Raw genomic sequence first — 122,355 nt, 5'->3', positions numbered from 1 at the left:
GTAAAAGTCACCAAAAATGGAAATACTTCAGTAAAGTACTGATACCCGAAAAACTACTTAAATACAGTAACGAATTACTTCATTACTGTCCATCACTGGATAAGGGAGATAAAATTTATTGATGACTTGTAGCTAATATTATCATGCCAAGACTGTTATATTACACTGATGTAATTTATACCAAAAAACATGCTAAAAGAGTATTTTCAACTACTGTTTCCACAGGTTAATCTATTTTATCAGCTCCACTTACTATATAGGAGCACTTTGTAGTTCTACAATTGCAGACTGTAGTCCATCTGTTTCTCTGAATACTTTTTTGCCCCCTTTCACCCTTTTATTCAATAGTCAGGACCCCCACAGGACCACCACAGAGCAGGTACTATTTGGGTGGTGGGTCATTCTCAGCACTGCAGTGACACTGACGTGGTGGTGGTTTTAATGCTATGGCTGATGGGTGTGTATAGGCTGGTAGTGGTGGTCTGCCACTCAAGGTAATGCCCAATTTAGTCACAAGGAGGCATCCAAGGAGCAAAAGATTAGGAGGCAGCATGAGAAGTGCTGTTTACAGTCAACCTGACAGGAATTCCATAGATTTTCTTTTTTAATTTCTGTATACTTGAATGATAGAGATGTACATAAAGTCATTCAGAGTGGTTTGATGTGAAACGCTTTAGAAATTTACCAAATCGGAATTCATGACGGTGGTGGTGGTGATGGGAACCAGGGGTCGTGATGAACACCACAGCCATTTTATGTACTATCCAAAACAACCGGTGAACCTACATGTGTCCTCTGAGTTTATATGGATAATCATGGTAAAATTGTGGTACATCTGAAAAATTGTGTTTTCTTTGGGGACTACGTTGCCTTACAACACTCTGCCTGTGTCCCTCCACTCTGAATACACCGTAAAAAATACATTTTATGCCAAAACCCTCTAAAAACTATGCTAAAACTGTGTCTCAGGAAACAGACATTTAATGTAAAAACTTCCCTTGGCATAGAATTTAGAGGCATTAAACAGTTTGGATGTCACCACCACTGCAAACAATTCTGACCCAGTAAGTTTCTCTAGAACAGAACATTTCACACCAAACCACTCTGAATGACTTTGGTTACGTCTCAACCCTTTAATTATGCATACATTTTGAAGCATTGGTGGAATTCCACTTTAAAAATGATCCCAACACATCTGATCCAACTAATCAGCTCATGAACAGCCCTTATATTGAAGTAAGACACCTGCTATATTGAAGTTTGCCAAAGCAGGTTCAGGACCCAGGTTGGGAAATTCTGATTTAAATTTGTGTTTTCTCATAATCTTCCATCAGAATGGAATTCCCGCCTCTAAATCGTCTTCATTTTGATTAAACTATTGTTCAAAAGTCAAAGATCAGCTTTCATTATTTATTCATTTTTCATTTTTATTATTTTCTTTATGGTTATTTATTTTTCAGCATCAAGAAAAAAAGCATTTTCTGTGAAAATCACACAGAAATCATCTAAATATGTTTTTTTTTTTCAATGTTTATAGTGTCCACTCTTTACGTTTATTACAGCTTCTATTCTTTTCCGGAGACTCACTTTCAGTTCTTCAAAGAAATCTGCAGGGATATTTTTCCACACCTCCAAAGTTCAGTCTTAAGCCCAGTCCCATTTCCTCTTTTTACCCCTAATGCTTGTTTTCGAGTGCCTCCTTGCCCCTTGAAACTAAGTTACAAGGGTTAGTGGTTGAAATCTTCCCCTACCAAGTGGGAAAACCCTCAAATAAAAAGAACATTACTTCATTAACAGGCTACTAGCGCTGGTGGCTGTTAGGAGGCCCATTTTCTCTATATCAGTTTTTGAACTCCAGTTTTGGAAAGTCTTATTTTTTCCATTTGATTTTCTTCTTGATTTCATATGCAGTGAAAAAATATGCAGCCTCCTACATTTTCATTGTTTTATCATTTTTCAAATTTGAAAAAGCCTGATTGATGGATTGCCCCAGTGATTTACATAAGCTTATCACAGCAAAATGAAGCTTCCACCATTACTGCTACATTATTCAGTTCATCCTGCTCAGATTTATCTTGTGTACATTCTCTTACCTCTTGGACTGGAGACAAAAACAGTTGCTTAAGCTTTAGAAAAGGCCAAAAATGCATTTTCTAGATTAATTGAAAAGCTCATCCAAACCAAAAAACTGTTTGCAAGATGCTTAAAATGAGTGAGAGCACAAACAAAAATAGATACAGTGACTGAAGAATTCATCTTGTGCTGTACTTTTCGAAGTAGCCCACATGACAATATTGTCATTACCATATTAGAACAGTATATTATATGATTTCTTGATCTGAAGCCTGTGTGTTCGTAGCCCCCGAGATGCTTGATAAGGCCTCAAAATCACAGAATTCTTTATCTTCTGAAGATAAGCAATGCTCGTATGGAGCGTTCAGACTAAAGATGAGTCATGTCTCATATGCAAAAACCGTAAACACGTGTGAATCCTTTGGAATTTTCTAGTTTTCTGCATTGTTTGGTCATAAAATGTGAACTTTTCTTCATCTAAGTAACACAATATAGACAAACAAAATGTGCTAAAGCCAATAGCAAGCAAACAACTACAATGTCTTTATTATACACAACAGTTAAACATTCACAGCACTGGTGAAAAAATAAGTGAACCCTTGGATTTAATACTTTGTCGAACATCCTTTGGCAGCAATGACTTCAAGCACTTTCGTTAGCTGCGAATCAGACCTGCATAACATTCAAGAGGAATATTGGACCATTCTTCCATACGGAGCTGCTTTAGCTCAGCCATATTCTGTGGATGTCTGGTGTGAATGTCTCTCTTGAGGTCATTCCACAGTATATCTAGTGGGTTAAGGTGTGGGCTCTGACTGGGCCACTCAAAAAGGTAGATTTTATTTTTTTGAAGCAATTCTGTGGTAGATTTATTTCAGTGTTTAGGGTCATTGTCCTGCTGCATCACCCAGCTTCTACTGAGCTTCAGTCAGGGGACAGCCACCCCGACATGATCCTGTACACACTTTAGAAAGATGGTTCTTCATTGGTTCTTTAGTAAAGGCAATGGTTCTGTGTAGAGCCATGTGTTCTGAAAAGAAACCATTTCATGGTTAAATGGTCCTTTGCATGGTGAAATGTTTCATCAGACTGATGGAGAATGTGTTGTTTATGGTTCTATATAGAATTTTTTTGAAAACGGTTCCTCTATTGTGACAAGCTTGACGCTGTAATTATAGGAGAAAACTTTTGGATCATTTGTGAATAATATTTCAGCCCTCGGGTATTTTTGTTTGTTCTTTATTGTTACTAAAATGAAGACCAGTCAGTGTGTCCCAATTCAGGGTCAGGATCCTACGAAGGACGCGGTCTACGAAGGCGTGTCCCAAAGTTTACCTACACACATCTATAACCTAAGAATACACTCTTTAAAAAAGCTGGTTCTTCAAAGCATCTTTAATAATGAAAATGACTCTATATAGAACCTTGAACTCTCAACGAATCCTTTGCATGATTAAAGGGTTGCTTGCAGTGTGAAAGGGTTCTTCAGGTTGATGGAGAATGTGCTGTAGATGATTCCTCATAGAACCTTCTTGAGATGGGCTCTAAGTGGCACCAAAAAGGGTTCTCCTATTGTTACAAGCTTGATATCGTAACAATAGAAGAACCCTTTTTGGTGCTATGTAGAACCATATACAACAGGTTCACCATCAATCTGAAGAACTCCTTTACACTGCAAAGAACCCTTTAATCACGCAAATGGTTTTTAGAGAGTTCATGGTTCTACATAGAACCACTTTCTTTACTAAAGAACCTTTAAACAACCATCTTTTTAAGAGTGTAGCTCTGAATAATAAGCCTTAGAGTCTAATAAGCCTGGGATTTTAAGGGGTTAGGGTGAAACGGGACAATGCAAACAGGAAGCCAACTTCAGTCTCGCAATTTTCGGAGGTCTCTCCATCACTGAAACGCCCTTGCCTGATCTATGAACTTCTTTCTCAATCTTGGTTCTTCAGATCTTCTTCTCTTTGGCTGTTTCTCAGCCATCTCTCCTTCTTAACACTGCTTGGAGTTCAGCACATGGCCTCTTCACTTCCCCCTGTTCTGTGCGCGATCACGAACCGATTGGGTGGACTAGTGCTGTTTGTCTCAGCCTGGTTTGTGTACAAACACTGCATTTTTTTTTCCGGCACACAGAACAGACATCTAGTGCACTGTGAGGAGATATTCACTGAATTTGACAAAAGTGTATTGGATTAAAATTGTATTCTGTGCCTTTCAGAAGCCAAAATGGCTACATGCAAGCTAGCACTGCTGAGCACTGAATTGACATCATAAGACTAATTTCACCAAAATGCCCCACACAAGCTAGCAGGCTTTGTCGAATTAACTGTGGTTAAGTTGCTTTTGCAGTCGTGGGCTACAATTTGAGTCGATCTTGTTGATATAGCAGTGTTGAAATCTAATAGTAGACTTATTTTCAGGCGACACCATTTCAGTGCGCAGGGGTGTTAGCATCCTTGTAGCATGAGTGTACCATTATTCATATTTTGACTGCTAAACAACATTCATTCCAAGTAACAGTGAAAATATCGAGCTTGAATTAGTATCGAGCTTGAATTATTTTTATTTACCACAAGCTGCGACGGAGGTGATTTTTGAAATGGCATGAATTTCTCTCACAGACAAAATTCCTATTCGGAAGGGATTAGTTTTCCATGGGGGGGCGTAAAGTTTGCAGTGCTTTGCATGGGATAAGAAACCTTGTCTAAATGACAGAGTTGGCAGTGGCTACTCAATTTATGGGCCACCTTTAGTCCAGAAAAGAGTAGAAATCATGCTAAAACATTTAATTTAGCCATTATTTTGCTTACCCTACCTTTAGTTCGCTGTCTTAAGTGAATGCAGTGTGTCATTAGCATCACATTAGCTTGGGAATTCAGCGCAATCAACTTCACTGCATAAAAACAAGCTTTTTCGTGTCATTTTTACATGTTCTGAGTTGTACACGTAAGACAGGATAGTAGCGTTACATATCAGCCTGATTTCAGCCACAGAGAACAGCGAGGCTGAAGTTAGCTTCGTGTTCAAGAGCAGCATTTTTTGACAGCATTTTTACTGACTTGTCAATTCAGACAGGATCAGTATGACCTGAGGTTACTTCTGCTGCTTGTTTTACAGAAGGTAACAGGCGCTGGAATCATTACTGACATGCCGCATTTGGATGGGACTAAAATCACTGAGAAACGCCAGTAAAAATCAAATTACCCCACCTCCTCATATAAAACTCATCCTGGCTGAAGAAGGCTGAAGTCTGACGAAGTTCCTAACATCCGTCAGACGCTAACTACAGTACTTCAGAGGTCTATTTCAATTTCACTTCACTCTACACCTACTGGAGGTCCTGGATAGCTTACTGGCTGTGATTAGCAGTAGGCTAGTAGCCTAATCAGTGCTTTTCAGTCAGATGTTAGCATTGGAAAACAGCATTAGCTCTGCGTCAGGGCTCTGTACTGCAGGAGGCACTGTAAAACTGCCTTGAGGTAAAATATATGTTCATATGTGTGTTATAAGCTTCAAATAAAACATGGAATGTGTTGTACATGCTTCAGTTGTCCACGTTTAGTCCAGAACCTCCAAAAACATTCATGTGAATCGTCGTTAGCTTGGTGCTAACATAATACTAGGATCTCATTTTTCCGCTTGTTTTTGACCGAGTTCTGACATTCATGGGTTTGCCACTGTTTTAAAAGAAACAACCACCTTGCATGTTAACTATTTTAAAATGAGCATGCACTCCCAGCAAACATTCAAATGTGCTGTCTATTCAGCCCATTGAAGGGAGATTCCACCAATTTTTCAAAATGGCTGCATTATTCAGTCATTCAGGTAGTCTGATGTGAATTGTTTCATTGTTTATTTTAGAGAAACTTGCCAACTCGGATTTCTTTACAGTGGTGGTGATAGGAACCAGGAGTCTACAATACAAATGCAGTATCACAGTAGCTTCAGAATTTTATATGTAATGTGATGATGTTAAAATAGTGGAAAGTTTTTTTCGTAATAAAACAGCATCTGACTGCAACGATTTTTTGTAATAACTTTCTGTGAGGTAACTTATATAGACATTAAACTCTATATCACCACCACTGTGAACAATTCTGACTCATTACAATTCTCCACAACATAACATTTCACATAAAACCATTTTGAATGACTTTGTTTCCTTCTCAGTGACTGCAGTATGAAGATTTTTGGAAACTGGAATTCCACTTTAAAAACCTGACCTTAAGCTGTTATAAAGTATGTTAAAACCTACCAGGACTGAAAAAACGATTGCCTTGGGGGCCTCAGTGCTACACAGTGTAGTGTTCTCCCTGCTTTGAAACGTTCAGCACATGAGTTTATCAAACCCTTCGTGAACGAATCAAGTGTGCTGGAACATGGACAACAAACTGTGCAGTTCAGGAACCAGGAATGCACACTGTCACTCTTATCTAAGTGAATGATATCTTAAAAATGCTTTATGCTTAAAAACATATGCCACTATCCATACCAACTTACATTAATGTTTTGTATTATTCTGTATTATTATGCCACTTCATCACATCTTATGTATATATATATATATATATATATATATATATATATATATAAATATATATGTGTGTGTGTGTGTGTGTGTTTAGAAGTCAAGTCATGTACAACTTAAATGTACTTTCCCTAACAAAAGAGAAAAATGCAGCTCCCAGTTAATGTTGACGGTGACGTCACACGCCACAGCTTTGTATCCGTTCTAAGAACAGCTCTCCTCACCCAGGTTAGGCTCATCATCCACTGATGGACTCCGCACAGACTCGGCCTCTGATCAGCGCCGCAGACTCGACCTCAGATCAGCGCCGCAGACTCGGTCTCTGATCAGCGCCGCAGACTCGGCCTCAGATCAGCGCCGCAGACTCGGCCTCTGATCAGCGCCGCAGACTCGGCCTCTGATCATCGCCACAGACTCGACCTCAGATCAGCGCCACAGACTCGGCCTCAGATCAGCGCCGCAGACTCGGCCTCTGATCAGCGCCACAGACTCGGCCTCAGATCAGCGCCGCAGACTCGGCCTCTGATCAGCGCCGCAGACTCGGCCTCTGATCATCGCCACAGACTCGACCTCAGATCAGCGCCGCAGACTCGGCCTCTGATCAGCGCCGCAGACTCGGCCTCTGATCATCGCCACAGACTCGACCTCAGATCAGCGCCGCAGACTCGGCCTCAGATCAGCGCCGCAGACTCGGCCTCTGATCAGCGCCACAGACTCGGCCTCAGATCAGCGCCACAGACTCGGCCTCAGATCAGCGCCACAGACTCGACCTCAGCGCAATTGTTATTGTTCCACATGTTCCAAAGTGACATCTAGCTCGTTCCAAGCCCCTCCCACCCCGGCGGCGCCGATTGGCTGAAGGCGCTGCCACTCAAATCGCCCACGTTGTCCCAGTCCGTCCGTCCGTCAGCTACACGGAAATGTGGAGCGGTTGTTGTTGTGAAAAAAACATGGACGCGGCGAGCGCAGCGCCGAGTTTCCTGACAGCGGCTGTGAAGCAGCTCGGCGAGCCTGGCGCTGGGAAATGTCACTGACGGGCCCGCCTGACCGCTGCTCGGTGTCACTTTGAGAGCTCCGCGGACCGGAGAGGATGGAGCGGCGGCGCTTGTGGTGTCTGTTCCTGCTCGTGTGTGTCGCGGCTTCACAGGTAAAAGGAGAAAAATAAGAAATAAACTCTTTATTTTCACTCCAGACGGAGAAGCGTCGGCGGGGGAGCAGCGCCGCGGAGGCGAGGCTTCTCTTTCGCCCGCTTCTTGTTCGAATTTCCCCGTTCCACCTTAAATGGTGGAGCCGTCGCGTTATGACATTTAAGGTGGAACAGGGAAATTCGAACAAGGAGCTGGCGAATAGTCAGCCGACTTCAGCTTGGCGGTGTGGAGGGTCTATTTTTGGTCTTGGGGTTGGGGAGGACAAGCTGGGGGGCGCAGCCATGACCGTGTGACCCCCTGTGTGAAAGTAATGAAACTAAAACCGGAGCGACTTTATGTGGGAAAGCACCTCAGATATCGAGATATATTTAACCGTGGGCTCGTGTTTTTGTTGTGTCAGACACACAGAGCCGCGTGAGGGGAAACTTTCCTCCGCGAGGCGAAGTTAAAGTTACCGTTACCGTTAAAGCCGTTGGAGCGTTGGAGAGCGCGCGCCCCGCTTTGTGCTGACGAGCTCGCGCTGCGCTGTTTTGAATGGGTGTTGTGAATCATTGTGGGACATCATTTTCCATTGTAAGAGCACTATTATCTCATTTTAGCCGGCTGAATTAACAATGAGCAGTGCTCTGTATCAGTAAGCTATGGAAGCCCATTCCCGCCATTTAACATATATATATATATATCATTATTGTTTCATTCTTTAGTGAATTGCAGTGCCATTATTTCAGAATACTAAGAGGCTGAAATACTGTCTCATTATTTTGAGATATTATCTCATTATGTTAAGATGCTAAGTCATTATTCTGAGATAAGTCATTAATTTGTGATACTATCTCATTTCTTTTGGATATTATCTAATTAATTTGAGAAACTATGTCGTTATTTTGAGATACTATCATTAGTTTGAGACACTATCTCATTATTTTGAGGTATTCTTATTAAGATACTAAGTCATTATTCCGAGATATTAAGTCATTGATTTGTGATACTATCTCATTTCTTTCAGATATTATCTAATTAATTTGAGAAACTATGTATTTATTTTGAGATACTATCATTATTTTGAGGCACTATCGCATTATTTTGAGGTATTCTTATTAAGATACTAAGTCATTATTCTGAGATACTAAGTCATTATTTTGAGATGCTGTCATTATTCTGAGATCATTATTTTGAGGAACGTTCTTGTTATTTTGAGAAGACTTTCTTATTGCTTTCTTGTTATTGATATTTAAACATATATATATTTACATTTTAATTTTAAATGCATAAAGCATTTCAAAGTAATGAGAATGTTTCTCAAAATAATCAGATAGTACCTCAAAATAATGACTCAGTAATTGACTTAAAAACGGAAAAATAATAATTAGGTCCTGGAATTTTTGTATTTTAAGTGGCGGGAATGAGCTTCCATAATAATTAGGAGGGAAGGCACAATGCTGTTATTATTGAAACCTTGAATACGTCATTCTGAGTGGTTTGATGTGAAATGCAACATTCAAGAGAAACATAGAGACTCAGATTTCTTTACAGTGGTGCTGATAGGAACCAGGAGTCACAATGTCTACAACACAAATACAGCCACTTTGTTTACTATACACAAGTACTATACACAAGGACTCTTTTGCCTTACAGCACCTTATATTTATTTCTTCGCCCAAAATAAAAGTCCATTTTTTCCAAAAAATATTTTCTGTCATAAAAAAAAACATAAAACAAAGTCTCAGACATCAGACAGCTTATTCATAACCATTTCATGTAATAACTTCATGTAAGGGAGCTTTCGGAGGCATTAAACACTTAAGAGGTCTGGTTCTCATCGCCACCACTGTGAACAATTGTAAGCCTGCAGGTTTCTCAAGAACTCGAGTCAAACCACTTGGAATGACTTTGTTTACATCCTATTAAAGTATGCAGACGTTCTTAGAAATTGGTGGAATTCTCATTTAAGATGAACATCTTAGGCCATCATACCCAAACTACTCAAACACCACTCTACAGGAAGAAATACACAGTTCACATTGCCTCAGTTTGTGCTATTTCAGGACAGATTTGTTACAGTATGGGATTGGATTCATTGTTTTTTTTCATCTGATATACAGTGCAGCATTTATGCCGATATTGACCTGATATCGATACCTGGTATCAGATCAGTACCCTCTCTAACAAGTGGTATTCTTGACTAATAACTAGCAAAATGTATTTTTTTGATTGTTTGTGCCTGATTATTGTGACAGTTTTGAGAAGATTTTGGCTTAAAACCTATTTTAAAATGCATTCATAGCAGAGAGGAACATTCAGGGCCCTGTAAGGCAAAATAGAACCCATGAAAAATTATAATACTTAAAACTTAGACTTTAAAATTGTAGTACAAACTTCAGATTGATCATTACTTTACAATAACAAACATTCCATATGAAAACTCAGAAGACAAGCATAGATTCACTGGTGAATAAAATGGATATGTTTGCATTCCCCTGGTTCGTCTCACCGCTACTGTGAAGAAAACAAAGTGGAAAGTTTCACAATGAACCATTTCACATCCAGCCACTCTGAATGACCTTCTTTCCATCTCAATGACTGAATTATGCCAACATTTTTAAAAATTCCCTTAAATTGCTTTATCTTTTCAAGTCATCCAGTGGTGTGAGTGATTCATGCCATACACCAATACACACTTTAATGTGCGTTTAGTTGGACGGAGGCAGAGAAGGAGAGATATTTAGGTGTTCACTACTTTTAACAAGAATTGAAAAATTGAGTGTTTCATATTACGGAGGAAAAATGAAGTTTTGTGTTTCGTTAATTAGGAGCTTGAAAAGCCATTGTACCACCAGTCTATGCGATGCAAATAAAGGTGTGGCCCGTCCCGCCGACACTGTTTAGTGAATTGTGCTCATGTTCAGTTAAAGTGGATGGCTATATCCTTCACACACACTGTTCTCAGCCTTTCAAGTGTAGTGCATGTGTGCTTTGCTCAACGGCTGTTGAGCAGGATATCCTGGTTAATGCTAGCGTATTGCAGTCTACACACACACACACACCTTGGGAACACAGTGGATGTTTCAGACAGCATATCAGGTGTCAATTATTTTTAAACAGTGTGATCTTTAACAGTGCTACTAGATAATGTTCTCTTTCTGGTGTGTTACTTTATTCATTTTTCTTACAAAATGACTTTTGAATGAACACCACTAAATGGTTTGATTTCCTTTCTTTCCCCATAAGTTCTAAGGATTGTTCTGTGGCTCAAGGCTGAGGGAAGGTGTTGAGTTGGAAGCGCAAACAACTGAAGCATGTGATGCACACTGTGACGTTATACTAAGTTCTATGCCTAATAACACCCTTTTCCAGTTAACCAAATAGTTTGCATTATGTGAATGTGTCTTCAGAAAGTCGTGACTAGTGAACAGATTATATGGGCAGTGCAATGTGGACAAAGAATAATACAGCGACCTCTCAATTAACATTGTTAACTGTTGACTGCGTCAACAACAAATGTGAAATGTGATTTTGAAAACTAAGTATTCCGCAAAAATCAGAGACCAGCCTTTATTGATGTAATTTCCAGTCAAAAAAGCCATTAAATACACATTAACGAAACATTTATTTAATGGAAAATTACACAGAAGCTTCCAACAGTAAGTATAGTATCAAATCTATCAGTATTTAAATCATCCACTGTTTACTTTTAAGCACTGCCATTTCCTAACTCACACCAATGTGTGACTCCAAACGCTTTTGCCAAAAACATCACTGACATTATGTTCCCCTTCAAAGAGACACCAACATTCACACAAGCAGCTATCCAAACTCCCTTTAGCTGACTTGCAGATTTCTTTCTCATGTTAATCTAAAGTGGCTGAAGGAAACATTTATGAGGAGATTAGATGCAAGGTAACCTCCATGTATAAGCATGTGGGATATACATGCTTATGTATACATACACACACATATATGCTTTCAGAACTATATAACGTACATTTTAGTTCCAGAGTAGTTACAAAGGAGAATAAGTGAAAAACAGGAGTTTCCAAAACCAGTTTTCTTAAAATTAAAATTTAAATTATTAAAAGATACAGAAAACGGGACTCCTAACAACCACACAAGACCTGGTAGACACCAAAACTGCCCCCATCAGATAAACAGCACTTAAAGCTTTCATCTTTGAGAGAGAGGAGAAAATCAAGCTGCTTCAGATCTGAAAGCATCCACTGGTGTTTCTGTCCATCCTTCCACTGTGAGAAGACGACTCAGCGCTGTGGGTCTGAAAGGATGTGTAGCTGTCAAGAAGCCTCACTGAGAAAAGGAGACGGACACATCAAACAAAGAAGCTGAACAATGGACTGACCACCCCAGAGTCCAGACCTCAACACCACTGAATGTGTTTATTACTTGGATTGTGTGAAGTAGAAAATGCAACCAACTTCTCAGACTGAACTTTGGAGGTGTAGAAAAATATCCCTCCAGATAAAAAAAGAATATGAGCTGTAATAAAGGTAAACAGCAGATGATCTCAATACTGAAAAAAATGATATTATATTTAGTTGTTGAGGCTTCTGTGTATTTTTCATGTATATTTATATGTCTGATTTTTCCTGATGCAGAAAAAATAAACAAATTGTACTTACTGTCTGCTTTGACTAGAAATTGGGTCTTTCAGTTTTGGACAGCTCGGTACAACTAAACATAAAATAAAAATTTAAATTGCACCCTACTGTAAGCAAACGCTGTATTAGTCTAAACTGTGCACAAAAGACAATATTTTGGATATTAATGTCTTTTATTATGTTTTTTTTTTTCTGTTTCAGGTAAACAGTCTTTAAACTCTAAAAATCACTCTTCTCTCTTCCTTTCAGTGTGCAGGAAGCAGCTCAGTTACTCTCCCTGAATCTCTGCTTTTTGTCTCTACGCTGGATGGTAGTTTACATGCTGTGAGCAAAAAAACAGGGGATATCAAGTGGACACTGAAGGAAGGTACCTGCATACATTTATGCTGCTGCAAATTCTCTTATCTCTCTGTTTCTCCCCCTTTTGAATGTTGTGTAGATTTTTACCTCTTGAAGGCTAACGCTATGGTTGTGGGTCCACACCTCCTTGTCATTTCTCATTCTTACTTACATGTAAGTCCCAGAGTAGTTATAAATATGGCATAGTTACTGAATAACAAGCCTTCAGTTTAATAAATGAAGAATAAGCCTGGGGTTCAAGGAGTTACTAGGGAATGTATAAGTATTCATTCATTCTTTTTCATTAATTTCATTCAGTATGGATTTTAAGTATGTCCAAATAATCTTGTCATTTCACTTCTCTCCCAGATCCCATCATCCAAGTTCCAGTTTATTTGCCAGAGTAAGCATGTGTCGCTGTTTCTTTTAATCTGTTTGTTTTTTGTCTTTGTATGTATGAGTCTGTTTATCTGAATGCCACGACTTTTCTTCTGTAGACCAGGTTTCCTCCCTGACCCTAATGATGGCAGCCTGTATGTGCTTGGAGGCAAAAACAAAGAAGGTCTTATGGTGAGTGTATTGATCCACCTCCGTCGGTTTCTGTGAATTTTAAAGATGTGCTTTTGTAAACAAAGAGATGTTTCTTCTCTGTGCAGAAACTGCCCTTCACTATTCCCGAGCTGGTCCATTCATCTCCATGCAGAAGCTCAGATGGAATCCTTTACACTGGTAAATCATCCTGCTGACTTCTAGTTTTTGCATGATTTTTGTCATTTGCTCTAGACCCCATGTGTCAAACACAAGGTCCGCGGTCTTACACAATCCTATCCGGCCCGCAAAAGTATTTTAATTTTCTATTAATATTAGCTCGTTTCACAGTGAGCTGCACTACAGTCCCCAGCATGCACTGCAACGTAATGTGCTCCGACTCTCCTACCCCAACAATAATCTATGGGACAGCGGTTACACCTCAGTTCTGCACTATTCTACGCAGTTCCACACCAGTCATATCACCAAACACACCAACTGCAGTTCAGCCAATATAAACACCAACGTTAGCTCAGAAATTGAAGCAAAGAAAGGATGCCAGGTATCTAGGTTTAAAAGACTGAGCTCCTGGGGACATTTAGATTTTGAATATTTTAAGTATTAATGTAATATTTCAAGGTCTACTACAAGCACCTATATTTTACTGTTGAAGTGTATTTTGAATAAACAATGGTCAGTTTTTTAGCAAAATGTTAATTAATTTTTTTTTTAATGTGGCCCTTTTAATGGCTGAGTTTGACCAGCAAGTTCTTATCCAAGCATAATTGATAGGCCAGGACAAAGCTCATTAGCATTTACTCATTATTCTGTTACAAAAAACATGAAAGTAGATGGTATGCAGAAAATATTCATGCAGCATCAGGATGGAATAATGTGTAATGGACCATTGTACATTGAGGAAAAAAAACAAGTGATTTTTGTAAAAGAATAACCAGTGACGTCATATAGACTCTTTGGCAACTCATTGTTGACCTATTGCAGTTGTATCAGCTAACTTTGACACAGTGTTGATGTATTCACCAAAATCTTTCAAGTTCAGGAGTTCAAGAGGCTTTATTGTAATTTCAGCTATATACAAGTGCACAGTGAAAGAAAGTGCAAGACAATACAATATACACTGCAGACAATACAGCACAATAAATGCAAAAGACTTACAATAAATACAGGAACACAGTACACAGTACTGAGAGTATGTAGATTGCGCAATGCAGGATGTAACATACTATGACATAGTCTAGCATTTATGAGCATAGCAGTTACTGAGGTAGCAACCAGAACAACAGCAACGGCATACAGTATTTGGATGAGACAGTATTCTAGCAGCCAAATTGTTATAGAAATGTATCATTATCATCAGTATCATTGCTGTGAAGATCATTATGCTGTTCCACCTTTTGTGCAAACTAATATCCTTTTATTAGGGGAGTCAGTGTTTACTTTGAGTTCATGAGTAAGGGCAGTGCCTGTTGGGCATGTTTAACTGAACTGCTCAGAACAAGAGTTCCTGTTTAAACTAGCTTTACAAAGGTCAGAAATGTTTAGGAAGGAATGCTTGAGGCTTGCCAGCTCTTCTTAAACTGAGCCGCTCAAGAAATGAGCTTTAAAAAGACAACCTGGTGACCTTGTAAGCTTTTTTGATAGTCTTGCATAGTCTTGACTCACTGTGTTTGCTTGTTTGACGCAGGTAAAAAACAAGACACATGGTTTGTGGTGGATCCCCAGACAGGTGAAAAACAGACAAGTTTAAGCACTTCTTCCTCCGACTCCATCTGTCCTTCTGCTCCTCTCCTCTACATTGGACGCACAGGTTAGCACACGCACAGCATCCATTTCTGCCCAACAGACCTATTTCTGCATTCGTTTCCATAGTAAACATACAGTAATTTGAAGTAGTATTTAAACTAAATTAGATAAATAAAGGCAAATAATCAGCAGAATGAGTGCACAGGGACTCAGTGCTCAAGGGCCAATTTTCCCAGACCCAGATTAGGCCCAGATCATTCACCACTAGCTGGTAAACTAGCATTAAGAGTTGGCAGTAAGAGTCACCCTGCATTCACACCGGCAGCGATGCGACAAAGTGGCCGGAGGTCATTCATTTTCAATGAGAGCTGGCGATTTCCGGCGACAGGAGGCGGCACGAACGTTAGAGACACAAAGTGGGCGGAGTCGGCAACGCGGCAAAGTTGAGCTGAGTTTAACTTTACACAAATAAGGAGCGAAGTGTTGTGGAGATTACCAATAGGAATTAAGGAATTGAGCCAGAGAACTCTTCAGTGTCTTCTGGGTTTCTCAGACGCTAGAGGGCGCTCCCGAGCAAGTCCGAAATGAATGGGTTGAAATTGAGCATTTGAGCAAATGCAATTATTTCCTGAACAATGAATAGCATTAAACATTTTAACACTGCTTTTACATTTTAAGAGCTTTTAGACTCGAGTTATAGGAGTTTAAAACGGCACCTCATGTACGTCCATGACGTCAGTGAGCGCGAACAGCCAATGAGCTGCTCCGCTCGCCAACCAATCAGCACTCACTGGCAGTAATGCCCGCCTTCTGCTGCACAAAACCCGTTTGCTGTAGAAAAAAGGAAAAACATAGGTAAGTTTTCTTTGCTTTTTTTAGTGAAATACATCCTTCTACCTTCTAAAATTAAAGAAACGTTCTGGGAAAATGATTAGAAACTATTTTAACTTTTCGTTTTTAGCTGTTGAGCCCCATTTACTCCCATTCATTGAGGACTCCCTCGCGGGCGCCCTCTGCTGTTTAGCAGTCGAGTTTTTGTATAATGAGGGGAAAGGGAATATTAACCATACCATGCTAATGAAAAAAAAAGAGCTGTAGAAGAAACATCAAAGTCCATGTTGTGCACATGCACACACAAAAAACACTGGACAGTTACCAAGATATTAAAATTTGTATACATAATGTCTACAGTCCAGCTCTCTCGATAAATACTCATAATGTCCACTGTAACCATTTCCCTTTCCTCTAATGTGCTTGCCTCTAGAGTACATGATCACCATGTATGACACAAAAACACAGGAGCTAAGGTGGAACGCCACCTACAACGACTACTCTGCTCCTCTCTACGATGATCAGAAATACGACTACAGTAAGTTCCACATAGACACACACATTCAGCATATAATAGCTCAGTGTCACAATATGAAAAATTAAACACCAACATGTGAGTTATATCACATGCAAGGCACTAGCTTCTTCATTGTGACCTGTATCATTCACATGCCATGAATAGAATCATTTTATAGTAATTGTTGCTACATTAATGGCATGTCTATGTGGGGAAATTGTTTGATCACTAGAGTTTTTGATTGCTTTCCAACTTCAGACCCAAAGGGAAGTTAAAATAAGCAAAAATTATGAAAGTGTGAAAACTGTGCCCTGCCTTTTTAACATGGTTGACTAAGCACTTGAGAGAAGAACTAGTTTAACATAGATGCATCTTTTTACACTGTTACCTCACTCTAAGCTTGTGGAAAATAATCACCAGTTTTGCACTGTGTTGTAACTTCCTACTACTAGCCTTTCTTACAGAGGGCCTAGACCACTGAAGTGATGTTGTCATTCTATAGTTGGTGTCATTGCCATATTAGAAACTCTGGGTCTAAGCTGTTCTTTTCTATGGCAAAAATGAATGGGATTTTCAAAAACACTGCTGTGTGGTCAAGAAAAAAAAATGTTACAAACTTGATACGAAAAATACCCCAAAACAAATCAGCAAGCTTTGTCAAGTGTGGTAGTCAAGTTGCTTTGGCATTAGTAGAGTACATTAGGAGCAATACAGTCAGAGCAGGTGGTGTTATTATATAATAGTAGTTTAATAGTAGACTTACTGTCATGTGTATGTAGGACATGTCAGGGTGTGATAGTGGTGATTTTCGAAAATCCTATTTTACCCATAGAGAAATCTAGCTTGGACCCAGTTATGGGCATGATGCCAACCTCAGACAACACACAACTCTCAGTACTAAATAAACTGTAGTTCAGAAGTTTGGAATCAGAAAATTGGAATCTCTATTTTCAGTAACATAATACATAATACTATTTTTTGCACGTGTATATATGTATCTGTGTGTATATATATATATATATATATATATATATATATATATATATATATATATATATATATCCTTGTTTCTACGCTCATTTTCCATTTTATCAGCTCCACTTACTATATAGGTGCACTTTGTAGTTCTACAATTACAGACTGAAGTTAGTGTGTCTTGCGCTGGTCTGAGTGGATCAGACACAGCAGTGCTGCTGGAGTTTTTAAACACCTCAGTGTCACTGCTGGACTGAGAATAGTCCACCAACCAAAAATATCCAGCCAACAGTGTCCTGTGGGCAGCGTCCTGTGACCACTGATGAAGGACTAGAGGATGACCAACAGAAACCGTGCAGCAGCAGATGAGCTATCGTCTCTGACTTTACATCTACAAGGTGGACTGACAAGGTAGGAGTGTCTAATAGAGTGGACAGTGAGTGGACACAGTGCCAGCAGCACTGCTGTGTCTGATCCACTTGTACCAGCACAACACACACTAACACACCACCACCACGTCAGTGTTACGACAGTGCTGCTCTGTGAGGGTCCATGGGGGTCCTGACCACTGAAGAACAGGGTAAAGGGGGGCTAACAAAGTATGCAGAGAAACAGATGGACTACAGTCTGTAACTGTAGAACTACAAAGTGCACCTATATAGTAAGTGGAGCTGATAAAATGGACAAAGAGTGTAGAAACAAGGAGGTGGTCATGATGTTATGCCTGATCGGTGCGCATATATATATATATATGTATATATATATATATATATATTTAGGAAGAGAGTGAGTATGTGTCATATTTGAGTCACTTTTTTGTATGTGTTTGTGGTCATACCCCGAATGTTTTTAATTGATATGCGTATGCGTATGTATCAGAGATGTCCCACTTTGCGTCCAGTGGGGATGGCCTGGTGGTGACTGTGGATCGGGACTCTGGTGAGGTTCTGTGGATGCAGAAGTTTGACTCTCCGGTGGCTGGGTTCTACTTATGGACCCAAGACAGCCTGCGCCGAGCACCGCACTTGACTGTAGCCACAGAAACTCTGAGATACCTTACATTCACTGCCCAGAACACTCAGTCTCACACCATGAGATGGGCCTACCAGTTCACCCAGGAGCAGCACAGCACCAAGACACACCTTGTGTAAGACATCCACTGCTGTGCATGTTGATATTAATATTCAAAATATCTCATATTTTAGAAATGGCTGTCAGTTCCCAAGGCAGATAAATAGACAATACATCAGTACAAATAGATAATTACAGTATATTAATTACCACTTACTAACATCTTGTTGTTCTCAGAAAAAGAAAGTTATTTATTAATAAATTAAGAAAATAATCACTAACATGACAAACTCTTGAACAGTAGTGTATATACACATATGGAGATGCAGTGAATGTGGTTTGGTTTTTTTGGTAATATTTATTTATTTATTTATTTATTTTCAGTCCTACACTGTATGTTGGGAAGATGGATTCACATCTTTATGCTTCCACTTCGCTTGTGCATGAAGGAGTTGCTGTAGTGGTAAGTTCCACTCTCAGTCATTCATTACCACTAGTGAACCAAGTTGACCCTTCACTGACCTTTTCCTTTCACCATGGCAGCCTCATGGCCTCACTGTGGCACGGATTGAGGGGCCAATCACGGCTGATGTAACAGTGGGGAATGGGCGGAGCGAGTGTGAAATCACACCAAGCACTGAAGTAAAGTATCCGCCAGGAAGCACCAACCCTCTGCAGAACCAGTGGCTGCTGATAGGTTTGTTCTACACACTAGCCCTCATAACACATACACATGCAATGCATATAAGACGTAAAAGCACGGACACTTAATTGAATTTGCTATGACAAAGTAACACATCCCTTTTTGTATGGAGCCTCAGAACTGAAGCCTTACCATAGATATTTGCAATGGTTATGTTGTGATAGATTTAAACCCACAGCATTAGTTGAGATAGTAATAAGCTAAATGTATACAAAACCATCATTTACAGTGTACTTTGTATCGAGAGATGTCTGTCCCGTACCCTAACCGAGGGGTCGGCAACATGTGGCTCCGGAGCCTCATGCGGCTCTTTTACTGCTCCACAGCAGAATTAGATTTTAGGTAAAAATAAAATAATCCTCCTTTGCAGTAAAATAAAGCTCTGCAGATCGTTCAAACACAGTTTTAACAATAAATGGTCTTAAACGTTGGAGTTATTGTAGCCTATGACTGCTAATTCACCGAAGGTTGGCGCACAGACTGCTGGTCGCCACTGCAACGCAGACAAAAATCTCACCTAGCTATTAGCTGACGAAAAGGCACAGAGAAACAATTAAGATGAACATCGATAATTTGGAGACAAATGAACTCATTTGCGTTTATAATCACTCCAGCTGGTTTCCTGATATGTTTAATCTGCAACAAGAAACTGTCAAACACTAAAAAGTTGTGAAGATGAAGTCAGTTTCTCATTCACCAGGTTCTTATTCAAATTGTCCCGTTCCGTCTTAAATGGTAAAGCAGTTGCATTCTGGTACCTCAGGCAGTTAAGGTGGAATGGGAAAATTAGAACAAAAAGCTGGCGAATGAGAAGCTGAAAAGCCGAACGTTGAGAGACAATTACAAGAAACTATTCTACTTTTGTGGTAAAAGGTTTTCTGGTGGAGATGCGAGAAAAACGGCAACGTTGTAGCAGAGCAAAGTAAGTCTGCGTTATTTTTAGCCTTTATTTAGTCGTTAATTTAATATTTTACATTTACATTTATGGCATTTACAATTTACATTACATTTACGCTCTTATCCAGAGCGACTTATAATTTGACCTTTTACATTTTACACAGGTAGGCGAAGGTAGTGTTAGGAGTCTTGCCCAAGGACTCTTATTGGTATAGTGTAGGGTGCTAACCCAGACAGGGGATTGAACCGTTTTATACTATTATTATTAAACTAGTACATCGGCACATACTGAGACATATTTACAGCCAAGATGGAAAAAAGGACATAAAACATTGTGGCTCCCAAGGTGGTTTGATTTTTGTTGAAAGGACAAAATGTCTCTTCTTAACATTTGGGTTGCGACCTCTGATCTAACTCCTAAGTTTATACTTGTAAAAATAATACTTATATTTTTTGGGGTTTTTTTTCAATATTTTTTTCTTAAAATATCATTTTTGAAGCTGAATAATTTAGATTTATCATGACTTTAGTTGTTAAAAAAAACACATTTTCATGACACTACAGCAACATGAGTTTTAATCCATAGGTGGAGCCTTATTTTAGCCACGCCCCTGCATTTTAGAGCAGTAAATGTGTCCCAGAGTCTGAATATTAATGTGTAACATTAAGAATTGCCACTTTCGTAACACAGAAATGTGTTTTGAACCAGATCAGAAGAATGATCCATATAATGCTCATTAAAACGTTTTAATCAGCAATTATGTATAAAAACAATAGACAAACACTCGTGGGAGACCACTGTAAACATTCAAACTGTGAAGTTAGACTGAAGACTATTGAAGACAATATGAGCTAATAATAAAAAGCCCTTTGCCTGCCAGATGAAGACGAGATCGTGAAAATGGTGTGCAGACCGCTGATCTAGATGCAGTAGCTTTTTCCACATTCACTGATTCACATAAAGACCTAATAGATGTATATTTTTTAAGCCAACATGAAAACTAAAAAAAGACTCAGTGTAACAATTCTACTTAATCATCATTGATTCATGGATTCATGCAGTGTATTTTTATGTCTTTTGTGTATTCAGGCCATCATGAAGTTCCCCCTCTCGCCCACACCACCATGCTGAGAGAATTTCCGGATAATCTACAGCGTTCTGGTGATGTCATCCCTCCTCGTGGTTCTGCTTCCTCATTTCGATCTGGACCTCACCCAGTGAGTCATACACTCGCACAACAGTGGACCAATACCGTGTGTGACTAGCAGAGCCAGTTTAAGAGGAGCCTGGCCACTTCCTATTTCTCCCGTTATGTTAAAAACATGACTGCCAGAGGGCGCCTGCGAGCAAGTTCTAAACGAACAAGGGAAAAGAAGCTAAACAGCTAAAACTAAAAGTTTTACAGCAAACAGGTTTTTGGAAGCAGGACGCTAGCATTACTGCTACTGAGTGCTGATTGGTTAGCATTACTGCTACTGAGTGCTGATGGGTTAGCATTACTGCTACTGAGTGCTGATTGGTTTGCATTACTGCTACTGAGTGCTGATGGGTTTGCATTACTGCTACTGAGTGCCAATTGGTTAGCGTCACTGCTACTGAGTGATGATTGGTTAGCGTTACTGCTACTGAGTGCTGATTAGTTAGGAATACTGTTACAGAGGGCTGATTGGTTTGCATTACTGCTACTGAGTCCTGATTGGTTAGCGTTACTGCTACTGAGTGCCGATTGGTTGGCGTTACTGCTACTGAGTGATGATTGGTTAGCGTTACTGTTACAGAGGGCCCATTGGTTAGCGTTACTGCTACTGAGTGATGATTGGTTAGCGTTACTGCTACTGAGTGATGATTGGTTAGCGTTACTGCTACTGAGTGCTGATTAGTTAGGAATACTGTTACAGAGGGTTGATTGGTTTGCATTACTGCTACTGAGTCCTGATTGGTTAGCATTACTGCTACTGAGTGCCGATTGGTTGGCGTTACTGCTACTGAGTGATGATTGGTTAGCGTTACTGCTACTGAGTGCTGATTAGTTAGGAATATTGTTACTGAGGGCTGATTGGTTGGCATTACTGCTACTGAGTGCTGATTGGTTTGCATTACTGCTACTGAGTGCTGATTGATTGGCATTACTGCTACTGAGTGCAGATTGGTTAGCATTACTGCTACTGAGTGCTGATTGGTTTGCATTACTGCTACTGAGTGCTGATTGATTGGCATTACTGCTACTGAGTGCTGATTGGTTTGCATTACTGCTACTGAGTGCTGATTGATTGGCATTACTGCTACTGAGTGCAGATTGGTTTGCATTACTGCTACTGAGTGCTGATTGGTTAGGAATACTGCTACTGAGTGCTGATTGGTTAGGAATACTGCTACTGAGTGCTGATTGGTTAGGAATACTGCTACTGAGTGCTGATTGGTTGGCATTACTGCTACTGAGTGCTGATTGGTTAGGAATACTGCTACTGAGTGCTGATTGGTTAGGAATACTGCTATTGAGTGCCGATTGGTTAGCTGAGTGAAGCAGTTTGTGCTCACTGACTTCATGAATTTACGAAACACCCTTATAAACTCCTATAACTGGAGTTTAAAAGCTCTCAGAAATGTAACACCTGTGTTAAAATGTATGCTGTTCTGTGTGTTTAAGCACTGACAGTCTATGATTGTATGATCAAATGCTCCATATTAACCCATTCATTTAGAACTGGCTCAGGAGCGCCCTCTAGCATTTGACATACCTGGAAGACATTATTCATTCATGCATTCATCTTCTAATCCCCTTATCTTCCTGGGTTGTGAGGCAGGAGACGTTACTGAGTGACATTTCTCCTCACTACAAATTCTCTGCTATAAGCATTCGGGGCAGTAGAACGCTACAGTCACAGCAGTATTTAGCCAGGCTCAGGTCTGAGGTGTAGCACTGTTCTATCAAGGACAGAAGAAGTAAAGCACAGAGGTGGAAACCTCAAAGTCTGAGAGTGTTTTTTCTTGGAATGGTTTCAGTGAGCTTGAGTTCAGTAGTGAAATCTTCAGCTCAGAAGTATACATGGCAAAGAAACGGCTCAAATGATAATCTGAAACACACCCGCAGTCTTTTGAAAGAATACTTTGCTAAAATGACATTCTAGGAATAGTCTTCTTAAAATTTGATTTGACAAAAAAAACGTAATGCAATGTCCAAATAAATCTTGGGGCCACTGTATGTGCAGCACCCTTGGATGTGTGTTAACTAGAGCCTGATTCATATCACTGTTGTCGGAAGAAAATCTCATATCTCCAAACCGGTAACTTTACAGGACAAGGAAAAAACACTTTACTGTTAATGTAAGTCAATGGAACCCGACTTTTTTCCAAGTCATTTTGGGTCATTTCTTTTGGTCCATTCTTCATGAAATTTACACACAATGTGAAGAGTAACAGGCCTTTGCAAATTATGTCAAAAACTGAAAAATGTCAAAAATGGAGATACGGGGTTTTCTTCCAACAGCAGCGATACATTGATTGGCTGATAATTTTAGCTGATATTGATGATCAGTGGATCTAAGAATGTGCTGAGATTGAGCACTTTTTTCTTGGTGGCATCATCAGTTTTCCTCCTGACAGTGGGGTAAAACCTTTGACAGTTGCACCATTTGGGACACCAATGTGAGTGACTATACACTTGAGTTGGAAATACACTCTGAACTAGTTGAACACAAAACACCATCATGGTTAAAATAACTGCTAATCATATCATATAGTCACTAAAGCACTGTTTAGGTAAACATATACAATCAAATCCTAAAATATAAATATTAAATTATATCAGTCAATATTATTGTTCTAAGAATTTGTACATGCTTAAAATTGATATCGGCTACAAAACTGTCATATTGATCAGGCCCTAATATTGACCATGTATTAAGTAGTAGCATAAAGCAATTTTTGTGGTCTGTTCTTCATAGTTGCCCTCAGTAAACCGTGAGAGCTCCTCCCCAGTGCTGCCTGACTCCCTGACCACCGACCCTGTGACTTTGGTTGTGGTGACGCTGCTGCTGGGGGCATGGCTGGCCTTCTTGCTCACCTTCACACGAGTAAGTGTATTTTTGTCCTGAATGTATTGTTTTTTGTCTGATATCATACTTATATGATAGTTATATGCAGGGCCAGTTCTGGCCTTTTGGGGGCACTAAGCAGGATTTTGCTGCTGTAAAATGAAAGGCTAAGTATTAACAGTGCCTACCACAAATTACATATGTTCATAACCGGCTCATTTTGGATCGCTTTTAATTTGATTTTGTTTCCTGATCTAATAAGTTACAGTGTAAATAAGAGATAATGTCCAGGGGTCTATATCACACCACAGTATGTTATTTTCTTGCAGTTGTAAATGCTTTCTTTTTCTATCTTTGGCAACTCCTACTCATGTTTCACGCGAATGGCTGTTTGTCACAAACATCATGCTTTTCATGTGCCTGCACACAAAGATTAATCACAGCCTGAGTATCTAAACCTGGATTGACAGAGAAAGATATCACCCTCACCTGTTGTAAAATGAGTGAACCTCATGCTTCGTTAGACAAACCTCAAACCCACTACTTCTTGTTGTCCAACTACGAATGGCATAATGTTAACACCACAAAAAAAAAACTTTCATTTTTACCTTTTTTTGGTTCCAGAGGCATGATTAAGCAGATGATTGACACCATAATGGTACAGTAATAACAGAAGTTGTTAGAGGGCCCCCTGGTGGCTGTAGGGCCCTAAGCAACTGATTATGTCACTTAGTAGATAAAGACAGCACTGGTGATATGCCAGTTATGTGCAAAGCTATGGTAGAGCTTTAATTAGGCTTGGAATTTTATACATATTTTATATATCAGAACCCAAATACAGCCTGATAATACAAGACTGACCTACATGGCCAGCACCAAGGTTTGACTCAAACTTGACTGTTGCTTGACAAAATTCTGTCGACTACCTACTGGAAACCAATTAAATTTCTAATGATAGCACTTGTTTCGTTACTTTGTAAGGATAATAACAGGCATCATCAGATCAGTGTTCGAAAAAAAAATCTAAATTAATATTGTGATTATCAGCTCTGCAAATTCCACTTAAACTAAAGCTGGGATACATGCGAGCCAAAATTCTTTAAAGGTGTGAGACAAGCTAAATTTGAACATGAAATTTGAACCCATCGTCAGGCCAACAAATATTTGAGAAATGCTGTGTGAACCTGACCAAATTCAGAATAACGGGGTGAATGGTGAATAGCTGTGTCCTCTCAGGTTCGGACACAAGCTTTAAGCTATGGACGCAGCTTTATTAACCTTTGAGAACCTTGAATACGTTTATGGTTTTATTTCAGTATGAATGTCTAAACCAAGTTTCTGCCTTTTCCATCAGCAGGTCAGAAAGCCCTGGAGATCTGTCCAGCCAGTGGATTCTAGACCAATGACTGATCAGACAAGTCAGACCAGTCAGCTCATTCCCACAGCAACGGACACAGCCCCCTCATCCACTCTCAGCAGCAGCAACCACTCAAGTGGCTCAGTCTCTTCCAATCACAGTCAGCCTCTGTCAAGCAATAAAGACTCCAACCCACCAGGGACACCCAGCCAATCAGAGGGTGAGGAAATTTGACATATCCACAAGCTTAGATAATTTCATGCAGGAAAATACATTGTTCCAAATCAAAACACCTGAGGACAGGAAAGATTGTGTATCAAGAGACGTAAACTTATATCATTCATGCATTTCTGAGCAATTTGGCGTAAAAATATTCATATAGTACAATATTTAATGTATGTTTATAACAGATAAAATCAGACCATTTTGTTTGTTTTTTCTGACTATCAATAGTCAATTAACCTTGATACTTGTGCAGGAAGATCAGAGGATACTATAAAAAATACCAGGGTTCGTACGGTCATGAAAATCTTGGAAAAGTCGTGGAATATAGAAATTTGTTTTTCCAGGCCTGGAGAACTCATGGAAAATAATAAGTGCTGGAAAAATCAAGGAATTTCCTGGACTTTACCATTATGCGGTTCATCATCTCATCACATTTAAAGCACTGAAGAGTCTAGATCGCAAAAAACACCGAGACTAATGTATCTGCATGTGGACCAGCTTTACTGACATGTTAAAATGAATCTCGAATCTAAGGTGTAACATTTAGGACGCGCGTGGTGTGGAAGATGTTTTGACATTCAAACACTGCAGAAGACAAATTAACAAGCCAGATGTAAGAGGAAAAACACACCGCTGCTGCTTCTCACACCAAGACCTGCGTGACTAGCTTCTTCACTGTGAGTCAAACTAGGTTTATGCTGCCGCATTGTAAATGGTGTGAGGGTCTGCCCACCAAGAATGACGCTCTCGCGACGCATGGTCATGCACCCCCAAGTTTTTGTAACATGGCACTCGCTGCACACGGCACTTCATTCAAAATGACTGAATTTGAAAGGAGATTTGCTGAGCAGGTTCACCTCTACAGGCGCGTGTATGAGTGCAGTGAAAGAAACACTACTATAAAGGCTAATGCGTTTAAATGAAGTTCACACCGTTTGCGGAGTCTTGCGCGACACTCTTCTGCAGAACTGCACTCAGCCTTCACTCGGTCTGCCCCGCCGCAGCTAAACAAACATCACGTGCTGCATCTACATTAAGGAATGGCGAGTTAACTGCTGAGGTACACTCAGTGATTTGATGTTATAGTGTTTGTTGTACTCTGAGTACTCAAAGGTATGAACTGAATCTCGTTACATTCCTCTCTTAAATCCCGCATCAACTACGTTGCTAAAATTATCACTTAAACAGTATCACGGTATACCGGTATAGATGATATATCGGCCAGCACTATGCTAAATGTTTGTCATGGAAATTTCACTTAATGTCATGGAAAGTCTTGGACTTCCACTGTTTAAACACTGAAAAACCCTGAAAGAACGTCACATTAAAAGCTCTGAACAGTTTTAACCAAACAGTTTTAACTAAACTGCATATGATACGATTTTCAGTTTATTTTGACATGGAATAACCTGTATCATCAGTTGTTTTCTAGGTTTTGTGAAGATGCAGATGAATTAAACTGATAAAACTGTGCAAATACATATTATTAAGCATGTAATTCTAGAAATGGTAGTGTATTAATGTTGTGATGACATCAGAAATGAATGTAGTAAATGTGTAAATGTAACACTTCCACAAGTTTTAGTAACTCTCCCTCTCTCTTTGTGTTAAATTCAGCTCAGCCTGATGTGGTAGAAGTTGGTAAAATCTCCTTCGGCCCTGCTGAAGTGCTAGGACATGGGACAGCTGGAACGTTTGTGTTTCGGTGAGTGTGTCAGTCGCACATTTCAGAAAATCTAATGAATAATTAATGAATGCCCTTGTGATGTCATTTGTATCCTACAATCCCAGGCTAATGACATCCTAAGACTCAGTAACTGCATGGAGTACAGTGCAAACTGGCTGAGTTATTCTTTAAGTTATAGAAGGGTTAACGGATTTTTAAGGGCCATTTAAGGACTATGTCCATGCTATCACTCACTCCTTGAAACATTTTCAACTACAAACTGATTGGTTGTTTATTATGCTGTTGATTTGTGATTGGCAGGCTTCATCCCATTATACACTACCAATTTACTAACGTTTGGACTCACTTATATTCATTGATTATTTCCAAGATTTTTTTCAGAACAACAATAAGATATTAAATAATGTACTGTATTTGGGTATTTATAGTAATTCATCTGAAGTCATTTCTCTTGAAATTTGCTTTTGCATTTGAATTTTTAAATACAAGGTATTCTGGATATTCATTTGATCACAACTTAATGTCTGATATTATGCAACTCTCTTAATCATTATGGATCAGTTTATACGTGTATCTGCCTAAAATTTTATATTATTTAACTTAATTATTTAGACTTTTGGTCAATAATGTATTGCTGTGTGTGTGTGTGTGTGTGTGTGTGTGTGTGTGTGTGTGTGTGAAGGGGTCACTTTGATGGGCGGCGTGTTGCAGTGAAGCGGATCCTGCCAGAGTGCGTGGAGTTTGCTGAGAGGGAAGTGCAGCTGCTGCGGGAATCCGACGAGCACCCCAACGTCATCCGCTACTTCTGTACTGAACGCGACCGACAGTTCACGTACATTGCCATTGAACTCTGCGCTGCCACTCTCCAACAGGTGTGTGAGTGTGTTTTCTTGTGTAATCAGATTTTTCAGTATGTTATAGTGCATAAGACAGTGTAAGATGGTGTGTGTATATATATATATATATATATATATATATATATATATATATATATATATATATATATATATGTAGTTGCTGTCCAAAGAAAGCCATGTATCTCCATTTTTGTCGATTTTTATTTTTCTACATAATTTCAACACACCAGATGTCCTTTACGTTGTGTGAACACTTCATAATGAATGGCCCAATAGAAATGCTCCAAAATCAATCATAAATAAAATCTCTTTACATTAACTTACATTGAAAGGTAAGAGTGTAAAGTTACTATTTTGAATATACATGTTTTTCTTTGGACAGCAACGATATATATATGTGTGTGTGTGTGTGTGTGTGTGTACTGTATATTGAATTGTATATTTAATTTGAAGTTCAGTTTAATGTACTGTATTATAAGTCACAAAGGCAAAGCCTAAAGCATACAATGAGAGAACTGCTGCCCTTCACTCTTTTGAGAAAAAAACAAAAACAAATGAAATGTTTTCAAAAAATGTCTAATTTTTGTAAAATACTATATGAGCAACAGTTCTCTCATCTGTACTTTTACAGCTTACAGCACCACAGAAAAACGTCTTAGAAAATTTGGTAATGCTTTACTTAAAGTCTGTTACACAACATTTACATAAACGTGCCATTACAATTATATTTTCCTACTAATGTTAGGGACAAAGGCATATTTTATTTGGCTCTGTACTCCACTGTTTTGTACTCAAACAGTTCACATGCGGTTAAACTTTTACCATGTAGAAATACAGCATTTTTTAGATACAGCTGCTGGCTTTTCACTAATGTTTGGGACTTAGGGTTTTTCAGGTGTTTGTGAGTATTTGCTTCATTAGTGCAAGTATCAGAGGTTTCAGCATCTAGTCTTGATTCTAGGCTTTTAGTCACCTTTACAGTCTGTTTTTTGCTGTAAGAGACATTGGCCAAACCTTAGGCTTACCAAAATCAGCTATTTGAAAAACTATTACGAAAAAAGAGAGACCTGGTGAGCTTATTAGCCTCAAAGGGACTGGTAGGCCAAGGAAGAGCTCTACAGCTGAGGACAGAAGAATTCTCACCATAATGAAGAAAATCCCCATACACCTGTCTGACGGATCAGAAACACTCTTTAGGAGGTGGGTGTTGATTTGTTAATAAGGAGGAATACAAAGGCTACACTGCAAGATAATAATTAGGCACAAAAACAGTACGGCCAGGTTAGAGTTTGCCCAATACAAGATTAACTTATCATGAGACCAATACAAGATCAACTTGTCTCAGAGTGACGGCAAGAGCAAAGCGTGGAGGCGAAAAAAGGAACTGCCCAAGATCCAAAGCATACCACTTAGTCTGTAAAACATGGTGAGGCTGTTATGCCCTGGGCCCAAATTGCTGCAGTTCAGGAAGGGGCCTCCAGACTTATTGGACAGCGCTTCATCCTACAGCAAGACAGTGATCCTAAACATACCGCCAAAGCAGCAAAGCTCAAAACTGAAAAATTCTTAACCGGCCAAGTCATTCACTAGATCTGAATCCCATTGAGCATGCCTATCATGCTGAAGAAAAACCTAAGGGCACTAGCCCCCGAAACAAGCAGGAGCTGAAGATGGCTGCAGTACAAGCCTGCCAGAGCATCACCAGAGAAGATACTCAACACCTGGTGATGTCTGAGTTGCAGACTTTGAGCAATCACAACAGATTTACTGTACATTTCACTGCCATGTCTTAAACATTGTGGTGCCTTGAAATGTGCTTCTGTAAGTCATACCCGCATAAGTATGCAAGTACAAGTTTCACAACTGCCACATATGCAAAAATAGTGTATAGGGACTCTATAAAGAAAACTGTTTCACACTGTGGATAAATACTATTTTATGACTATTGAAAATACTCTGCACCAAATGTAGATGTGAATATTATATTAGCGAAATACCAGATTGGATGACAGCAGCAGATTCTCACAATAGATCGCAGTTCTGCAGATCCATGATCATGGGTTTGTATGCTAAGTACAGTTACTGAGGACACAATTCAAAACAAGGCTGTTTGAAAAGACAGCAGAGATCAATTCTCAGTGATGCCCATAGGGGGCATGCATGGTCTGTATTTTGTGCTATAGCAACGCTGGGAGTTGGAAGTCATTTGCTGCAGTAATCAGTGATTTGCTAACAGCTAGCCAATATTTGCTGTGGATAAAATCTAAATAAAAAAAATAATTTATTGCAAATCATCCCATGTGTGTGTATTTGTAGTATGTTGAGGACCCAGCCTGCCCATATACCACCTTGGATCCAGTGACTTTGCTGGAACAGACTATGTGTGGCCTCAATCACCTGCACTCCCTTAATATTGGTGAGTCTCCATCACCATAGTAGGTGTCCATAGCAACAGTGATACAGTAGGGTTAAAGGATTATGTATTCATGATAGCTTTATATAGATTTTGCTGTTCTGTGCTTTGTGTGCATTTATAAGCTTTCACCTCCATAACAGACCGTTTTTATTCAGTTTTCCGTTTCTCATTCCCTACCGTTATCTCTTCTCTCTCTCAGTTCACAGAGATTTAAAGCCACGGAATATTCTTCTCTCACTTCCGGGAGTGCTCGGTCGAGTGCGGGCAGTGATCTCAGATTTCGGCTTGTGCAAAAAGCTACCAGACGGTCGCCATAGTTTCAGCTTGCGTTCGGGGATTCCGGGGACTGAGGGCTGGATTGCTCCTGAGTTGCTTGTCAATGCCCCAAAAGGAAACCCAGTATGTTCCTATCAAAGCACAAACATCTCATCTGTTTTAAAGCCAAATATCCACCCTAAATGTAAATTGTAGAAATGTAGCCAAGGCATCTTTGGCGTCTGACATTTGCTTCACTAGTTTTGCACTGGAGCTACAAAGCTAATGTAACTTCTTTTAGCTTCTATCTTATATCTTTATGCAAACTCTATGCCTAAATCGTCATAGACTTCAAAGCTGAAATAGACTTGTTTTTGGTTTCGGCCGCTGTATGATAAACTGTTATCCATAAAAATAGACAAACACAGGTAAAATTCAGATTTTAAGATGGCTGCTGCTTTTGTTTTTAGTTTTTTTAAATATTTTTTTAAAACAGTGTCATGCAGTATCAGAACCTGTTTGAGATAACTCAACAACTCGATGTAATGTGATAATTTAGGCATGCAATGTAGACAGTGCTAATTGGTAACTATAACATTCATTAGACTTTAGCTCCTGTGCAAAACTTCAGAAGCAAACTTTAGATACCAAACATGTCTTGGCTGATCGACTCGGGCTAGCACAATTTTTTATTTGAATGATTGCTTTAAAGGCATTTGTTATAGTGTTATATTGAGCAGTCTTGCTGAAAAACAGGCTAAAGACCAACATGTTTTTAGATAATCAAATAGCACATTGTTTCCTCCTGTCTTTCTTTCACTGTTCTTCTTTTAGACAAGTGCAGTGGATGTGTTCTCAGCTGGCTGTGTGTTTTATTATGTGGTGTCCAGAGGACAGCACCCCTTTGGGGACACGCTGCGGCGTCAAGCAAACATCCTCTCTGGAGCCTATAGCCTGGAGCACTTTATGGAGGATATACACGGTCTGTTTGTGTGCACGTACATTTAATATTCAGATCTTTTCCAAGAAGAATCTTGGTTGGATTTTTTCCCCCTTTTCTGTTTATCAGCCAGTTTAAAGTACTGGAGAAATGTGAGAAGTGTAAACTTCTATTGAATCCTGTTTGAATTGAGTGCATTTTTGTGTTTCTGTGTTTTTTAGAGGATGTGATTGGGAGAGATTTGATTGAAAAAATGATTAGTGCTGAGCCGGAGTCCCGCCCCTCCACATCCTCTGTTTTAAAACATCCGTTTTTCTGGAGCCCAGAGAAGCAGTTGCAATTCTTTCAGGTTTGTATAAATTGATGCATTGAGCAGAATCTATACCAGTTTGACTAAAACTGAAATACAGTCCCCAATTTATTACAGCATCTGTCAGGAATTCATTTTTCATAATAAAAGCACCACAGTAAATCTGTAGACAAGAGTATTTGTTGACCCGAGCCAGCCTGTTACTGACTAGCCGCTGTCCATCATCGCTGTCCATGACGAATGAACCAACAGAACATGACGTGTTTATATTTGTGTTTACATTTGTTCATATTTTCATGTTACAGGATGTCAGTGATCGTATAGAGAAGGAGCCAGCAGACAGTGCTATTGTAGTGCGCTTAGAGACAGCGGGTAGATCGGTGGTCAGAACCAATTGGAGGATGCACATATCAGCGCCCCTACAGGCCGGTTAGTAGTACTGCAACTATCATGTCCTGTTTTAAAGTGGATTTTCACCAAAAATGCTTTGAAATTCTTATACCTCCTAAAGGTAACATCATGTGTCTACACTGTAGCAAAAAGCCAATTGTAAGTGTTACATTCCCTCCCAAATGCTACATATCTAATATCTAGATGCTAAAAAAGCTCCACTTCAGCTGCTTCTCCACTGCATGGTACTGGCACGACTTGACCCTACTCTAAATCTGTTGCCTGTTACAACATACGTACGCTAACATTAGCTACCAGGTTAGCGTACACTCTTCCGTCCCCATTTTTGGAGCAACCAGAATCGTCTCGTCGTCTGAACTCTGATGTAGTTTTTCCCCGACTCACCTTTTTTTCAGCAGTATTTTGTTTTGCAGCCATCAGCCTCTTCTGAACAAAATTTGCCTCGTTCACATCTCAGCAGTTTCATGAGGCGTCACTATGACGACCAGCTACATTGAGGGGGCGCTGCATCTGCAGTGGAAAACGAAGTAGCTGGTACCAGAAGCGAGCAGAGCCGAGTCGAGCTGCACCATGCAATGGCAAGCGGCTTTACTGGCTGTCAGTAAAGCCAAGACAGTGTATCTTAAAGGGGAATGTTTGACAATTTCTGCATAACTAAATTGTAGAGATGTAAACACAGCCATTCAGTGATTTGATGTGATACGGTTCACTATAGAGAAACTCTATAGAGTGGCTCAGATTTGTGGTGGTGATAGGAAACCAGAGGTCACAATGTTGACAGCACAAAGATTTTTATTTCCTATCTAGGCCAAACTTTAATCCTAAAACTGCCATAAAACGATGTCTCGGACATCAGGCAGCATATTCCTTACCATTTCATGTAATAATGTTATGTAAAGGAGCTTTTAGAGACGCTTTAGACGTCTTTTTCCTGTCACCACCACTGCGAATAATTCTGACTCTTCGGTTTCTCTAGAGTGGCACATTTCACATTAGACCAGTCTAAATAAATTTTATTTACATGTTAGCTATTTAATGATGAAGAAATGTTGGGAAATTGGTGGGATTTCCCTTTAATCTTGCTTTATTCAAATACTTTGAATACAAATACTTGAATTTGGATATGTACCTGAAAGGGGGTAAAAGGAATTACTGCTCTTCATACAATCCTTCAAGTAAAACAGGACCTTTATAATAGCCTTCAAATGAACTGCCACACATAAACTCTTGTTGTGCTTTGCTTGGGAGTGAATGCAATAAAACAAAAGGCTTTTTATGACTGACAAATCTCTAGACCAAAGATAATTTAATGTAATAAACAATGTTCTGTGAACATGTCTACTAACAAACAGAGTAGCTTTAGCGTCATCATTAGAAACTCATTTGAAATGTGTGCTGTATTCCTGACCACTAGATCTGAGGAAATTCCGCACATATAAAGGAAATTCTGTCAGAGACCTGCTCAGAGCTATGAGAAATAAAGTAAGTGCTTATACATGCACTCATTAAATCCCTTGTTTTTATGTAATAAAATGTTTTTTTGCAGTTTAATTGACTCATGTTTGGTTTGACTGTTTGAAGTAGTGACTTGTTCATTTGAGCCAAATTAAAACCCTCTCTTGCTGACGTTTGTATTTCAGAAACATCATTACCATGAGCTCCCACCAGAGGTTCAGACAGCACTTGGTGAAGTCCCAGAAGGCTTCGTGGGGTACTTCACCTCCCGTTTCCCACGGTTACTGCTGCACACACACTCTGCTCTGAGCATCTGTGCCCCAGAGAGACTCTTCCACCCCTACTACCACCATTAAACTAAGCCAAATACGAAAACGCTCTGCACTACCTCCTACGTCCACAGACGTGCATATGATCTTTTACTAAAGAATGAATTTATAGTACACTGATACGAGTGAAGAGGATGGGAAAAGTCTGGACATGCAGGATTTTATAGACACTTTTAAGTGATTCTTCACTTCAAATGATCACGCCACTGGTTCAGATCAAATGAATGTACTGCTGAGCCTCTTCCCTCCTGTGGAACTACTGAGATTTCTTGACGACAGAATGACGGAGGACTTTGGCGGCTACTTTTTCTTCTTCTTCTTTTTTTTTAAATTATAAACTTGCGAAACGGTTTTCAGCTGTGAGGATTATGACCCCACTGTATTTGTGCCTTCCGTTTCGAGTGTTCTGAAGCAGGTCTCGGGTCAGATTAGCTAAACTAAGAGTGCACTGGATGAAGGCCTGGGTCATTTTTATAGGACTTTAAACATGGAATACCAGGATCATTAATGGGCTCTAAAGTGTGCTCAAAGAATTTACAGCTGTTTTTATTGTTCAAATGGAGCATTTGGAGGGCAGTGGGTGCTGTTTTTGCCATGGCAGTGTAAAGTCATCGTGCCTCTGGCCCCTCCCAATGGCAGCTGGTGGTCTCCCTCTTGATATTTAATTAGGTAATAGCCAAAGCTGTGTGCTCTGATTTTAAAAGAGCATAGTCGGCATACCGTTGGTTTTAGCGCATATGATCATTTCATGTTAGCCTCTGAGATGACATCACCAAAAACTTGCCTGTCAGGGGTAGTATTCTTAATATAACCTTATATCTTCATAGGATATTCCAGCATTTTAAACCTAGTCTTTATCTGCTGCATTTGTATCATACTCTCAGTTACTATGGGCAATCAATTGACATTCATAGCCATTGGGTGGATGCTAAATACTAAATAAACATTTGTAATTCAAGCAATAGAACCAGAGGGAATGTATTGACACAGATAACACCACAACTGTGATGTAGTTGCAGATGATTACAGCTGTGATGTTCTTCACACTAACATACAACCTCGAGTGTTCTCTTGCTTTTTTACAGCAAAAAGAAATGTACACAAATAAGCCTCAAACTGCATCAAACATGCTTTAATGTTGGCAAATACACCTAAAATTAGTTCTCTTTTGCAGTAGGGAGCCATAAATTTGTTACAATATCAGGTTCAGCTCAGCTTTTTCAATACAGGGTGATTCAAAATGATTTATTTCACTTGTAACTCATTACAGAACAATGCAGTAAACTGTAAATGGTTTAATTGAGCATAAAGTTTATTATGTCATTTAACAAGAGCTCAGTATGAACCTCCTCCAGCTATACAGACAACATCAACACCATAGTCAAATTCATCCCATACTTGATTGAGCATGTCGGGTGTTGCTGCACTCACAGCCCTTTCACTGCGATTTCGGAGATCATCCAGTTATGTGGAACCAACAGCGAACGCTCTGAGCTGCTGGAGGTTCACTGCCGACGAAAATCACGTTGAACAGTTGTGACGGATTCACTCTGATTGAAGTGGAGAACGCAGAACGCTTCCTGTTCAGGGGTCTCATCTCCTCGCAGACTGAAGGGAGCCATCTTCCGGTGGCGTTAAGAAACGCTATGACCCCCTCTTTCAATTGGTATGTGATTGGTTCCTCGGCGCCTCACGGTTGTAATAATATGGCGCTTTGAAATTGGATGAATCTTTTTGAATCACCCTGTATTTACCGCTTTAACCTGAGTGATGTTTTATTCCAGCCAGTCTGTAAAGCATCTTACAGCTCATAGTGTTTGCCACTTTTTTTCTGGTTAATTCCAGTCTACTTTGGATACAGGTCAGATATTATCTCATAGTCGTTTCTCATATATCCGTTTTCTGTTCAGAAGCCAATAGAAGCCAATCAGATTATGGCTTCTACTATAAGTCAGTGTTTTTTTCTGAAAAGGCAGCGCTAAAATGATGGTCTATGGTAGTTGGCTGTATGGTACAGAATCAGCACATATTAGGTTGATGTAATGCTGTATTCCTTTAAGTGCATTTAATGGGACGACTGTCTGATTTTCAAAATTATTTTTGTCCGAATTATTAAGAGAAAACAAGGCAGAGGCTTTTATCACTTTGGTGGTAATCCTAACTTTTTTATACTACAAATCCAAATGTGTCATTTTATACTAGCGAAAGAAAGATGAAGTCAAACAATGGATAAGCGTTACAGGATGAGTGTCAGGATTTTTCCTGAAGAATCAACGAGAGTCCACTCTACTTTAGCCCAGCTGAAGATTAGGAGGGCCTGACTTATCCACAAAGGTCATTGGAGATTTGAAAGGAAAATCTTAATGTGGGCCATCTGTTCCACTTAAACACCAACAGTAATGCCAGTAATCCCAAGTGGGACTACAATTAACAGCCTGTTCGTTAATAGGCCTAGTTTTGGTTTGGACACTTCACACTGCCTGTGTAATTTAAGCAGACCACAGAATAAAACACCCATTTAGATCAACATAAAACTAAAGATACACAGAAGCAACTCCAGGCAACATATCAAATACACTAATATGGCCTTTGTGTTTGTTCAAATCCAGAAGAAATTTCAGAGTGAACAAAATTTTAATCAGACTTTTAAATTTGTGATTCACTTTAAAGAACAATGGGCCTCATTCACTATCCTAGGGTTTTTCTTAAACGTGTTCTTGTGAAAAGTTTTAGGAGAAAGTCTACATCAGATTCCTGACATGTTCTCAAACCGCAGAACTGTTCACCCCTTATGCTCTCGAGTGTGTGCAGATTCTGTTCTTACCCAAGAACAAATCCCAAAATCACCAATGTCAGAATCTTCATAAAACCTGTAAATGGATTTTAAGAAGAAATTTTTTAAGAATGGTTGGTGAATGAGGCCCATTCTTAGGTATTTTGGAGGGTTGGAGGACATATTGCAAGAAAACGTAGCGTTACACCTGATCATGTATAGAATTGCCAGTGGTCGATGAAGTATAACGCTTTGGTGCTCAGTTCAAGTTACATCCATGGCTTTTGTACACTGTAACAGTACCATTGAGCATTTACAGCTTTGATAAGATAACATGGTGTTAAAACACTTACACAACTTATGGAGCCACCAGTTTTCATCTTTTCAGACTGCTCACAGTTTTGGTAATGCAGATTGAATAGCTGTAGTACAGTTTACACTCTATGAAGGTATATTACATAATCTTACATTGCACTATGGGCCTCAAGACTGCATACAGTCTTCATATTGATCAATTCTATGCAAAACTCAAGGGCCTTATAGAATAGATATTATTCAGAAGCATGTATGTATCAGAGATAAAATATGCTAGTTTGTGATCAGCTCTCAACTGTCCTTGTAAAAGAAAAAGGCAGAAGCCGATCCTAAATCAGCATATGCATCACATTCTGGGTTTTATTATCTCAAATTACATAAGGAATTAAATTATAGATCCACACAGAACGATTGATAAAAGAATCTTCTAGAAGGTACAATTGCCTGAACCACCCAAAATGCTGTGACAAGTACACATTTTGCAGTGCCCTTATGTTTTGAACCCTCGCCCACTAGTGTCATACAGAATATTCAGAAAGAATGTTTCAAGTTATAAATAACCACTTGTTGCACTCATAGGATGTGATCTGGTGAATACCAACCAAAAAGTAACAAATGTGCAAAGAGAACATGTTTTTAAAAAGGCCCCCCCCCCTTCAGTCACTGTATTTTTTTTTTTTAGATAAATATTTTTAAATCTGGTGTGAAAAGAACTGCATTTCAACAAGACCTTTATTAATTTGGATCATCCATCAGTTTAATAAAATCTTATTAACCTGTTATTTCTCTAAAGCTTTTATACAGAGGATAGACAAGGCGACATCTAAAAGACAGTTAAAAAATAAACATAGAAAAAAAAAGCAATATACATGATGCAGCAGACAAGGAGCATGGTCACATTAAGCTTTCCCACCCGTGAGAGAAAGGGAGAACGAGTAGTAAACGAGAGACAGAAGGATGAGAGTGTGCAGACCCCGTGACGCTTACAGGGTTTGGCCACTTGAGCATTAAACAGCCCTCTGACACAAATGAGTCCATGGCCGTGTCTGATTAGCCATCTATCTGCCATCATGCGATCGTGTTGGTTACCCCGAGAGCTCCGGTTGTGACAGCCTAGCGAGCGGAGGTGGCAGCTGTGGTGGGTGCTGGGACTGTGTTTTTGCAAGCCATCAACTTCTCCACCATGCTGCGGGCGTAGCGCAAGCGACTAGCCAACTCCTTGCAGCAGCCGTACTCCTCGATCAGGCTCATTTTGTAGGTGCAGAACTCTCGCCTCTCGTTGATGTACGTCACTGCACCCATCAGGGGACACAGGATCAGCTTCGTGTGGTCCTGGAACACACACAAAATATATTGGTGGATAGGAAAGTGACCAGGGCAGATGGGAAAACAAGCTAAACTTCAGACAAAAGCACTATTCAGACTGGCTTAGTTTTACATGGGGTGGTGGGGTAATGTAGTCAGATTAATGCGGTGCCTTCACTCCAGAAACAAACAGAAAAACGTCCTGTGTGAATTTACAGCCAACAGTCAACATCAGTGCAGAAAAGTAAACTTTTACATGTTTTACTTTTCCACAGAATGTTGCCTGAGATTATTTCTATGGCTCATTTTATAGAAGGTCCTGTGATTTCTTTACATGTGAGTGCACAGATGGTAAAAATGACCCATATGGTGCAGTCAGACAGAAATAAAACTACATTACCCCACCTCCTCATGTAAAACTAATCTGCCCAAAGGCCTTGAGAGAAAGGTTTTGCAGCAATTTAGTGCGGTACATAAACTGGTTGCAATCAGTGAACTTCTACAGAACACTCACATTGAAAAATCAATGGCCAAGCATGTTTACAAGATATAATTGCCAAATAGGGCATTGCTATAGTTATAATGCTATAGATGTTTAGATTTGGCCCATATTTCAAACTGATTTGATTAACTACAGTGTAGTGTCCAGAAGAGCGGAACATTTAGGTGACTTTAGGTTCAAGTATCTGCATTTTATTCATTTTACTGCAGTTGTAACCCCACGTTACATTTATCTAATCCAAGTGAATCTAGGTCTCATTTTCTACAAGTTATAAATGTTTGTAATGGCATCATTAGATGTGTATGTGAAAAAATTGGATATCAGCATCAGCTCTCAATTCCTACACTGGCGCATCCATAATCTCAGCACTATTTTTAGGCAGGAATGTCCATTAGTTACCTTTATTAAAGAGCTTTAAGGCCTAGCCACACTAGCTTCATGACACAAAGGGACATTTTAGTGGAAATTGCCAATGTTTTGTGTCAACATGTGAATTATCACCAACCAACAGCACAACTGCTGCAGCTGCGCTAACCTCTGAAAGGCTGGTCCTTCACATAGCAGTGATGGTCCAAATTTTAGCTGTATTAAGGCATGACAGTCATTTTTCCTGACCTGACCATATGTTACCACTTAGGAGACGCATCATGGTACGCAGCTAGTTTCCCAAGCAGATTCGATTCAACATACTGAAATTGCTTGATAATTAGCTAATGAATTGCACCAGGTCTCTGCAAAACAAATGACAGTGTACTACTGAATTTGACAATATTTATGTTGTTGCAATTTCACATAATGCCTTTCTGAGCATATTGAACTTTAGGGACTGGTTCTCAAACAAGTCCTCAAGGCCCACACTTTCTCCAACTCCAAAGCAATGGGTGGGGAGGTTGAGAATCTGTAGAGACTGGCATGAGGGTACTCTTTGGTAATTAAAATTCAAGGCAGAACTGGTTAGACATGCTAACATCCTTTGGAGTCAATCACACACCATGAACAATTATCAGGACCAAAAGGTGTGGCGAAAACACTAACCTGGAAGAAGTTGATCTGTACAGTGCCATTGCTCAGATGGAGCACGATGGCGCTCTTTGTGCGGAACCAGTGCCTTAGGTAGGGCAGACGGGTCAGCTCGTCACCATCGCGCGGGGTTATGTTTGCTCCCGCCTTCAACAAATGCTCGCTCATGTAGTTTCTGAAATACTTCAGCAGAGTGATCTATGGGATAAGGGCAAAAAGCCATAAACATCAGGACAAGGGAAACATGCCAGTTACTGTCCAATACATTCTTTATTCATACTCTTTATGATTTGTCATTTGGCAAGCACACCTTTTTGGAGAGTGAAGCAGGGTAGGAGCGCACGCTGAGGTAGGATTCTGCCGCATTGCGGTCAATGTACTGCAGGCTGTCTCCGTCTTCATACATGATCAGACGAGTGGAGTCGTTGAACAGAACCCCGACGCTGTTATCGCACAACTGATACCCTAGAGAAGGACAGAGAATGAGCCAGTTAAAATAAAGCAAGTTTAGCTTTGTGACCAATTTCACAAGCAAAAGGACATTCATTTCAGCGGAAGTCAGTTTTGTGCCAACACGTGAATTTGCATCACCAACCAAGGGCACTGCTGTGGCTGCACTGACCTCTGAAGGGTTGGTCCTTCAATAGGTCTAAATTTTAGCAATACTAAGGCATGACCATCATTAATTTTCCTGACTACACATTAACACAGCTGCATCATGGTACGCAGCTAGTCGAAAGCTGGATTGGATAGTTTGTAGTTGGCAGATTAGCTAGAAATCAACTCAAGCAAGCCAGCTAAGTTTGTTCAATGACTTTCAAGCTACTTATTTCACAGAAGGCGAAAAATGGCATATGAGTTCTTACCAAGGCCATATTTGTCAGAGTAGTCGACCCATTTACTGATCCAGAAGATGGGGATACAGGCTGGGTCCTCAGCTTCCTCTGTTAGAAAAGCAAAAGAAATGATGACCAACTCATGCTTCAGTGGATACATACTAACAGACAACTGATTTAGGGATACAAAGCATTGCTGCTTTGTTCATCCCCTCATACCTTGTCTTACGAAATCTCTCTCTGACGGTCTGGCCGCAATAACACTGCTCAGCTGCTGCAACATGTCATTCAAGTGGGAGTCAGACTGTTCAGATCCATCCCTGCATGTAGGAATTCAACATCATTAGCCATAATCTATGACTGGATCATCATACACTGTGACTTATAAAACCACAGGAAAACTAAAGTCATAACACTCATCCTATCATAAAACTGTGTATAGCCTTCAAGCAGCCGGGGTGAAGAGAGACAAAAGGGACTCGGACAGTAAAAACCAGGAGTCTGACCTTTGTTGAAGCTCCTCCTTTTGTTGTGGCTCCACTTTCCCCGTCTTCTCAATCGGACTATCTGTTTTGAGAAAATCAATTTCAATGAGCTAAAACTCAAATTTAAACATACTCCAACTTTAATCAGTGAAGCACAGTTTATCAATCTGATTACTATTCAAATTCTGTCTTATTCAAATATGAAATAAAGGTAAACTCAATGTCGAATACTCAAACAAGAGCAAATGTAAAGCCTGTCTGTTCAACTCAAAAGTAATATCATCTATGGGATTCTTGCCAATGCCTATAAAACCATGAAACCTCTACTAGAGCAGAATGGAGTAATGCACAACATACCTTTATTTAGTGCAGTGAGAGGTCTGCGGTGCAGCCCAGACTCTAGGCTGGAGGGGGCGATGGAGAACCTTGGAGGCACAGTAAGGCAAGAGGTGGGGAGCCTGAGGGGGACATAGCCTGAGGTGAAAAACTCATCCGTAAGCAGGTCAGCCACAGAGGGTCGGAGAGTGGGGTCTGCATGGAGCATGCGGCGAATCAGTGTAGCAGCCACGGGATTAATGTGCTACAGAGAGAAAGAAAAGCAAATGTTAACAGTTGAGAACAAAAAGGACCCAAAAAAAAGCTGTAAATCTAACTTGAGAAGTAATACAATTTTCCTTATGGCCCATCATGTATGAACTATACACCAAGTTGAGTGCTATGCATTAATAATTCATGTAGAAGATCAAACCCAAATATTTTCTGTTGTCAAGTGCTAATTAAAAATTCATTTGTACGATGCAAAAATGTGAGAAGTATGTATAAACTACCTCCGTTACTAATCACTGACTAAACTAGTGTAGAACTGCATTTGTAGCTAAACAAGCCTACTGATGTATAGGCAGAGGCTTTGGCTAAGCATTGTTGTTCTGAATTATTAGAACCGTTACCTACCCTGGGAATCGTGTACTCGTTTTTTTTGATGCGGACGTAGGTCTCCTTAAGGCAAGACGTCTCAAATGGAGGTTTACCAACCAGCAACGTGTACCTAATAGACAAAGACAACTGTGAGCAGCCTTAAAAATGGCACTTTGAGGAAAAAAAAATAAATAAAAATATTACTTAAATATTACTTTTTGGCTTAAACACACTTGTACATTATCCCATAAGTAGTTGATCAGCCAAGATGTGTTTGCTCAAAGACTGCTTACTGGTTTTTCCAGTGGGGCTAAGGGACTGAATTAGTATGTAACGGAAGCTTATAAACCACCATCTAGTACTGAGGTAACCACAGAGTTCTTAAATACCTTCGAATATTTGTGGATTCTGACCCTACATGACATACTGGTAACTAAAAATGGAAGTAAAGTAAATCCAAATCTAAGGAGTTTAACATTCTGCATAATTAAGATGTTAAGATGTAAACAAAGCTATTGAGTGGTTTTATTGTGAAAGGCTTAGTTCCAGAGGACAGAGTTGTGTAGAGTTTCGGTGATGGGAACCATAAATGTGAAGTGTTGAATACTACACAGAAAATTAGGATGTTTTATTCATGAAAATTGAGAAGAATTTGGTCTAAAATGTACATCAGCCATTCATGATGAAGTACATCCAGAGTGCTGTATGACAAATTTCAAAGACGACTTAGGTATGCAACATAGTTTGGTCAAGATATGTTCACAATTTAGGACCACCATTCGCATTATACCAATTGGTGGTGCACACATCTTTGTTACTGATTAGCTGTGTAGCTCCAGGGCAAAACTAAAGAAGCAAACTGACACCAATCATGTCTTGGCTGACTGACTGAATTTGGGAACAAGTAGAAAATGTAGAATTATTTATTTACCAAATTATTGTTTTTAACATCAATAAAGGACAATATGTAAATGGTAGCTGCAGGGCCACACAATGCAGTGACTGAGGGTCATACAGAATCGTATTAGCATCTACTGTTCCAATTACATTTGATATTTAATTTTAAATGGGATACATTTACGTCTAAATGAAAATTCAGGTCGGAAAAAGTAGAAATTCTGAAGTGGACTTACAAAATACAACCCAGTGACCAGACATCCACTTCAAAACTGTGCCCTTTTTTACACAGCACCTCAGGGGCGATGTAGTTTGGCGTTCCACATAGGGTCTTCTTCCTCTCACCATCAAACTCAATCTTAGTAGCCAAGCCAAAGTCACCTGAGGGGTTGCGAGAAACATGGGGGACAAAATGTGGCTTAGAGAGAGCAAAGTGCAGCACATGTACATAGAACTTAATTTTCTGTGTCAAAATCTTGTTAAAAGTCATCTGCTTACCAATCTTCACCTCCATGTCATCATTAAGGAACAGGTTGCCGAGTTTAAGGTCACGGTGAATGACCCTGTTATTGTGCAGGTAGTGGACACCCTGGATGGTCTGGCGCATGAAGTACCTCGCTTCAGGCTCCGTCACGGCCTTTCTGCGCTTGTGCAGCTCTAGAAGAGACTGAAAGAGGACAAAGTGCAGTACATCAGGTTTAGCGACACATACGGACCCCCAACACCTCAGAAAGTCATTCAGGTGTTGATGTGAAATGTGCCATTCTAAAGAAACTTAGAGAACTGTTCACAGTGGTGGTGATGGGAACCAGACGTCTGAAGTGTGTAATACCTCAGACTCCCCTCACTGAAAGTATGGCCACTAACCCTAGACATTGTTCTACAGTAGGTTTTTCTAAAGCACTTCACATCAGACCACTCTGAATGACTTACGTCTTAAAGAATGAACCAAACAGAAATTCTGAAAAGTTGGTGGAACTCTCCTTTAAGCTGAAGCCGAAAAGAAAACGCAGAATAAATTAACCACTGATGTCGACTGAAATAATTCGAAATGGCTTTAAGTTGGAGTTAATTTTACGGAAAGAAAGAAAAAATAAGTTTCCAAAGCAAAAAAATCTTTAAAATTACGTGTGACGTCACGTCCTCACATTTAAAATCCACACCGCTCACAGAAGCGAGAGCGGAGGCGGTCGATGACCAGTTTCTTTAAACTCACCAAAAACTCCTCATTTACCTTCTAACAGTTAACTTACTGAGTAATTTTACAAAAGACCTGCGATATGATTCGACCTACGCGAATAAAACACAACGCCAAACCTTTCAGGAGAAGCCGTTAGCTAAACTGGCTAACGCTGACTGAGGAATTCGACCGTTGGTACGAGGCTTGTTCGAATTTTGCCGTTCCACCTTAAATGGTGCAGCAGCAGCTCCACTCTGGCGACTGAGGCTGAATATAACTGAATAGAACTGCTGCACCATTTAAGGTGGAACGGGAAAATTCGAACAAGAAGCCTCGCACAGTGGCTGAGTTAGCGTTATGAGAGATTACAAAGCTTTAGCCAACTTAAGGCTCAACAGAGCCCTCCTACCCTTCTCCGGCAGATCTCCAGCACCACGAATACGAAGTCGTCGTCCTCGAAGAAGCCGTGAAAGCCCACAACGTGCGGGTTGTCGAGGCTTTTGTGGATGGCGATCTCCGTGCTCATCTTCTCCTTCTGGTGGGGCTTCATCAGCAGCGACTTGGGCACCACTTTGCCGGCGAAAACCTCTTTCGTGTCCATGTCCGTGATCTCGTAGCACTTGGCGAAGCCGCCCTTCCCGAGGAAGCGGCCCCTCATGTAGCGCTTCATGCTCCGCGGATCCACCAGGATGTCGGGGATCTCTTTGAGGGGCGCTGACTTCGGGTCGACCTGAGCCTTCGCCGTTGCAGCGCTCATCTTGACGCAGTTATCGAGTCGGAAATCCGCAAATCTAAGCTATACAAAATGTAAACGCGATAGAATAACGTTACGGTGTTTTCCGCTAGTTAACGCTGGCAGGCAGAGACCAAGACACGGCGGTCAGCTCCGTTTCGACTGAGAACCAACGGGCGATGAATTCGAACAAAAACTCCGCCCGAAAACGCGTCTTCTTAAAACGTTTTAACACAAACCGGTATGGAACATCTTAACCAAGCCGCTTTCCGTCACTTCTACTGGATACACGAAATAATCGAGCTAAAATGCGGCTGAAATTCATCCACAGACCCGCCGCCGCTCCCCGCTGCTGCTCCGCGTCTCACAGCAGCGCTTCAACACAACATTTTTAAATTCTGCCCTTATTCGTTACCGCCGCTTCTGATTGGCTCCTGACGGAGCGCCGCCTCTGATTGGTTCTCGCTGTGCGCCGCCTCTGATTGGCTCTCGCGATTTGAAATCCAGGCGACTGCACCGAAGGATCATGGGAGCTGTGCAGCTTTAAAATGCTTTATAAAAGTCCTTCAAGATAAATGAGTTTATTATTAAAACACTGCTATCCGTCTATGATTTATATACCGGTCAAATGTTTCATTATTCTTATTTATTTCATAAAAATTTTTTTTTCATAAAATTCATTTGAATGTGTTCAATAACATCTCTATGTTTGGAGCTGTACGTTTACCCCTGCACACGATTGTTTAAATAAAATTTAAAATGCAAAAAAAGTCCTTCAAGCTAAAAACCTTCCTGCACTTTAAATAAAAAAGAAAATAAATACAACATTTAAAAAAATGTTCTGACAAAATATATGTATTATCGTTTTACTAATTTTGAAAACATTTATAATGAAATACATTCACAATTTTATTTATTTTTGTTTAATGAGATTAATGAGACAATCAGAAGGAGTCCACACTTGCAGATGGAAACAAGAATAATAGATGTAATGTAAGTAGGTCTGACAACAACGAGAATAGTACTCACTGTCTGAAGAGACTCTTAGCGTTGTCCCTTTTCATTTCACTTTATGCAGTCATATAACTCCAACAACTATATACATTTTGACAGGGGGTAATTAGATAGAAGAGTATACAGCATAAAATACATTCACAATTTTTATGCCTACTTATGTGTTTATAACTGATCAGCTCATGAGACTAATGTAATTTACTTTAGTTGAATTGTTATATTGTGCAGCACTTTGGCTGACACCTGTCTTTTAAATGTGCTGTGTCAATAAATGCGACTTGGCTGTATAGTATAATAATGAAATCTAACAATCCACCATGATAAAAATTAAATAATAATAATGAGACAGTTTTTCTGGCTTTCCTAACTAATAACTGATGACGTGTTCTTCAATTTATCGTCAGCTTAAGTTACATGTGGTGAGAGTCTTCCACCAAAATAGGACTGCACAGTCTCCAAAACCTTTCAGTAGAACATTTAGACAATGTTTGTGTCGCAATATATATTTTTCAAAATGATTTAATTGCATAATTGAATTCAGAGTGGTTTGATGTGAAATGGCTATCAATTATTTCTTTACAGTGGCAGTGATGGGAACCAGGGTAACAATGTCTACATCCCATATATAGCCATTTTATTTACTATCCAAAAGCACCGGTGAACCGTTCAGTTGTCTTCTAAATTTTTGTTGTCCATAGAAATACAAGTATATCCACAACAAAAGCAACAGCAGCCAGTGGCAAAAGCAGTGGACAGCAGCGAGAGGAGCGGCAGAGCAGCAGCGATCAAACAGAGAAAACGATAGAGTGCGAAGCAGAGCCAGCGTGTATTCGACTACCGCTCTACAACGGGGAAGTACCCTGGGAGCTGTACTCCAGTGCAGTTACAGATAGTTACCCAGCTTTGCAGCTGGACAGAGGTGGACACAACAATCCAGCTGTGCTTAGCTTTGGATGGAAAGCACTCCAAGCGCTCATGGGCTTGCTGGCGAGCAGCATGGTGACCTTGCAGCGTTTACTGTGGCTCTCCAGCAGTACTAATGGCGCTATCTGTCAGGAAGCTGCTCCTGGATAGGTGAAGGCAGAAGGGGGAGTGAATAAACGTGCTGGTGGCAGAGTTAAGCCCTATGATCTGGCAGGCCTATCCCACCTCTGACACCAGTGTTGTGTCGCTCAGAAGAGTCAGGTGAGGCCATAATTTAGGCGCGAAAATGATCTTTATTAAATGAACAAGGCAGAAAGGATACTCAAAAAGCGACTGAAAACAAGAGGCAGGTCACTCCTAGCCCACTTTTTCTCTTACAGTTACTAACAGAAACTCACTGTAACTAGCCCCCAAACCTGGCACAGAATAACAAAATAAACACATACTTTTAAACTAACAAACAGCAGCATGAACAACAACAGTAAGTCCCTTTTTTTGGAGGGCCAACCATAAGCCTCCGCACATGTCTACTTGCACTGCCACGCTGAGCTTCTCGGAGCCAGTGCCAGCCAGTAGCGGCTTGCTACACTACTATCATGACATAACGAATGTAATTTCAATAAAACAATGTTTGTTATGCCCTGATGATGACATAAATAGCTCGAGATCTTGAGAAAACAAATGAAAATTACTTGTTATCACCAAAAAAAGAGTACGTGAATCCATGGCCCTTTAGGGTGTCCATACTATGTTGCTGTTGCAGTTGCAATGTACTTTTTTTACTACTACTACTTCAGTCTTTTGCACAACTCATGTTGTTATGTTTTACTTTGTGTCTCATCTTGTCCTCACTTGCATATTTTGCACTATTGTGTGCTCCTGTATGGTGATTTAGAGCACTGTAGTGCACAGCCTTGTTTCATTGCATTACGTAGTCTATGTCTTTGCCACTTGCACTGTGTGGTGCAGTAAACAGTGGTTCTGACTTGCAGGCTATGTTGCACAAGGTCCTGGGGGAGCGTTGTGTCATTTCACTTGTATATCGATGGGATGACAACCAACATTCTTCTCAACGTTCTTCTTAATCTTCTGTACATCATCAGCTCAGATACTGTTTCCAAAGTTGCAGAGATGTTTCTAAACCACTGCATCAAAACATTTCATAACATGCAAGGTCACAGGCCAAAAGTCTTTCAGCAGCCGGCTGTGGGCTATTTTGGGAGCCACTACATCGTTTATCTTCCAGCACGAAAATAACCATTGCAATTCCTCACAAAGTTGTTCTGCACAACTTTTAGGGCAGCTTTGTTTTATTGAATTGTTCCAAAAGAGTCCATAACATTTGATGCAATGTATAAGGGACATAAGTCTGCTAATATAAAAATGACACATAACCGCAAGTGACATGATGAAGAGCGAACTGGTAAAAGTGGCTTAAATTGGATTTACTGCCCAAATTAATTAAATTTTAGTTGTTCACTTTTTAGTGAGGCCTATAACTAACATATTTCTCACAAGTCTGCACAGATCACACTCCTAAACTGACCCGAAGGCAGAAAAGAACAACGCTCCACCTGGCACGCTCAGTCTGCAAACACAGCTGCCCTCTCTCTTTCCTTAGGATTAACAAACTCCTTTGACGTGACGTCAAAAACAGCTGTACAAATTGCTACTTTAAACCTTTGAAACAGCAAACACATTTATTCTAATGATACATGGTATTTTTACATGCACAAACACACTTAGTGCCAAGATAAATGGTTCTAAATAATGTGTTTAGGTGCTAACATAGGACTATATGTATTTAAAAGAAACAGGTTAAGATCCCTGGGGGAAACCAGGGGATCTTGACAGGGGGTACGTTTGCATAAGCGTGTGCGAGTGTGCTGGGCAGCTGAGATAGAAGGAGTGGTGAGTTAAAACAGCCAGATTGCCACTTCTTATGCTTGACCACCACTTATTTAAAAGCCCTATTTTGTCCACTTGACTGTTTGAAGTGTCAGCTGTAGTTTAGTTTGGATAATATCAGCTTTGTTCTGTGTGTTTTTTTGCCAGATTTGCTCCAGGATTTCAGATTAGAATGTTGACATGTATTTATATGGGAAAAGCTCCAAAAAGGCCTATCTAAATCTAAATAAACCTGTTTTTATATGGACTTCTCAGTTTTAGGTGATATATCTGATAATAGAATGAAAGATTATGAAAAGATGAAACGTCTGGACTTGAATGGGTCTCTCGTACCCTTTGAACCCACCTGAGTTCCCATTAAGCCATTGAGTGTGTACATGCACTCGTAATCCGATAATAATCAGATTTCTGCAGTTATCTGATTATTCAAATGGCCATGTAAACAGCACACTCTGATTTCTTACATCAGAATAAGGTCTAGAAATCTGATTAAGGAATACAATAAACAGAGCTGGATCTAGATCAGTAATCAGATTTTAGTGCATGTGAACTCTTACTCTGATTTCTTTCAGATTTCTCAGACTGCGCATGTGCAAAACAGACCGCCATACAGGAAATAAGCAAGCAAGTAATCAATGTGTTTACATGCATTTGAGTTTTATGTTTACGTCTTCTTCTGTGAGTTTTTTTGGCTGGTTGCAAAATGGAAATTTGATTACTGTCTGACTCATGTAGACCCGGAGTTTCCCCATTATCTGATTACTCAAATGCATGTAAACACATTGATTGGATTACTGACAAAATCTGATTTTCTGCAGTTATCAGATTATTAAGTGCATGTAAACGCACTCAGTGTTTTATTTCAGTAAGTTGAGAACGGGGAACTATTATTAATAACATTTTTCAACATTTTATGCATTCAATCATTCATCATTTTCCTCTTCTGAAGAGCTTTCTGCTGGTGATGTGAATACATGCGGTTGAATGTGTCCTTAAATCAGTGCATCAGTATCTACTGCATTGCTGCGTGCACAATCACAGAAACAGAATCAAAAACAGAAACTTTGCATGTTAATTTATTGTGATCTTGGCGATGCCACAGCCATCCGTAAACAGAAGTCCTAGAGAGCATAATTGGCCTCGCTCTCTCCAGGTGAGTAGGAGGGCCCTTCCTCTCCAACCATCACTCAGTGAAACGCTAGCCTATAGACCACTGTAGTCGTGTCATCATTTTGTAGTCGCGCCATGCTCTTATGCCCATAATAGGATCTCCAGATCTAAGCTTAATTTGTCTATGACCAGAATGAAAAGGGTTTCCAAAAAATCGCCTCTATCGCACCCTGTGGTAGATAAAAATGTTTAGAACCTGATATGTTTTGTCCTGTGAACAATCTTGTCTTGAATACCACTGGATCCTCTGAATTTTGTCATTAAAGAGTTGTAATATGAATTTTGCTACACGTAAGCTAATGCTACTGCGCACTGAATTGATGTAGTTACACTGGCAGCCTCCTTCAGCACGCTTTGCCAGTGTGGCAGTGTATTTCCATGTACAGATTGATTGTAGATGAAAAGAAATCAGAACAAAAGAATCAGGTTTCCCTGAAGTTATGGCTTCTTTACTGAAACAAGATAGATCTTTCCCTTCTGTACAGCTTGATTTGAAAAGCTTAAAAAACCTGAAAAACGTACCTGCACTTAGGCTAATTTGGTACAGACTCAGCTTAATATCACTGCTGACCCCCTGATGAACTGATTTAGGCTCTCAGAATATCCTAATTATTGTTTTAATGCTGGTAACATTTTCTGAGGACATTCTCTCAGGACATTCGCCAGCTTCTTGTTCCGACTTTTCCCGTTCCACCTTAAACGGTGCAACAGTTACATTCCGATCTGCTGTGGCATTTAAGGTGGAACGGGAAAATTCGAACAAGCAGCCGGCGAAAAAAGCTGACTTCAGCTCCATGGAGGGTTGAAAGGCCTGATATGAGGAGGTTTCTCTATTTCAGCTGAGTAACATTAACTTATTTTTGATGTTTCACAGAACCAACAGTATAGTTTTGTCCCGTTTGCTAATGTTTGTGATCACAACTGCTGCACCATTTAAGGTGGAACGGGAAAAGTCGGAACAAGAAACTGGCAAAAAAAGAAACTAAATTCAGCCTCGTAGTTTTAACACTAGTAGTATTTTTGATAAGGAGTTGTAGGGTATCGAAATGTCTTACCTACAGGTTTTATTTACGGGTTTACCTGTAATTATGCGCTACGGTAGAACATTTTGAGGTAGCACAACTTGTCAGAGCACCGCCACAGCTCAAAATTGATGCGCAGTAGCTTTAGGTCACATGTAGCAATATTAGCATTAAGGCTCTTTAATGACCTCGTAATTCGGAGGATCCAGTGGTATTCGGGAGAAAAATGTACACAAGACAAAACGTATCGGGTTCTGGACATTTTTATTTAACACAGGGGGCGATAGAGGCGATTTTTCGAAAACCCTATTCAATCTGTCCATAGAGAAATGGAGCTCAGACCCATAGTTCCTAATATGGGCATAACGAGGACCACAGAATGACACACGACTACAGTGGTCTATGCGGGAGTCTATTAGCTCAGACAAAATTGGGTTAGTATTCTAGCAAGCAAGCAAAGTTTATATATATATAGCACTTTTTACAACAGGTGTTGTTACAAAGCAGCTTTACAGAAAAATCAGCATTAAAGAAAGAAAACCGGGTCTGAGCCTCCATGAGCAAGCCAGCGGCGACAGTGGCAAGGAAAAACTCCCTAAGAGCAGGAGGAAGAAACCTTGAGAGGAACCAAGACTCAGAAAGGGAACCCATCCTCCTCTGGTTGACGCCAGATAGCAAAACATTGTTAGTATTAGGGGTGCGGGAAAAACTCGATTCTTAGATGCATCGCGATGCGGACGTGAACGATTCTGAATCGATTCATTCAACGTCAAAAATCGATTTTCTAAATATTTAATTTATACCGTAATGTTGACAGAACGCAGAAGGCTGAACTGGAAGTGGGTAAGTGCAGCGCCCGGACAGTCTGTGGCGGCACATAACAAAAACACTACTGGAGGAGCGAGAAATCCGACCGGCTCCCTCTGCATTAAAGCCGGGTTAGATCAGGAGTCACAACACAAATGTTCAGAAGAGCCATTTTGCCTTTCAACGAAGTCAAACCACCTTGGGAGCCACAACATTTAATGCCCAGTATGTGTCAGTGTGTGCTGATGTCCTAGTATGGGCTAAAACTATAAACGAGAGCGCAGATTTACTTCGCTCTGCTTTAAGCTTTAGCTTTAGGCGCTTTCCTCCCATCTCCGCCAGAAAACTTTTCTTCATAACTAGAAGAGTTTCTTGTAAAATGTCTCTCAGCGTGTTAGAAGGATGAAGTCGCTTCTCATTCGCCAGCTTCTCGTTCTAATTTTCCCGTTCCACCTTAAATTCTGCCTTAGGCGCCGAATGTAACTGCTGCACCATTTAAGGTGGAACGGGAAAATACGAAAGAGAAGCGAGTTCATTTTCGCAACTTCTTAGAGAAAGACAGTCTCTCGGCAGATTTAACCAACCGCGCTGCTTATAAATGCTGTCTGCTGTCTGTCCTCAGTCGTCCAGTCTCGAAAATATCCCCACACACACACACCCACACACCCACACACACTCTCTACAACGAGACCAAAACCGAAGTTATAAGATCACTAAAGAAAACGGGAAGGATGGCTGTAACTACCACTGGATCATATTTCAGGGCAACAGCGCATTTTATCGCAGATGAGTGGCAGCAGCGTCTCTGAATGAGAGCCTTCTAGTTCACTTGCCACATCACTTCATTTTGATTTATTAATAAAAGATATTTTAGATATTTAAAGCAAAGTGTTTGTAATGATCCGTAATGCATTTACATTATGGGTCATTACAAATACTTTGCTTTAAAACTACCAAGTCCTCAGACAGTAGGAAGATAGAAATCATGTATAGAGAAAAAAGATGCATCGAGATGCATCGATAATCGTTTTATAATCGCATCGCAGTCTGAATCGTAATCGAATCGAATCGTGAGGTGCCTAAAGATTCCCACCCCTAGTTAGTATAAGGTATTGTAGTACACAACAGGGAAAACAGGTGGAGCAATGGTTAAATTGATTAGTTCAGTTTAAGCAGCAGCAGCAGCATCATTGGGAGGGTCAGTTCGTAAGGGTGAGGTTTGCACAGCAATGTTCAGCAAGCTCAGTGGTGGTCAAGCTGGTCCAGAGGGCTGGCGAGCAGTGGGCACCCGATCAACGCAGGCGAGGCAGCAGCATCAGAAGCACAGGGTGGGCAGCTGTTCAACTCAGCAAAGAAAGGAAAAAACACACAGAGAGTCAGTTCTGTAATGGGTGACTGATCACAGATTACAGTATTAACAGAGCAGCAGAGACTCTGTCAGGTCTGGATCTGACAGGGAAAACTAATTACTTTTTAGCTTAGACTTAAACACTGAGGCTGTGTCTGAGTCCCGAACATTAACAGGAAGATTAATCTAAAGCTGGGGGGCTTTGTATGAGAAAGCTCTCCCCCCTGATGTAACTTTATTAATTCTAGGTACTAATAGTGAGCAGCACCTTGTGATCTAAGTAGGCGTGATAGTTCATAGTGGGAGAGAAGTTCACTCAGGTACTGAGGGGCGAGTCCGTTTAGTGCTTTATAGGTCAGTAATAGAATTTTATAGTCAATGCGAAATTTAACTGGTAACCAGTGTAAGGTTGATAAAACTGAGCTGATATGGTCAAACTTTCTGGTTCTAGTAAGAACTCTGGCTGCAGCGTTCTGGACTAGCTGAAGCTTGTTAAAGCTTTTGCTGGAACATCCAGCCAGCAGGGCATTACAGTAATCTAGCCTTGAAGTAATAAATGCATGAACTAACTTTTCTGCATCCTGTAGAGATAATGCATTTCTCAGTTTAGCAATATTGCGGAGATGCAGGAAGGCGTTCTAGTAATATTAGTTATATGTGCATCGAAGGACAGATCAGGGTCTATAATGACACCAAGGTTTTTTACAGATGAGCTTGATGCAACTGAGAAATTGTGAAGTTTAAGTGTAAAATTAGACAGTTTGTCCCGCTTTTGGACCAAGAAGCAGAACCTCTGTTTTATCCGTGTTTAGAAGGAGAAAGTTACTCGACATCCATTTTATGTCTTTTATACACTCCTCAAGCTTGCTAAGTTTAATTTTATCCTCCGGTTCGCTTGATATTTATGACTGTGTATAATAAAATTTATGCTGTGTTTACTGATAACGGTGCCCAGTGGTAGCATATATATTGTGAATATAGGTCCTAAAACAGAGCCCTGTGGAACACCATACTTTACTTTTGCGAGGGCAGATGATTCACCGTTTAAATTAACAAACTGATAGCGATCAGTGAGGTAGGACCTGAACCAGGAAAGAGCTATTCCTGTTACCCCTACAAGGTTTTCTAGTCTATCTAGTAGGATAGTGTGGTCTATTGTGTCAAATGTCGCACTAAGATTGCGGAGTACTAGTAAAGAGACACATTTCCTTTGTCCAAGAATAATAAAAGATAATTTACAATTTTTACTAGTGCTGTCTCTGTACTATGATGTGGCCTAAAGCCAGACTGAAATTTTTCATGTATATGATTCCTATACAAATAGGAACTTAATTGTTTTGCTACAACTTTTTCCAAGATCTTTGATATAAGGGGAAGATCTGAGATGGGTCTATAATTTGATAGTTCACAGGGATCGAGGTTCGCTTTCTTAATCAGTGGTCTAATTACTGCTAGTTTAAGAGTTTTCGGGATATAGCCAAGGCTAAGAGAGGAGTTTATTACTGACAGAATAGGCCTGGTTATTTCTGGCAAAATTTCCTTGAGTAAACCTGTAGGAATCGGATCTAACATACAAGTAGATGATTTTGCGGAAGAAACTTTTAACTAGTTCATTTTCTTGAAGTAAGGTAAACGATTCCAGCCTCTCTGCAGTAACTTTAATATTCTCAAGATTTAGACTGATAATATAAGGCAGCAGGTTTGTAGAGTTTAATTGTGTGTTCTGAATTTTCTGTCTAAGTTTTTCAATTTTATCACTAAAAAAGTTCATAAAATCGTTGCTGCTATAGGCTGATGGCATCTGGGGTTCACTAACTGCTTTGTTCTCTGTTAGTTTAGAGATTGTGCTAAATAATAATCTAGGATTATCCTTATAGTTTTCTATAAGAGAGGAGAGATGAGGCTGAGTGTGCTGTAGCAAGTGCTCTTCTGTAGTCTATAAGGCTCTCCCTCCAGGCGGACTGGAACACTTCTAGCTTAGTCAGGCGCCATTTCCGCTCTAGTTGTCTGGCAGTCTGTTTTAAAGCCCAAGTGTGATCATTATACCAAAGGGCGAGTTTTTTCTGCCTTACTATTTTACTTTTTAATAGAGCCACACTATCTAGGGTAGATCGAAAAGTATCCTCTAAGAACTTGGTCATAATATCTAACTCGGTAGGATTAGATGGACAGCTGACAGAAGCTGATAATTAAGGAAGGTTTCTGATAAAGCTACCAGCTGTGGAGGAAGTTATAGTCCACTTAACACGATAACATGGTGTTGAACATACATTACCACTAAAGTGAATTTTGTATTCTGTCCTCTGATGATCCATTATCATCAGTTTGAAAAGACTTCACGTGTCTGGGAGGAAACTTGGTAGTATCAGGTGATGGGGAGACTGTTACGTGTAAGCACGTATTCTGTTTTTTTTTGTGTGTCTCTGTCTCTCTCCCTCTCTCTTGGTCTCTTCCTTCATAGAGGTACCTGCTCTGGAACCAATCAGAGGCCTGGCTGGTGCAGTTAGGGGAGGAGCTTATGTTTTAAAAGAGGCCTTCAAGATGGCCGAAGAGAGAGGACTGATTACGTGTGCTGTTTTAGTGTGTGTTTTAATCTCTTGTGTTGGGGGTGTGCTTTGTTTTAGGTATTTTACCAGTGCTTCTTTTAACTTAGTTTGTAAGACGGTCTTTTATGTTAGAGGAAGTGCTTCAGCTGTGGTATTTTACCTGCACACTTTTAACTTTGTTTTACAAGAGATTGTTTGTACCACCTGGGGTTTCAAACAGGTAAGAGGGGCGCGCCTATACATTTGCACCACGTAGATGTCTACTCTGTCTAGCTCCCTAGGTCAGAGGGTGGGCACCGCCACATGTACTTTTGGTTACTGGCAAGGGAAGTTTAGAGTAGTTAGCTTTGGTTTCCTTTTTTTTTTTTTAGATTAGCTAAATACTTTTGGTTTCAGAGTAGGCAAGCGTGGTTCGGTTTTGATATGTTCTTTTCTTTGGTGCCGTCCAGTTTGATTCTTCCAGTGTGGTACTAGGTATCACAGCACTCTGGTTTTATTGATGTTTGTTTTAATAAAAATGGCTTCAAAAGCTCTATTTTGGTCTGTTCCTCACGCTTCTAATCGATTCTCACCAGTTCAGTATTTTAATGCCACATGTTACCGATCCCACATGCCCTAGACAAAATGTGGGGTCGTAACATTTGGGGGCTCGTCCGGGATGTTTAGTCCCTTATAATTTGGCATTTTAATGAGCTGGTGTAGTTGAGGTGGGGAACTGTGTGTTAGCATGAGCTTGAAGCTAATGCTAACTTGTTGCATTTGATTTTAGAGCTTTTTAGTGTGTGAAGCTGTTAGTTTGTTAGAGGGATGATTTGTTAAAATAGCTGGTCACTCCAGTACTCCCATTTTGTGAGTTTTTAAAAGCATTGTTTTAGATTTGTTGGTTGAGCTTAGCTTTGTTTGTGGGTCCATCTGACTCCATCAGATGAGGTGGAGGATGTACAGACTCCCCCTACTGTTGTGGAGGTGGAAAAGTTGGAGAAGCCTGTGGCAGTGGTGCTTGGCCTGGTGTGTCTTTGCCTTTGTGTGAGCTGGTCTCTTTGGATCCAGATATGTGGCAGGCAAAGTGTGTTTAAAAGCCCTATACAAAGTACTTGGAGACCAAGAAGGGATTCAACTGTGACTTGGAGATAAGGGTGAAGGAGTTTGCCTTCCCTCCAACAAAACAGTTGGCTTCTACTTGGATTTTACCTCCTATGGCTGGTCACTCTGCTTCTCCCTCCATTTCTTTGTTTGACCTCATTTTGATTCTCGCTCAACCACCTTTTGATATTAGTAAACACTTGGTGCTTTAGTCTTGGGCAATTGAAGTGACCATCTATTTTAGTTCTTGGATTCTGAATATGAAACAGGTCTGATTTGGTTTCCTGACATTTGCTTGTAGGGTCCTTCATGTGGAGGACCTGATTCGGTCAGTTAATCTGACATTTGCTTGTAGGGTCCTTCATGTGGGGGACCTGATTCGGTCAGGTGTTGTTTGTTTAGTAGGACCTGATTTCTTGTGAAGGGTCAGATGACATTAATTTTGTAGGATCTTTCATATGAAGATCTGATTTGGTCATTTGACATTTTTGTAGGGTCTTCCATGAAAGACCTAATTAGGGTCATTTTTCATTTGTGTAAACCGTTGTCATAGGGTCAGTCCATTTGTCTATGCATTAGCTTTAATCCCTCTAACATTAGTCCTTCAGTCCTCTCCTGATTAAATTTTGTACCCACTTTCTGTTAACTTTAGAAACGCAACTAGAGTTGCTTTCTTTTGGGTGGGCGTGTTACGTGTAAGCACGTATTCTGTTTTTTTTTGTGTGTCTCTGTCTCTCTCCCTCTCTCTTGGTCTCTTCCTTCATAGAGGTACCTGCTCTGGAACCAATCAGAGGCCTGGCTGGTGCAGTTAGGGGAGGAGCTTATGTTTTAAAAGAGGCCTTCAAGATGGCCGAAGAGAGAGGACTGATTACGTGTGCTGTTTTAGTGTGTGTTTTAATCTCTTGTGTTGGGGGTGTGCTTTGTTTTAGGTATTTTACCAGTGCTTCTTTTAACTTAGTTTGTAAGACGGTCTTTTATGTTAGAGGAAGTGCTTCAGCTGTGGTATTTTACCTGCACACTTTTAACTTTGTTTTACAAGAGATTGTTTGTACCACCTGGGGTTTCAAACAGGTAAGAGGGGCGCGCCTATACATTTGCACCACGTAGATGTCTACTCTGTCTAGCTCCCTAGGTCAGAGGGTGGGCACCGCCACATGTACTTTTGGTTACTGGCAAGGGAAGTTTAGAGTAGTTAGCTTTGGTTTCCTTTTTTTTTTTTTAGATTAGCTAAATACTTTTGGTTTCAGAGTAGGCAAGCGTGGTTCGGTTTTGATATGTTCTTTTCTTTGGTGCCGTCCAGTTTGATTCTTCCAGTGTGGTACTAGGTATCACAGCACTCTGGTTTTATTGATGTTTGTTTTAATAAAAATGGCTTCAAAAGCTCTATTTTGGTCTGTTCCTCACGCTTCTAATCGATTCTCACCAGTTCAGTATTTTAATGCCACATGTTACCGATCCCACATGCCCTAGACAAAATGTGGGGTCGTAACAGAGACCTAGGTAGGTGGAATCAGACATGACTGAAATGGGAGAAAAATATGGGAACAAAAAAGCTATTATGACTGAGCGTCAGTTCTGTGTGAATTCGGCCATTCAGGCTAGCTAGGGTAGCTAGCAGAGTGCCAGTCAGATAAAACTGATGGTAAATTACTTGCTCAGAGTGGTGTGATAGCAAACGAATCTCAGATAATCTGAGTTAATTAGCTGCTAATCTACTTTCACTCTGTACTAGATAGATTGCTAGCCTAAGTGACTGTTGTAAGGGAAAGTAAACCCAGAGCTGGTTTATGAGGAGCCTGGCCACTTCCTATTTCCTCTGTTATATCAAAAACAGGACTGCTAAACAGCAGAGGGCGCCATCGAGGGAGTCCTCAATGAATGGCAGTAAATGGGGCTCAACGGCTGGAGTTAAAATAGTTTCTAATCACTTGACCAGAACGTTTCTTTAATTTTAGAAAGTGAAGGGATGTATTTCACTAAAAAAGCAAAGAAAACTCACCTATATTTGTCCATTTTTCTACCGCAAACAGGTTTTGGGCAGCAGAAGGCGGGCATTATTGCTAGAGAGTGATGATTGATTGGCGAGCGGAGCAGCTCATTGGCTGTTCGCGCTCACTGACGTCATGGACGTACATGAGGCGCCGTTTTAAACTCCTATAACTCGAGTTTAAAAGCTCTTAAAAATATAACAGCACTGTTAAAATGTTTTATGCTGTTCAGTGTTCAGGAAATGATTGTATTCATTTACATTAGAAATGTTATTTATAAACTATGATTTTGCTCAAATGCTCCATATCAACCCATTCATTTTGGACTCACTCGAGAGCGCCCTCTAGTGTTTGAGAAACCCAGAAGACATTGCAGAGTGGTAATTTTCCTCTTTACAACTTCTCTGAGTAAACCTGCTGTATCACCCTGTACCCTGAGTAGGTCTTTCTGGGCGAGTTCTTATTTTGTCTCTTTAAGCACATGAAAGTAATCAGATACATTATGTATACCTATTAAGCGCCTGGACTGGGGCAGATATCTGACTTTAGGCAGCACTCCATCTAGTATATCAATGTCAGTACAGCAATACATTTCAATGGCCCACAATTCCCTGCACGGTGGACCACACAGGGTGTTGAGACATTTAGTTTTACAGGATTTTAAAGTTGTGAAAGTAGTGAATAAATGTACTTTGGAGCTGATAGGAAAGTTTCTCTGATAGAAAAACAGCATATCGCTGTTGTCGGAACAAAACCTCGCATCTCCATTTTTGAGTTTTTGACACTATTTGAAAATGCCTGTTAACCTTTATATTATGTGTTAATTTCATGATGAGTGGACTAAAAGAAAAGGCCTAAAAATGACTTGGAAAAAAGTCTGGTTCCATTGACTTACATTATCAGTAAAGTGGGTTTTTTCCTTCTCCTGTAAAGTCGCCATTTTGGAGATACAGGGTTTTCTTCCGACAGCAGCGATATGTTGTGTTCTGGATGCTGGTGTGCTGTGCTGGTGCAGCTGAACCAGCACCAGACCAGCATAAACCAGCTTAGACCAGCATGGAATGCAGGCTGGTCTAATCAGCTTTTTAGCAGGTTGTCCATCAATCACTGGCAGCAGTTTTACCTCTGCCACCTCTTTTTCTTTATGATAATATTAATATCGGCACTAGCCTTCCATCAAGCAACACAAAACTAATAATCAATATTAGATTAAAGATTAAAGTCGGAATATTTCGAGAAAAAAGTCGTAGAATTACGGCATTAAAGTGGCATTAATACCAGGAAAGGCTGCAGTATTGTGGCCAAAGGCTTTAAAAAGGGAAGGAAGCCCCTCCTCGTGTTAAATGAGGGTCGCTGAGTTGGTGGAGTTCTACTTTCATATCGATTCACCCATAAAGAAACACTTAGTCCCCCTGTCTCTCCTGCACATCAGCACCAGCCTGTTATTAGGATAAGAAACGACTGAAGCGGCTGAGCAGGGAACTGATTATCTAGAATAAAGAGTCAGACGGACTCGGAGGAAACTGTCTGTCTGTGTTGTTGAAGGAGAATCGCAGGCAGGGTCGTCTACACGGCTATGGGGGGCTACATCTCCACACCATTCAAAGAGGGCATGAAGTTTCACAGACAGTGAGAATGATCAAAATGATCGATCCACAGAGAGACAGGAGTGAGTGGAGCTCCGCCGCCAGTGCAGCAACCGAGACCCCAACGCATTATGGCAGACCCCCCACAGTTAGCCCACTTTATCCTCCAAATATTACTTTTTTCTCGAAATATTACGACTTTATTCTCGAAGTCTACTATTTTTATTTTTATCAACCGTGGCCCTAAAACGCCGTCGTAGTGCATCATGGGAGTTGTAGTTTTTGCGGAGCATCCTCCACGCTAACCTGCGTTGAAATGACGCACTTTGGAAACTACAAATGCGATCCGATCTCAAGGCGAGCTTGCATTAGCAGAATGTGTTAACATTCTGTTATTTGAACCAAACACGGTCGGTCTCCCATATAAACGCCAATAAATACGAAATTTAGGTGTTCGTGTCGGTACTAACAGTCCGACCTGCGACTCGGAGAAAACCACAAATCCATATTTCACAATCTGACATCCACTACTTTCCCCTGCCAGTCGGAGTAGCGGGAGATTTGTTATGGCCCCGAGAAGACCGACAACATCAGCTCATCGCAGATTTACAGACGGTTTTGTCATGAACGGTGTTCGGCAGTGTGTTTAACCTTTCTCTCCACTGGACTATGACTCTTCCCAGGTAAAGCGAGTCTTTCTTGTTGTCTTTTTAAAAATGATTCACGCTAAGTTACATATCGAGACCGGACTACGAGTCACTGACGGGGCAGCAGCGCTAGCTAAGTTAGCTTAGCTCGCTAACTTCTCCAACTGCCCTTTATTCGTATTCTGAGAAATTGTGATTTAATATAAGACGCGCATTTAGGTGCCTGCGGTGTAGCAGACATTTAGGGCTTCTCACTGATTCCATGAGCTGGTCATATTGATGTTTCGCTCTGTTTTAGCGTATTGGTCATAAGGCTGAAAGATTAATCGTTTTTGTATCGAAATCGCGGTTTAAGAGCGCGCAATTTTCAAACCGCAAGAGCTGCATTTTTTTAAATTACAGCGTACACTCCTAAAAAAGACAGTTCTTCAAGGTTCTAAAAAAAGGTGATTCTTTAGTAAAGACAGTGGTTCTATATAGAACAATAAACAACCAAAGACCCATTTTCAGGCTTAAAGGGTTCTCTTCATGGTGAAATGGTTCTTCAGACTGATGGAGAATGTGTTCTACATGGAACCTTTTTGAAAGGGGTTCTGTATAGCACCAAAAAGGGTTTTGCTAGTGTTACAATGTCAAGCTTGTAACAATAGATGAACATTTTAGTGCTATATAGAACCCCTTTCAAAAAGGTTCTATATAGAACACATTCTCCATCAATGTGAAGAACCATTTAAGCCTGCAAATGGGTCTTTGTTTGTTCATTCTTCTATATAGAACCACTATCTTTACTAAAGAACTCTTGAAGAACCTTCTTTTTGAAGTGTGAACATTTTCAAAAACACTGTTTTAAGTTTTAAGAGGGAAAACTGAACCTAATAACACAGAGCTTGTTGAAATGCCTGTAGGTGAGTTTGACCAATCAGAGGCTACCAAACCTCCATGTGTTGTGACATCACAACCACAGCTTACCGGCAGTCTGACCGTTCAGGGGTCGAGCCTCAAGCCAGAAAAGGTGGATATTCTGGTCTTCTTGCTCCAAATAAATCAGGCCTGAATCTCAATTTATAAAAAATAATCGCAATTTAAACTGCAGTTGCAATGTTAGTTGGAAAAATTGTGATTAGATATTTTCCTTAAATCGTTCAGCCCTAATTGGTAACGTTAAATATTTCTGAATTCGTGACGAGTTTGGTCAGTCATAGATAGAATGTAGCGTATTCTTATTATTGAAGGGGAACCCCACCAGTTTTTCAAGGTTTCCTGGGTAATTCAGACCTTGACAGTCATTCAGATCGGTCTGATGTGAAATGATTCTTTTGTAGAGAAACTTACAAACTCTTTTTCTTTACAGTGGTGGTGATAGGAACATGTCTACAACACAAATGTAGCCATTTTATTTACTATCCAAAACCACCAGTGAACCTACACGTCTTCTGAGTTTTATGTGGAGTGTTGATGGAAAAATAGTGAAAAATCTGAAAAAATACATTTTCTTTGGGGACTGTTTTGGCTTAGAACACCCTTCATGTATCCCCTCACCGTAATATATTAAATAAAGTCAGCTTAATCCATATTAAGGAAAGAAACTCATTGTCTTCAGCATCACAATGAAAATCTTAATTTTGTGTGCTTCACAGGTGAGCTTGGCAGAATGACTGAGGAGAGTCTGGGGAGTGAAGATAAGGAGATAGTAGGTTTTCATGACACTGTTTCACTTCTTATTAGAGGTTACTTTTTATTTTTTTATTTAAACACTATCCAAGTGCTCTGTCAGGAGAACTCATAGGCTAATTTGTACTTTTAGAACAGTATTTTTCACAAAACCGGTGAGCTGTAGTTGATACATAAAAGACAGTATTGTAGTGTTTTCTTACATGAATGTATTTGCTTAAAGCTGAGGAGGCGACTGGAGCTGCTGCAAAGAGAGTACGAGAGAACAGCAGAGCGGCTACAGGTGAGTGTGTCTGTGGTGGATTCTTCACCTCTGCTGTAGAGCTTGAAATAGTAGAGACTTTCTCTAATAAAAGGGGTTTCTCAGTCTTTACTCACCTAGTGACATGTCTTCAGGAAAATGGGAAAAAAATGACCAAATTATTGGCTTTAATTGAAAGAATAGTGTTTTATTTAGTGTAAATACCAGATAACATGAAACTAACTCAATTAAAACCCACGTTTTAGCAGTTATGGCAAACTGAAGTTTCTGCCATAGCAGAACAGCAGGCTACGACAGCACGATGCAAGTTTTTTTTGTAGCTTACAGTCCTTGTTTGTCTGAATTCAGTGGGACCCGACTGCTCATATTGAGTTTGATCGGGTTCAGACATCATTTCTTTTATTATTTCAAATATGGAAAAAGAAAGGAAGTATACTGTGTATACATTATTCAAGTTTAGGCAAGGCAAGTTTGTTTATATAGCACCTTTCAAACGCTGCTGTCATTCAAAGTGCTTTACAAATGAGAAAGTTCAGAGTTGTTTAACATAATAAAAAACAACATTAAGAACATGATTAAAACAATACATATAAGAGAGAAAATCATTAAATTAAAAATCAAATTAGAAATTTAAATTAGGATAGTTAAATAATCAAATTAAAAACTAAGGGTTAGATTAGGATTATAAAAAAAAACTCTGTTACAAAGGAAAAGGGGCAAGAAACGCTAACAGTGTTTAAACTGAGCTGAAAGCTGCTGAAACAGGTCTGCTTTAGTCAGAGCATCTCTGATCTTGTTGATGTTCTTAAGGTGATAAAAAGCTGGTTTAGTAACTGCTTTGACACAAAACTGAGATCAGAGTCCACGAGCACATCAAGGTTATGTACTAGTTCTTTAGATTTTAGGGCATAATTGGTTTATTAGCATAATTAAATTGTATCAGCATAATCACAATTAGCATAATTGGAAATTAGCATAATTAAAAGTACAAATAATCAGAAGAAAAATAAAAGAGAAAGAAATACAAATACTACGAACAATAGTAATAGAGATAAATACAGCACTTACAGTTATACTGTTATGGATATAGGTACAGATTGCAGCACAGTGGGTGGGCAGACATCATTTTTTTTATTGCCATATCAGGTGGTTGCTAAGATACAGGCCTAGGCAATGTCAGCAGTTGCTGACAGGTAAAATGTAGAGGACCAAATGTGTGCTGGGTTTGGGTTGGGATCGAATTTTACAGTCAGGTTCTCACAGCCCGCCTCACACTTTTAACAGATTTTACTCTGCTTTTCCTCCTTTAATTTTTCCTCATTATTTTTACTACTTTAAATCCTTTTTTTAAATCGGTCGCGCTGGAGTCACCCACGCTGGAGATCCACGAGGCCCATGCTGGACAAAAATAGTGAACTGATTCAGCAAAAACAGTTTAGTGCAGCCAAAAGATTGTTTGATTTGTTTGGGCCAAAAATATTTTTATATGTTTAGTTTGTTCTTTGTGCAGAAATGTAGTTATAGTGTTAAACAGATGAAGGTTAACATTCTGCTGTATCAGCACTGCACAGCAGGGCAGTAGGACAAGTTCCAGACTAAAAGTGTTTGAGATGCTGTTCAAAAGTTATTTGATGAATAATTTACTTATAGCAGAATTTAATTATTTTATATTGTTTTGTATTTAATTATTTTACGCACTAATGTAAGGTTTTATTCTGCATTTTGAGTGATGATGGGCCGGTTTGGGTCAGTTTCAGACAGAATTTTGTTGTACTTCACTTCTTTAAAATAGAGAATATTGCATACTTAAAACATATTTTACTTGCAAAATATTAAGCACTGAGAACACTGACTCTGTCTTGTTTACATGAGTTGCAATTGACCCAAAAGTAACTGAACTTTAGAACTTTTATATATGCACCAGTATGGCCAAATGGCCAAAAGGTTTATGGAACACCTCTCCTAATTATTGAGTTCAGATGTTTCAACCCCACACATTGATAACCGGTGTATAAAATCAGGCACATAGCCGTGCAGTCTCTATAAACAAACGTTGGCCGTAAAATAGGTTGTACAGAAGAGCTCATTGACTGGTGCGGTCATAGGATGCCACCTTTGTCGGTTTGTGTAATTTCTGCCCTGCTTGATCTGCTCCGGTCAACTATAAGTGCTATTATTGTGAAATTGAAGCGTCTAGGAGCAACAACAGCTCAGCCACGAAGCAGTAGACCACACAAACTCACAGAGAGGGGCCGGTGAGTGCTGAAGAGTTCCATGCTACCACTGCAAGCACGAACTGTGCATCTAGAGCTTCATGAAATGGGTTTTCATGGCCAAGCGCCCGCACATAAGCCCTAGATCACTATGTGCTGTGCCAGGCGTCAGCTGGAGTGGTGTAAAGCACGTCACCACTGGACTCTGGAGCAGTGGAAATGTGTTCTCTGGAGTGATGAATCACGCCTCACTATCTGGCAGACTGATGGACAAATCTGGGTTTGGTGAATGCCAGGAGAACGTTACCTGCCGGGATGCACAGTGCCAACAGTAAAGTTTGGTGGAGGAGGGATAATGAGCTAGGGCTGTTTTTCAGGGTTTGGCCCAAATCTGATTTTCTCACCAAATCTAATTTTTTTTTGTTTGGCTGTTCACAATATCTTTTAAATGTGATCTATATGGGACATTAGTCTGAACAGATCAGTTCCCAAACCGAGCCGCATGCGCAGAAGAACAGTGCTTCATGTCGCTTCACATGGCTCATTCAGAGGTAAACAATCATGACTGAACGAATGCCAGTCGCTCCCGGAGCTTTCAGTTTCATCTTCGCCAGCAATACAGGAGCAATCGTTGACTGACAGCTGGGCTCATCACCCAGAATGTGTTCGAGCTCGCTGTAAAAAGGGTATGTTATTTGGCCACGGTCACTTCTTTGGTTCGTGTCCTCCGTTTCTTTGAACTTTACTTTCAGACTTTTAACTGTTCTTTGACGCTGCAGACTCGTTCTCCTACGGCCGCATTCGGCCATTTCATTCGAAATCCCTTCACACGGAGGCTTTCGGATGAGTCTCTTCCAATTTTTGTACGGAAATATCACCCTCAAATGTTTTTGAGTCTCAGCAGCGTGAAATGATGACAAACGTTGAGCTGGATTGATGTAAAAAACGCATAAATTCCAATCTGGCTGTTCAAACTGAGTCGCATTGCTGCAGATCGGATACGGATCGGATTTCAGTACCACATATGAAAGCGTCTCAAATCGGAATTGAAAATGTCAGATTCAATGCATTTTTTTTGCTGACCTCACTGACACACAAAATCAGATTTGGGCCACTTTTACCTGCTGTGTAAACGTAGCCTTAGACATTTATATACTTCCAACGTCATGGCAGCAGTTCGGAGAAGACCCTTTCCTGTTCTGACCTGCCCCCTGTGCACAAAGCGAGCTCCTGGTGTGACGAGTTTGGTGTGGAGGAACTCCAGTGGCCTGTGAAGAGCCCTGACCTCAACACGACTGAACACCTTTGGGAATTGGAACGTCAGTTGCGAAGCAGGCCCTCTTGTGCAACAGCAGTGTCTGACCTCACAAATGGTGTTTTGACTGTGGAAAGCCTTCTCAGAAGTGTGGAAGCTGTTATAGCCACAAAGGTGGGCCAACTCCATATTAATGCCCATGGTTTTGAAATTGATTGTCAGTCAAGCTCCTGTAGGTGTGATCATCAGGTTTCCACATACTTTTGGCCATTTTTGTATAAGTCTACTTATTTATTGTACATATGTTTATACAGTTTGTCTGTATGTTGTAATGTACATATTGCTCCTCTGGAGAGAGAATATCCTGTCATATTTCTTTGTTATTAAAAAAGGCAGTCGAACTGCACAGCCACTGCCACTGTATGAGGTTAAGTACCATGCTAAATGATTAAAGCCTCTCAGTCTTTAAGGTGTTAGTATGGACCAGCTGTTGCATTATTACTTACTAGTTTCCCTTTATCAGCTGAGTCGGAACATTAAATCAAAGGAACGTTTATGCTTGATCTGTCTAAACAGTGTATGTTTGTGTGTAGAGAGCAGAGCGGAGGGAGGTGGTCCGCAAGCATGTGCAGAACAGAATCCTTGACCAGAACCGTCTGCTGCAGATCGACACGTCAGGTTCTTCTTCTGTGTTAAACTCGGACCTGCCATCTAACCAGACCCTGCCACTGGAAACTGGTACGTATCCAGCTCAACTTTAAGGTGACAGTTTGATGACAAATCAAGTTTACCTCGTTTTCCTCTTGTATAGCAAAGACATGTTTGATGTCCAAAGTCTTCAAAATTGTAGTTTCTGACATACTGTTATCTGTAATAATGGGCAAAAAATCATTATTCAGTATGGTTGATGCTACTGTTTTTATCAGGCATAACATTATGACCACCTCCTTGTTTCTACGCTCATTGTCCATTTTATCAGCTCCACTTACTATATAGGTGCACTTTGTAGTTCTACAGTTACAGACTGTAGTCCATCTGTTTCTCTGATACTTTGTTAGCCCCCTTTTACCCTGTTCTTCAGTGGTCAGGACCCCCATAGACCCTACAGAGCAGGTACTATTTGGGTGGTGGATCATTCTCAGCACTGCAGTAACACTGACGTGGTGGTGGTGTGTTAGTGTGTGTTGCGCTGGTCTGAGTGGATCAGACACAGCAGTGCTGCTGGAGTGTCAGATACCACACAAGCAAGTCTGTTTGAGATTATATTGGGACAGCATGATGCAGTTTTGGGGCAATTCTTTTAGATGATTTAGATATGCAGCATGCTGAATTTCCTTTTAGGGACTGAAGGGTGAAAATATTTTGTGGCCAGTTCTGAAACATATTTGTAAAGAACAATCCCTGATACTATTGGCAAGCATAATTTTGTATTTGTACTTTATATTTTCATTTTATACATTTATATTACAGAAGCTTTATTAACGGATAGGATTTTAGAAAATAATCACACTTACACAATCACAGCATTTTACCTTCTTAAAATTAAGAAGTTTTGGTAATTTCACTTTTTATTCTTTCCAGTTGTTGTAATTTTAACATTATAAAATTTGGTCAGTAGGCCTCAAACTCTGCTTATGGGCACAGCCATTGAGTGCTGTTGTTTTATTGGTTCCCTACTGAAACGTCTGCATGAATTAGTGCATGCTTCATGTAACTGATATGCAAATTAGGTACTAGTGGGCAGGGCTTCATTTCAGACAGTGAAGCTGATTCATCATTTGTGTAGTTCGTACATTGTCGTACATTGTTAAAGGCAGTGCGCCTTTTCTACACAATGTATTCCCCATATTTTAGGTCAGCAAATAGCTGGGAATCACAATGAAATAACACGTTTTATAAGAAATATTATAGTAGAATTGCTACACTGACAATTTCGTGTATAGTTGTATTCAGAACAGTTCACAAACTGCTCCTCCCATGCCCTCCCTCCTGGGAACTGTAAACATTTACAGCTCCAAAGCTCAGCCAAGGACGGTCCAATCCACTTCAAACTTTAGGGCTAAGTAGTGCTTTCCAGCAACACCAACCAGCCTATTAATTTCTCAGGAATCCATAGTTTTGGTCCCTCAAACTCTGTGTAAGCATGAATGTAGTTTTGCTTACATTGGGAGAACTGAATACCAACGTTTCTGAAAAATAAAGCACATCTGGCCTAAAATTGAGAATGTCTGTCTATATGAACCCAATATGTTCTTCAGTAACGAGTCAAATTCTATTTCCATGTCTTTTATCCTTCTTTTCATCTTTTTTTTCCAGTGTTAAAGTGTTTGTTTTAAAAAATGTGAGTATTAAGATCAGACAATGAGTGTGTTTACATGCACTCAATAATCCGATCATAAACACCATACTCCGATCTAGAAATCCGATTAAGAAATCTGATAAAGAAAGCTGGATTTTAGCTCGGTAATCAGATTTCTCAGTACATGTAAACTCGTACTCCGATTTCTATCGGATTTCTCAGTCTGCGCACGCGGGAAATCAGTCGCGAGATGGCAGCAAAACACTTTTGGAGCAGCGCAGAAACCAAACATGAAATAAAGGATTTAAATATTCTTCATCTTCTGGATGATGTATGTTCATATTTTCAGGTAAAGTGGTGTGATGTTCAAAAATAAAGCTGCTCATGAAGTTTGAGTTTTACGTTATGTTTACGTCACGTCTTCTTCTGTGAGTTTATTGGCTGGTTGCAGAGCAGAAATCTGATTACTGTCTGACTCATGTAGACATGGAGTTTCCCTATTATCTGATTACTCAAGTGCATGTAAATGTGTTAATTGGATTACTGACAAAATCAGATTTTCTGCAGTTATTGGATGATTTCACTCAATTATTTATCATATTCTTAATAAGATTTTGCTGTTTGTATTCAGAGCCTGATGGTTTCCTCTCAGGGAAGAAACCCCTCCTCGTCCGTTTCCGTCTTCCCGATGGGTCGGACACGTCTCCTTGTTCCACGCAAACATGTAGGCGAAGCCCCACTCAGCGCCTGCGTTCCAAGCGCAGTCGTCTGCGCCTGCAAAGCAGAGAGAGGGAGTCTGACACTGACAGCCAGGAGAAAGTGAGAGGTGCAGTGGAGGAGAGACGGAGAGTAGAGAATGACCGGAAAACAGAACTGGAAAATGAACCTGAGACGACTAATCAGGAGAACGGCCTGGGTGTGGTGAGAGATGGTGAGAAAGAAAGGAGTGAAACTACCAGAGGGCAGACTGAAGAAGAAGAGAACCCGAATGGATGGAAAGAGAAAGAGGGTGGTGAAGAAAGGCAGAGAAAGGAGTTGATAGATGGGTTGAGGGAAAGTGAAGCTAATTCTGATTTGGCGTTACGGATGATTGTAACTCCCCATTCAGCAGCAGATAATTCTTCAATAGACCACCTTCAATCACCTGGGGGAATCTTTCCCACAAGCCAGGTGGAAGTTAAGATCTCTCCTGTTGGCCAATCAGCAGATGAAGGTTCTCAAACAAGCTCTGCTACCTCTGACCAGTTACTTATGCAGGTACAGTCTTCCCAGTCAGCTGGCCTTTCCGACCAGTCAAAAGATGAGAACGAAGGAGTTGTTAGTGGTGCAGAGAAGGGCTGTGAAGACATGGTGACTGTTCCATTCTCATCGGAAAAGGCTGGTTTTCTCGATTCCTGTACACTGATAGAGGGTTTGCCTTTTCCGGTGGAGTATTACGTCCGTACAACCAGGCGAATGGCCGCAGCCCACAGCCCCGTAGACCTGGACGCTGTCATTCACAGCCAGCTCTCCAGGGGGAGGGGCAGACGACGGTCCAGCCTATCACAGAGACAAACTGGAGGTCATGTGACCTCTGAGGCTTCACAACCAGATGGCAGGGTAGTTTACCAGCCCAGACAGAGAGGGCGTGGTCGAAGGGGGCATAGAGGGCGCAGGGGAATGCGACCGGCAGGCATGACATCAGGTTCCCCAGCAGTGTCATGTACAGAACAGCATGAATCAGAATCAGCCACTCAATCTCCATCCCTCCTCCAATCACAGCCTCCCCTCCCAGCAGAGCCCATCCCACAGGCAGAGGTAGAGTCTCAGGCTGAGGCAATCCCAGCACCAGAGCCTGCCTCGAGTACCCAGCCAAAGGGGACCGTTTTTAAGCACCTTTCAGATTCTCAGCTCTACCTGGACTGTAAACTCCTACCAGATTCTGAGGTGTACCCAGTCTTCAGGAGGAGGCGTGGCCAAGCGGAAAGAGTTGGGTCGTGTTCCCAAGCCAATGCAAGCAGGAGTGGTGAGATCTTGGGTTTTAATCTCAACATATACATTAAAAGGCTTTAAGATTTTGAGCAGTTGATAATGTGAAATAGGCTTTTATGAAAAATAAATAGTTGGTTTTGTATTGGACTCCAGTGTTCCCTCCATATTGAACTAAACATTTTACAACAGGGTGTAAAAATGCATTATTCTGAAGGTGACGATTCAACCGCATCAATTTTCAAATGTTAGAATCAGTTTTATACAGCAGTTATTTCCAGCCACGCAGGCTGATTGGTTGAGCAGCATTCTAGCGCCGATTTGGTCAGACTCTGAAGATGAGACAACACTGAATTCCCAAACTGTCATCACCACTGAGCAGCTTTTCAGTCGGCAGCTGTGACAGAAGAACAGCTAAACAACCTGTAATCAGCCAGAAATGAACCCAATACCAATAATTCGCCAAACAAAATGGGCTGTAAGATGCTTTACAGACTGGCTGGAACAAAACAACATTAATACTGATCTGGCTAAAACTGAGAAAACTGAGCTAAACCTGATATTGCAGCAGTTTTATGACTCAGTCCGTACTTGAAAAGGCGAGGCTTACAGCAGACTGAGCAGCGAGTGAGTGGAGTCTGTTACTCTGATGTAGCAACAAGCTGCTTGTTAAGGAACTATAATTTTGTGGAAGGAACTGCGAACGTTAAAACATATTAAATGCCGCGTTCACAGCCCAATTTATTTATTACTTTATTTGTTTAACTAAAAGCAATAGAACACTCGAGGTCGTGTGTTATCACCAGTAACATCATGGCTGTTTTTGGCCAGTCGCAGTTCCACCAGTCACATTTGAGTATAATTAAATCAAATGGTGAAATTTGCAGTTTTGTGCTGCATCAAATCGTTTCCTAAAATTTACCTTTTACACTTAAATCTACTGTTTCTTTGAGTCCTTGTGATTTAACTGTACCATAGAAGTACTTAACAGGTTTTTCTTTTATTTATGCATTTATATGCGGTAACATGAACATCCAGGCAATAGCATGATACACAAATATGGATAAATAAATTATAAATAACACAAAAAAGTAAATTCTCGCCATTGTTTGTAATCTGTAAAATGCTTTAAGTAGTAATCCTCTGTGACGGTTATGGTTAATGTACATGTGAATGTATGTTTGTTCCTTTTTCAGACTGCACACCTCTTCTGCCTTCTTTAGTTTCCCTCGCTGAAGCTTTGAGGAAGAAGAATTCGAGGCACCTTGGCCAGCTGCTGTCGATGTTTGACGTCCAGGATTTTCACCTGCCTGACGATGAGTTTGGCCAACTGAAACTACAGCGGCTCCGCACGTCCTGCTTGAACCTGGAGCCCTTGACTCCACATTATTCACCTTACAACACGCGTCACAGCAGCAGATGCTTTAGGGCACATGGGGATAAGGACCGTTCTAAAGCAGATGAACAGTTCATTTCAGAGCTCCTACCACCCAGCTGCTCCCTGGAAGGTAGCTTTCCTCTGAGCCAGGTGAGCTCTGCTGAGGGTTCAGTGGTGAAAGGGAATCCAGATGAATCACAAAAGCTCACAGAGACTGCAAACCAGTTACAGTCTGATACTGGCAGCCAGGAATCCTGCGTCACCAGTTCTGAACAAGGAATGAATCAAGGAACTGAGGATCTTACACAGTTGAGCATCAACCACCAATTAAATGAGTCTACCACATGCAAAGGTCGCTCTATAGCAGTCTCAGCCACTGAAGACAAGGAAAAACCCATGATCTGTAACAGAGAACTAAGTGGGGAACTTGCGGTGAATGCTGATGAACCACACACATTTCCACAGACTGATCAAAACAAATGCGGCCATAATGAAGCTCATGAACCATCGGATGATGGGTCCCAGTGCCCGGTGGTCACAAACCTTAGCATGTCCTTTAAATCACATACACAGCATGGTCCTGACCCTTCCCTTCCCTCTCTGGGCATCACCCCTGATCTTTTGACCCCCAACTCACCCTCAGTCTTAACTTCTATTCTCTCTTCTCCTCCTGACCAGAGTATTGCTCTGTGTTCTTCGCAACCTGTGGCTCCAGCTGTGGTGACCATCTGCCAGGCTATGGCACAAAACGAGAGCCAGACTCACGCTAAAAGAGAAATCCAAGCACCATCAGGGCCTGAACCAGGAGAAACCACTGAATCAGCCAGTGAGGTCTGGCTAAGCCCTACAACGAAGAGTCCACTCCAGACCATTTCTGAGCGTGTTCAAGCAATGCATAAGCCTGTTTCTGAGAATGGTCATGAAACCAAGGAGTTGGAGACCCAACACCAAGACATCAAGCAGTCTGAGAATGAGCTTCACACTATTACCGAAAATGTGATTCACCCTCAAACAGAGAATCCGCCGCCTTCTCAGCGTGTGGACGTTGGTGGTGGCAACGAGGCCAAGCCCTGCACCACCAACGAGACATCAGTCCTGTCAGCAATCCAGAGAGCAGCTGGTATGAATATTTTCGCTTCTAATGTGGCTGACCAAACCAATACACCCTCAGAAGACACCGCCCAGGCAGCTGACGCTGAGACCCTTCACCGGAGTCAGCCTACAGGAGCCTCACATCACTCTGACCAGGTCATTTCCTGTAGCACTCTTCAGAAGACTCATACTCTAAAGGTAATAACTCTCCTTCTTTAGTGGCAGTAGCCAGGTCTCACATATTTTGGCTACGTTCACATTACCAGGTTGAAGTGGCACAAATCTGATTTTTTGCCCTAATGTGACTCAGATCTGATGTTTTCAGGGCTGTGTGGACATGCAAATCTGATCTTTTCAAATCCGACCTGGGCCACTTTCATATGTGGTCCTAGATCGGATACGTATCCGATTCGTGGCCATGCGACCTTAATGTGACGCTCAGATCAGAATTCATGTGCTTTTTTTCCACTGCGCCATCACTCAGCGTTACCATGGCAGCAGCGCCGAACAGAAGATAAAGCCTGTGAACGGTGGAAAAGCAGCTCATCTCACCTTTTTCTCCTTTGTCTCGCTCTAATAATGAAGCTGAGAGCTGATCAGAGTTAATTATCTTCAGCGAAGCTCGTTCTGCTCGTTAGTTTGTTTGCTGATGATGAACATGATTCATTTACGTGACGTTACTGAGTAGGATGAGCTCATGAGGGTCATTTCAGGACGCCGGTTCATCACATTAATGACAGATTTGAGTCACTTACCTAAACCAGTGTGAACCATCCTGTCAGAGAGAACGGATTTGAGCAAAAAATCGAATTTGAGCGATGAGGCTTGTAATGTGAACGCAGCCTTTAATGCGAACAATAAGAGAGACGTGGAAATGGAAGGATGGATGGAATAGATGGAAATGGCAAATAATGAATAAAATCATCAAACTTTTCATAAAAGTTTGTGTGCTTGCTGGAGATGAATACACTTCTTGCTGGTAAGAAAGAAATGCTATACATTACAACAGAAGCGAATTCACCAAATAAATAATGTAAATGCGGAAAAAAAGTCACATGGCTGATTTAAGTGCTTTCACTTTCACAAAAACTTCTTATTAACGAAAAACTAAAATAATGGTGATTTCAGACATATGTTGCCAAGCGGCAGATATTGAGTCAATATATTTGCCAGTCCATTTGGTCTCTGTGCTCTTATGATGTAAAGTCTAATCTTTCTTTGTGGCAAATTATTGTTGATGGTTAATAAATAATGAACAGCAATTAAACTATTTGAATCATTTGATAGCCTTATAGTATTTTATACATTTATTGGTACTAAATCAGATTTTTATTGTGGTCTAATTCATTTGTAAATTTAATTAAATGATTAATTTATTAATTGTCATGACTTATCAATACTTTTATGTATTATGCGTTATCAAGTTATGATATGATAGTTATCAATATTAGCACAAATACTAGAATCAGCTTCAGTATTCCAAAATTCATGCAGGACAAATGGGGCTGTAAAGTGCAAACAGGTTGTAGTTGCTTAGTCTTAAGATTCCAGTGTGGTTTATTTAATACTTATACAACAGTTAAATAAATAAAGCAAGAAATTAATAAATTGGGCTGTGAACGCGGCATTTAATATGATTTAATGTTTGCAGTTCCTTCCGCCAAATTATAGTTCCTTAACAAGCAGCTTGTTGCTACATCAGAGTAACGAACTCCGCTCACTCGCTGCACAGCCGGCAGTTCGTTCTCCAGCTCCTTACACTAAATTCCCAAACTGTCATCACCGCTGAGCAGCTTTTCAGTCGGCAGCTGTGACAGAAGAACAGCTAAACAACCTGGAATCAGACAGAAATGAACCCAACACCATTCCAAACGTGTAATCTGATCTTCAGAGTCTGACCAAATCAGACTGAGCCATAAAACTGCTGCAATATCAAGTAGAGCTCAGTTTTCTCAGTTTTAGCCAGATCAGTATTAATGTTGTTTTGTTCCAGCCAGTCTGTAAAGCATCTTAGAGCCCATTTTGTTTGGTGAATGGTGTTGGGTTAATTTCTGGCTGATTACAGGTTGTTTAGCTGTTCTTCTGTCACAGCTGCCGACTGAAAAGCTGCTCAGTGGTGATGACAGTTTGGGAATTTAGTGTCGTCTCATCTTCAGAGTCTGACCAAATCGGCTGTCGGTCAAATGTGATCCTAAAAGCTAACAGCTAACAAACTTGTTGCCTGGCAAAAAAAAAACAAAAAAAACTGTTGTTATGGTGAAATAACAGCACAGTTAGAACGCTTCTCAACCAATCGGCTTGCGTGGCCGGAACTAACTGTTTAATATTTCTGATATCATGCATCTCTACTACTAGCAGTTTGTGCATGTGTAAATGTGTGTGTCTGTCTCTCTCTGTAGGCGCTGGAGGGAGGATGTGTGTTGGACGTGTGTTTGGTTCGATGGCCGTCTGAGAACTGGGGTGTGTGCGTGGCCGGAGAGTGGAGTGTGTGCGTTTGGGCTCAGAAGGTGGGAGTCCAGCAGTGGAACCTTCTACACACTTGGACCTTCACAGAGGTGAACACATACATTCACACGTTCTTTTACCTCCATCTGGAGATTTTTTTCTCTGTGCATACAGGGACGAGTCAGTGGTTCTCAACTTACTGGGGATGCACTGAGGACCCCCATGCAACATGCATTTTAATGTGCTGATGAGCTGATTCAGCTGTGTTGGTGAACCGTTGTTTTATATTTGTATTTCAAATGTATAGATGTAAAAGCAACTAACACATTCTCTACAGAGAACATGCACATTTTAGTACAGTTATATATTATTTGCTGTTTATTAGTTTAACATAGTGGAAAAATATATGCTGTAACTTTTATGTAGGCCACTGTTTATATTTCCCCCAGTATGTTATTAGGGAAATTCAGGAAATCAACAAATGTATTGTTACACTGTTTGCTCCATTGACTGATTTGTCTTTAAACCTCTGCTTGTCTAGTCTGTCATCTCTCTTCAGGAGGTTCCAGATTCTCCTGGCTTGCTTTGTGTGTGTTTGGGGAGGCTGGAGATCACAGAGGTGAGGTATGTGGCACAAATATATACTCTACTGGGGGATGTTCAGTGTTACTACATTTACACCATCTGGCTTGTTGGTAGGGATGGCACAATACTACATTCACTTTTCTGATACTCTAATAATGCAAAGTTACACCATTTAAAATGAAGGAAATAATAATAATACCTAGTTTGTTACTCATTGACCTTAATGGGAATGTTAATGGGCTACATGTAGTTATTATACCTTCACCTTCTCAGATCTGTATATATGTGTGTTTGTGTACATGTACACAGGTCAGGCATTACATTATGACCACCTCCTTGTTTCTACGCTCATTGTCCATTTTATCAGCTCCACTTACTATATAGGTGCACTTTGTAGTTCTACAATTACAGACTGTAGTTCATCTGTTTCTCTGCATACTTTGTTACACTGTGTCCACTCACTGTCCACTCTATTAGACACTCCTACCTTGTCAGTCCACCTTGTAGATGTAAAGTCAGAGACGATAGCTCATCTGCTGCTGCACAGTTTGTGTCGGTCATCCTCTAGTCCTTCATCAGTGGTCACGGGATGCTGCCCACAGGACTCTGTTGGCTGGATATGTTTGGTTGGTGGACTATTCTCAGTCCAGCAGTGACACTGAGGTGTTTAAAAACTCCAGCAGCACTGCTGTGTCTGATCCACTCAGACCAGCGCAACACACACTAACACACCACCACCATGTCAGTGTTACTGCCGTGCTGAGAATGATCCACCGCCCAGATAATACCTGCTCTGTGAGGGTCCATGGGGGTCCTGACCACTGAAGAACAGGGTAAAAGGGGGCTAACAAAGTATGCAGAGAAACAGATGGACTACAGTCTGTAACTGTAGAACTACAAAGTGCACCTATATAGTAAGTGGAGCTGATAAAATGGACAATGAGCGTAGAAACAAGGAGGTGGTCATAATGTTATGCCTGATCGGTGTATATATACGTATACATGCTTTTGTGTGTGCTTCTGTAGGATCCTCTGCTGTCCCAGTATCGATGGAGAGTTCTCTCAGGCCGAGTTGTGTAAAGGTTCTCTACAGGCAGTGGAGGCTGTATCTGACTGCAGGCTGGCGTGCTGCTCTGCTCCTGGAGCCCAGCAGAAAGTCACGGTGTTCACACTCACTCATGATGGCAGGTAACGCTAAAGGCACAACTGGACATTTTTAGGCCAATAATTACTACACATTTACTCGCTAATCCCATGTGACGTGTATAGAAACTAACTCCTAGATTTAGTCCTTAGTTACTGTCTCAGTCCTTCACTGGTCGTTACTACTGTAAACTTTATTTCTACTTCCCTGCACTTTTCATTTTACTTGATACGTCCTCATTTTGTAATGATGAATATACATTGCCCCATCAAAACTTTGTTTACCTTTAAAAATGTTTTTAATACAAATGAGCATGTGATCTTTGTTTGGGTCAAAATAATAATAAATCATAAAAACAGTAATAAACTTTATTTGTATAGAACCTTTAATACATATAACCCAGCTCAAAGTGCTACGGACAAAGAGACGATAAAAATGATATAAAAATTCAATCATACAAAAACATAAAAGCAGCAGTAATGTAGTAAAAAAACTTGAAGATAAAAAGGTAATAAAAATAATAGTTAAATATAATAAAATGAAAATCAGAAAATAATAGAAATTAAAGAATAAGGGAATACCAGGCACGGCTGACTGGGACGAGACCCCGAGGTAGTCCAAGGACCAGGTGGAGGGATTACATCTCCAAATTGGCCTGGGAGCGGCTCAGGGTCCCCCAGAATGAGCTGGGGGTAGTTGTGGGGGACACGGTCATCTGGACTTCTCCGATCTCCCTATTGCAACCCAGACCCTGGCTAGATCAAGCGGGTTAAGAAGATGATGATGAAAGTAAAGAAACAACTAGGAACTTACAAAAAACTTACAAAGTTTGTAAAATTATGTTTTTAGCTGCTTCTTAGCGTTATGTACTGATGTCTCCTGTCTCAATTGGTTAATTGTGCTTTTAACATTTGGGAAACAAAATTGGAGTAGTGCGCAAAATCAAGGAAGACTCTTTGATAAACTTAGAGTTTTTATGAGTAATATATACAGTATTAGTAAATACTGATAATTAAGTCTTTTGCTGCCATGTTTATACTGTCCTTTTTATGATTAAAAAATCTAGAAATGCTGCCAGTGTCACAGCTTTGAAACTATTTTTTCACAACATTAATGGCAGATACTTTAAAATGTTACTTATGAGCAAATAAACAGTAGACAGAATCATTCACTCGCTCTCTCTCCTCTCTGCAGGGTTGCAGATACTCTATCCCTGGTCTCTACAAATCGAAGTATTCAGGCCTTGGCAGTTGTCGAAAGGAAAAAAGATGCACTGATCGGATGGACCGAATGTAAGACCCTCCTGATATGGTGAGGAAATCTGCCAGACCCTCTTTAGCTTTAAAAGAATTATTTATTATAATTTGTTAGCATGTTCCCTCGGTGCAGTGGACTTGTACGGTGTACATACATTTTAATCTCATCATGACCTTATGTTGGAGGTAGTTCCCTGGATTCATATTACTTTAAAAGTATTATAACATTTTAATATATACCTTATTACATAGTAAAAGGTATTATTGTATTGTGTAATATATATTTATATATATAATGTGTAATAAAATACATGTAAACTGTTTTGTACTGTTAAATGCAGCTCTTGCTCTTTTAAAATCAAAACATTAAAATCAGTTCATTGTCACTTATATCGTCATTATTCCAGGAATATGAAGTTAGGCCAACTACTTCAGACTATACGACTGGCAGAGACCATGTCCATGGCAACCTGTCTGAAGGGATATTCCTACAAGGTTGGGAATTTTAAAAACAAGTTCTTTTGTAAACTTGGAATATATGTTTTATACATTGATTTGATGCTTGTGTGTAATACATTATATGGCCAAAAGTATGCAGACACCCCTTTAGTGTGTTTGGTTGTTTCAGCCACACCCATTGCAAACAGGTGCATACAATCAAGCATACAGTGTGGTGGTTTCATAGAATGACAAGCTTCCAACAAGTCAGTCTGTCATAATTCTGCCCTGCTAGAGCAACAACAGCTTAACCACAAAAGAGCTCACAGAACGGCGCCACTAAGTGCTTAAACTGTCCTTGTTTGCAACACTTCCTGCTACTATTCCAGACAGCATCTGAAAGCAACATTAGCACAAGAACTGGATTGGATTGGGATTCCATGGTCAAGCACACAAGCCTAAGATCACCACGCACAATGCAAAGCGTCAGCTGGAGTGGTGTTAACCACACAGCCTGAGCTCTGGAGCAGTGGAAACACATTCAACGACGTGATGAATCACGCTTCACCTTCTGACAGTGTGACTGACAAATCTGGGTTTGGCAGTTGCGTAATGCGTAATAATAGTAAAGTTTGGTGGAGGAGGAATAATAATAATAGTCTGGTGCTGTTTTTCATGGGCTGGGCTGGGCTACCTAGTTCTAGTGAAGGGGAGTCTTATCGTATGATGCTCTAGAGAATTGTGCGCTTCCAACTTTGTAATAACAGCTTGTCGAAGGCCTTTCCCTGTTTCAGCATGACGATGCCCCCTGTGAGGTCTTGGTCTTTCGGGATGGATGTTGAGGAAATTGACTGGCCTGACACCTTTGGGGTGAATTGGAACGGCTGCGAAACGGGTCTTATCACTCAACATCAGTGTCTGACCTCACTAATACTCTGAAGGCTGAATGGAAATCTCCATAGCCTTGTTCCAAAATCTAGTGATAGGTTTTCCTGGAACAGCGGAGCTCTTACATCAGCAAAGGGGGGACCAATTCTCTATTAATGCCCGTGGTTTTGGAATGAGACATTCAACAAGTACATATAGATGTGATGTTTGGGAGTTAACATGCTTTTGGCCATGTAATGTATGTGCTTTATGCGTGTGTGTGAAAAAGATACTCTGCTTTCTCCCATAGGGGGCGCTCTGTGTATTACTTCAGCGTGCAAGTGCATGTGATGAAAAGAATGGTTCGGCTCTTTTCTCTCTAATCGCCATGAACCCACTTACGGGCAAATACGTCACACTGACCTCTGTCACCAGCCCAGCTCCTCACGTAGAGAGGTGAGAAGTGTGCCTATTGCCTATTACACAGGAGAATGACGTGAAGTACTGATTTGAATAGGACTCACTGTCATCTTAAGTATGCTGTCTAATGGTTTTTACCAGAAATATTGTTGAATAGAGAGAAAACACTATTTAAAAGAAGATGTGTACAGCACTCAAAGCCTGAATCATGTCCCAGGCCATTCTAAAACATCTCTGAGAAACGTCAGGAGAACATTACCATGTTGTCCTGTTTAGCACCTAATCCGTGCAGACAAACAGGAGCCTTTCTGGCACCTTTAAAGTAGACATAGTAAACAAATTGCGTTTTCCTTTTCAGTTCACAAGGAAGCAGAAGGCGTATAAAGAAACTTGTTAGTCTGACATTGTCATTCAAGACAGTTTGAAAAACAAAGTCTCCACCATTTTAGTGGTATATTTCCCTTTGTATTCCCAATGAACACATGTGATTCTACAAACTTAGATCTCTGCAAATAAGTATTCTTACACTGCCACTGTTATTTCACTTACAGATGTCTCTGATAGATATGCCTAAACAGGACAGCGTAAAAGAACAGTGTAACATCATACACCGATCAGGCATAACATTACTGTGGTCAAAGCTCCTTGTTTCTATGCTCATTGTCCATTTTATCAGCTCCACTTACTATATAGGTGCACTTTGTAGTTCTACAGTTACAGACTGTAGTCCATCTGTTTCTCTGCATACTTTGTTAGCCCCCGTTTACCCTGTTCTTCAGTGGTCAGGACCACCATGGACCCTCGCAGAGCAGGTACTATTTAACTACAGTAACACTGATGTGGTGGTGGTGTGTTAGTGTGTGTTGTGCTGGTACGAGTGGATCAGACACAGCAGTGCTGCTAGGGTTGACTCTCAATGACTCTCAGTGTAAACAAGCTTTCAGTCTCAGTCTTCTTTGAACATGCATGGCTTCTGTGTACCATCCTCAGCTGTGACTGTTGTAGTGGAAAGCCAACAGTAGTTTTCTCTGCTCCATATTGATGTGACCACTATGAGCCATGGTCATACAAAATCAGAGTCCAGAAAATGATCTTCACAGAGAAGAAAATGATACGATAAAGCACACCAAAACAGGAGGTAAATATGTGTCATCAAAATGTTAGAGTGGCCCATTAAGGAATGTGTACTCCACTGATGGGCTTCAAACTTGAGCTTGGACTTAATAAGGTGGGAAGCAAAGTGGGATCCGGTGGCTGCCAACGCCAGTCAAGTTTTCCCTACCACTTAATAGGCCAGACAGTTTAACCCTTAGAAACCTAAAGTTTTGGGGATTTTTTTTGGTATTTTTTGGGTCAATTACAATTACAGGTGCAATTATAAAGTATTTATATGTAACAGTCACACATGCCATACGTTGTTATTTTATATTATGACCCTGGGCTGTTCAGATATGCCATTGTTTGATATGTAAATGCTAATAGAAATTTGAATCTTTATGAATTTGGGTCATTTCTGATAAAAAATGTACCTAGCGCCTGCTAAATTTTGTATTTTTTTAATTATAGAGATCTTGAAAAAAGGTGCAGTTGTAGTTTTTCAGAACTTGTTAGTCTGGAGTGTCTGGGAGCTGAAAGTGCAATAATTTTGATATTGATTCATTCTGGTGGTTATTATGAGTAAAAATAAACAGCATAAGGCAGGCATGTTTTTTTAATTGATTTTCTGTCCTCTTGGATTCATGCTCAGAGCTAAAACTCTGATACACAGCAAGACAGCCTTTATTTTTAATTACAGATTGAGTTGCATATTTAATATCAGATATTTTTAACACTCAAAATGAATGTAAACTGAAAGCCCTTTTTTTATAATATGAAGGCTAAAAGCAGAGATGTAATATAACAGTAGTGAGTGGGGTTGAGGGTGATTTTGGAGCTGGATTGCTGGCTGATGGATGGTCACAGGTGGATGAAATCACTCCGGATGGTGAGGCCAGTCTCTCATGAGTGATCTGATGTGTGAATCATGTCGCTCTTTTAACCCTTTGTTGGAATATAAAGGCCAAACAGCAGAGCAATAATATCAGGGTTTTGGGTGATTTTCCGAACCGAATTACTCACTGATGCTGACGTCACAGCTCGATGATGTCATGCTTGCTAGTTTGGGGCGGGTCTGCTGAATGTCGTGATATGTGGATCATGTTTGTATCTTAAACCGTTCTGAAGTTAGGAAGGCTAGAAGTGACCTACCGTCTCCGGGTCCTAAGGGTTAATGGGCAGTTGCACTTTCTGAAAGTAAATTTAGAGAATGTAAAACTTGGTATATTTAAATGTATAGTGTACTGTGTGATACTATTCTGGCTCCACCCATGTTTGTTGACACCGTGTGCATACGACAACACTAATAGCTATGAAGGGTCTACCACCCAGTCTGAGGGGGAAAAAAAAAAAACGAGGCAGTTCTCATTTCCCATACTCTGCACATTTTTGCCTTTACTGCCTTAACACACCTCACCCAGTTTATTAAGTGCTACATATTTATCTAATTAGTTTAATGATATGTATAAAATTAAGGAAAATACCGAATTGTGCCGAGCATGGAGTCTTCAGACCTTGACTAATGTAATTTGCACTGAATTTTACTGCCAGGTCTATCATAAAGTTTTCCCAAACTACCACAGATGGCCTGAATTGAAAGGTCATAGTCCGTAAGTGTTACGCAACAGACTCCACTCTCAATAACACAGCCGAGTCTAATTTTTAGGTGGTGTTATTGCACTACTTTGATGTGAATTTGATTGGGGGGGCATAGCTATAGGTGCTGGGCTGCAAGGCCCCCCACATTTCTGACTGTTCAAAGGAAACAAAATCTAAGAAAATGTTACAAAATGTAATTCGTCATGTAATATAAATGTGATACAAAATGAACCAAAGTTTCATTCTGTATTGTATTTACATGTAAATGTGACAACCAAAGCGCTCCTTTCATGATCAAAAGTCGTCACCAAGGCAACTTTTATACTCCTGAATGCCTCCATCGATTGTGTAAAATCATTGTTTTAAACCAACTATGAAATAAGGTGTGGAACAACACTTTTTTCATCAGCAACATGTAAACACAGCACTGCTCCACTGATTCTGCAGACTGTGGGAACTTAGCTGAGCTGTGGTAGTTCCTAGCGTAGGCTACTAGGTACCTATTTATAGCGAGCTGTTTACCATGGTAAAAAAAAAAAAGTTGAATACTGCGGAACAAAAATTCACAGAGTGTGCCGAGTGCTGAAGCACATAACATGTAAAAATCCTCTACCCTCTATTGTATCAGTTCCAAACAGCCTCTGGAAGCAACAACAGCATAAAAACTGTGTGTCGGTAGATTCATGAAAAAGGCTTCCATGGCTGAGCATCTGCACACAAGCCTAAGATCACTATGTGCAATGCCAAGTGTCGGCTGGAGTGGTATAAAGGTATGAATCACGCCACCACTGGACTCTGGAGCAGTGGAAATGTGTTCTCTGGAGTGATAAGTTACTATTTATTAATCCCACAACAGGGAAATTAACCTCTGCATTTAACCCATCTGTGCAGGGAAACACCCACATACACACTAGTAAGCACACACATACTAGGGGGCAGTGAGCATACTTGCCTGGAGCGCCCGGGGGAGCAGTTGGGGGTTAGGTGCCTTGCTCAAGGGCACTTCAGTCACGTACTGTCAGCTCAGGGGATTGAACCGGCGCCCTTCCAGTCACAAGGATGGACCCACGACTGGCCCCAATATAAACACCAGGCACCACTGGGATACGAACCCAAGATCTCCTGTTTACTAGACAGGTGTTTTGACCAACTAAGCTAAATCACGCTTCACTGTCTGGCAGTCTGATGGAGGAATCCGGGTTTGGTGGACGTCAGGAGAATGTTACCTAATAAACATTGTTCCAGCAGTAAAGTTTGGCTGAGGAGGGATAATGGGCTGGGGCTGTTTTGGAATGGCATCTGATGGTCATACCTTTAGCCTTATATTGTATGTACTGGGCTAAAATCACAGATCTTGTCAGTAATCTGTGAATTGCAGTACCTTCCCAGGTAAAACTAATGCAGCTCAAATTTGACATTAAACACAATGTGCGAAATGCCTGCTGTGGATTTTCCAAGGGATCTGACGGTGGACGTGTTCTTGTTGAGAAGAAAAGCAGGATCAAATCTGCCATGCTGCTATGGTGTCTCCCATCTTTGTGAGTGACTTCAAGGTCGCTGAGCAGAGACAAAAATAGTTTCTTATTAAAGTGGTACGGTCTCATGTGTAAATGTATTCAGAATAAGAGATGTTTTTAAAAAAAAATGCATATTATAACCCCATTTCCAGAGGAGTTGGTTCCAAAACCTGTATATATCGCTCAGCATTAATGGTGCCTTCACAGATGCGCACGTCACCCATGCCATGCGCACTACTGCACCCCTATACCATCATGAATACTGGCTTTTGAACTGTGCACTGATAACGAGCTGAGTGGTCTGTAGCCCAGAGGACACAGTGTCCATGATTTCCTAAAAGAGTTTTAAATGTTGATTTGTCGGACCACAGGACACTTTTCCACTTTACCTCAGTCCATTTTAAATGAGCTCAGGCCCAGAAAGGGTGGCAGCGTTTCTGGATCCTCTTTATATATGGTTTCTTCTTTGCATTTTAGAGTTTTAATTAGCATTTGTAGATGCAGCGCCGTACTGTTTTCACAGACACTGGTTTTCAGAAGTGTTTCTGAGACCATGCAGTGATTTCCACTACAAAATCATGTCTGTTTTTAATGCAGTACTGCCTGAAGGCCCAAAGATCACAGCCAGCAAATACTGGTTTTTGGCCTTGTCCCTTGCATACAGTGATTTCTCCAGATTCTCTGAATCTTTTAATGTTATTATGTACTGTAGATGATGAAAAGCAAACGTTATTTGCTATTTTACGTTAAGAAACGTTACGTTAAGAAACGCTTTTCATACCCAATCATGTTATTGACCTGTTGCCAAACAACCACCAGGTGTTTTTTTAGCATTGCACAACTTTACCAGCCTATTGTTGCCCCAGTCCCAACTTTTTTGAAATTGTTTTTGGCATCAAATTCAAAATGGGCAAATATTAAAAAAAAAACAATACAATTTCTCAGTTTCAACATTTCATATGTTGTCTTTGTACTATTTTTTTAATAATACGCGATTTAAATGATTATTACATCGTACATTTTGTTTTTATTTACATTTTGCACTGCGCCCCTCCTTTTTTGGAAATGGGGTTGTATATACAGTTATACTAACTATATATTGCTCTGTCTTTTCTCTGTAGGTTGATAGATGGTGACGTTTGTGAATCTGCGCTTGTGGGTGTTTTCCAGTCTGGCCATCTGTCCATCTGGGATTTGAGAAGAGGCGTGGCCAGCGTGCTTGGAAATGGGGAAGCCCAGCTGTGTCGGCTAGCGCGGTGGGCGGGGCCAAACACTCTACTCACTGGATATCTAAATGGAGATGTTAATATCTATCAGTATAAACGTCCAGAAACCAAATTAATTTGTCATTAGTGGCTCTTTCTCTTGTTTCGTTATTTATTTATCAAAAAGAGTTTGTGTTTATGTGTGTAAGTAAAGAGTTTGCTTCAAAATAGAACTATTATAAACTTGCACATGCCAATTTTAGCTTCAGAAATGGCTTCAAAATAAAACATTTACATAAAGTATACACATGAAGCACTTTTTCTGCCATGTCTTTGAAAGAAAAGAAACATTTTTATGTCCTGTGTGTGTTTAATATATATATGTAGTGCAAGTATTGCTTTTATTTGCAAATAAACTGACTTTTAGAGGCTTGGAGTGTGAAGATGTATTCATTTCAGAGGTGATGTCAAAGGAATAGTTTGGTGAAACATCAGCTTTACCCAGTCTTCCACTTACCTCAAAAGTAGTTGATTAGCCAAGGCATGTTTGGTGTCCGACTTTCATTTCTTTAGCTGAGAAGTGGAGCTACTAGGCAAACGTTGCTAACAAACACTACAACTCAGTAGTCACCCAAATAGCCCAAATGGTTTCTGTGAAAATACACTCTCAAACCAGCCTCGGATCTTCATTAAAGTTGTGCCAACTTGATGTGGTTTAACTGTGAAAATGAAAAAAATTTCACCGGCAGGGGCATTTTAGCTGGTAACACTGTCACCATGGCAACATTTGTGTGGCTTCATGTCGCCTTCAGTCACTTAACATTACTGCTTTGAATTACGTGGTGCTATTCACACTTACCAGCGCTAACATGTGAACACAGCACATACGTGTTCACTTAAATAGGTTACCGGTTCATTACCCTTCTAAACCACAATAATGGTTTTTGCCAGGCTGTTGCTATGGTATTTTATATGGTTGCTAGGGTGTTGATAGGCAGTTACTGTGGAATTCCAGGTGGTTGCTATGGTGTTGCTACAGGTTCGGTATGGTATCCCAGGTGGTTGCTAGGGTGTTGATATGGAGTCCCAGGAGCAAATGTGCAAAATCACTAATAAGAATAGGAAATAGCATATAAATCAGAAAACAATAGTGTTGCTGATAATAGCTGATAATTTCGGATAACTAATAATTTCTCTATCTGTATTTGAAAGGCTGACAGGTACTTCTTGGCTCACCCTGCTAGAGAAAACAGCATATGTTGTGTTTTGGCAATGGTACGCTGGTCAACCAGCATGACCATGGTGAACCAGCATCATAGTTAGCATAGCTGTAAATGAATGTACATTTAACATCATTGTGGCTGGCGTTGGGAGCCGCTGACTTTCAGTGATGGTGTCGTCTCGATCCAGCACAGTGTTAACATTGAAATATCAAACTCAACCAAAATGATGATTCTGCTGGAAAATCAATATTAGACCAATTTCATCCTGCAGTCAGGGTCAGGACTCTGCAGGCCTTATTTACTTAAAGGGGAACTCAGATTTTTCTAAATTTCTGCATAATTAAATGGTTAAGATGTAAACAAAGTCATTCAGAGTGGTTTGGTGTGAAATGCTGGGTTCTAGAGAAACTTAAGAGTCAGAACTGTTCACAGTGGTGGTGATAGGAACCAGACGTCCACCTCTAAAAGCTCCATGTAGTAAGCAGAAACTTACTACATGAAGTGGTTGTGAATACTCAGCCTTACGTCTGATACATTATTTTGGCTTAAAACATCTTTTTAATCCATTTAATATAATCTTTCATAGCGGAGGGGTACATGCAGGGCGTTGTGAGGCAAAATAGTCCCCAAAGAAAACGTATTATTTCAGATTTATGACTATTGTACCATCATTTACGTTACATATAAAACCCAGAAGACACATCTAGGTTTACTGGTTGTTTTGGGTAGTGAATAAACTGGCTGTAAGCGTGTTGTAGACATGGTGACCCCTGGTTCCCATCACCACCACTGTAAAGACATCTGAGTCTGTAAGTTTCTCAGCAAATGAACGGTTTAATGTCAAACCGCTCCAAGTGGCTGTTTACTACGGAGCCCCGCTGGTGACATCCTGTATAAATAAAAATAATGCCTTAGTAATAATGACTTAGTAAGGGGTGGGAATGAGATCACGCCTTACTAGGTCACGGCCACGCATTAGGATCTCATTCCCACGCCTTACTAAGTCGTGGCCACGACTTAATCATCTCATTCCCGCGCCTTACTAAGTCGTGGCCACGTATTAGGATCTCGTGGCCACGCATTATTTTTATTTATACAGGATGTCTCCAGCGGGGCTCCGTAGTTTACATCTCAACCACTGAATTATTCAGACGATTTGAAAAATCAGTGGACTTCTCCTTCAAATGTACTGTAGGGGGCAGCATCAGGGGCCGAAGCCCCGGCTCCTCCACGGGGCCCAGCAGCAGAAGAAGACGGCCGAGGACAAATCCCTCTGCATTGTGGGAGCAGTGTGTGTGTGAGAGAGTAACATGGCGGCGCGCATCCTTGCCCGGTGTGTCCGATCACTGAACCCCCGCCTGGCCGTGCTCAGTCGGATCCATGTGGCCGCCCTCTCCTCGGCTCCTCTCGGCCGCAGCCGGAGCCTCTGCCAGCGGGCGCTCGGGCACAGCGGACACAGGCCCGCTCTGACTCAGGTGGGTCACACGGTCACAGGCGGTGACCTACCCGCTCGGCTGACTTCTGCCAGCGTCCACTCGGGCGCTCAGACGGACAGCGGCCGAAAGTCAAGCTCAGGTCCAGGATTTGGGTCGAGTCTAACTGTAGATCCAACATCCAGGAGACACAGACGCGCCTGTCGGCTCGGCGCTGCAGTGGCCCGGATTACTAACACGCTAGTAGTGCTAATGTTAGCTAACCTCTCCGTTTTCTGACAGATTGGTCACCGAAAGCCTCGCTTTTAGGTCGCTGCTGTGGAGTGGAAGCCTTTAAAAGGGCTGGACAACCTTCCTAAATAGTTAGCACGAGTTAAATCGCAGTGTAAAGCCGTTCAGGGTGGTTTGGTGTGAAACGCTCCTTTCTGGAGAAACTTGCAGTCGGAATTGTTCACAGTGGCGGTGATAGGAACCAGACGTCTGAAGAGATTAAAGGGGAAGTCCACTGTTTTTTCAAAACTTCTGCATAATTCAGTGACCGAGAGGTAAACAGTCACTCGGAGTGTTTTGACGTGAAATGGTTTATATGCAGAGACTCTTGCAGAGAGTTCTTTACAGTGGTGGTGAGAGGAACCAGAGGTCACGATGTCTATGACACAAGTATAGCTGTTTTATTTACTATCCACAACCACCAGTGAACCTGCACGTGCTTTCTGAGGTAAAATAGTCTGAAAAAATCTGACGAATTTCCCTTAGAACACCCTTCATGTATCCCTTCGTCATGAATTGATTAAGATAAACTGACTAAAATACGTTTTAGGCCAAAACTTTGTCTCAAAACTATCATAAAACAGTGTCTCAGACATGAGGCAGTGATTTCATAACCATTTCATGTAGTGACTTTCTGTGAGGGAGATTTTAGAGGTGGACGTCTGGTTCCTATCACCGCCACTGTGAACAATTCTGACAGTTTCTCTAGAATGGAGTATTTCACACCAAACCACTCTGAATGACTCTGTTTACATCTTAACCATTCAATTATGCAGAAATTTTGGAAAATTAGTGGAGTTCCCCTTTAAGAGCGGTGTGGTGTGAAATACTTCGTTCTAGAGACGTTCACTGAGGCCGAATGGCTCACAGTGGTGGTGGTAGGAACCAGACGTCTGAAGAGTTGAGTGTTTGTAAAAGGTTCATCTCGGCTGGCAGGGACTTTGTTTTAAGATGGTTTTATGATAGTTTTGGCCAAAAAAAAATGCATTTGAATCAGTTTAACTGTGGTTTTAAGCCAGGAGTGTCCAAACTTTTTTCAAGGAGAGCCAGGTGTCAAAAATACCTGGGCTGAAATATTATTCGCTGAATAATATGCAAAATATTACGTTTTCAAAATATCCGCGCATAGAATCGGAGAGTGCAGTGCAGAAAGTGCAGTGTTTCTGGGGGGCTGAGGGCCGAAAAGACAAAACAGCATACGAAGAAAGAAGGTAGGTGTTAGGTTGGGTTTTTAAAATGTGATTATTATGTTAGAACATAAAACTACATTTTATTACTTAAATACTTAAAAAAAATAGAAATTTAAAAGGAAAATAAGAGCTCAGTAAGTTACATTGAGTGTAAAACGTCTCTGGTTGGGTAAGCAGGTGGGGTCAGGTGGGGTAACTTTCTAGTGGGCTGCATCAGACATCCTCACGAGCCACACTTTGGAAAGCCCTGTTCTGTGTGCTATATAATGCTTCTCTCCATGCAGTATTCCTTTGGTATTGTCTTACAGTAGTGTATAATATATGTACTATAGGTAGCACTACAAATGGCACATGTATTATACATGTTTACATAAGTTGCTATAAGTGGCACAGTGGGTAGCGCTGTCACCCTACAGCAAGAAGGGTCTGGGTTCGATTCCCCAGCCGGGCAACCAGGGCCCAAAGACATGTAGGCAGGCAAATTGGAGATGCTAAATTGCCCCTGGGTGTGAGTGTGTCTGCCCTGTGATGGACTGGTGACCTGTCTAGGTCTTCCGCCCGGTGACTGCTGGGATAGGCTCCAGCAGCCCCCATGACCCAGGAGGATAATCAGCTTAGATAAAAGTGTGTGTGTATATACCTGTAGTCATCTGTAGCAATTGTCTGCATATATTATAAGAATCTTACAGGAATCCTGTAGTATTACTGTTCACAGGGTATTTGGGGTCTAACTGACTATTTTTGGAGGAAATAAAACAGCAACATTTGGCTCCATGTGCACCTCAGCCAGGAGCGAAGTCTGGGGAAGTGTAGTCGGTGCCGTACCATATGGTAGCCGTACCATATGGTAACAGCACCAAGTGGCTCATCTACTGCAGCCGGTTCTGTTGTAAAGCTGCTGTTTTCCTTTCTGTTATTTCAGATTCAGTACAGCTCCCCCCTGGTCTCTCAGTTGCGGCAGTACGGTGACCTTCCCCCATTAACCATAGACTCCATCCGCGACAGGGTCCTCTATGTGCTTAAGCTCTACGACAAGATCAACCCCGAGAAGGTAAGTCGCCTCATTATGCCTCCTGTATTCTGTACTCAGGCTTTGTCTGCAGTGCCTCCTAACTGTGCTGTGTGATGTTTCTCTGTTAGCTTCAGGTCTCGTCTCATTTCATGAAGGACTTGGGGCTGGACAGTCTAGATCAAGTGGAGATCATCATGGCCATGGAGGACGAATTCGGTTTGTACTAGTGTTGTAGTCTGCATTGTGCTCAAGAATTGATTTTTAGGGGATTAATAAATGCTATTTTCTTATCGCTGCTGTCCGAACAAAACCTCATATCTCCATTTTTGTAGTTTTTGACATAATTTGAAAATGCCTGTTGTCCTTTACATCATGTGTACATTTCACGCTGAATGGACAGAAAAAAATGAAAAAACTCTGGTTCCATTGACTTACATTAAAAGTAAAGTATGTTTTTTCCTTCTCCTGTAAAGTTACCGTTTTGGAGATATGAGGTTTTGTTCTGACAGCAGCAATATATTAGTTCAAAATAGATCAGGTGCTGTCTTCTACTTGTGGCCTTTAAAGTCAACCTGAAATCGAAATGGATCTTTTTTTACCTTGTTAGTTGATGTCCGTTGTCACATCAAGCATAATCTGCCATGTCTTATCATCTAAAAGACAGAATTATCAGTTCTTTGTGATCTTTGACCGAGGTGTAGTGACTTTTGCCGCCTCTTAACGCCGTTTGACGTTTGGCTGTGTCACCATGTTCCAGCAGGCGGGAAGAATTATCCTAATCTGTAATATCTTAGCATGTCCCCCACTCTGCTCACACATGTTAGGTAGTTACATCCGTAACAGGTTTATTTTAACGATAAAAGTCGTTATTGCTGTGAAAGTTTAAGAAAAGTGAAAGCAGACCTTTGCTGACCTTAATGTACATAAAGTGGGTATTACCTACATCTAAATTGGATAGGTACTCAGTCAATATAGACATTCAATATTTAAGGGATGTGATCATAAGTGGGTGCAAAGAACCTCAGATTTTTGGCTCATCCCCTCTTAGGCAAGTCAGTGATTAACTGATTAACCTTTTACCGACAAATAAATAAGTGTTCAAACAGTGCTTTTGGGTAAAATGTTAATTCAATTGGTGACCATTTAAAAAAAAATCTGAGGATCGTTTTTAGAACTGTGCACATGTTCCAGGAGCCCTGCTTAGTGTTGCGCAGCACTGGGTTTCCTTGAGTCAACCCTGACTCTAGACTCCTGCTGCTGGAGTCGACTCCTCAACGCCACGTAATTTTTACCAGTAGTGCCAGAGCCATTGATTAAATGTCTAAAGTTAGCTGTGATGACAGTTTGGGAATTTAGTGTAAGGAGCTGGAGAATGAACTGCCGGCTGTGCAGCGAGTGGGCGGAGTTCGTTACTCTGACGTAGCAACAAGCTGCCTGTTAAGGAACAATTAATCACCAACTAATTACAGTTGGTCCCGAATCCGCATCCCTAATCCCAACCAATATTCCTCATGAGATTCCTCTGAGCCATAATCCGTAATTGTCCGATCGCAGATGAATAAGAAACCTCACTTTGAAGGCACTAAAATTCCTGGTTCTGCAAGATTTGACCTTACTGTTAAAACCTTCTGCTGACCCAAGTTTAGACCTAAAAGTACCCGTAATTACCACTTTTACAGTGTAAAGTGTTCCTGCTGCTGTGATGGGAGCCAAACTGACTGGGCTGTTCTGCTTCGTGTTTCTTCTGTTTGTGTAGGTTTCGAGATTCCTGACGCAGAAGCAGAGAAGCTGATGACACCCGAGGAGATCGTTCAGTACATCGCAGATAAGAAGGATGTCTACGAATAAACTTTTGTTATTTCATGTAAGTCGACGCAGTGGACGCAGTTATACTATTCAAAGACTCATTGAGCCTCATTCACCAATATCCTCGTAAGTTATTTCTTAAATTAGTTCTTGAGAAGGTTCTAAGAAAAAGTCTGTCAGATTCATGACGTGTTCTTAAACTGCAGAACTGTTCTCACCTTTGTGCTCTCGAGCGTGTTTAGACTCTGTTCTCACCTTAGAACAAATCCCACATAAGGAAACACCGGTGAATATCAGAGTCTTCGTGGGAACTGCGTAAGTGGGATTTAAGAAGAACCTTCTTCTAAAGAACGGTTGGTGAATGAGGCCCAATGAGAGAAATGTCTAAAGTTAGCTGTTGTACTGATAAACCTCAGTATAAATTATTATGCTGTATGAAAACTGTACAAGACTTTTTCACAGTGGAACTAAACAGCCAACTTTTTTAGTCTGTTTATATAATTAGACTCGCAGCGTAATCTGAACTAGCGCCAGTGAGAATTTCAGTTATTGCAGTGCTTATAAGTTTTTCTTCCTTTCTTCCTTTGTTTCTTTTTTCTTTCATCTTTCTTTCTTTTCTTCCTTTATTCTTTCCCTCCTTTCTGTTTCTTCCCTTCTTTTTTCCTTTTCTTTGTTCTTTGTTCTTTCCTTCTTTCTTTTTCATTTATCATTTCTTTCTTCTTTTCTTCCTTTTGTTCCTTTCTTTTCTTCCTTTTTCTTCTTCCTTCTTTCTTTCTTTTTCTTTTTTGTCTTGCTATTTTATTACTTTCTTTGTGAATTCTGTGACGTGTTGCTCATAAATATTTTTTGTGTGATAGTTTTGTTTTGCACTGTCCCCTCGTTTCAATACTAGCTTTAACAAGCCCTCGTCAGGTTGGTCTCGCCATTAAAAAGTGCCATTACTTTCTTAGCTCGAGAGAAGAGAGTGAGATGAGCCCTCGGAGGAGTGAGGGATCAAGTGAACACGAGTGTCCACTCAAGGAACTTTAGAAATCATTGCAGCCTGATACATTTTCCTGATACATTTTCCAACTCAAAAAATGGCTGACAAAGCTGTTTATAAGCCGTCAGCAGTTGATGACTTTAAACTGCTTAACATTACAAATTAAGATTCGATTTGCTGGGCTTTAGTTTGTAAACTGCTCCGTCATCCATGCGCGACTGCTGGTGCCACTTCCTCGCTGCACTCTTCCAGCTCGTTAAAGGCTACATATATAACAACAAAAACCAAGGCTCTACACAATTTTATAACCAGACGAAACCAGAAATTATTCATAAATTTATGTGCATTACGTTCAAACGTCCCAAAAAAAGTTCTGTGTTGTGAAGTTTGCCAGTCGCTTAGCTCTCTGAGGCTGATCTAACTGAGGGCGAGCGTTCTTACTGAATAATCCGCTCCTCGCGGCCCCCTCCTCCCCTTCTGCCACGAGTGACCACTTGTGTAATGCAGGTGTGACGCAAACGTGAGTGGTGAGTCGAAGTGGATGAGGACATGTTAATAAATGAATGAGTGCAGTGGGGCCCTTATTTCCTTCAGCAAATGCAAATCTTTAAATTGTAGTTAATTATAGAGGTTCTTTTTGAAAGAAATAGAAGAGGTTCAGTTAAAATATTTGAAATTGTGTGTGTTGGTGTTTATATTTGCACAGTATGGCAATAATACTGAAAAATACTGATGATAATTTTCTTTTTCTTTTTCTCAGGTACAGAGTTTTGTGTGGTGAGACGTGAATAGTGGCGAAGGCGCCGACACACTGTTTATTTTATTCACATGCGAAAGCATAAATCTGTAATCCTGTTTTGGCCTCTTCGTTGTTTGTGATTGGCAGAATCTGCCCGACACACTGCAGAATGCTACCAGTTACCAGTTAGAATTCATTCAGACATGAATAATTCATATAAATATTACCATAATAAAGACTTATTAAGATTCCAGTGCGGGCTTGGTCTTTTTTTCTAAAACTTGCATCTGTTTATAGAAGATGACCCAAACTTTCCTGTGTTGATAGTTGATAGAACAGATGATGACATGATGCATCAATATTCTTTCGCTGGAAACTCACTGTGGGCATCTCAGTGGTCCTGGGGTCTGTCTCGCATAGCACGTTCATCTCATACATAGTTCCTGACTCGGTTTCAGTCAGAAAACTTAAACAGTGACGTCTCATGATGGCGGTTAACAGCTTTCTCTGTTAATCCAGGTTTAGATACTCAAGGTGTAAAGAGTGCGTTCAGACCCGGCAGGTTTGGTTGGATTAAAACGAGCCCTGGCACGGTTGCTGTATTAGTGCGGTTCAAGTGAGACCGCTGCCATCCGAACCCCCTGAGCTGGTCGGTCTTGGTTCACTTCGAAACTAACTCTGTGCAGTTCATCTGAGATGTGAACGCAATACAGACCAAAGACATTTAAATGGACCAAAGACGGAATGAACAGTCGTGCTGTTCTCTTCAAAATCTCTGAATCTGCCATTATACAGGGAGATTCACTCGAAAGAGGCCCTGAATATTCTGTAATAACTCTCACCAGGACAAAACAATCTGAACAAGACAACGTGCAATGTGCTCCTCAGTGGAGCTTCGAACAAGCCGGGATGCCCCTGCGTCGAAGCAATGAGGTAGACGCCGGACAGTCGCTGTGACGTTTAACCTCCATTTGCAACTTCCGGGTGCATACCCCCGTACCCTTTCATGTGTCTGGCAGAAAACTGAGATCACTTCCAGCATCGCATGTAATGCAATTGATTACACACACACACCAATCAAACATAACACACTAACACACCACCACCACCTCAGTGTTACTGCAGTGCTGAGAATGATCCACCACCCAAATAGTACCTGCTCTGTGAGGGTCCATGGGGGTCCTGACCACTGAAGAACAGGGTAAAAGGGGCTAACAAAGTGTGCAGAGAGACAGATGGACTACTGTCTGTAACTGTAGAACTACAAAGTGGACCTATATAGTAAGTGGAGCTGATAAAATGGACAATGAGTGTAGAAACAAGGAGGTGGTCAGTTAAAAACGACATAAAACCAACAAGATCAGATTCAGAAAGTTCAGTGGACATTATCAGAGTTATTGTATGTCAAATCTACCCAATCAGTTGTGACTTTTGGAGTTTTCACATTATCTGATTACTCAAGTGCATATAAACGTGCTGATCGGATTACTGACAAAATCTGATATTCTGCAGTTATCGGATTATTGTAGTGCATGTAAACACACTCAGTGTTAACTTCCACCCCATAAATCTCTTCCAGGCTGATCAAACACTAGGTGAGAGTTCAAAATGTATGGGGACCAGTTAAGCTTTTTTACCCAGTTGTAATTTGTTAATGGTTAATCACATTGGCTTCCATTTTCTCAACACAGAACAGTCCCTAAATTATACATTTTCAAGCTTTTCAACTGATCAAACTGTCAGTGAACACTTTTCTCAAACAGTGATCGGCTCACAGTAGAAGTAATACATCCGTTTAAAGTAGCTGAATTAACTAATTAAAAGGGGTGTCTACAAACTTTTGGACATGTGGGCTATGATCCCTACCTTAACTATCTACTTTCTTGATTTTGTCTGACCTGTAACCCATGACCTAGCAATGTTTTGCTAGCTTGTGGGGCCACATGGCTACCAGATCAGGCAAAATCAAGCAAATCAATCAAATAGTTTTACTGCCATTTATTTACATGGATGAATTTGGCAGACTCTCTTATCCTGAATGACCTATAATTTAATCATGTTACAGAGATATGCAGATGTAGCGTTGGGAGTCTTGCCCAAGGACTCTTATTGCTGACACTGTGCACTTACAGCATGTATAATCATCATAGAAAAGCACTGACCAAAAGAACCAGATGCTCTGGAGAAGCTACACATGAGCCCATGGTCACCACGCTCAATGCTAAGTGTTGACTAGAGGATTATGGAGCTCCATCCAATACCTTTGGGATGAGTTGAAGTGTCCAGAACTGGTCATCCAACATCACTACCTGACCTCACTAATTCTCTTGTGGCTGAATGCAATCAAATCCTCAGAGCAATGTTCCAACATCTAGGGTAAAGCCTTCCCAGAAGAGTAGAGGCTGTTACTGTAGCAGAGTGACAACAACCTCTACATTAATAGGCTTGATTTCAGAAGAAATCCTCTGAGCAGGTCTCTACAAACTTTGGGGAAAAACAGTAGCAGTACTGTAGAAAAATGACACCGTTAAATGATTAGATGAGTAGAAAGCAGCCTCCCCTCAAACTGGCTCGAAATAGATCACTTTTTCTCCACAGAGTAAAGATTTACAACGACACAGTGACACCTAGTGGAACTTAGTTGAACTAGCTTTTGTTTTGTGATTTAGGATCGTGTGCTTTAAGCTTCTCTCAACATGAACTTCTCAGAGCTGTAATTCGTTTTCATATCACAGCTGATTTCTACACCATTTCTCCATAATTATGTGTGTATGTTTGGGAGGAGGGCCGTGCCTGAGGTTCTACCGCTTTCCAATCTAATGTCCTAAATAAATTTTCACACTCCACCACCACCTCTTCTCCCTGTTCTTCAGTCCTATCTCAGTCCTACCTCCATTCATCAAGGGTAGGGTGGTGGGGGTGGTGGTCTGGCCTTCTGGCTTCAGGCAGGAGCTACTCAGAACTTCAGCCCAAGTTCTCAGAGTTCTCCTCTCCTCGTTCTACAGTCTCTTCTCATACTACAACCATATGCTGACGTTGTCTGGGCTCTCAAAGTATGAGTTCTATATTGGGGATCTCTACAGAGCCCTGATATCCTGTGTAAATAAAAAGAATGTGTGGCCACGACTTAGTAAGGTGTGGGAACGAGAAAATTAAGTGGTGGTCACGACTTAGTAAGGCATAGGAACGAGAAAATTAAGTGGTGGCCACAACTTAGTAAGGCGTGGGAACGAGATCCTAATGCATGGCCATGACTTAGTAAAGCGTGGGAACAAGATAATTAAGTGATGGCCACAACTTAGTAAGGCATGGGACCACGATAATTACGTGGTGGCCATGACTTAGTAAGGCATGGGAATGGGATAACTAAATAGTGGCTACAACTTAGTAAGGCGTGGGAACGAGATAATTAAGTGGTGGCCACGACTTAGTAAGGCATGGGAATGAGATCCTAATGCATCGCCATGACTTAGTAAGGCATGGGAACAAGATCCTAATGAGTGGCAACGACTTAGTAAGGCATGGGAATGAGATAATTAAGCCTTGACCACAGCTTAATAAGGCATGATCGCGTTCCCACACCTTACTACGTCGTGGCCATGACTTAATTATCTCGCTCCCACATCTTACTAAGTGGTGGCCATGCATTAGGATCTCGTTCACATGTCTTACTAAGTCGTGGCCGCCACTTCGTTATCTCGTTCACACACCTTACTAAGTCATGGCCATGCATTAGGATCTCGTTCCCACATGTTAACGCGGCGACCACACACACAGGATGTCACTAGCAGGGTTCCATAGATCTCACTCATAAAAGCCTTGAATATGTCAAAATCTCTGAAAGAGTCTATCAGATAAATCCAGTTCAAAGCTCTTTCTGTGGAATCAAACCAGTGAACTGTCTTTAAAAGCCAGGGATTTGGACGACACACTGAAGAGCCTTTCAGGTGGGCATATGGATCCACCTACGATGAACCTAAACCCAAAAGACTGGGATGAAAATTCCTCTACTAGTACAAAAATGGAAGTGATGGTCCACTTCTGGGAGAATATGATGCATGAGATGTTTATTTGGAGGCACCAGCTATGAGAACACCAGATTTCAGTGCTTAGTATCTGGCTACCGGCTACTGTTTGTAAAGTGGGATAGCTGAAAAATGTACATGGGTTCCAAACGTCACGGTACTGTTTAGTCTGTTGAAGTTTGGACTAGGTTAAGTATGTGAATGGAGCTTTAGTTGAGCTTAGGTGTGGTGAAGTTAGGACTAACGGAAGCCCCCTGTTTCCTCTTATGGATGCAAGCGCTGAGCCTGGCTAACATTTCCTTTTGAGGTGTCATAAAAAAAAGCTCTCCCTCCCTCTGTGTTAGTGTGTCGCTGGATGTCTGCATGGTCATCTCTTGCTGTGATGATGAGCCCTAGGAGGAAGGCCTCGGGCCTTTCCATGTGTGCATGTTTTAGGGGCAGTAAGTGAGCTTGCAAGAAAAATGGATTACATTATTTGGAGATGCATAGACATACAGTGTTGTTACAGATGAGAACCAGGCACAAATATAAAATGCATCCTGTACTAATGTTATGGCATATTTTAGGCTTTATTTCTTTACCATATGTTAAACTCTGTGCACCAAAACTGTAGAGGATATACATTATTTTTTACATAGAAAATCAACAAAACATGTATCTTGACCAGGGACACCGAAAATTTTGTATACAACTGCAGAAACATCGACTAATAGACATGATATTCAGTTCTTGATTGTCACAGTTATTAAACTCAAACAGCAAAAACTCAGAGTCTTAAAAAATCTAAATATTGTTAATTTAAATTTCTAATATTCTAGTTTTCTAAATTTCTAATTTTCTGCTAAATTTCCTTCGGGATCAATGAAGTATCTATCTAACTATCTTGTAGCGGTGGGGACGAGGCTACCCAGAATTCTTTGTGGGTTTTTGTTTTAAATATTTTGTGCTATATCACGTGTCAGGCCCCAGTCCTCCTCGTGGGCCTGGAGATTTCTGCACACTGCCTCATTAAACACACCTGATTCGGCTCATCAGCTAATTAGCAAAGCCTTCATGCACTGAATTCGGAGCATTAGATGAGGGTAAGCGCTGCTCTCCACAGCACTTTGGCCCAGAGGTTTCCAGTTTGACATGCCTGCACTAAAACATGCTATCCTCGTGCTAAAGATTAGCATGCCATGAGCAAAAAAGGCACATTTTTAGCACCATTTCCACAAATCCCGATAAAGCCTCGGGCCGTACATAAATCAGTCAAGCCCAGGAACAAAAATCCATTTATGTTTCCATCATGAAACCATCTGTCATGTCTATAGATGTCCGTTTGACCCACTGAGACACTTAAAAATTTTGGTAATAGGACAAAAAGCGTTGAAAAAGTAATAAAAATGTCTTATATGCTGGAGTCAACGTTCAAAATAGACAGGTTCCAGGTTCTGATTGTTGTTTGAGGTTTGGAATGTACTGGTCCACAGATATGAAATTAACGAGAGATAACCGTGCTAGAAAAAACAGCCTAGACCAGCAAGGCTGGTCATCAGCAACACCAGCATATGTTGTGTTTGGATGCTGGTGTGCTGGTCAGCAGCAATGGAAGCTGATATGCTAAATCCCATAAACTAGAATAAGCAAGGCACAAAGTCCTGGGGGGTCCAGGACCTTCTTATTAATCTCTTAAACAGTGGCTGGTTCAGTAGGTTCACTTTTCGTGGTGCCAAGATCGCCGTTCAGGGAAATTCTCACTGATTGGCTCATCACGAAAGGATGTGTAGCTGTCAAGAAGCTCTGAATGAGAAAAGGAAACATTGCAGATCAAACAAAGAAGCTGCTGGTGTTCTGAGATCAATGGACTGACCACCCCAGAGTCCAGACCTCAGCATCACTGAATGCGTTTGATTACTTGGATTGTAAGAAGTAGAAAATGCTAAACCCACTTCTAAGACTGAACTTTGGAGAAGTTTTCTTAGGAAAACTGAAAGAGAGTCTCCTGAAAAGAAAGGAAGCTCTAATAAAAGCACACAGTGAGCACATTAAACACTGGAAACAATCATATCATGTTTAGTTGGGGTTGTAATTTTATTTTTTTTGCTTTTTTCCTGAAGCTAAAACTTTGTAACTTGCACTTAATGGCTTTACTGTACTTTTCATTCTGTTATGCTGTTCATGTTTATATGACAAGGTACATTCTCTTAACTTACACTATTAAAAAGCTGCTAAGTCAGCACCCACCCACCCACACACACACCCACACACACACACACACACACACACGCAGTGTTATTAACCTGGCCGCCCTCTCGCTCTGCGGTCTCCCCCTTTAGCTTTTGAACTGTTTTCCGGCCCGGAGTTTTGACTGCTTGCCCCCTAAAGAGATGTGCTAATAGCAGTCAGATGCTTGTGTGAAGCCCCACGTTGGCCCTACACAAGCAAACAACACACACACAAGTTTGTATTCCTGTGTTTATGGGGTATCTCCAATGAATTCTTGATGACTAACTGCAAAACGCTACACTTAAACAAACACTAACTAACCATCCTCACTCCAGTAACCAACAGAGTTTTATACTTCAGAGATTAAAAACAAAGACAGATATTTATATATATAAATTTATATATGTATCTATAGATATATTTATGCTTATAGTTACTTAGATAGGTAGACAGACACAGATAGACAGATATACAGACAGACAGACAGATAGACAGAGATAGATAGAGAGATAGACAGACAGACAGACAGACAGATAAATATATAGATAGACAGATAGACAGACACAGATAGGCAGACATACACATAGATAGGCAGACAGACAGACGGACAGATAGGGAGACATACACATAGATAGGCAGACAGAAAGCCAGACAGTCAGTCAGACAGCCAGACAGTCAGTCAGACATAGACAGACAGACAGATAGCTAGCTAGATGGATAGATAGATATATAGACAGACAGACATGCAGGCAGGCAAGCAGACAGACAGACAGATAGGCAGGTCCCCACAAAGAGCCAAATACACGACCCCACACAGAGAGAGAGAGAGCGAGAGAAAGAGAGAGAGAGAGAGACTGCCTCTCTCTCTCACACACGTGTGTTTGATTTCTCGCTCTCAGTCGTGTCTCCGTGTCTGTCTGTGCTGCTCTCTCTCTCTCGGTCTGTCTCTGTGTCTCTCTCTCTACACAGTGTAAACAGTCCGGTTCGGTCAGAGCCGGTTAGCATGTCGCTGGTCTCTCTGAGGTTCCGTCCAAACTCCGGTTCGTGTCGAGCTTCGCGGCGGCTCTCGGTCTCCTGAGCTCCTTTATGGACCTGTCTGAGCGGAGCTCCTCCTCAGGGGAATGTTTCATCTCACAAAATGCGTCTGTTCGTCTGTCGACTTCTGTTTATTTTCACAACAGGTGAGTAAATCACGTTACTGCGCACGTTACAGCGGTACCGCCGGCCGTGTTCACGGCGTGAGGGATTTAGGGACTGAGACCGAGTTCAGACTGGTACTGACTCAGACTCGGACTGAGGGAGGGAGGCAGGCTGGCTGACTGACTGCTGTAAGACCTGGAAAGCCCTGCTAGCGGAGGCACGTTTCTCTGAAATAACGGCTCGGTTTGAAGAGGAAACAGCTACAGTGTTTAAGCAGAGGACTTTTACCTCAGAAAAGGTCCAGAAATTCCTCAGGTACTGAGCAGAACTGCAGTGGGAATTCGGTACATCCACATGGAAGTCTGTTTCCACAACTGGAAAAATATATATAGCCATTTAGTAAGTCATAATAATGAGAATGTCTCGCAATTATGCCATAGAATGTCATAATAATGGCTTATTTCTTCATAATAATGGCTTACTGTCTCACAGTTATGGCTTAGCATCTCATAAGTATGACTTTTTCATAATTATGAGGAAAATCGTCTCATCTTTATGAGGTGAGGTAGTAAGTAATTATTATGAGATAGTAAGTCATTATTATGAGATGCTATGTCATAATTATAAGACGCTAAGTCGTGAGTAACTTTCGTTTTAAGAGGTAGCAAGGCATAATTGTAAGATAGTAAGTTGTACTGAGATTGAGTATGAGTAAGTCATAATCATGAAATTTTAAGTCATAATTATGAGATTGTAAGTCATAATTATGAACTTGTAAGTCATAATTATGAGATAGTAAGTTGTAATTATGAGATTGTAACTCATAATGTGATAGTTATAATTATGAGATAGTTGTAATTATGAGATTGTAAGTCATAATTATGTGATAGTTACAATTATGAGATTGTAAGTCATAATTATGAGATAGTAAGTTGTAATTATGAGATTTTAAGTCATTAGATTGAACCTTATTATATCAAGTCATAATTATGAGATAAATTGTAATTATGAGATTTTAAGTCATTAGATTGAACCAAGTCATAATAATGAGATGCTAAGTCATAATTATAAGATACTAAGTCATAATTATGAAAGACTTTCTCATTATTATGACTTACTAAATTGCTGTGTTTTTTCCAGTGGTGGAAACAGGCTTCCATAAATACAGCATCTATCACTGTCAGCATGGTAACTGGAGTTTGTTGGGCTCTGTTCTTCTCTTTTTGAGATTGTTGTAGACTCGGCTGCTGCTAACGTTGTTATCATTATCATTTAAACTGCACTTCAGCAGAGTAGATGGAACAGTTTACAGTCCTCTGGCACATCCGTCTTTGTTCGATCACATGGATCAGAGATATGAGATTTGTCAATTGTTAATACTTAGTTTCTTGCATAGCAAAAATATGTTGGCAAGTGAAAACATCTTACATCTATTGGTAGATAATGTTGCTTGTATCAAGTGTTATTTCTTGAAACAGGCTAAATTATCCACCAACAAAATAAGACACATTTTCTAGATAAAATTACAACACACAAAAATGTGTAGAAACATTTTAAAACATCTCAAAATGAGAAATATTAGACATATCGACTAGATTTAAGATGATTTCACATGCCAAGATACCATTTTTTGTCTTAAAAAGGATGGTTCGTTAAGGGTTCTTGTTAGAAGCTTGACATCGTAACAACAGAAGAACCCTTTTTTGGTGCTATATAGAACCCTTTTCAAAAAGGTTCTATGTAGAACCATATACAACACATTCTCCATCAGTCTGGGGATCCAGTTCACCATGCAAATGACTCTTTGAGTGTTCATGGTTCTATATAGAACCATTGTCTGTCTTTACTAGAGAATCTGTATTGAGAGTGTCGTTATCTTGAATGCTGGGAAAACACTATAGATAACAGCTTTTTCTTTCTCTGTAGGTAACTTCCTCTCAGGAGTGAGAGGAGATTGTGGAGGGAAAACAGACGTTCTTGAAGAGAGGAACGGCTCTATTCGGTACTCCTTTCCCGCTGGTTTACAGTCAAACAACCTTACATTCGATGAGGCTCTCAACGACACTATTGACGAATGGCCAAATGTCACTTGTACCTGGATTATAAATGCATGGGAGAATCAGACCGTTTGGATAGATGTTGTCCACGTAGATGCGGACACGAGTCTGTGGATAAAATATGGCAATAAGACGGTTGTGAAGGAGAAAGGAGCCTTATTTACAGGCAGTGGGAGGACAACGGTGGAGTGGAGCTGGAGAAATGGCACCAAAGCTTCAAGAAAATTCCACCTGAGTAAGTAGGAGAAGAGCAAATCATTCAATAAACAAGGGTGATGTATTTTCTAGACCTGCCAATAAGTATGCATGCTGATTTTTTTAGAATTTATTCAAGACAAAAACAGACAAAAACAGATTGATAAGGGCAAAATATTTCACAAAAGAGGGACGAATATGAAGAAATACAAAGATATTCAGTGGTCAGTCTGGTCCAGTGGGTTGTTTACATAGTTGACATGTGATTAAAAATCATTGTACTAAAAATTTTTGATTGTATTTTTAAATTTTGTGGTACCACTGGCTCTTTTTTGTCCATTGCAACTTACTAGCTGTGAGAAAAATAAATAAGAAATAAATATAATTTCTCCCAACATCGTGAAATTACATTTTTGCCGTATCGCCCACCCCCCCCCCACCCCTGCGTTTACATTCTATTTGGAATAAATGTCGAATTTCCATTTCAGTGAGGTCGTTTTTTTGTGGCAAATTTAAAGCAACCCCTTGTCTGAGATTGTCTGAGATTAGAATTAGTACAGTACATTGTAAAGTTAGTATAGCGTAAAGAAGATTCTATGGACCAAAAACTTTTCCAAAAGCTTTGCATTTTAGGCCACAACCAAGTAAACTGTGCCATGGCTACAACAGAGAGGCTAGATACCGGGATTAAATTAGCACAGTCTGAATTTGGTGACCTAAAGTTGATGTAAGGATCCTGAGTTTTTGATGAAAGGCCTTTTTTCTCGGCTTCAGAGCTTTTCTCATACACGTCGTCCTTCTTTGTTTGTATGTCTACACGTTTGGATTAGAGCATTTCCTTCAGTTCTGGAATTCTCTGCCCTGAGTGTTCGAGAAATTCCCGTTTCCATTCATATCTGCGTATGTGTGCGTGTTTCAGGATGGAACACGTCAGAGGACGGTCGGGATATAGCTCAGGTTCCTTACACACACTCCGACAACGACCCTGTATCCCCCTCTCCGGACGCTCCCAACAGAGTGACCCGAGCACCAGACATTCTTGGGTTCGGCAGTGCGTCCTCTAGTGTGCACACACTCCGGGGTATGAGTGTACAACTGGGCGGAGGCGTGTCTGGGTCGGACGATAAGAGCGGACCCCCTATTCCACAGGAAGGCACACACAATGGACAGGAAAAGGCTGGAGCTGCGATCTCTGACCTTGCACACACTGTCACAAACTCCCGCACTGACACACACACTCAGTCCACTCTCTCTTACACACACGTGGTTACGCGCACTGCCCCCACTTTGGCTCTCTCGAGCGCCAGGACAAAATTAACACAACTCTCTGCACACACGTCGACGGGGCATTATGATATCGCCATGGCAACAAGGGCATATTTGAATAGAGAGTCTGACAATGCATATACAGTCACAGTCACACAAACACAATCACTCACAAAAAAATCTCCGGCTGTTGACCCTGACGAGCAAACAGCTACGAAAATATACCCTGATCTGCACAATGGCACTGAGGGCGCTCTGCTGAATTCAACAGTTTTAATGGCGAGCTCTCACACAGTCCGTCCAGCTGAGTCTGTCACAGATAATGAGGCTTCAGTAACGGTCCCTGAAGTGGAGGGCTTAAGCAGTGTCACTAAAAGTGACGTCTCCATGACAACGTCCATTGATGAGGGTATCTCCATGGTGACTCCCAATCGGCCTTATGCAACTACTCTTGCAAATACGCCGAACAACAGAGCACTGGGGACAGAAATAGACCAAAGCAGTCGCTCCTCGAGATCAACTCGCCCTAACCAAGACATTTCTAATCAAACGCCCACATCAGGTTTCGATGATTCAAACACTGCTAGTGGCACCCCGGCTGTTGTTGCACATAATCAGACCACGTTTTCTCATCAGGAGAGCACCAGCCACTCAGAAGCTTCTGAAAGTCCATTGTTGAGAACATTCACAACGAGTAGAGAAGATGGAGAAGAGACACCTGTAGCTGAGCATCACCCACACACTCCTTTTGAGACGAACACGAGCGTGGGACCGACCACACGGCCCACCCCAACTGTGCACACTCTGGACTCGGATAGCCCACATATCTCACACACCACTACATTCACTCAACTAACTAGTTTAACATCTCTTCCTAGCAGTACTGACCAGCCAGGCTCCACCAATGCACGTAACCACGACACCAACGTTTCTAGTACCTTTGCGCCATTCATGCCTACAACTCCCTCAGATTTGCCTCAAAGTTCTGCGACCTCTGTTGAGGGGCTAACTGACAAAGGTAGAAATTCCACCACCACTTTGGCTTCACGTTCACCAAATACAGTGAGGCAGGACACTACATTTGCATCTAGCTCCATCCTTCCATTGATCATGACCACTGCTCAGGTTGAGCCGACTGTGACCCCTGATCTTACGGTGCAAGGTGCAGCCACAACAGAGGAGGCTCTACGCAACACAAGTGAAGAAGACTCTGATACAGCCACTTCATACACTGAGTCTCCACTAGGAACCCAGTCATTCACCGAAAAAACCCTGCCACATACACTTAGCCCTCATATCTCTCCTACACACATCACAGACATCAACACTGCCATCCCTCAGTCTACAGATTTTCCTCAGACAGAACACAGCGGTAATGAGATTAGCCATCCTAATTCCTCTCAGAGTGGCATCTCATCAGGTCCCATGATACCTGTTAGCATTTCCCCATCTATTAGCTCTGAAACTGGATCAATGGAGGCCACTCATAGCGTTACTGACCGCCCTGCATGGACTGACAGGAATGATCCCGTGACTCCTACAACCTCTAGTCCTGTAATTAGTCTCAGCTCTGCAATCAGCACAGCTGGTAATGCTGTTAGCTCTAGCACACCTTCACAGTGGACGAAAAGCAAGACTCCAGCAGTGAACTCCCCTTTAATGACTACGCAAGGGGCCAAAATAACCCCAACACCAAACTCAAACAGACTCACTACGAGCAAATCAGTCCTCCAAACACATGTTCCAACAGAACCAACTTATCAATCTCAGACGGCATCACAAACACCTTCAACAGCATCGTTCAGTCAAACGTCTCAGCTCCATCCTTTCACTCAGAAAACTGACAAAGATTGGTCGCACAAGGGACGAGTCTTCGTTGTGGAGGACCAGCCAGCGACTATCAAAGGTAAGAAGGGTATCATTGTGTTTGTCGTCACTTTTAAATGCATTTTGTACAGCATTTTCAACTTAAATGTTTCTTGTATTTTATTGTAGTTTATTGTGTATATGTTTCTTTTCCTGTTCATTTGTTGATGTAAATTATTTAAAACTTATATCTATGAGTTACGAGTTGTCTGTATGAGTAAGATGTCATTCTGTTTTTTAGTGGAGACATTCCAAGTGCTGTTACAGGTCATACTAGAAGGAGAGTCTCCCTCATATGTTGGACTGGTGGAGGTAAAGTTCATTCTGGGTGAATTTTTGCATCTTATCTAAATCATAGACATTTGCAGCTAACAGGAACCTGCCATTTGCCAGGGAAGCTAAGCAATGATAGCTTGTACACTAAAATAGCACAGATGCAACATCAAAATGTGTCTCACCTTATTACTGCCTGACTGTCTTCCACCACAATGTTCCGGTTGTTATGTTCAAGTGCCGTTTGTTAGCGAGAACAACTGCTGGGCATGTAATACCACAACTGTCAGTATTTTGGGTGGTACTGAAAGGTGAATTTTTCATGGTTTATTTTAGTTGCTGTTATTGTTAGAAATGTAGTTGTAGTTGGCCTTCAGAGCTGAAGAGTAAAAAGTAGAGCTCTTTCATATCGTCATTGTTGGGGCAAAACCTTGTGTGTCCATTTTTACCATTTTTTGTAAATCTCTGGTATAATTTGAAAATGCCAGTACATTGTTTCAGAATTTGAATGAATGCAATAATAGGAATACTGCAAAATTACTTATAAAAATATAAAAATAATTGTTGCATTAGTTTCCTTTAGATGTTAAGAACATTTTCTTCTGTGAAGTTCTGTGAAGTTACCATTTTGGAGATACAAGGTTGTGGCCCAAATTAATAGGAATCCCTCTACATCATGGCCTGGAGGCATGTCCATTGGCATGGTCCCATTACCTAAATGTAGACTTTTATGAATTATAAACATACAGAATAATTCTTAATGCTAATGGACTGCTAACACATGCTGTTAATCCTCCCTGGTGCAGGTGGAGCCATTCCTACACCGAGTAGCAGGGTACCAAAGCCAGCAAGTGACCTGGCACAGGTAGTAAAGTTACTGTATATATGTATATATGATATCTATGTAATTGTAGTCTGTGATGTAATGATTGTGCTGCTAGTGTACTGATTGACAGCTTGGAGATCTTTTAAGTAGCTCATAGTCTTCCCTTTTGGGCTCACTTTTCTTTTTAATTTAAAGTGATAGTTTGGCAAGTTTCAAGTCAACCGAATGTTTTAATTCATTGATTTGTCTGTTGATGTTTAGTGGTCCAGTACTGCAGACCGTGGTCACTTTCCGCACAGTGGAGACGCTCTCCTGGCTGGGGAGGGTGGAGTCTCTTTTGCATGAGGCAGGGCTAAGTCCACTTCCCATAGAGGGGATATTTGTAAATGGAATCAGGGTGAAAAACATCACAGTGGGAGGTGAGACATCAACACAGAGAGCACATCCATCATAGAAAGCTTCTTAAGCACTGTTTGAGCTGGATTAGTTTTTTGAGGTTCTGTAATGTACTTTGTATTTGATTTGACTGGCCAATTGGAATGGGATTCCCCAAATTACCACTTTTAAGTGACTTACGGCAGATTCAATGACAATAACAACACGGAGTTCGGATGTGTCTTACAGCAGGTTTTGTTTTTATCAGCTTGAGATAGACTGAAAGAGGATTACACCCTTAAAAATAAACATTCGTAACGTTCCTATATGCTTTTTATCTATTATAAAACAACAGTTCCCAGTCCTGGTCCTGGAGTACCCCTGTCTTGCATGTCTAACTGACCACCTAACAAATCCAACCAATCAGTTATTAAACTCTTCCTGATTTGAAATGGGTATGTAAGAGCGGGATAATGTACAGGACAGGGATACACTCCCAGACTGGAACACTGGAGGGTCTTTAAGAAGGTTCTTCACACTGACACGTCTCATTTGCAAAAATCCACTGGAAGGTTTATTAGGGAGAGAAAACGGTTCTTCTGTTGCAGCGGTGGGGAATCGAGGGCCGGAGTCCAGCAGAGTTTGGTGATTTCCCTGTTCTGACACACCTACTAAACCTGATAATTACCTGAGGAGTTCAGTCAGGTATGTTTGAGAAGGCAAATCACCAAACTGTGCAGGAATCTGGCTCTCCAGGACCGGAGTAACCCACCCCTGTTCTACGGTATTGCTCCAAAAGACCCTTTATATCACCTTTATTACTATATTTACAAGTGTTATACAGGCTTTGAGTTCAATGGATTACATTTCATTCACACTACAATTATTACTGTCAGGCTTGTGAAAAACTAGGGACACTGCAGATTCGTACTGGATTAAAATTGTGGATCTCATTGATAATCCCTTAAATTATAGTACCCCCCCTCATATTGTCAAGAGTAAGTTCACATTTGTGTCACTTTTGTGCATTTAGGCCTCCACACTGACGTGTGCTCATGGCTGTTTATGTGCCCGTCTGGGTTCCAGTGTGTGTCTTCAGAGGGCAATGCCAGCTGCAGGTCCCTTTGCCACACTGAGTACTGCAAACACCACGGCATCTGCGTCCATCGCCCTGGACAACAACCCCTCTGCCAGTGAGTCAGGCAAATGTTAATAAATTAGTATAATAAATAAGTACCGTCTTTTTAAAAAAGTCATAATTTGAGGGAGAATTCCATTTTTCCATTTTTTTATTTCTGCACAATTTAGTCTGTGAGGTATAAGCAAAGAGGTGAGAGTGGTTTGATGTGAAATGATGCATTGTAGAGAAGTTACCGTGTTTGCATTGATTTTTATTTACTATCTAAAACGTGTCTTCTGAATTTTATATGCAGTGTTGATAATAGTAACATAGTGGTAAATCTGTTTTTTTCTCTTCGGGTACTACTTTGCCGTACAGCACCCTGCATGTACCTCTCCACCGTGTTTGTTTTTAAAAAAAACAAACTTTCGTAAAACACTGAGTGTGTTTACATACATACATACATCATCTAAACCGCTTATCCTTCTGGGTCGCGGTGGGGTGCTGGAGCCTATCCCAGCTGTCATTGGGCGGAAGGCAGGATACACCCTGGACAGGTCGCCAGTCCATCGCAGGGCAGACAGACATACACAGTCACACACACACCTAGGGGCAATTCAGCATGTCCAATCAGCCTGACTGCATGTTTTTGGACTGTGGGAGGAAACCGGAGTACCCGGAGGAAACCCACGCAGACACGGGGAGAACAGGCAAACTCCACACAGAAATGACCCTGGTCACCCACCTGGGAATCGAACCCAGGCCATTCTTGCTGTGAGGCGAGAGCGCTACCCACTGCGCCACCGTGCCAGTGTGTTTACATGCACTTTATAATCCAACAACTGTAGAAAATCAGAATTTGTCAGTAATACAATCAGCATGTTTACATGCTCTTGAGTAATTAGATAATGGGAAACACCGGGTCTACATGAGTCAGGCAGTAACCAGATTTCTGCTTTGCAACCAGCCATTAGACTCACAGAGGAAGACGTGACGTAAACGTAATGTAAAACTCAAACTTCACACCGCAGCTTTTTTTTAAACATTGCGCCACTTTACCTGAAAATATGAACATACATCATCTAGAAGATGAAGAATCTGAGTTTTACTGAGTTAAAATCCATCTCTCTTTATCAGATTTCTTAGTCGGATTTCTAGACCTTACTCCGATCTAAGAAATCAGAGTGTGCTGTTTACATGACCATTTGAATATTTAGATAACTGCAGAAATCCAGAGGCATTGAAAGCTTCAGACGTCTGGTTCCTATCACTATCACTGTGACCATTTCTGTCTCTGGACCACTCTGGATGACTTTGTTGAGATCTTAATTATTTTACTTGGCAGAAATTTTGAAAAATCAGAATAGCCCACTTCTTTCGTTTACTTGCAAGTATGAGTGCGGACAACATGTTTACGTAGTGTTGTTTCCTAAAAATTACAATAAATGAACAGAGGGCCTAAGGAACAGGGCCCTGGAACCACAGTGCTGTTTCCTAGATATTCCAGAGAGCAAATAAAGTTCCTTGGGATGACATTAGCTAGCATTAGCTATTGAGCCAGCTAATATTACTTTAGCAAGCTATTTATTAAAGTGATACTCCAGCAGATCAAAATACCATTACATTCTGCACTAAATCCAGTTAACTAAATACAGTTAAATACAGTGAAGTACTGACGATATCACGATATGTTGAGAAAGCATATTGTATTGTATTGTGACAGTTTATCACGATAAGGATATTTATTGTCATATTGCCCAACCCTAAAATATTAGCAGTGGCAACTGTAGTGGTATCAGTTTTTGTATTGTTGAAATACAGTGAAAATAAAAGCACTAATATACTGTACATTTATTTCACTGCAGGTATTATATTGATAGATTTTTATTAAACCTGTGTTTAGGAAAAAAAAGTCAGCTACAGAGTAAATGAATTATATTATCACCAGCACTACAACTGTTTACTGTTCGGATTGTGTGTAAATATGTTGTCCTAGCCCTGCAGGTTAACCAAAGCAGTTGGCTGTTTCATCTGCAAAACTGTTCAAAATTTTGCATGTGGTTGTATATTTACAGGGCAGCACTGAAAAATGTTTGTTTGAGCTCACGCTAACATAAATAAGCTAGTTTTTCACACCTCCAGGTCAATAAAGTCACCAAGCACTAATAATATTATAGGGCATTTTTTACACTCTCCCATCCCTAGTCTGTTCATGGTGTGCACTGTAGGTGTCCTGTGGGCGAGGACTTCTGGTTTATGGGCCAGCGCTGTGACCTGCGGATGACCCGACAGCGATTGGTTGGCGTGTGCTTTGGAGTGCTGCTTGCTGTAGCCCTGCTAATGGCTATCCTGTCTTATCTGGCCGTACGCCGCTTTAAAAGCATGCTTATTCAGGCCAAAGTGGACCAAACACGTAGCAGGTATGTTACAGGGAGGTTTCCTCTTTTACCCCTCTCTGAGAAAATAACTCTGTTAATCTAAATGCACCTACACCAGCCTATGAGGTATTATCCTGAGCTTGTTATTGGAAAGGGTTTGCAGGAAACTGTTGGCCAGTTTAAACAAACCTTGGGTTTGGAGGACGCAGCAATGAGAGTGACACAAGGGAGGGGCTGAATGGCACACGTACGCTCTCACACACAAACATAGACAAGGTCATGGTCATCCACATCGTGTTGAACTCTCTTTTTGAAAATGAAAGCCGCATGTTCTTCCTTATTAGAGGAAAAGGACAGTTTTCTAAATACTTTAAAAAAGTATTTCATAGAAATTCTGTATAAAGAACATGGACCACTTAGACCACGTGGCTCATACTAACTAGGGCCCAACTTTTATAGCGGTTGGCTATGCAAGTCTGGAGAGGCCATGAGCTGTTGCTATAATTTTTTGGATTGTTATCTTGAGATAACAAGTTCATTATCTTGTGATCTCAACACAACAACTTTGTTCTCTCGAGATGACAAGATAAATAACTTGTTATCCCAAGATAACGACTTTATCTGCCGGAGAGGTGAGAAAAGCAGCTATAGCTGAGCTTAAAGCAGAGCAGTATAAGTCTGTGATAGGCAATTTCCTAGGCGAAGACCACATGGATGCAGATACTGCAGTGACCTATTACTATTGCCTGTTAGTGTGGATTGGTTTGTTTACAGCTGCCTGACCTTCATAGTAAAGAAGATTTTCAGGTGCGAGGTAGATTTAAGTGTCACTGAGCTGCATTATAAGCTACGTTCACATTACCAGGTTGACACAAATCTGATTTTTTGCCCTAATGTGACTCAGATCTGATGTTTTCAGGGCTGTGTGGACACGCAAATCTGATCTTTTCAAATCCGACCTGAGCCACTTCCATATGTGGTCCTAGATCGGATACGTATCCGATTCGCGGCCATGCGACCTTAATGTGACGCTCAGATTCATGTGCTTTTTTCCCACTGTGCCATCATTCAGCGTTACCATGGCAACAGCGTCGAACAGAAGTTAAAGCCTGTAAACGGTGGAAAAGCAGCTCATCTCACCTTTTTTACCTTTGTCTCGCTCTAATAATGAAGCTGAGAGCTGATCAGAGTTAATTATCCTCACAGCGAAGCTCGTTCTGCTCGTTAGTTTGTGCTGATGATGCACGTGATTCATTTACGTGACGTTACTGAGTAGGATGTGCTCATGTGGGTCATTTCAGGACACCGGTTTGTTCACATTAACGACAGATTTGAATCACTGACCTAAACGAGTGTGAACCATCTTGTGAGTGAGATCGGATTTGAGCAAAAAATCGGATTTGAGAAATAAGGCTTGTAATGTGAACATAACTATAGTCTGGATTGAGCCGCTGTATATAAGCAAAGGAGCTAACTTAGAAGAAGGAATCCAATCAGTATCATAATGTCTCCAATTATAGTCCCTGCACATCCTGTACACTGCATGAGTCTGTTCCTAATGCATGCTTTTAAACCTGGCACTCTTGAAATCACTGCAGACCTTTTAAATTGAGGCTAGACACTACATTCTACTAGGCTGGCTTCCTGTCCAGCTGGAGCTGATAAAATGGGCAATGAGTGCAGGAGCTGTACTTAATGAAGTGGCCGGTCAGTGTACATATCTTCTCTGGTCCATTAGCCAGCTGATTAATTAAGCAAGCTGAGCACTTAGTAGATGGCTTCTCATTGTTTATCTGATGATGAATGGCAGCCAAGGCTTATTGTAGAAGCATCCATAACTGATTTAGGGAAACTTTAGCCTAAATTTGGGCTTTGTAAAAGAATTCGGCGCAGATATGTGGTGCACATACTCCATTACAAGTTGTTTATACTTTGTGTTCGGGTGTGCCTGAGAAGTTATCGCAGGTTTAACCACTTTGACGAGCTGTCGGCTCGTTTTTGGGGAAGGTCCTGGCCAGGTTCGGAGGATTCACTGGACAACCCTGCCTTCACCCGCTCTGATGAAATACTGCACATGAGGGCGCTGGACCGCACCTGCTGTTACCATGATGACACTCTCTCCATCGCCTCCACCTACCAGGACAGCGCCTCCCACCTCAATACCGTATATCCTCACAGGTATGTGTTTGACACACATACATACAGTAGTGTGCAAAAGTTTGGGCGCTCCTAGTCAAATTCTGTGTTTTGTGAAAAAACACATGCTCTTCAGAGAACCCTGCACATTTACTGTTTGAATTTAATGCTAATTGAGGGAAAAAAAATATTAAATGTAGCTTGAGCAAAAATTATGGCACATAATTGTGTTTCATTGTTAAACTCAGCAAACAAATAGACTACACTGCAAAAAATATCTAGTGAGAACTTTGTTGAATGTGGTTAATATATCTAATATTTCACATGAGATTTTTGTGAGGGTATTATAAGATTATTTAAACTGTTTCTGCAGATTTTAGCTTCTTCTAAGAAATTAAATCCATTGTTTTGAAAAATGATGCAAATCATTTTGCCGAATTCAAGACATAATCTATAAAAACAAGTAAAATTATCTGCCAGTGGAACAAGACAACAAGTAAAACAAGTAAAAAATGTCTAAAAATAAGTTAATTAATCTGTAAAACTGACAAATACTAGATATATTGTGTAGATTTAAGAAGTTTTCACTTGATATCTTTTTTTGTAGTGTAAAATTTCCAGGAAAATAAGGCATCTTTAAGTGTGTCCTTTGGAGAGGATGTGCTCACTTATTTCCACTCAGAAAACCAACAAAACATGTAATTTTACTGGCCATGTTTAAATTTCTGCATATTGTACTTTTATGGTTGCATGCTTTCCAATGTACTGCCATAAAACGGCTTATCTGTGTGTTAAACTGCCGTCACACCGAATGCAAGTAAAATTTGCCAGTTCACTTCAATGGGAAAGGACGCAGGAGCGTGGAAAAGGAATTAGCTTCTGGAGATCATTTTAACTTGTGCAGAGTTCATCCTGCAAATTTGCGAACCTCAGAAGCGTGAGCCAATAGAAAATAAGCAATGAATATCAATGTCGCTTGTCACCCAGTTATGCAAAAATTGTCCATTTTATCAGCTCCACTTACTATATAGGTGCACTTTGTAGTTCTACAGTTACAGACTGTAGTCCATCTGTTTCTCTGCATACTTTGTTAGCCCCCTTTTACCCTGTTCTTCAGTGGTCAGGACCCCCATGGACCCTCACAGAGCAGGTACTATTTGGGTGGTGGATCATTCTCAGCACTGCAGTAACACTGAGGTGGTGGTGGTGTGTTAGTGAGTGTTGCGCTGGTATGAGTGGATCAGACACAGCAGTGCTGCTGGAGTTTTTAAACACCTCAATATCACTGCTGGACTGAGAATAGACCACCACCCAAAAATATCCAGCCAACAGCGTCCTGTGGGCAGCGTCCTGTGACCACTGATGAAGGACTAGAGGTTGACCAACACAAACTATGCTGGCACACATGAGCTGCTGTCTCTGACTTCACATCTACAAGTGGTGGTGGACCAACAAGGTAACAGAGTGGACAGTAAGTGGAGACAGTATGCAGAGAAACAGATGGACTACAGTCTGTAATTGTAGAACTACAAAGTGCACCTATACAGTAAGTGGAGCTGATAAAATGGACAATGAGCGTAGAAACAAGGAGGTGGTCATAATGTTATGCCTGATCAGTGTATGTTCCCCCAAATCTGCCCTCATCTGATTGGGTATCCTAGAAGTTCTTGGTTCAGCTATGCTCTATTCAAAGAAAATAGAGTGTGAAAAGTACAGTAACTAAAAAATCCAGACAAAAACCTTTGAATGCAGATACATGTTTACAGTCTTACGAAGGCAAAGCGCAGCATTTTAGGGGTCATGTATCAAATTTGATTTCATGATTGATATGTTTAAATAATACTTTGCTGTATATGTGTACTGATATCCCTGCAGCCTATTTAAATGGACAACAACAGAATTTGAAGCTGTTTTTTCATGTCATACTTGGTGCATCATGCCTTGCCATTTCCCATCAGGGGAATCCCCAACACCATCTTAAGAGCTGTTACATTCCTGTATTAGCTTAAGTGAAACTTGTTACATGATCCCTTGGTGGGGCACACGGCCAAGTGAACAGAAGTGTCAAGTTCAGCAGCAGAACTTGCCCAGAAATCATTGCGATCTGACACAACACCTTTAAAAACCCAACAAAAAAGCAGACAAATCTGTTTACAAGCAATAGAAATTAAATACATTAAAATTCTTTATATTTTAAAACGATATAACTAAGTTTTCTATGCTCAAACTGGGACTTATGTAGCAAACTACTCTGTCTGTTCTACATGACTGCTGATACTCTGCTAGCTTGTTAGTTAGCAAGCTAACGGCTATGCAGCTAGCAATATCAAAAAGAAAGGCAGTACAAAGGCTGATAGCCAGACAAAGCAGTTACTCGCAAAATGTATGTATGTTAGGTTAAAACCTCTCAAAAAAGCACTTTTGCATTACGATATTTGCCTGGCTTGCTAGTTAGCTTGCTAGCCAACCAAGCCAAGTGTGCCCCAGTTGAAACTGCACCTCGCCGTCCTCTTCTGAGAGGAAATTGGTGAGGAAACGTAAAAGAGCATTGAGATGGGACCTCAGTTTCACTGTTATACTTTGTAGAGCATTATTATCAGTGTATTTGTGTGTATAATGTGTCTTTTTTTAGTTCTCAGTATCACTGGGACCTGAGCAACTACAGCCTAGCAGACTGTGTGGTTGATTCTGGAAAGGCTAGTGACCTGTCTGTATGTAGCTGGCCAATCGAACCAATTCAGTGGACTCCATTCCCCCTACTGCAGCAACTCTCCAGAAATACAGCTTCGGTAAGTCCTACAAATGTGCACCCACCCACCCATTGTCCCTTTGTTATTGTACTTGCAGATAAAAGCTAATTAACTTTTTGTCCCAGGTCAAAGCTTCGCGTCCTCGCTCTTACTGCGAAGGCATGGAACTGGTGGATCTGGAGAAAAGCTGGACAGCGTAAGAGGACCATCAAAGGTGGCAACAAAAGCTCAAGACATGACTGAGACCGAGCAAAGTCTCATTAGCAAGAAGTATTTAAGAAAACTTGAAATTTCCAGGATGGCACAAGGCTCTCTTGATGAATCGTGCTTGGAGTCTAATGCTTTTTTGGGACTGTTTTCATTAAACGTGACTGCTGAAGAACATTTGAGTAGCCCTTACTTGGCAGGATTCCTGGCTCTCCTAGATATATAAGTGCCTGTGGATATACAAGCTAAAGAAGTTACAGTATTGTTATATTGTAGTAAATAATGTATTTGGTACTGTGTTCTTATATAGGCTACATATAGATCATGACTGTTTTTTTTTGCCCAAACTAAAGCTATTATGGACAGAACAGCTTGGGATTTTGCAGCGTGCTTTGGTCCGGTGGAACGATTGAGGTTATATTTATATGAGGTTAGCCAACTGGATTGCTTCCCACAGTTCAGAGGTGAAGAATCGCAGACTCCAGGAGGAAAGCACAAGATGACTGCATACGGCTTGACTGCAAATATCCACAAAATACGAGAATTAGATTTTTTCTTCTCAGAACGACTGATTGACATTTTCCATTTGCGCCAGAAGGAAGTGGGAAAGAAACAGAAACAAATGGGTCTCTTTTTACAGGTAATAAATATTTTTTACCTCAAGGAGTCCACAGCTCTTCCAGAATTGTTTTTACTTAGGGGTATTTATTATAACCAATCAATTTTGTATCTGTGTGTTGCTTCTTATCATTTAAAGCATGATGGGAAAACATTACTAACTGGATATTGCAATTGTTCAACACTTTATTTTGATACCCCACTGTAGATGCATACATTAACCTCCAATTACCTAAATACCTTTTACATTTACTTTCATTTTTACCTAATCTTAACTCTACCACTAACTCAACATTAACCCAAAACCTGATCACAACCCTGGTCCTAAAACACGTTTACCTTATTTGCAAATTACAAATTGACTACAAAGGTAGGCGAAGGTAATGTTAGGAGTCCAGCCCAAGGACTCTTATTGGTAAGCATAGGGTGCTTGAACCCCAGTCTTGAACCCCAGTGTGGAGGGCTGAAGGGTTACCCACTACACCAGGCAACTCACGGCTCTTTTACTGCCCTGTTGCGGCTCCACAGCAGAACTGGATTTTGAGGTAAAAATAAAATAATTCTTCTTTGCAGTAAAATAAAGCTCTGCTGATCGTTCTAACATAGTTTTAACGAAAAATGGTTGGTTTTAACAATAAACGCTGCGGTTAATGTATAACTTCTAATTTACCCTGTAACCCTGAATATTGGCATGCAGACAACAATCTCTCCTAGCTAGTAGCTAACAAGATTTAAGATGAACATCGATAATTTAGAGACGAATGGACTTATTTGCATTTATAAGAACTCCAGCTGGATTCCTGATACATTTAATCTGCAACATGAAACTGTCAAACACTAAAAAGTCGTGAAGCTGAATTCAGTTCAGCAGTTTCTTGTTAGAATTTTGTTAGAAAATTCGAACAAGAATCTGGCGAATGGGAAGCGACTTCCGCCTCGTAAAAAGTTGAAAGAGACATTTTACAAGAAGCTGTTTTACTTTTGTGGAAAGGTTTAAAGCAAAGCAAAGGTTAAAGCAAAGCAAAGTAAGTCTGCGTTTTCGTTTGTTATATTTTTAGCCTATTCTAGTACATCAGCACATAATGAGACATATTTACAGCCAAGATGGTAAAATGGACATAAAATGTTTTGGCTCCCAAGTTGGTTTGATTTTTGTTGAAAGGACAAAATGGCTCTTCTTAACATTGGGGTAGCAACCCCTGCACTACACTATACCCAGGGATGTTGGAGTAGCTAAGTAGCACTCTACTTTTTGTAGTTACCATCATGGCTGTAAATATGTCTCAGTATGTGCTGATGTACTAGTACAGGCTAACAAATTTAATATAAATGAAAACACAGACTTAATTTGCTCTGCTTTAACCTTTAGTTCAGCTGTAGCCGCTTTTCTCACATCTCAAGAAACTTTTCCACGAGTTTCTTGTAAAACGTGTTCCACGTTCCACGAGTTTCTCCATCGTTTAAGACCATTTTTTGTGAAAACTGTGTTAGAACTGTGTGTTAGAACGATTTTACAGCAAAGGAAGATTGTTATTTTACCTAAAAATCTGATTGACTTTGCCTTTATTTACTCTAAATTTTAGTTGGATATCACGCCTTTGGTTGTGTAAGTTTGATTGTTGGTTACACTTAAACTCACTTTTTGGTGATCTTTTTGTATATTTGCAGCTTTTCAATTGTATGTTTCTTTCTGGCACATGACTAAATGCAGTGTCTTGTTCACACTATCAGTTGGGCTTGTTTGGTGTGTCAGGAGGAGATTTACAAACATTCTGACAGTCGCGCTTTGAAAGTAGCTAAAAAGTAGTGAACTACTTTTCAAAAAGTAGCCACTACTTTTCTGTAATCGATTTCCAGATCAATTTGATTGGGATAATCAACAAGATGGTGCATTAATAATATGAACATCGGTAGATAATCTACAGAGGGCTATCCAAATAAAGTGGGACCTTCTTTGTCATTTCACCTACTACAGAAAATGGTAATTAGAGCAATTTTGCTACTTTTTTTCTGGTTATTTTACAGGTAAAAGATGTTAGTAACAGTAACATGTGAGAAGATCTTGTATTATTTTCTATGTATTACATTGTATTTAGTGCAGTTTCTATAATAGTCCTTATGTTTCATAATCTGTAGTGGTCCTGTGTCAAATTACAATCAATTTGGGAAATTCGTTGTTGGTCAACACGTCCTAGTTGACAGGCAGGGAGGGGCTTTTCTCTATATTTCCTGCATATTTCAGTATTTCACAAAAATCACACCCCACTGAAGCACAAGGCAGCAATCTTCAAAATGCTGTATGCGTATGAACATCTACATGTTAAACAGAGGGCAATGAGGGGCTGTATGGAGGACTGAAGTCATCAGTTACCAGTATCTTTATTTCTGCGTTCTGCTGCCATCATGTGTCCACAGTTGTACATTACACCCTTAACACAAGTCCATGAGTTCAGAGAAACTCATTTCTGTATTTCTACACAGACACAACATTAACAAGTTCATCAGTGCTCTGCCATCCCATTAATGTAGCCCATTAATGCACTACAGTTTGTGTACATAAACAACATTATACAAACATATCGCTGTTTTTGGAAGAAAACCTCGTATCTCCAAAATGGTAACTTTACAGGAGAAGGAAAAAAACTACTTTACTTTTAATGTAAGTCAATGGAACCAGACTTTTTTCCGAATCATTCTGGGCCATTTCTTTTAGTCCATTTGTCATGAAATTTACATACAATGTAAAGGACAACAGGTATTTTCAAATTATGTAAAAAACGACAAAAATGAAGATACAGTGTTTTGTTCCGACAGCAGCGATACGTGCATGTCCTATATGTGTGTATGACATAAGGTAGTCTTTACAAATGTCCATTTTGTAGAGGACAGCAGAAGAATCCTTAGTTTACCCATTCGGTTCACTGTTCGCCTTGTGTTAGCATTTTGTTCACAGTTTTCCCCTTATGTTAACTTTTGGTTCACTGTTCCTCTTATTTAGCGTTTGTTTCAATGTTCGCCTTATATTAGAATTTGGTTCACTTTTAGCCCTGTTAGCGTTTGGTTCACTGTTCGCCTCATGTTAGTGTTTTACGTTTAGTTATTTTGGAGATTTTTTTATTACGTTATTATGGAAACTACAGGCTAACGTTTCCAAAACACTCCATAAGAGCTCACATGGATATTTTATGGGAGTGTCAGGTGGTGCTCAATCAGTGATGCCCTCATTTGCATAAATCCTGTGGAAAAGTAGCTTCAGAGCTAACTTTCTGTGAGGGAAAATTTAACCGTTGCTACGGCTGTTTGTAACACGTCTACTGGCCTTCTACAGTGGTCCTAAGACAGCACGATTTTCTGGACTGGGATTTTCCACTTTAAAGAGTAGGAAAACACCTTTGTGCTGTATCTTGAAGGTAGGAGGAACTATTTGTAGTTTTTGAGAATGGGCTGATTGATTTGTTGTTTTTTTTATTCCACTAGTTAGCGTAATGCAGAGGGAAACTACAGTGTTGATGTTATTGGCTATCTTCTTGTAGCCATATGACTGTGGTAATTGTTTTCATCATTGTAATGGAGAGAATGGGGAAATGGAAGAAATCTAGTAAATTACAACAAACTAAAAGCTATAGCTACCTGGCTAACTAGATACATTACCTCAGTTTGGATTCTTTTCTTTGACTGAAAGGGAAAAATGTCTCTGGCATCCATTTTGTGACTACTGAGGTAAGAGTTTTTTAATGCTAGATTATATTTATTAACCTAGAGCTCAGGCTAGGCTAGCAGGCTAGACTGGTTGACGCCACAGGGGTTCCCAATGTTTGTATGATGTTTGCTGGGTGCTGTAGTGAGAGAAAATTGGTGGAAACATGGAAACACAATAAAGTCATGAACTGACACTGTGCTACAGAAAACTGCACAACAGGACAAACAACAAACTCTAGTTTTGGGCCATTTTTTGCTTGATGTAGCCTGGGTTCATAACTTGGTGATAACTTTTACAGATGTGTTTGTTGTTGTTTTGAAGTGAAAGTGTATGACAACGAAGCGCTTGTAATTTCATTCTAATAATCAGCCATAAAGGCTACAAGTTAGGCTAATGATACTTTACCCTGCTGAAAAAGCCATAGGAACCATTTGGCTTTTTCTGATGGGTTGATGTCACAGTGTAAAGGATTTTAATGGTTTAACTGGTGACCCATGACTGATTCCAGGTGCATTTGATAGTTTCCTAATTGGATCTAAAGGTGTTCTACAGGAAACTAGTGGGCTCTACCCTGCTAGAAAAA

The 122,355-nt window shown here is 40.7% G+C and overlaps 5 protein-coding genes across 8 annotated transcripts; 4 read left to right on the top strand and 1 right to left on the bottom strand.

Moving 5' to 3' along the window:
* The first annotated feature begins 7,505 nt into the window (after positions 1–7,505).
* ern2 (endoplasmic reticulum to nucleus signaling 2) lies at positions 7,506–37,096 on the top strand. Of its 2 annotated transcripts, none has more exons than XM_036562625.1 (22): positions 7,506–7,751; positions 12,612–12,729; positions 13,071–13,104; positions 13,199–13,271; positions 13,358–13,430; positions 14,935–15,057; positions 16,258–16,362; positions 18,196–18,463; positions 18,772–18,850; positions 18,931–19,084; positions 21,078–21,205; positions 23,933–24,061; positions 25,380–25,599; positions 27,222–27,309; positions 27,974–28,163; positions 30,465–30,564; positions 30,764–30,963; positions 31,654–31,801; positions 31,981–32,108; positions 32,375–32,498; positions 33,895–33,962; positions 34,121–37,096. In XM_036562625.1, exons 1-22 carry the CDS (start codon positions 7,695–7,697, stop codon positions 34,289–34,291), a joined length of 2,778 nt encoding a protein of 925 aa, XP_036418518.1. In that variant the 5' UTR covers positions 7,506–7,694; the 3' UTR covers positions 34,292–37,096. The 2 variants fall into 2 exon arrangements, with proteins under 2 accessions (XP_036418518.1, XP_036418517.1); XM_036562624.1 differs by having other exon boundaries at positions 25,377–25,599.
* A 996-nt stretch (positions 37,097–38,092) lies between these two features.
* plk1 (polo-like kinase 1 (Drosophila)) lies at positions 38,093–45,587 on the bottom strand. The gene is made up of 11 exons (XM_036562626.1): positions 44,902–45,587; positions 43,811–43,979; positions 43,549–43,693; positions 42,452–42,545; positions 41,858–42,080; positions 41,522–41,582; positions 41,235–41,335; positions 41,046–41,123; positions 40,490–40,644; positions 40,195–40,377; positions 38,093–38,684 (listed from the first exon to the last, which is right to left on the bottom strand). Exons 1-11 carry the CDS (start codon positions 45,247–45,249, stop codon positions 38,466–38,468), a joined length of 1,776 nt encoding a protein of 591 aa, XP_036418519.1. The 5' UTR covers positions 45,250–45,587; the 3' UTR covers positions 38,093–38,465.
* Positions 45,588–61,127: 15,540 nt separating this feature from the next.
* palb2 (partner and localizer of BRCA2) lies at positions 61,128–86,332 on the top strand. 3 transcript variants are annotated; one of them, XM_036562642.1, is made up of 13 exons: positions 61,128–61,304; positions 62,906–62,958; positions 63,163–63,222; positions 67,263–67,407; positions 69,600–70,973; positions 72,133–73,562; positions 75,806–75,961; positions 76,393–76,475; positions 77,463–77,624; positions 78,775–78,891; positions 79,244–79,331; positions 80,452–80,597; positions 85,894–86,332. In XM_036562642.1, the coding sequence occupies exons 2-13, from the start codon at positions 62,920–62,922 to the stop codon at positions 86,123–86,125; spliced, it is 4,032 nt and encodes a 1,343-aa protein (XP_036418535.1). In that variant the 5' UTR covers positions 61,128–61,304; positions 62,906–62,919; the 3' UTR covers positions 86,126–86,332. The 3 variants fall into 3 exon arrangements, with proteins under 3 accessions (XP_036418535.1, XP_036418531.1, XP_036418532.1); XM_036562638.1 differs by having other exon boundaries at positions 72,133–73,604; XM_036562639.1 differs by having other exon boundaries at positions 61,128–61,305; positions 62,913–62,958; positions 72,133–73,604.
* A 2,088-nt stretch (positions 86,333–88,420) lies between these two features.
* On the top strand, positions 88,421–94,885 carry ndufab1a (NADH:ubiquinone oxidoreductase subunit AB1a). Its single transcript, XM_036562637.1, has 5 exons — positions 88,421–88,675; positions 91,016–91,144; positions 91,234–91,321; positions 92,862–92,969; positions 94,654–94,885. Exons 1-4 carry the CDS (start codon positions 88,511–88,513, stop codon positions 92,951–92,953), a joined length of 474 nt encoding a protein of 157 aa, XP_036418530.1. The 5' UTR covers positions 88,421–88,510; the 3' UTR covers positions 92,954–92,969; positions 94,654–94,885.
* A 6,871-nt stretch (positions 94,886–101,756) lies between these two features.
* Positions 101,757–118,837, top strand: si:ch211-14k19.8 (mucin-2). The gene is made up of 11 exons (XM_036562635.1): positions 101,757–102,046; positions 103,932–104,297; positions 105,177–107,429; positions 107,631–107,701; positions 108,469–108,527; positions 108,750–108,907; positions 109,897–110,056; positions 112,212–112,403; positions 114,318–114,539; positions 117,130–117,286; positions 117,373–118,837. The coding sequence occupies exons 1-11, from the start codon at positions 102,004–102,006 to the stop codon at positions 117,445–117,447; spliced, it is 3,756 nt and encodes a 1,251-aa protein (XP_036418528.1). The 5' UTR covers positions 101,757–102,003; the 3' UTR covers positions 117,448–118,837.
* Positions 118,838–122,355: the final 3,518 nt, after the last annotated feature.

The sequence above is a fragment of the Colossoma macropomum genome, unplaced genomic scaffold (genome assembly GCF_904425465.1).
Source record: "Colossoma macropomum unplaced genomic scaffold, Colossoma_macropomum, whole genome shotgun sequence".
NCBI classification, from domain to species: Eukaryota; Metazoa; Chordata; class Actinopteri; order Characiformes; family Serrasalmidae; genus Colossoma; species Colossoma macropomum.
Note: the sequence above shows the minus strand (reverse complement) of the source record. Positions and strands in the feature narration are given on the sequence as shown.

What these genes read in the sequence shown, in the direction of transcription:
- ern2 (XM_036562624.1), top strand. Translation starts at nt 7,695, where the DNA reads ATGGAGCGGCGGCGCTTGTGGTGTCTGTTCCTGCTCGTGTGTGTCGCG. An exon ending in ATGCCCCAAAAGGAAACCCA is followed by an intron (nt 30,964 to 31,653) that starts GTATGTTCCTAT and finishes TTCTTCTTTTAG; the next exon opens with ACAAGTGCAGTGGATGTGTT. An exon ending in AGCAGTTGCAATTCTTTCAG is followed by an intron (nt 32,109 to 32,374) that starts GTTTGTATAAAT and finishes TTCATGTTACAG; the next exon opens with GATGTCAGTGATCGTATAGA.
- plk1 (XM_036562626.1), bottom strand. Translation starts at nt 45,249, where the DNA reads ATGAGCGCTGCAACGGCGAAGGCTCAGGTCGACCCGAAGTCAGCGCCC. An exon ending in ACGAGTACACGATTCCCAGG is followed by an intron (nt 42,081 to 42,451) that starts GTAGGTAACGGT and finishes TTCTCTCTGTAG; the next exon opens with CACATTAATCCCGTGGCTGC. An exon ending in TACAGATCAACTTCTTCCAG is followed by an intron (nt 38,685 to 40,194) that starts GTTAGTGTTTTC and finishes TGTGTGTTCCAG; the next exon opens with GACCACACGAAGCTGATCCT.
- palb2 (XM_036562638.1), top strand. Translation starts at nt 62,920, where the DNA reads ATGACTGAGGAGAGTCTGGGGAGTGAAGATAAGGAGATA. An exon ending in TGTAAGACCCTCCTGATATG is followed by an intron (nt 78,892 to 79,243) that starts GTGAGGAAATCT and finishes TCATTATTCCAG; the next exon opens with GAATATGAAGTTAGGCCAAC. An exon ending in CCAGCTCCTCACGTAGAGAG is followed by an intron (nt 80,598 to 85,893) that starts GTGAGAAGTGTG and finishes TTTTCTCTGTAG; the next exon opens with GTTGATAGATGGTGACGTTT.
- ndufab1a (XM_036562637.1), top strand. Translation starts at nt 88,511, where the DNA reads ATGGCGGCGCGCATCCTTGCCCGGTGTGTCCGATCACTGAACCCCCGC. An exon ending in ACAGGCCCGCTCTGACTCAG is followed by an intron (nt 88,676 to 91,015) that starts GTGGGTCACACG and finishes CTGTTATTTCAG; the next exon opens with ATTCAGTACAGCTCCCCCCT. An exon ending in ACAAGATCAACCCCGAGAAG is followed by an intron (nt 91,145 to 91,233) that starts GTAAGTCGCCTC and finishes TTTCTCTGTTAG; the next exon opens with CTTCAGGTCTCGTCTCATTT.
- si:ch211-14k19.8 (XM_036562635.1), top strand. Translation starts at nt 102,004, where the DNA reads ATGCGTCTGTTCGTCTGTCGACTTCTGTTTATTTTCACAACAG. An exon ending in TCTGTTTATTTTCACAACAG is followed by an intron (nt 102,047 to 103,931) that starts GTGAGTAAATCA and finishes CTTTCTCTGTAG; the next exon opens with GTAACTTCCTCTCAGGAGTG. An exon ending in AATACCGTATATCCTCACAG is followed by an intron (nt 114,540 to 117,129) that starts GTATGTGTTTGA and finishes GTCTTTTTTTAG; the next exon opens with TTCTCAGTATCACTGGGACC.